Source organism: Carassius auratus, chromosome 2 (genome assembly GCF_003368295.1).
Source record: "Carassius auratus strain Wakin chromosome 2, ASM336829v1, whole genome shotgun sequence".
Classification (NCBI taxonomy): Eukaryota; Metazoa; Chordata; class Actinopteri; order Cypriniformes; family Cyprinidae; genus Carassius; species Carassius auratus.
Window position 1 is genome coordinate 18362886 of NC_039244.1, and position 144179 is coordinate 18507064.

At 37.8% G+C, this 144179-nt stretch overlaps 6 protein-coding genes and 1 long non-coding RNA gene across 12 annotated transcripts in view; 1 reads left to right on the plus strand and 6 right to left on the minus strand.

The window, feature by feature from the left end:
* LOC113040761 (astrotactin-1-like) overlaps positions 1–118 on the minus strand; it is a 100480-nt gene extending 100362 nt beyond the window's left edge. The window contains exon 1 of the mRNA XM_026199019.1: positions 33–118. Within this exon, the coding sequence (XP_026054804.1) occupies positions 33–118 (86 nt within the window). The remainder of the gene's footprint in view (positions 1–32) is intronic.
* Positions 119–4757: 4639 nt separating this feature from the next.
* On the minus strand, positions 4758–5731 carry LOC113110869 (uncharacterized). The gene is made up of 3 exons (XR_003293207.1): positions 5682–5731; positions 5019–5092; positions 4758–4912 (listed from the first exon to the last, which is right to left on the minus strand). It is a non-coding gene; the product is annotated as an uncharacterized LOC113110869 (long non-coding RNA).
* Positions 5732–11893: 6162 nt separating this feature from the next.
* LOC113110871 (somatostatin receptor type 3-like) lies at positions 11894–15373 on the minus strand. Of its 2 annotated transcripts, XM_026275139.1 has the most exons (3): positions 15240–15373; positions 14493–14927; positions 11894–13352 (listed from the first exon to the last, which is right to left on the minus strand). In XM_026275139.1, the coding sequence occupies exons 2-3, from the start codon at positions 14897–14899 to the stop codon at positions 12761–12763; spliced, it is 999 nt and encodes a 332-aa protein (XP_026130924.1). In that variant the 5' UTR covers positions 14900–14927; positions 15240–15373; the 3' UTR covers positions 11894–12760. The 2 variants fall into 2 exon arrangements, with proteins under 2 accessions (XP_026130924.1, XP_026130914.1); XM_026275129.1 differs by lacking the exon at positions 15240–15373 and having other exon boundaries at positions 14493–15021.
* Positions 15374–18487: 3114 nt separating this feature from the next.
* LOC113118816 (capping protein, Arp2/3 and myosin-I linker protein 3-like) lies at positions 18488–61957 on the minus strand. Of its 3 annotated transcripts, XM_026288226.1 has the most exons (40): positions 61792–61956; positions 58852–58946; positions 49555–49605; positions 49393–49452; positions 49175–49296; positions 47882–47976; positions 46116–46186; positions 45889–45962; positions 43994–44069; positions 43136–43224; positions 42807–42901; positions 41922–42008; positions 40188–40297; positions 37905–37982; positions 37583–37659; positions 35593–35697; positions 34749–34818; positions 33329–33410; positions 33098–33194; positions 31393–31447; positions 30885–31057; positions 29593–29661; positions 28980–29073; positions 28331–28429; positions 27101–27220; positions 26540–26653; positions 26281–26456; positions 25360–25447; positions 25156–25266; positions 24953–25019; positions 23742–23929; positions 22434–22513; positions 22140–22304; positions 21447–21645; positions 20522–20801; positions 20254–20357; positions 19985–20126; positions 19623–19697; positions 19421–19528; positions 18488–19151 (listed from the first exon to the last, which is right to left on the minus strand). In XM_026288226.1, the coding sequence occupies exons 1-40, from the start codon at positions 61847–61849 to the stop codon at positions 19111–19113; spliced, it is 4140 nt and encodes a 1379-aa protein (XP_026144011.1). In that variant the 5' UTR covers positions 61850–61956; the 3' UTR covers positions 18488–19110. The 3 variants fall into 3 exon arrangements, with proteins under 3 accessions (XP_026144011.1, XP_026144027.1, XP_026144018.1); XM_026288242.1 differs by lacking the exon at positions 19421–19528 and having other exon boundaries at positions 61792–61957; XM_026288233.1 differs by lacking the exon at positions 41922–42008.
* A 2147-nt stretch (positions 61958–64104) lies between these two features.
* LOC113040770 (tripartite motif-containing protein 16-like) lies at positions 64105–65532 on the minus strand. Its single transcript, XM_026199029.1, has 4 exons — positions 65350–65532; positions 65160–65225; positions 64668–64727; positions 64105–64547 (listed from the first exon to the last, which is right to left on the minus strand). The coding sequence occupies exons 1-4, from the start codon at positions 65411–65413 to the stop codon at positions 64105–64107; spliced, it is 633 nt and encodes a 210-aa protein (XP_026054814.1). The 5' UTR covers positions 65414–65532.
* Positions 65533–74486: 8954 nt separating this feature from the next.
* Positions 74487–143021, minus strand: LOC113118834 (cadherin-24-like). Of its 2 annotated transcripts, none has more exons than XM_026288250.1 (13): positions 142775–143021; positions 124756–125050; positions 123437–123556; positions 118619–118786; positions 98190–98371; positions 86447–86703; positions 85509–85645; positions 83256–83377; positions 81110–81227; positions 80428–80736; positions 79400–79604; positions 78439–78877; positions 74487–77491 (listed from the first exon to the last, which is right to left on the minus strand). In XM_026288250.1, exons 1-13 carry the CDS (start codon positions 142964–142966, stop codon positions 76547–76549), a joined length of 3489 nt encoding a protein of 1162 aa, XP_026144035.1. In that variant the 5' UTR covers positions 142967–143021; the 3' UTR covers positions 74487–76546. The 2 variants fall into 2 exon arrangements, with proteins under 2 accessions (XP_026144035.1, XP_026144034.1); XM_026288249.1 differs by having other exon boundaries at positions 74487–77551.
* On the plus strand, positions 112589–113843 carry LOC113118855 (integumentary mucin C.1-like). 2 transcript variants are annotated; one of them, XM_026288252.1, is made up of 4 exons: positions 112589–112707; positions 113203–113282; positions 113330–113485; positions 113579–113843. In XM_026288252.1, the coding sequence occupies exons 1-4, from the start codon at positions 112650–112652 to the stop codon at positions 113699–113701; spliced, it is 417 nt and encodes a 138-aa protein (XP_026144037.1). In that variant the 5' UTR covers positions 112589–112649; the 3' UTR covers positions 113702–113843. The 2 variants fall into 2 exon arrangements, with proteins under 2 accessions (XP_026144037.1, XP_026144036.1); XM_026288251.1 differs by having other exon boundaries at positions 113330–113843.
* Positions 143022–144179: the final 1158 nt, after the last annotated feature.

A 144179-nucleotide genomic window follows, 5' to 3' on the forward strand; every position in this document is an offset into this window, starting at 1 on the left:
TCAAGCCTGATAACTGGATGTTGAGACATAACCGTGTGCCGAATGTGTGTCTGCGCACCAGAATGAGGTCCCCACCCCTGCAGACAGTCACCACAGACCATCTGTCCACACATCCCATCCTCCAAAACATACACATTTGGCCCGAGAGCCCACACACAGACATACACCATCCCATCTGAAAGTGCTTTCTCAGCCGCTGAACAAGCCAATCCTGCTGCTATAAACACAGGGCACACATACCTCCAAAGAAATAAAGGCCCGCTTACTCTGCCAAGCACACCAACATCAAAGAATAAACATCTCCCTAATGAACGTTACAGAAAGCTCACAGTCCATAACAACACTAGGGCTGAGCTGTGGCACACTGTACTTAAGCATAAGGCTCCCAGCAGTACTCTACACACTCTGTCTGAGTGAGATAAACAGACTTATACTTCACACATTTATTAAAAAAAATATATAATAAAAACAAACAAAAAAAAACTCCAAACTGTCTTGTCAGTTTACACACACACAATAGACCATACCCATAAACAAAAACCATATGAGCCACTTAGTGTCATCAATATTTCACCTCAAAGTACTCTATTAATTATAGCAAAACCGATTGGCCCCAGTCTACCAGCTCATTACATTCCAAACATATGCAACAAGAACTAGTAGCATCTTGTGCTATGGTCACGGCTGGCTAGAGCTAGGCTTGGTCTGGGCTATGTTTAGAATGGAAAACTAGTTAATATTGTAAAATACATCTGTTCGCTATTTCTTAATAGTATGCATATGTAATATACGTATACTAAAACATTTCAAAAAGTAGAATGTGACATGACAACATTACTTTGCTATGCTGCATGTTTTATTTTGAAACTAATGTTAAAAGGGCTAGTTCACCCGAAAAAGACATTTCTGTCATCATTTATTCACCTTATGCTGTTCCGGAGAACAGATGTGAGACAGAATGATAGCCTCAGTCAGCAGACATTTTCATTATATGGGGGAAGAAAAAATCTTTTTTGTCATGCACATCTTTAAACATATTACTTGTGTTGCAGAAAGAAAGCCAAAGAGGTTTGGAAAAAAAGCGAGGATGAGTAAATGAGTAAAAAAGGAAATAATACACAATGGTATTTATTTAATATAACATGTAACTATATAGAACTATGCTATTTTTAAAATCTAGAATAGATATACATATTATATACAAACAAATAATACACAGTTAGATATTTGATATTACGTCAAAAAGGGCAAGAGAAAAACGGCTTAACATTTGGAATAAACCAATCCAGTTTACATCCCATTTATGCTGATCTCAAGGCAAGGTTTTGGCCAATGTATTGGACACAGGTGATCAGAGATTGCCAATACGATTCCATGCTGGAACACGGAAAAGGGTGTAGCGACATGTGATGCAATTCCTAAATCCTGACCAATGGCAGAGCAGGTGACGGAATATGGCTGACAGTGTGTCGGCTATTTTAGGAAAGAGAATGACTTATTAAAGGCCACTGTCGCAAGCACTTCAAGTCTAACATCCTAACCGAGGCCGTCTAGACTCAGGGCGGTGTGCGTGATTCTATATTTGTTAGTATGTGCATGTTTGCATGTGAATGAATGCCGGTGCCTAATCCAAGCTCTAACTGGGCTGATGTGTCAGGTGTTGATTGGGCGAACTTGGGGAATCTGCTATAGAACCAAAACAGGCCTGCATCCTCTGCAGCTACTACTGATGCAGCACTGCATGAGAATGAGTTCATTCACCGTCTCTCTCCAATTCTCCATGGTTCAGTGAACAAAGTAAGTTGACAATGAGGCTGCAGCCCGCAGAACATGACTGTAAACTTACTGCAGCGTCTTCACCGCATCCAGAAATATTGACCTGGTTTCACAATAAGGAAACTGCTGACCTCCACTGAATCATCGAAGACTTGTACCATTAATTAATAATGCTTACATTTTGCCTTAAATACAGACAAGGGAGAAATGCTTAGAGGGTGTTTTATCCCTCTACAAGGATAAGGACAGAAACAATCATTCTGCAATTATTTTAAACACACCGTGATTCAAACCACGATTTGATGAACATTTAAGACTTCATCTTGCTGCTTCCTGGATCAAAGCAAATCAAAAAGGCATACAATTATTGAATAAAGCTCTTTTGTACCCGAAAGAGTGTGCGAAACAGCAAACGGGTATGCAATAACTCAATCTGGAGCAATGCCTCATGCATCGGAGTCATGTTTTGCCCGCATTCTGCTGCCAGTAGATAGAGTTACTCTTAAGCGAACCACATTGTGTTCTCACCATGTCCATCTTTACCATACTCCGATTATTTTTTTTTGTTTTGTGTGTATGGTATAGTAATATATATAGTTTTTGTGTATAGTAAACTACAGCCAAAACAAAACACCTCCAATTCATTTTGAAGTATGCATTGCATTGCAGACTATATTTTTCTTTAATTCAATTTCAGCCTTTTGTGGTTTCTCGTGCAAGGGAATATCACTTTTGACTGAATCAATTGTGCAGCTCCAACCTACTTGAATCTTGAAATAAACGAAGTAACTACATTACTGACAGACCTCTGCTGAATATTCATGATCGAGCTTCAATCCAGGAGCTACAGATTGCAATCAGTGAACCATAAAACTGTAAGGGCAGCGCTGAACCTCTGCATCTGTAAAATTAAAATTAATCACTGCGTAGTTTATCTGGGATCCTGTTGTTTGCTGGACCACTGGTAGCCATGGCAACGTGAAAACGGGCAAGGCAGGTATAGAATGGAACGCAGTGGGTGAGGTCAGAGGTCAAGTGATACGATGTGCCACTGAGGAAGACAGCTGGATGGTTAGACGGAGAAAAAGAGGGATGCTTTGAAAGAGAAAAATGGTAAGATGGAGAAAGAGAAATGATGGAATGGGGGAGTCTGGAGTTCTTCCAGCCACTGCTCTCTCCCTCTCCATCTCTGCCCTGGAATTAATCCAAAAGTTGCAGTCATTCTGTGATAGCAGCATCACTATTGACATTCATGCTTGCAACAAACAGCATCTGATTTAGGAGAGATCTGATGACACATAAACACCATTTGGAAAGGGAACAGACTGGTCAAAGTCAATCAATTCTGACCAGGGATTTGAATAAATATGAATAATCAACATGGCTAAAAGGCAAATTAATACCTTTTCGGTATGCTAAAACATCTATATGCACAACCCTGTGATATCACATAACATTCAAAGGTGTTTGAATCATTTCTAGTCAGCTGTGAAACAGAAAAGACACTCTGTGATTCATACAAAAGTCACAAGCATGTGCTCATGATATCGCTGCGATACATCTGTGAGTTCCAGGCGAAATTATCATCTTATTTCAGAGTATAAACAGAGCTCTGAGTGGATGATACACCCACACTACATGCTTTGGACTATTATACGAGCGGGTGTAAGGCAAATACATGCATTGCACATAAAATTATGAGGAGCTTTCAAACTGGTACTTGTCCCCTGGGAATGTCCTATGGTTTGAGTGAATGTCAAATGGCTTGTATCTTCATGAAATGAAGAAAAGGTGATTGATAAGTGAAGAGACAAGTGAACTAGTCAAGAGGCATTAATCCCAGATGAAGATGAATGTAAATAATTCAAACCTGCTTTTTCCATTTTAATATATTTAAATTTCAATGAATTTCTGCGATAGCAAAACTGATATTCAGATTTTTAACAGCAATTACTCTCTTTAGTCACATGATCTTTCAGAAATTTATAACAAATGTAAAAAGTATTTACAGTCCATTTTAATGCATCTTTACTGAATAAAGATATTAAGTAAAAATCGTATTGACTCCAAACTTTTGAATGTCACTGTACGATATTAATGTTTTGACATACAGTTCTGTGCTGTATATTGCAAGAGCCATATTTTTTTCTTTACTTGACAGTATATCTGGAACAGTATAATTCTGCAACACACTAATGCAAATGTAATAATCATGACTGAAAAGCATAATGATACATACCACAGTATATTGATTCAGTACATCATGTTAGATATTGCAGAAATAATTGGCTTTTAAAGTGGTAAAGCAGAGATCATAATTCACTGTGGAATATCAAAGAAACCAGGGTTGAGGGTACACAAATAAAACGCTTGTAAAAGGATCTTTAAACCCGGCAGTTACACTCAGCAGAAATGGAACAAATTACAGGAAACTGAAAACAATTTGCCCTAAAGTAAAAGGAAACAGAAATGACAAACAACAGACAACCCCTCAGCTGGAAGGTCAAGGGCAGATTTTTCTCATCTTTCTCAGCATCCGTTCTCTTCTCTGTTATCCTTCCCTCTCTTTTTTCTTAACAACTCACATATAATGAATGTCCTGCCTGCACAATTTATAGAACTTCACACCGAACACCTACATTGATGCAATGGTTCATTTAAATTTAGCTGTATAATTCAATTATTCTTTTTAAAACACTAAGCAATTTTTGAGGAACAATTACCCAAAAATATATATAATGTGCTCAAATATATATATTATATATATATATATATATATTATATATATATATATATATATATATATATATATATAACACACATAGCTTCCCAAACACTGCAGTTAATACATTAAAATAGAAGATTTGTATTTCCTGAAGCAGATACCTGCAGTCACAAGGTAGCAAAAGAATCGTGTTCGGTAAGCTTAGAAATTGTACTTTAGTTCTGTGAAAAATAAAATGCTGCATCAGTCACTTTGCTGTTGTCATGACAATAAGTATGCATCTTGTTTTCCGTCAGATGAATACAAGAATCTGCAGCAGTACAGGTTTACGTATACACAGGGAAGGCAAGACCAATCACAATTTAATGTGCATCATAACACACTCCCACCTTGCAAGCACTATAAGAAATTCTGAAAACCAATGAATAAAAAAAAAAAAAATACAAATCAAAAACAATCCAAAACAAAGAAAACCTCAGTGTGCTTTATGCATTGTGAGAGTGTTTGTCTGACTCACCTGTTTCCAGTTGTCATACACTAAAATTGTGCTGTCCTCGTCATCCACAGTCACTCGCCGCTGGTAACCCTCATCTACAACACAAACAAAGTCATTTCTATGAGAACTGACACTCAAGCATGAAGTGGAATCACTGGTATTCTATTAGCATCTCATTTTTTCCTGCAACTGAGCTGAAACTGGCAATTTCACAAGATCAATGTATAATAATATATTCTGTGGGAAGAATACAAAAAGGAGTTTTGAAAGGTAAGTTCAGAATTGGACCCGAGACAGTTGCGTAACAATAATTTATCCAGTGCAGAATCGATGCACAAGGACACTTGAGAGAAAAAAACCCATCTGTGTGTCTGATTGGCTCTTTATCCCCTAGTAAATGACATGCTCGGTTTGTGCAGAAAGTGTCTGTGCAGAGCAGTACTCTGAGGGTTCTCTCCCACCTCATTAAGACACAAAATGACAAAAGACCTGAAATAAGATGGATGCCTTCATGGCACCCACTTTATTTTTTTCCAATCAAATACTGAGAACCTTACACTAGTGATCTCGGGTTTCTGTAAGGTGATAGTGCGTTTCATCCAATTCAAATCTAAAATAGTACAGTCCTCAGCATCATGACGCTTGATGCTGAGCATAAGAAGGATAAACTAATATAATCTTTACCGGTTGCTTGGGTTTCAGAGTCTATAGAGAGTGATCTGTCTGACAGTCCAAGCCATGCAAAGTGCCAGAGAGGATTTGCCCACTCCGTTTTGGCCCAACAGTACTAATCCGAAGCGGTCCGTGGTACTTTTGCTGTGGCGGTTTGGGAAGGCAGAATCTTGGATATTGCTGATGCTGATTTGCGGAGTGGCAGACTCGTCGAGTCCCGGCGTCCAGTCGTAATCCTCGGACACAGCTTCCTCTCGCTCAGCTGATGCTTGATTGGCAAGGGGGTGCTACCCCTGCGAAGCGGGGGCGCAGCTGATAAACTTAAGCCAAAATCCTGTGAAAACCGAAGACAAGTAATAACATAACTCAGAGGCAAAGTAGTTCATCCAATAAATCTGAACATCAAGAACGATGACAGTCTTTATGATATCTAAAATTAATGTACAGGTATAGAAACAATCCAAGTGCAAGGGGGGAGGAACGTGATCCTCTGGGACTTTAGGGTTGCACACTCTATACAAAGTGGGTCAAAACACTGAGCAGTGCGTCCATTCACATAAACAAGCATATCTTGCTCTAAAAGAGCAGTATAAACATCCCAACAGACCAAAAATACAAGGAACGTAGAGTTTTCTCAGTCTCAGGGCTGTTGAGGGCTTCGTCCATCTATTTCCATCAAGCAAAATCCCAAGAGAGCTCTTAAACTGTTTACCATGTTTGCTCACAAGGGCTACTGGCATCAATATTAATATGGCAATTAATCTAGCCGCAGCACTGCAGGTCTGCTGGGGACCTGTACGTCGGATCAGAGTGTCAGGACATGCCAAAGACACACATAGGACAACCAATAAAGTAATTGAAAGGAGGTAATTAATGTAATTTAAAATCTTTATGAGGGACAGACAGGTGAAACAATAGGGATGTAGTATCTGCTTGGGGTGAGGGAAGCTCTTTAACAGTTACTTTTAATAATAATTATTATTATTATTTATAAGAAAATATGAATTTTTAATCATCATGATTATTGAAGCAGTAGGCAAACCATTTACGATTATAAATAATATTTCGACTATAATAGGGATGTCTTTGCCAAATATTATTAAGTTACAGTGGTTTATAATGATCAATATAGCTATTTTGGACCGTTTTTTTATCCATACAAGGACACTGATACAAATATATAGAAAGTAAACTCTAGGACTGTCTCAGCATAGGAATGCTTTCTATCACAATCACTTCTACAAGAAACAAAGTCAACACAAAGCTGCAGAAGAAGAGAGGGTGTGTTCACACCGGTGTACATCCCAATCCTGGAAGGACCCTACAACCCGCACACACACACACGGGAAAGCGAAGATCTTACCTGGTCCGACATCGTTCTTCAGTTCATCTGCTCTCAGGTGAGACATTCCGCCGTCCATGTCATGTCACTGAGCGTCAAAACACTGCACAAGCGTCGGTGGGGATTGTTACATTACACACTCGACTCAATATGCCATCACATGGCTGTAGTCAAAAAAAAAAGAAGCCCATGTGACTCTAAAAAATGTCCTTTTTCTCACGCTGACTTAACAGTAGATATTTAATCTCTTCTCTGCGAACGCCTGCGCTGTGTGACTCACGTTTTACTGTAACACCTGTGAGTCCCTTTAAGTCTCTATAATAGTGGCTTTTCATTTGAGAGCGTGTAGCCCCGCCCCCGCACCGTAGACACGCCTCTTCATTCCAGCTGTTACCTGAGTGCTAACAATCTCTCTGGATCTCTCTCTCAGTCTCAGATCCACGTAACTCTATTTTTATTTCTAGTTTTATATTCTATTTATCGATATGGTTAATGTTTCATATTATATGTATTTTTATTTTTAATAATTCTAATGCTGCTCTGGAGATTCCATTTATTGGAACCCTGGATTGGGTTTGGTTTTAACCAATTTGATTATTTTTACAATTTTGCATAAAACATTTTATGATTGGGGTTGGTTAACCATTATTTAATTTTGTTTTAAATGCATATATATATATATATATATATATATATGTGTGTGTGTGTGTGTGTGTGTGTGTGGTTGTGTGTGTGTGTGTGTGTGTGTTTATGTTTTATTCTTCCTTAAAAAAAATAACATGACATATTCCAGAAGTTGTGTATTTGTTGCTGCACCACCTCTTTTGTGAGCTCCAGATCATCTACAAACAAGAGCCATTTGACTTCAGTGTCTAGTAGAGTAAAACCAAGAGCTGCCGGCTGTTGTCTCTCTATTTCTCTCTCTCACACACACACACACATATTGTGGACAAGTGTTCATAAGCTTAGTCCTTGATAAGTACTTTGTTTGAATCATAGCTCTCCACCTCTACCTTTCCCTGACACATAGCATATCCTCTGAGATATTTTTTCTCCGCTAACCCTGACATTTTCCAACACTGCATGAACTACTGAGTGATGGTTATGTTTTATTGCAGTCACATCAAGTATCATTTATGAAGTAAAAACGTTTTCCTCACAGTCTTTTTAATAATTTTTGTGAAGACCAATTGATCTTCTCTGTCTCTCTGATCTTAAAGTAAATACAAATAAATAGTTAATAAAACTAATGTGAAGTATATCTGGTGGTCTCCCAGTCAAACACTTAAGTGCAACTATCAGCAAAAAAGAATACTTTTTTCTGTTCATATAACCCTTTGGTCTAGACTAGAGAAGAAGAAAAAAATCCTTCTTTCCACATAGTTGACTGAACATTGTGTGTTCAATATCAACCATACAAATCTTCTCACTAAATTTGTCATAGATGTTCAGACTTAGTCTTACAAAGCATATGGAAGTCATTTTCATTTACATTAATGTGTAGTGATCTTAAAATCATACAGTCTGATTAATATACTTACGCTTTATGGCCTAAAATCATGTGTCTGTTGTCTTTAGGTTTCTTGATCCCAGTGATACCATTTTTTAAAGGGCAGCCATATTCCCTGTCTGCCATTTTGAATTGTAATGTATATGGCTGTGTCTTTACCAGGACTTTGGTTTATTGAAACAAAGCTTGGTAGGCATAATTGGCATCATGCCCAGAGGGTACCTGAGCAGTTTGGGGATAGCGCCACCTTGTGGTCAAAGAAATTAAAAGCCTCAGCCTCTTTCTTGTCTGATATTTACATAATGATTTTGTTGTTCCTTATAATTCGTTTATATATTTGCTACATTTGATTAGAGAGACCATACAAGTTACTGAAACTTGTCAAAGTCAAGAATCAACAGGAAAAAAAGGAAAAGTTGTATCTACATAAAACTGTCATATGGACACATATTAGATATTTGGAGGTTTGTTTTAAGATTGTTACAAATTGGCCTAAAATCTGCTTATGTACAGTATCTGTATCAGTTTCCTCTGACCTGCAGAGTATGATGGTGTCTCCATGTCTCCCGTCTGCCAAAAAAATTAGATTTTGATGAAAACTGTTTAATAGGAAGTTGTGGCCTAGTGGTTAGAGAGTTTGACTCCTAACCCTAGGGTTGTGGGTTCGATTCTCAGGCTGGCAGTAACACGACTTGGGTGCCCTTAAGCAAAGCATCAAACCCCCAACTGCTCCCTGGGCGTGCTCCGGGTGTGTGTTCAATGTGTGTGTTCACTGCATTGTTTAAACCATGCAACTTCGGATGGGTTAAATGCAGAGCATGAATTCTAAGTATGGGTCTCCATACTTGGCTGAATGTCATGTCACTTTCCTTGCCCAAATTTTGTCCAATTCTCTCCAAATTTGGCTCAGAGGACCTTCAGACCACCCCGGACATCACATTTATTCTTTGTATTAAGAATGATCTCGCTGTTGCCGCAACATCATTTTCTCAATTTAAGAATTAACCAGTTGTCCATTAATCTGAATATAAGGGTTGTTTAAAGGATTTTATTACAGTAATTTAACGCTTTTTTATTTTGTGCTTTGTACAGTAAATACATGTTATGTGACAATTAAATACACACACACACACACACACACACACACACACACACACACAGAGACATATATATATACTTAAACAACACAATCCAAATAAACCTGCTGTTACCTGTTTCTTTGAAAGCAGTGGATCATATATTAGGTACACGTGACAGAATGCATGTCACATTGCCAGCTTCAGTGTAGCTCCACAGCAGTTTTCCAACCACACACAGCAATACCTCCTCAGTCCGTGGTGGTCTGAGGAATCGCATGTTGACAAAGAGGGTCGAGAGGGACAAGTGGAGCACGCTGAGCTCATGTCGCAGATGAGCCTGTTAATCTGCAGTGTTAATTGCATCTCATCAGACCTCGCCGGCTCTGTGCGAGTCTGAAGGAGTTTGATGTGAGCGCTGACAACTCTAATTATTCAGTAAACCTCCCAAAATATGTCTGTTATAATTATAGTAGATAACGAGTGAGTTTAAGTGGGTATGTCTTGCGAGCGTGGTGAATGGGTGATGCTGTCAGTGTAACTGTGAGACAGCTCACCCCCATTCTCATCGATGTTCTTGTCAGCCTTTCTGCACTTTAATGGCAACCTTTTAACCCACTGTTAGCTCACTGAAGTCTGAGAGGACGTTGCATCAGTTTAGCGAAAAAGATTGAAATGTTCAGTTGCATAGCTGGTGTTTTGCTAGTTTATATAAAAAGATTACAGCAAAACAATATATATATAGTCGTCTTTAAAAAAAAAAAAAAAAGACCAACTACAACAACATTCATTGGTTTGTTATAGTCAAATAACAGGCATCAGTTAAAAGCCAGTCTCTTTGACCTTTTCTACAGGTTTCTCCCTCTACCCATCCCAGAGATGGTTTCTAACCTGCTTGTTATTTTATAAAATGACCAGCTTTGGATGCAGATTAAATGTCCCTGTGAAGTCAAGACCACAATTTCCTAATGCGCACAGACGATCAGAAAATGACTAGCTTGGCATGAGTGCCACTCTGTAATGCATTTCAGAAAAAGACACGTAAATAAAAGAAGGGCAAAGATTTGTTGTTCTGGAGAGATGAATGATTGACAGAGAGGGACCAGAACAGACTTTGTCACATAAATGGGAGATTTGATTTGTGCACCTGGAAAAGGATTTTACCAAGTTAAAAACAGATGTATGTTTACCAGGGTATAAAACATATCACAGTATCAGACTATTTTAGGACACCATGGTAATGCCATAGTTTTGGAACCATTTAAAAAAACTGGGGTGGTTCCATGCTACAGTTATTGTATCAGATGGTAATACTATGGTACTTATACCACCATGGTAGTGAAATCTACGTATGTACTGTGGTACTTTATGGTAATTTCAAAGAATCCCACAGTACAAGCTCAGTTCATACTTTTGTGATTTTTTATGATATATATATATATATATATATATATATATATATATATATATATATATGTATACAGTATATATCATGTTAACACCATGTTTCTTTTTGGGTGGGGGGGGGGGTCATTTAACCTGGACATGTATCATTCTAATACTAGCATCATTTTAATATAATTTATATACTATTATAGTATTTTCTTAATATTTTAAATTAGCTTTTACTTTTTATATTTAGTTTCAGTTTTATAAATTTTATGTGCTTTTCAAATTTTTATTGATTTATTTGATTTATTTATTCATTATTTGGTTTGTTTATTTATATCCATTTATCTTTAAAGGGATAGTTCACCCAAAAATGAAAATGATTTACTCACCCTCAAGTCATCCATTCTGTCATCCACTGGAATGTCACTCTCTCGTGTATGCACATACGACAGTTAGCACAAATTACGGTTTATTACATTTTAAATATGGACATATTTCTTAGAAAAGTGCATCGATTCACTTAAGGCCTTTATTGACCCACCGGAGCCATGTGGAGCACTTTTTAGGATGGATGGATGCACTGTTTTGGGGCTTAAAAATCTTGACCACCATTCACTGCCATTATAAAGCTGTGAAGAGCCAGGACATTATATATATATATATATATATATATATATATATATATATATATATATATATATATATATATATATATATATATATATATATATATATATATAATGGTTTCAGTTTATCAAACTACCACGGTATTAGCATCTGTCTTCATCTCTGTACTTTTTTTTACTCTGTATACTGTATTCTTTTTTTCTTTTATGCCTTTTCTCAGTTCAGATCAGGCAAACAAGATGAGCTGATAAGGAGGGAGGAGTATGGGCAATGGAAAATCAAGGAGAAATGGTGGCAGATCAATTCAGATCCACATTTTATTATACTGGCGATATTATCACAGAATGAAAAAAATATAGTGAAATAGGGTGACTCATCCTCAGGTGACAGTTCTGAGAGCTGCCGAGTTCTCTCAGCCATGCCTCTTTCATTAATGGGAAATATTTATATACTTTTCCCATTTCTGAAATCACAGTGCATTGCATTTTACATAAGGCTGACAATAACTTTCAGAAAACTCTTTATAGCACATATCGATGATTCATTACACCAATGATCAGCAAGCGAGACTCAAATGCACTACATTAAGCCTTTATAGATGATCTATTTGACATACAGTATCAGCCCACACAAATCTAATCTATTACTCACCGCACAAGCGATCAGAAACAAGCGAATTCAAAATTAACACATATGTCGTCGAGAACACGCTAATGTGTGCGAGTGCGACCGAGTTGGTGATAAAAATCTGCCATGATACATTTTTAGTGTGAGCGAGAGATTTTAAGCGAGGCAAAGAGCAGCTGGCATGCTGGAACATTGTAAAATGTGATGCTGAGCCATAAATGCAGAGGTCCATGGTCTTATGTTTCTGTTCCTCTCTGTAGTGTTACTAAGCAACTCACAATCTCAGCCAGAATTGCTGAATGCTCTGGCAGAAAATACCTGTCATAGTGTGTGTGTGGCATATGTGTACTTTGTGCCTGCATGTGGGTGTGCTTTTCTGTGAAGCAGGTATGTGCTTTACCTTACCATGTGGATCTGAGTGTGCATTCTGATTGTGCATGCGTCGCTGCTAGTATCTGCTGAGGAACGTGTTGGGACCCAGGCTGTGAGTGGGGTTGAGTGGGAGCGTGTTTTGGCACTACTGTATGTGCTGTACGAGGGTAGCAGCTCTCCAGTGTTGGTGCATGATGGATAGCAGCCCTCTCAGTTGCTTCAGGGCTGGCTTAGATAGCAGAAAGTAGAGTGGCGGGTTCCAGCAAGGTGCCAGACAAATCAGAAGAATGGCAGACAGCGAGGTCACCTCCCACAGCAGGGACACCTCCGTACTTGACGCCGGCAGTGGGGCCGAGGAGCTGGAGGCGGGGCTTGTGGATGAGCTGACGGAATTAAGGGATGGGGATAAAACATTGACAAACTCCAGCACGTAATAAGGCAGCCAGCTGATGGCGAACACCAGCGTGGAGCCGATAAGAAGGGCCGTGGCTTTTTTATTGCGGTGGTCTGCGGCTAAAGTGCCTCGGCAGCGGTACAGGTGTGTGATGATGAGCCCACAATGCAGGGCAATGCAGAGTAGAGGAGCCACATAATACACCAGAAATGCTGGAACAAGGAAGCCCAGCCAGTAACCACGGCCCACCGACCACGTGCAGCCACTGTCAAACTGGATGTATGTGACTTTAGGTAGGGCCATAGCGATGGAAACCAGCCAGATAACAGCAACTGTGCCAGCTCTGTGGGCCAAACAGATAAACAGATACAGAAAATTAAATATTTACCATAGTACTTTGAGATAATGGTATGTTCCTGTGGCTCAGTGGTAGAGCATTGCATTAGCAGTGCAAAAGGTTGTGGGTTCAATTCCCAGGGAGCACACATACTGGTAAAACAAACAAAAAACAAATGTATGGCCTGAATGCACTGTAACTTGCTTTGGATAAAAGTGTCTGCTAAATGCATAAATGTAATGTGAATTAGTTCGAAAAACGTACTACCGTGGTATTTAAAATGTGTAAACACCATGGTATTCATGATAACTATGCAATTCTTGGATATGCACATATACATGAATTTCAGTTCCATTTCACAGTATCATAGTATTACCATCTGATAATACCACGGTTAAAGTTTTAATTTAAGCAGAATTAAAAAGGTATGCCATAGCGTTTAAATGGTATTCCAGTGCTATTTGTTATATTACCATGGTAAAATCATCATGATACATGTTCAAACTCATTGTAATACAAGTTTTTGTAAATGAGAGTAACATTTATTTTTTATTATTACATTTATACAGCTACAGCATTAGAAACGCAGCAGTGGCTGATTCAGTGAGTTCATTCAGTGAAGAATCCATCACACTGAATCAAATATAACTTCTGGTATCTGTTTGGACTGGCTAGTGCGAGTTATTTATTTGTGACTTATGCTGTTTTTAATCCACTAAAAGTATCAACTCATAAGCATCATGTTAGATCATAGAAACCATCAGCACCAATGGTCTTTATGATCTAGTTATGTCTATGATGCTTTTGGGAAATGCTACCCAGAGAGTGGTTACTGAATCACATCCAATTATCCAGTGATGGAATATTTTAAAGAAATAGGCGTATATATGAGAATATGAGAATCCAGAATCTGATCTGTAGGTGTTCAAGGTGCTTAGGTCAATACAATAATAATGTACCAGGCTAGTTATTCCCCAGGTATTTCAAAGAAACATTTTTTTATTCGTCTCCGTAGCATGATACTTCCCATAGTTTTTATCTAACGAGAAACATAAAATATATAAAAGATTTATCCATTTCTTTCACAAATATATATGTTTTTCCCATTTTTACAAAGGTCTTTCTATAGCTCCTTTAGATACTCACACTTGAGCAGGGGTGGCTGGGGGCCGTGTCGATGGAGCCACTATTCGATAACGCAGCACCGAGAGGGCAGCCAGGCTGAAGATGTCCACTCCAGCGGTGAGGGAGGTCATGAAGCTCAACAACACACAAACGCCTCCTCCCAGCTGCCAGTTCTGAGAGCTAGCGCTCAGAAGCACACAGGGCAGGGTGAGTAGAGCACACAGATCGGCAAAGCTCAGGTTCAAAAGGAGGACCGAGCTGGGCTTTGAACGACGCCGTGGGTTACGCATCAACACCAACCACATGAGCAGGTGACCTCCGACCCCTACCAGCAGGGAGAGGACGCTGACTAGAGGCAGCACCAGAGAAAAAGAGATGGTGGTGTTGGTGGAGACCGTGTTGAAGAGCAGGTTTACAATGGCAGGCATGACGGATTGTGTAGAAACCAGCCAATCTCTGGGATAGAAAAGAAAAAAATAGAAAGGTGGAGAAAAATAGAAATGACAATATGCAATCCATACGTAATACATGACCCACACACATAAACACAAATGAAAAAGAAATGTTACTAACTTATCACACACCTCAGTAAAAATAAATGAGGAAAATTTTTGTGATAATACACTTAGCGATCTAAATTTAATTGACCTTGTCAAAAAGTCAATACACAAGCTACAGTATGAAAGCAGATAGGAAAAGGGCTGACAAAGGCACAGGAGAAGAGAGAGGACACACAGCACTGAACACTGGAGAGAAAGAAAAAGTTACTTGATCAGGCATCAGTCTGGCAGTCTGTGGGCTCACTTCTGCTCATCTGCTCTGAGGCACAGCATCCCCTAATGCAGCCACCCCCTTGACACACACAGTCCAACCCTCCACACACGAACACATGAGAGAACAGAAGAAGGGGGACACACCTGTACCCACATCTGACTCACTTTATTCATCCTCATGCACACACACACCCCTGAAATTCTAATCTTCCTCATTAAGATATAACAGGATTCATGTGCTGTTAAGGAGACTTTCAGTGGAAAGAAACCAATTATGAGGCTGCGTTGAAAGGGCCGAGAGAGTGAAACAGGGAGCTAATTTACATCTATAAATACTTCATGATGCTCCTTGGCCTCCTCCTAACACCAAAACACCACACACACAAACACAAAAACTGAAGAATATGAACACTTTCTCCTACACACTCTGACAGACTAATAATTATGAAGTGAAACTGGAAAAATATGTGATAAGTCGGTAAAGTTTCATGATATGTTGGGAAAGTTTTTGTAAAAGCTGATCTTCCGGTGTGTCCTGGTTACTTGTGATTGCAGCCATCTGCTTGAGTTACTCACTATTTTCACTGTTCGGTTTGAACCACTTGAGTGTGTGTCAGAGTGTGTCAAAGTTATGAAAAATCATTTCCAACTATTTGATTTTCGTGTGTATATTGTGCATTTTCACAGCAGTACCTTGATTTGTTGGCATACTTAATACTCTGGAGTGACGGCTTTATTTAACATGTTTACTATACAGTTAACATGACATGATATATTTCTCTATGGTAATCTTAATGAAATCTGATACTAAGTATGTTTACATGTGCAGTTATAATCAAACTAGCTGGGTTTTCTTTTTTTATATACATATATACAACAAGGGTTTTAGTAGTAAAAATATGCATATTGAATATAAAAATTATGGTGCATCGTGTTCTTGCTTACCACCACAGTGTGTTGTGTTATGCTTTAATGAATGTGATTAACAGATAATACATTTGTATATTTGGTCCACACACAGTCCTTTGTTCCCTAATTGAATCACATCGTTCATGCAGCTGCCTTTAACATCACTTCATTTACAGCTTCCCCCACTGCTGGTGTGAGTACGTGTAGGTGCTTTTGTGTGTGTTAGAGAGGCCATTAATTAAATGATTTATGTATATTCTTACAATCCCCTGTGACTTGGAATGATTGTGTGAACGTGTGTGCGCTGCTAATGCATGTAAGACATATTTATGTAATTATTATTCTTGCTCTTACATTTTAAATATTAGACAGATTGCAGATTGATTGTATTACCCTGGCATTTTCATGCAACACCCAGTTAATAGAGCATCCCTCTTTAAGCAACTGATCTGGTCTTTTATTATAAATGTAGTATGTTGTCATTGCTTAGAACCAATCCATATAATAATGCATCAATACAATGGGCAATCTGAGACTTTTCATAAAAAAAAAAAAAAAAGATTATCAAGCTCCAGTGCCTGCCTGTTAGAAATAAAGCATAAATGAGATCTCCATCTCTCCTTGACAGCAAATTCAGAGTTCTGCTACTTAGTTCCTGCTACTTAGATGTTTTCAAAAGGAAAAGATCCTTGAAATCTCACGTGTTGCCTGTAGAGTTTAAGTGACCTCAACAATACCTCAAACTGTGCTTGGATTTCCTTGAATTTTCACAGTCTGCATTCAGAAGTCTGATATTTAAATATGAACTCAGACATTTCAATGAATGTCTGACAAGTTGTACATTATCCAGTTCGATAAACAGCTATTTACCGAATAGTATAATAAATGCACATGAATTAATCATCTCAGTTGAAATGATTTGCTAATGTGAGGACACACGGTAAAAAATAAAAAATAAATAAAGTAGATTAAAATTTGCCTAGGACAATGGTCAAATATACAGTTTAGATCTCATTATATAAAAACATTTGACCATAGAATGCAACAACTGACCAACAAGAATCAAGTATTCCAGAGAGAAGAAAATATTAATACTGAAATAGATAGTGATTTCTAACTTCAAAGAGGTAATTTAGTGAAATAAAGAGCCTCATGATGTGATAAGGCGAAATAAATAGACCATTCTTCTTTAGAGACAGTTTCTCGCAGACATTTAAGCAGCAGTCACAGGCGAAAAAATCTTAATCTCTGTTTGAGAATTACTCTTCCATTGCAAGGAGAAGCTTGCTTGCTTGCTTTGGGCTTCTACTGCCCTCCTGTGTCATTAAATGCAACAAGAAACCCGGTATGAGAAGTGGCATCTGGTTTCCATTTCTGTTTTACCTTCATTTGACTGAAAATACTGCTTTGAGATGCCAAACAGTATAATTATTAAGCTGCTAGTAATTGATCCACATACTGTTAATCATATTTTTTCTTAAATTACCTTTGCAATGACAGTCTATCCATAAAGATGATTTTAGTCAGATTCCCCGTTTCAAAAATATATTCCAAAACGCACCATGATATTACCTTGTGATGTACTATGCTAATACCATGTTATTTCTGAAGGATCATGCAACACTGGATGATAATTTTTGACGCTCTAGCGGTTAATAAACAGAACTGCTTGCGTCTTGCGGAAGAACATCGTAGCCGGAACTACTTCTCTCTGTTTATGTCTATGAAGAACCACAAAGGTACTGGGTTACTCCGCCGCGGTACACCCGAAGCAATCTAAAATAGTCCAAATGTAAACACATATTATAGGTGCACCCTAGTGATTCAGGACAAGCTAAAAACACGGTTTGGAAAATGGATTCATGGTGTACTCGCTTATTATATAAATTTTTCTACATTTTGAACACAAACAAAGTTACGGACCGCAGCTCTGATTGGTTGTTTCTTACCGGGAGCGATAGAGTTTCTGCAAATGGCAATAGGACCACTGGGAGGAGCCAGAGGAGCTTGATTTTTTCACAGATTATCTGTCTCATATTCTACTGTCAGGACATAATGACAGGTTTAACAAATATGTAAAAAATATTTTTTTTTTTACAAAAGTTACATACTGCAGCTTTAAAATACAAATTTAGTGTTTTTTTTAATGTTTTTGACGTTAACCTGTTAATACAATGTTTTTGTTTTTGGTAACATGATACTCTTGAAATCTTGTAGTGTTATGTAAACATGCAATTTGGTAAATATTCAATAATATAGTAGTAAAGCGTCATGGTATTATTATCTGTCTAGGAAAGGCTAGTCACCGAGTAAAAAAAGAACAACAGTAACTGTAATATTCAGCTTTTATTCAGTCAATCACATTTAGTAGAAAATAAAGCTCATTTAGGGCCAGCAAACTCTTAAACATTTCTCCAGTTGCATAAACAATGCCTGATTGAGACAACAGTAATACTGCTAATGATATTGATCGAGTAGACAGAAGATGATAAGAATAAGTAAGTCGCACACTACAAAACTTCACGTGGATAACGCCGGACATAAGAGGGAGGTACATCCACTGAACTGAACGAGAATTCAAGCAATGATTAGTGCAAATATTGGTTCTGTTTATATATTATACTTTACAAAATATCATTCTATGGTTTTAAAGATAAATACTGTAGCAAAAAGTTCCTTTATGTCAAAGATTGTCAGAAGACTCGGAGGGAGAGAGACGGAGAGAGAGAGTGAAATAAAGGAATCGTAGTTAAGTGCATAAGGTTGAGAATGATGGTTAAGTAAAAGCAGGAGGGGATGCAAAACTACTCACTTGAGTGAGCAAGAATATGCTAAAGAAAACTAGAGTCTTTATGAATTCATCAAGCTGCAGATTAATCTGATCATATCTCTCCCTCTCTCTCCTCTCAGCATCAAAAAGACCCTCAGTTTTCACAGAGCTTTGGCTCCAATGGGTGTCATGACGCTTCAGCATTGCTTGGCTCCGAACTCTGATGACCTGCAGAGATAAACAGAGGAATAGAGAGAGAGAGAAAAGAAAGTGAATGATGGCCTGCTTGCGTTACCTGTTTACTAATCTGGCTTTGACAAAGGTCAACTCTGAGCCATCTGTCTGTGGACACACAAACATGGACAGGTGCATGCTCGCACACATTCACATGTAATACTGGAAAGATTTCTAATTACTGGAGCACTTTCCAGTCAGGCTATAAATAAAACTGCTGGATGCTTCCAAGCAGCACATACACACACAAATCAGCACAGTACCAGGGAAATCCAAGGACTTATTTAGGTTCGGAGGGAGTCTAGGTTTTTTCACAGGGGGGTTACGATCTGAGGATCTTTCCAGATCACAGCGGGCATCCTGCTCCATTCCTAGGGGATGAATACAGGGGGCACACAGAGGGAGGGATGGGATCACACAAGTAAGGATGAGTTGATGAGTTCAAAATGGATTTGAAGTTTGTACCTGTGTCACACGAGTTTGCTTTCCTGTTTCGATATGGTTTCATGGGACCCACAGGGCTGCTTTTGAATTCATCACCTGAGCCAAAACAAACATCATATATTCTCTACCTCAGGGATTATTAAACTTGGAAGACACAAAAAAGTGAAAATCCAATGCTGTGAAAGGATTTTTCTTATTTTGTACACACACACACGTATATATATATATATATATATATATATATATATATATATATATATATATATATATACTTACAAAGTATATATGATTATTAAAATGCATTAGAAAATCTTCAAAAAGTTTATGAAGCATTAAATGCCACTGCCAGTATCGCATTATAACATAAGTGTTTTCTGAATTACCTTGAAGCAATGCAGAATCTACTGAAGCAGAATGAAACACAGGCTTAGCAGAGGAGGGCGGAGCAGCTGGTGGCTGATTCTCATTGGCCACGTCTTGTGGCGAGGAGCCAATGGGAGACGTGTGAGGTGAATAATAGCATGGCTGAAAAGAATTCTATAATCAGAAGCTATTTCAATGATAACATGTTTCTACAAGAATAAAGACACACTCCCACTCACAAGCATTGACATTTTAAGTCACAAATACAAAGACACCATGACCAAAACACCTTTTCAGGAATGGGTGGAGTCTGTCCTTCTGGTTTTTGGTCTTCTTCACATCTCCTGTCTTCTTTTTCCTCATCCTTCTCCCTCAGTTCTCCAGAATCTTCAGCTGATTTTTCGAAAGACAACATATAATGACTATGACTGTTCATACTGTTTATTTTTTTAAAAAAAAGTTATATAGTGTAAAATGCTTATTAGAACTAGTTGTCAGATATGAATGATTCACTAAAATGAATGGCATATGACAACTAATGACAGGATATGCAGTACCAGAGCTCTCCTCCAGATGGCGCTGCCGTGTCTTAGCCAAGCTCGGCTTGGTGCTCTGAGGTGGCGGCTCGGGTCTTTTTATGTTTTCCAGCAGCTGAGGATCTGTTATACTGTTTGTCTTTTTCTGGCTGTCTGACTGTGATTCCTGTCTTCCTGATTCTGACTGTCTGTCTATAGATGGTGTGTGCCTTTTAGCAACGATATCTGAATGCCGTTCCATCTCATGCTCTCCGTATCCAATCTCTTCTGTTGAGCCGAACACCTCACTGTAATCAGGTGACTGCAGGGAACAGAGACAGAGATTATGGTAAACGTTATTTTGCTCATTAAATTCCTATTTAATTTATTTTCGAATCGATCAAAGACAAGTGATGGTAAAATAGTATTACACACGTTTGAAAACAATTCCTTCCTATGTCTGTTCTCAACACTACCTGCACCATTCTGTGAATGAATAAATAAATATCACATAGTCTGTGTACCAGCATTGGCCTAAATTCAGTTTGCTTTGGCTTTGCTTCAACTTGTGATGTAGAATGTGAACTGACGTGGAAACTGAACATGGAATGTCGAATTGGAATTTGAATGGCAAGCAGAGGAATTTACTGAATTGTAATTAAAAGAAATTCAACAGATACACAAAAGTTTTCTGACTAGTCAGAAATAATACATCATTTTGCTGCTCATGTCTTTTTCTTGTTTTCTTTTTTTCTTTTATATATATATATATATATATATATATATATATATATATATATATATATAATTAAAATATTAAAACAACCACAGGCATGAAAAGATTATTATTAATTTATTTTAATTCTACAAATTAGAATTCTGGATCCTGTTTGCAATTTCAATTCAAATTCAACCGGTATTCAAGAATTGAACTGGATTTTAAATGATGTAATGTGCTGAACTTTACCTGTCTCTGTGAGAAGCAAGGGGGGCTAATTCCCAGCATTCCCGGCAGGGGTATACCCTGAAAGGGCCGTCCTGAGAGCAGAGGGCTCCTCTGAACACTCGGCCCTATCAGCCTCCCATTAGTGCCTTCAGTGCCTAGGTCTAACCTCCCACGATCCTTTGGGTGTTGAATCAAGGAGTACACATTCTCAGTGGCGATACTGAGGGAGCATCAGATAAAAGAAAAATAGAATTAAGAGTTTGATTTATGTTGTCCGATTTATTGATGTCATACAATTTATATAATTGTTTATTATATACAGTACAAACTACAATTCAAAAGTCTGGTGTCAATAATAAAAAAAATTTCTAATGAATACTTTTATTTAGCAAAGACACATTAAATTGATCTAAAGTGACAGTAAACACATTTATAATTTTGCATGACAATTTCTAATTCAAATAAATGCTATTCTTTTGAACTTTCTATTCATTAAAGAAAAAAATTATCATGGTTTTTACATGAATATTAAGCAACACAACTATTTTCAACATTGATAATAATAAGAAATGTTTCTTGTGCATGAAATCAGTAAATTAGAAACATTTCTGAAGGATCATGTGACACTGAAGACTGCAGTCAAAGTAAAATGTAATAACATTTTGGACAGTAGTGTACTATAAATAATTTTATATTACAATACGAATGACTCACTTGGTGCGGCATTCCTCCCCACAGGCCCCGTCCCTTCCTGTTGGGTCGGACTCCTGATATGATATGGTCGAGTTTCGGTTCTTTCTGAATCCAGAAAAAATTGACAACACACTGCGTCTTTTCTTCCTCCTCAGAGCCTGAGCGTGATGGTGGGATGACAGCTGACTGCAGGACAGAATGTCAGGGTGTCAGAGATAAGATAACGTCCACATTTTTAGCATGCCCATCTGCCTTCAACCTTTAAAAAGTGAGCAAATGTGACACCCTCATTGTTAGAGTTCATTACGGAAGCACCTGTCTGGTAAAACTCTCTTGGTGTAGAAGTCAGGCAGTCCATCTTCCAATACAGATACTCCACCATTCTCCGAGCAGTGCTACAGGACGACAAGAGAAATAGTGATGATTATGATGATGTGTGCTACTGAGAACTGGGGATGGAGTAGAACATCTCTCTAAATTTTTGTTAGTGGATGATGCTGTCATGGTACTGTATCTTACCATCTGTGATTTGTTCATGCAATAATTTGATCTAGAGACATTACAAAGACACAGCTTGCAGGCAGACTGATCAGAAGTGATTGAAAAGGGGCCAGTCTTTAATGTTTGATGCTTTAATTCTGGAGACCCTGCAGAAAACATCTGTGCCTTGTGTTCAGACAGATTCCTGAGAACAATCACGCTAACAAGAGAACGTGATTAAAATCACCCCCCTTCTTCTCTTGTTAACATCTTGAATAGCTGTCGATTATTTTTTTTTAAAAGAATACCTCATGTAGGATCCATAAATCAGTGCAATTTTGACTTCATTTACAACAAATTGTGTTTGATTGCAGAATTCCCAAAGAAATATCACACTACCATCAATCCCGAAGCAAATCAGAGATGTTGCTGTTACCAGGGAAACGAGAATCATGGGAAAACACAGTGACTGCCCACTCTCACAAAAATCCTAACTGGTCTCAATCAACTTATATATTTGCGTATTTTTGTATACACTGCATACATTGGAATATTTTGTTTTGAACTTCCAATATATGGTAGTGTGTACTTGCAGTTATATAGTTAGAATCATAAAATAGTGCTGCATGCGATACATTACTGAGTGATTCTAGGAAGAGGATGAAGAGAAATAGATTCAGCTACTTTTTAAAAAAGAAAACATGATTAAAAGTTTGTGAGTGTGTGTGCATTTTCTCTCTTTAAGAATCCAAAACTGCTTCGTTTGCTAGTCAAATGAATAATAGAAGCTACAAGGAGACTGCAGGGGATACAAGCGATTCAACGACAACATGATATGCCTCTGCAAATTTAAACATGACTATTTCTGCAGCAGATTTAATTACAGGTAAAATAAGAGAATTCAGTTTGATGGGATACACCAAGGCTCCAGTATAAGACTTATTGCAAAGTGAATCTATTAACCTGAATTGAAGACAATAAATATTTACTGACGATAAATATATGAAGAATATGTGACTAATATAAGACTTGAGGCAAAGCCTGAAACAGCCGAAGTCATTTTGTGACCTTGTTTTTTTATTTTAAAATGCTATATAAAGGTTGTATTGGTGTGGCAGTACTGGAAATGGTGCTGGTTCTCACTGTCTCAAAAGGAGCGTGAGGAGTCCTGTGCCTTCGTGGTGGGCGTGGTCTGCCATGGGTCACATGACGCAGAGGTGAGCCTTGTGTTGGCAGGGTGGACAGACCTTCCCATGATGCTGAGCGTGAAAGGGGAGCAGATGTCTGAGGAGTGGACACTAAAGGTGAAGAGTTGGGGTCGTCTCCTAGACCTGAAGGAGAGTGAATCACATCAAATTATTTACATGATATTCTGCTTGACAAATAGTCATATGCACTACATCTGAGAAATTATTAGCAAAAGACATTAATGTGGCAGATAAAAGCACAGAATAGACAAAAATAAAGTCAATATAGTGTTTGATTTATTTATTAGTGCTATTTATAAAGGAGATGTTCACTCAAAAAAAAAAAAAAAAAGTTAAAAATGTATACATCCTCAGGCCATCCAAAATGAGAATGGATTAAAAAAATTTAATTACATCTTTTTCTCACCAAATATCCTCTGCAGTGAATGGGTGCCATCAGAATGAGAGGCCAAACAGGTGATAAAAACATCATAGTACTCCACAAATAAAGTTAGTAACTAATTTATAATCCACATTTGTTATAAACAAATCCATCATTAAGATGCTTTTTAACTTCAAACCATTGTTTCCGGCTATCCATAATATTCCTTTCTCCAGTGAAAAGGTCGTCTCATCTGAATCAGAGGAGAAATATGCACAGATCAAGCACCATTCACAAGCAAAAGCAGAGATGGGCTTTTTCACTGGAAGAAGCGTTATTATGGATTATGGACGCATATTTTGATCAGGAGTGACAGTTTCAAGTTAAAATGATAAAAGTGTTTTAATCAGCTGTTTGAACTCTCATTCTGACGGCACTCATTAATGCAGAGGATCCATCGGGGAGCGAGTGATGTAATGCTAAATAAAATAAAAATAAAAAAATTCTAAAGAAACAATCTCATCTACAATTTACATTTTTGAGTGAACTATTCAGTTAATTGTTAAAATTGTCATGGAGCACAATTAAGTGTATGCAATTTTTAAACACATTTGTATTTTTACTATTAATTTTTAAATTAAACACTAAATTAACACGCTAAAATGGCATACTTAATACATGTTAAATAAGTTTTAGAAATGAAAACGAAAGCACTTGAATGAGTGTTAAAATAAAAAATGAATGATAGTCCTGGTTTCATCCCACATAACGTGCATGCGACTCACTGAGTCTGTTGGACACGGGACGAATGCGTCGTGTCCTGGAGCTGCGTTTTTTAATGGCAATTGTGTCCTGTGTGCAGAACAATAGAAGTGACTGAGAACTGAGCAGATGACAAAACAGCTGAGTTACAAGAGATGACAGATACTGTGAATACCACCAAACACACAAATGAGTCAGTTGTGAGTGATTCACGTAACACACTCACTATGCTGATGCCAAAGTCATCCTCCACAACATCTAGTAAGTCAGCATGTCTGTGTGTGCGCCTGGCTGTTCCCCCATCTTCCACCCGTCTCATCTGTGAAACCTGCCGGAGCTGTGATGACGAACAGATGCGTGAGGAAGAGCGATGCTTGTGCACGGGTTCAGAACGAACAGACGAATGGAGAGAGAAATTCGTTTGTAGTACCAGGGTTTTGTGAGTGGCATAAAGCTCCTGTAGGATCTGGTCCACAATGGAGTTAGTGAGATATGAGACCACAGACAGCTTGACCTCCCTAAGAGTGAAAGAGTGAAAAAAAAAAAAAAACACAGAGAGCATGTTAAAACCATGCCGGGAGTTCCAAGTGTCAATACAGTGGAGAAGTAGGTTTGTCTATCCATTAAGGCTCTGGTGCATCACACAGATCATTAGTTAGGACAAAAATTTAGATTCACCCATGATACAAGGTGAATCAATATCAAGAAAGAATCTAAATCAAGGGGACTTCGAAGGATTTAAACTAAATTGAACTTAAAAATAAAATAAATAATATCGATTTATTCAACTAACCCTAACCTAATAATAATGTAATGTTTAAAATGGACTATCGAAAGTAAAGTGAACCAAAAAGGGAAAATAAAAAAAAAAATTATTTTGAACCAAGAGAAAACATTACCGTCTACAGCCGCCAGAGGGCGCTCTGTGTCTTCAGTGTAGACTACAGGAGCACTGAGCAGCATAGAGCGCCCTCTGGCGGCTGGAAACGGTAATGTTTTCTCTTGGTTCATTTCTCTCGGGTTCATGTCAAATTAATTTTGATAAATAAGTCGCACCTGACTATAAGTTGCAGGACCAGCCAAACTATGAAAAAAGTGCGACTTATAGTCCGGAAAATACGGTACATACTTTATCCAGTTTACACCAATATACCAAAAAGGCAAGCTCCTCCACAGATTACACTAAGCACGCAAAACTGTTTTGGAGATTTCTGTCTTTACTCATTCAAGTCGACAGCTGTTTCGAAAGCTGCTGCCTGGGGCATCATAAAGATGACCGCCGACTGAACTGACTTATCTCAAAAGTATTCATTTCAGAAACATCAACAACTCAACACCCTCCTTTTCTTACTCCAGAGCTCTGTTGATGTCCTGAGCTGCTCTCTCCATCAGAGCAGTGCGGATGGACGAACGAGGGATGGACACTCGCTCGGAGATGGAGGAGAGGGGAGGAGAAAGACACTCCGCCGCGGCACAAGAAAGCGGACACAGCTCCCGGCACAGAGACACCATGGAGTCCACAATGACCTGCACAAAGCAACCACCAGTCATCCATCATTCCTTTCAAGTCCATCAGAACAAGAAAGCAGATACAGATCAGGCTGAAGCACCTGTAGCTCTTTATCAGCTGCTTTGGCGAGTTCTCCAGCTAGAGAGTCCAGCCTCTGTCTCACCGGACCGTCCACTGACAGCACGTGGGCCAGCTCACACAGCGAGGGGTACAGCTAGAGGACAATGCAGACATAATTCACACGCCAGTCATGATCTCTCACTGACCACTATTAGGATTCTGTTACATAAAACACATGCAGGTGATTTGTCTTTAACCTTTAATGTTCGCTCATAAAAACGTTAGTAGTGGAGCTTGAAAGTTTCTTAAATGAATAAACAGAAAACACTCGAAATCAATAACCGAGTCACTCGAATATCACAGCACATAAATAAAACCTGATTGAATATTCCATGTAGCCATCTGCACTGTATATTAAAAAGCATATGTTAAGCAAAATAAATGTCTTTCCTTTTTAATCAATTTAATGCACCCTTGCTGAATAAAAATTCTATTTGTGTTTCCGTAGGTTTGATGACTTCTGCTGTGTGGAGAACAGTCACAATAAAAAATAAATAAAAGAGGTTGTGCGTTTGACAGGGAAATAGACAAACACACTCACAGCTCGAGAGTTCCTGGCCTCCTTGAGGACCTGCCTGGCAGCCTGTAGCTCTTCTCCTTCACTGGTTCCTCTCAACACACACACCTGCTGCTGCACGCGCACACACAGACGCTCCATCACCTGGGACAGCAGTGGGACAGAAAGAAAGAGACAGAGAGAAAGAAGGTGGCAGACAGAGAAAGCAAGCAAGCGAGAGCAACAAAGAGGGAAGAGAGAGTGAGATCTCTGTGTGAGTTTGATTCAACAATACACTGTAAGATCAGCCAGAGTTTACATTAGCATGAGAATGAGAAGCTCTCTCACAAACACAACGCATGCATGCCATTTTTTTTAAGGTGGAAACTTGCTCTTATACCAGTTTGTGTAGAGAGCAATACAAGCAATCTATTCACAGGTTAACCATCCAAAGAATGTAAACACGAACACTCTGTGTTCTAACTGCAATTTAGATGCATGGGAATGCTAAATGATAGAATTCTTCTCTTCAGGTACACTTCTCTGTAATATTTTTTAAATGTGTTCTGAAAGAAATCACTCACAAGTTCATAATTTTTTTTTCTATTTTCATTTTCAACAGTTATTATTCCAGTCTTCAGTGTCACATGATCCTCATAAGTGTCACATAAGAAAAAAAATCTTATTATTATCAGTGTTGAAAATTTGTGTCATTTGTGCTGCTTAATATTTTGTGGAAACTGTGATACATTCTTTCAGGACTTTTTTATGAATAGAAAAAAATTTTTTTAATTGTAATATAAATACATTTTGTCCGTGCCAAATAAAAGTATTAAGTGATTTAAAAAAAATCTTACTTTCCCCAAATTTTTAAATGTTAACACATATTAAACCTAACAATTGTAGATAGGGTAAGTGTTCAGGAACACTTTTTAGATAATTTCAAACCTCTTAGAGGCACTGAAACTACAACTTTAAAGTGATATAGAGAATTTAAATGGCATAATTATGTAATTCTGCTTCCACAAAAACCCCCAGAGTGCCATTTGACCTGGGAATATGTCTCTGACACTTCATGGTGTTAGTTGAATCCATTTAAAACCACATTTTACAGGAAATGCATAGAAATACGATTTAGCCACCAATTAAGCTCAATTAATCCGAACTGGCAGAGCTGAAATAGAACCCCTCACCAACATTATCACATACTAGAAGTGTGAGTCAATGAGTTGGATTTGCATTAGAAGTAGAATATGAATATGAAGTGGTCTTTACCTGTTCTGCGGTGCTAGTGACCAGGCCCTGATGCAACCGAAGCGCCTGTTTCTGAGAGAAACGCTGAGTCTGGTTATTCCTTAACAAAGCTCGCTGGATCTGAGAGAAAAACAGAGACAGAGCGAGAGAGAGAGAATATTCATTAATGACAAAGAAAGGAACACTGATGCTCAGATAAGCTATGCAGTCATGTGGAAATTATTGTAATTATGTTGCGACTTAATGAGAGATACATTTATTATCTGCTGTGTCCCTCTCTCAGTGATGACCTTGTAAAATGTTCACATCTCTAGACTCATTAAACATGTGCATAAACATTTCACTGCCTTGGGACTGTTAATCTCAAAACAGCCGGACACACAGATTTATGGATATTTAAAGGGGTCATATTATGGAAAAACAGATTAAGCTTGTCCTTATGAAATAAATAGGTCCCCTATAGGATGTAACCAAGTATTCATGATTGTGGGGACTAAGCTCACTCAAAACTAATATTGATCGGCTTAATATTTAAGGGTGGGGGGATGTAATTATGAAAAAATTTGACTGATACATTTTGTGACTGACCAATCAGAATAAAGCATTCCAGAGAGGATAGATAAGATAGGAAGAAGATAGGAAAGCTCTCTCTCTCTCTCTTCATTCTTACCTTGGTTAGTGCCTGTTCTGTCCTTTCGGGGGCGCTACGGTATGCTTGTGTAACATCACTGAGCGGGACAGGCATGAACTGCAGAGTGAAGTTACTGAGGAGAGAGCAGAAGGCTATTGAGAAGCAGGATAAAAGTTTCCCCCAAACATTGCAACACAAAAGAGAGGAACAAGCTCCAGGAAGCTGGGAACTGTTACACACCATCTATTTGTGTCACAGAAACAAGTTGTTTTTCTTGTTTTCATTCTATTTAACTTTTAACAGAGTAGTTTCTTTCAACTCTTTTCAAAGCAGTCTGCACTGAGAACAACTTTCTCGCAATGACTACAGTTCACTGAATGCAAGTTCAAGTCTGCTAAAAAAGTTTATACATTAAATAATGTTTGTGTAGATCTCTGAGGATGAGAGGAACAATGCTCTAATTGTGCATCACAGGCAGGCTAGAGAGGTGATGAAAGACTGTGCAATCACAGACAGCTTCATGTAGGCATGGACTGAACTTCTTCTTTTTTTCCCAGTAACAGTATGAGTGAGTCACTGCTCACATGGGTGAGTGTGCATTGAGCAGTACGCATGATATGAATGTGAGAGTGTGTGTGTGTGTGTGTCATACTGTTCTAGGGCTCGAGCCACATCTTGGAAACCCGTAGCACTTGTGTTATTCCGATCCCACGTCACACTCCTACAAGAAATAAACAAACCATGACAATCTTATTTTTCTATTTTTTATTAATTTTTAAACAGTGGTATTATTATTAATTGTGTATTTTTTCTATTTTTTTATGCAATGCACTAATGCTTAATCCCCCTTTTTTGGAATGTGTGAAACAAACAGTCGAACCATTTCATATTATTTGATAGAATAGTAGGTTATAAAAACTTAAAAAGACAGTGTTATAAAATCTTAAATGCCAAGGGACATGTTTAACATCATATTTTTTAATTTTTAAAAGTGCACAGGATATAGAACGTTGTAAATTACGTCTGAATTTAGCAGAAATTTGCTAAGCTTTCTATGGACAAGGATATCATTGGAAGATCTAGGGCCAAATTTAGCCAGCACAAACACTCGATTTACTAAAGACATGCAGTGAAAATTTTGCATTGAAAAGGCATGGACACAGTTAATTTTGCAACTGTCCTTGCTTCAAATGCATTAGTAGGAGCTTCCCTTTTAGGCACGTTCTTTGGGAGGAGAGTATTTAAATGAATAATGCAAGATGATTTACTAAGGTTTGTGTTGGCAATTTACTTATTTATGCGCCTTTATTAAACGGCCCTCGTTTGTGACCCTACACTAATTTGCATTGCTCTTGGTGTACTGCGTTGATCATAATGGATATAATCTGGCTCTTTAATTTGCACGTTGTAATTTTAGCACCCGCAGCCTCTTCCACTCCCATCGGTGCTTTTATTGTTTTGCAGTCTTGTGCTAATTCACCATTTAGCAAATCTGGCCCTAGTCCTTGACTTATAAAGCTAATAGGTGTCTTCTACAGGTACCGTATTTTCCAGACTATAAGTCCCACTTTTTTTCATAGTTTGGCTGGTCCTGCAAATTATAGTCAGGTGTGACTTATTTATCTAAATTAATTTGACATTAACCAAGAGAAATGAACCAAGAGAAAACATTACCGTCTACAGCCGCCAGAGGGCGCTCTATGTTGCTCACTGCTCCTGTAGTCTACACTGAAAACATAGAGCGCCCTCTCGCGGCTGTAGACGGTAATGTTTTCTCTTGGTTCTTGGTTCTAAATAAATGCGACTTATACTCAGGTGCGACTTATAGTCTGAAAAATACGGTACTATAATGTACATGGGATTCTGTATTGACCAATCAGCATCTTGAACAATCTTGTTTATAATTCATATTACAGTAAACCTGTTCTCCCTATGACAGAATACCTAAGTGTGGTGTTGATCTGCAGAGCTTTACTAAGCATCCTTGCTCCTGTGTCATCGAGTCCATTCCCACTCAAATCCACCTTCTTCAGGCAGGCGTTGCTGCCGAGGGCATTCACAAGCACCGTGCCCCTCGAACGCAGCCTGGAGTCAGCCAGAGACAAGCTCTGCAGGGTCTGTCAGGATAGAGGAGTGGCGAGAGAGAGAGTGAGAGAGAGAGATGTGTGTGTGTGAGTTTGCAATGTCTGTGATCTGTAAAAACAGTGCTTAATAATTCATCAAGCAAGGCAATATCTGCTGTGAGAGGACTATGTGCCCTGAAGGAGAGAGATTAGAAAGAAAGGAGAGAGAGTGAAGGAAGGACAGACAGATGAATCACTGAAATACACTCTGATTTTGTACTCTCTCTGTGTGTGTGTGTGTGTGAATTCAGAACGTGTGTAAAGTGCGTACAGGAAACAAAGTGTTATGTCCATGTGTATGTGTGTTTATGCGCTTGAGAAACACTCACACACTCTTCCTCCTGCACAAGATGCACTAGTTTCTGCAGAACCTCATCCAGAACCCTGCAAGCACAGGAAATAACAGGACTTTCACACACTCAGACACACACCTACTGCATAAACGCCATCAACTCCAAGATTAATGAGACTTCACACACCTCTCCCCAGTCCCTTCTCTGCCTCCCTGAGAGCCTCCTACATTCAGTTTGTGATTGCAGACGGTTTCACAGATTTTTCCAACCTGCTTACCTCAACTGCCTGTCTCAGAGTGGATATCTGTTAATCTGTGTACTCTACAGAAGCTCTATCTACTCTATGCTGTTGGTTATCACAGAACATTATTTCTAATAATATTAATAAAAACTGATCAAATTAAAAATGATTTGAGGTGTAGAAACATGACCCAACAGCCATAATGTACTGATTTCATAATGTAGTGTTTATTTGAGTGGTAGAGCATTGCTTTAGCAGCGCAAAAGGTTGTGGGTTCAATTCCCAGGAAACAGATATAGTGATAAAAAAATACAAAATAAATTGTATAGCCTGAATGCACTGTAAGTGTCTGCCAAATGGATAAATGTAAATGTTTACATGAATTAAATTCCATCCACAGGAATGACATCATTAGCATATAATCATAATAGAGCAAAACAGTGACAGCACTTTTTCAGCTGTTTTAATTCTGGAAATATTTTTATAGAAAATTTGTTTTCAATAAAGACCTATGAATCAAACAAACCAGCCTCAAGACAATTCCAACATTTCAAACTTTGTTTTGAAGCAAAGAAATTATTTTGAAAATCAAAAAATGTCAGTCAACTTAAAAAAAAATAACAATTCCACAGATAACACCATGAATCACTGCAAAATGTTTTACAGTCATTTGTTAGTATAAAATAAATTAATTTGGCATATTTTGACTGAAATTATATTAAATTCTTAGTATTAATGTTTTCATTGTAAATTATCAATATTGCTTCTTAAAAGTTTTATGGAAAAGGTAAAAAATAGTTTGTAATTTATTTACTGTCACTTTTGATTAATTTAATGCATCTTTGCTATTTCTTAAACTGACCATTGAACTTTTGAATAGTAGTGTAAATACATATTAATGTGTGTAAATAAATATTAATATATGTGTGTGTGTGTGTGTGCGTGCGTGCGTGCGTGCGTGCGTGCGTGCGTGCGTGCGTGCGTGCGTGTGTGTGTGTGTGTGTGTGTGTGTGTGTGTGTGTGTGTGTGTGTGTGTGTGCGTGTGTGTGTGTGTGTGTGCGTGGGCCTTCAAAGTGTCATATTGTTAAAAATCTATTTCCACCATCCTAGAAAGCTTGTCCCTTTTCAAATTGACAATTTAGACCATTTAGACAGCTCAAATAATACTTTTACTGTAAAAGTCATGTAAGTGCTTTGACTAAGAGTTTCACATTACCCGTTTGCCTGCCAGGCTTCCATTGTAAGTGCACAACCGTAAACACATTTCTAGTTTTTTTGGTAATTCACGGCATGCCACAGATGCTGCCGACAGAGAATAAAGATGTATCGAACCTTTAAGCAAGGCACTTATCTTCAAACTGCTTCAGGCAGCCTGGCCCCGCAGTCTAAATGCTTGTTTGTAAGTCACTTTGGATACACGCTTCTGCCAAACAAATAAATGTATACATATATCACTGTCTGCTCTGTGATGTTTGTCTCTCTCAGTCTGGGAACAAGTACCTGCCCTTGATATTAAAGTTCTTGCCCAGCAGCAGGTGTTTGAGGGACGGGTGTCTGGAGAAGGCAGGAATGACACAGAAGAGATCAGCATCCAGCCCTGAAATGAACACAGAAAGGTACAGGCAGAGTCAATAGCGACTGAAGCAAAAGCAACTGAGGGGAAAGAGACTTGCTGAAGGTCGATGGGAGCAGACAAAAGCTTCCTTTCATTTATTCAGTCAGATGTCTCACCGTTGTCTGAGATGTCCAGTGTGCTGATGCAGGAGACTCTGGGGAACAGGTCCTGTATTATCCCTGCTCCAGCAGACCTGAGCTGAGAGGCAGACGAATGGAGAGAATGAAAAAGAGATAGGGAAAGACGGGCACGGGGTAGATAGAGAGAGTGAACACTCAAAGCCTCTAACATGTTTAATTTATACTAGCATGCACTCGTATTCTTCCAATAGCTCCCCTGAATGAGCATGGTGGTAGAAGCACCAAGGTTATAGGTTCGATTCAGAGGGAATTGACAAAACAAACCTTAGTACATGGTTGTTTCTGCCAAATAAATACATTTTATGCATTTTCATATTTAAACTATGGATGCTTGTTTCAGCCAAGGGATAGAAAAACCTAAAAAAAAAAGATAATTGCAACTTTTTACAGTATCTACAATTACACAGTTTTGACTTTTATCTCACAATTCTGACTTTTTCCCCTCGCAAATCAGAATTGTGAGATATAGACCCAGAATTGCGAGGTGTTAACTTACAATACTTTCCATACTCTCCATTTATTATAGTATTTACTTTTTTGCTTTGCACATTTATCACTTTTTACAGTGCATACTGGACAAAGCTGCACTTTTGGACTAGGATTTAGGGTTTATTATTCCTTACTTATACTAAATAATAGTGCAGCCAGAACTTTATAACAGTTATATCAAGAAAACTATATCACTGGAAATGTTACAAAAAAGCTCCTAAACAGTTACATCGTTAATTTGAAGGAAAAAACTATGTGGGGCAAGTTGTCATCATTTACATTTTATGCATTTTGCAGCTGCTTTTATCCAAAGCTACTTGCACTGCATTGAAGATCTTTTTTTATTATTATTAAAATGTTTATTAGGCTAAATAAAAAACACTTTATGAAACAGCAAACGTAAAAAATAACACCCCCAAAAAGTATACCATTATAAATTATAATTAATAAATAATATAAAATATAAATCCCTGATATGAAGCCAATATACTAAATATACTGATATAGAGACTAAGCATTTATGGAAAAAACCTAGTTGCTAAGATACTGTACTGCACAGTGTGACAACTAGCCCCGGTCTTCTCTATACAAAGCTCTACACTTAATTATTTTCAAATCCACAGTCCAGAGATTGGAAAGCAGCTGTTAAAATAGTTAATGATATGATTCCACCGAGAACGAATAAAATGATTTTGTGAGGTCAAAATAAAGCAATGGAGACCCCACAGAGATAAACACACATTGCACTCTCAAAAGGAAACCTTGAAAGGTTTTCTGTCTGGCTAAATCTGTAGCCAAGTTATCTGTACACACAGAAGAGTGACCACAGACTGGAGGATTGAGGCTGGAGCCAACAGAGAGAAAGAGCTCAAGCCAGATTTAGGTGCACAATGGGGGGATGGAGTACCTCGCAGCCGCTGATGTCCAGGTGTAGGTCAGTGATGTGAGGATTGGATGAAAGCCCAAGGAACAGAGCCCTGTGGAAGTGACAGTGAACAAACACAGGGACGTCGTCATTACTGACAGCATTACATGCCTCATTGAAGAGACTAAGCATTCTATTATGTGCTTCCATGGTTGATCTCTATACTAAATCAAATCAGAAAAGGTCTATATGGACATCGTCAAAGCTCTGCGCAGGTCTTAAAGGATTAAGAGGAAAAGAGCTTAGAGATTAGCTCGACTCCTCTGGTGTGGGCCGGTGCTGTTGACAGAAGAGAGCTAAAATCAGGTGTTTAGCTGGGTGTGACGGCCTCAAATGATAATAATAAAAATGGCCTGTTTAACTAAGCATGTTTTCCAAAATTGATTACTAAAATATGACCCTTTTGGGGGGAATGCGGTTGATTCTGTTCAACAAACCCTTCAAATCTTAAAAACATTAAAAAAAAAAAACTTGTGTTTTTGCACATACAGCACCTGAATTGTAGAGATAATGAATTGATTCAAGTTCAGTAGAGAACAGTGTGTTTTACCAAATCCTGGCTTAACATGACCTGGGTTATCATGCCATCTAGCTGAAAACAGCTTAAACCAGTCTAATGTGGTTAGCTTGACTCCTAGAATGTGAAAAGCTGGTTTGTTGGCTTTAGAGAGGTTTTGATCACTTGTGAATTGATCAGATTAAGAGACCACGTGGCTAACCAGCTAAACACAAACTAGGTCATGGTGTGAGACCAACAAAGCCAGATTAAACTAGCCAAGCCAGGGTTAAGTGCAGCACAAAAAGCCAAAACGGCGACTGGGCTCACCTCAGCACGTCGGGAGGCATCTTCATAGACGCCAGACTGATGTGAGTGAGGCTGAATGCTGAACTGAAGAACTGACGGAAGGAGGGAAGTGTCTCTCTCACTTTCCTAAAAGCGTGACAGACAAGAAGGGGAGACTTTTATCCATAACATTTCATACCACTCTTCACAAAGCCCTGAGCAATATGCCAGAACAAGGGCTCAAAAGGATACCCTCTGGCTTATTAGGAAATAACTAGTTTGTATCTCTATTACGTGTTAAACATTTTAAAAATGGTCCACAAGTTGTCACAGGACCAATTATTCGAGTGGGACAGAATTAGATGGGTAAAATGATAAAAAGAGAGAGAGAGAGACAGTGAGTGAGAAATACTAGGAGGCTAATAACATGACAGTTCACGATAACATTTTTGCATTTGACAGTGACATTATCATTTAAGAGAGAGAGAGAGAGGGAAGAATGTGTGATGTAAATGTGTTAACAAGAGCAGAGAGTGTTAAGGGAACATTCCTCATTTAATATTCATGAGCTCTCTGTCTTATCAGCTCAAACAGAATTACAATGCTGTCTTCACATGGCACTGGCGTAACCAGATTTTCTCACACACACATGCCCACACACCTCACACGGAGGTGCCCATGTGTTCGGTGGTTCTGTGTTTGGGTGTGCATGTTTCTGAGCACTTACGCTCACAAATGTGGGAGTTTAGGTGGGAGTTTTTGGAAAGGATTAAATTAGCGCTAGGAAAAAGAGGGCATGCTAACATACTACTCTATAATATTCCTGCAGTACATACTATGTATACTGAGCACAATCACGCCGGTGCGACTGCATTTCTCAGTTGGTGATTTAAAGGGTTTTCATGATTTGGGCGCACTCTGTGCATGCTGATGAATAGTTTTTCCATTATAATAGTTTTCCATTAGAATCAGTTTAAGAAAATTAAAAGAAAGTCTCCATAGAGTAACGTGAGGTAAACGGCATAAAACAACAGGCTTTTCTAAATTAAAACAAAAAGAAAATTGGCTGTCGTGACCTTGCTTGCATACTTTAAAAAAAAAAAAAAACTAAATGTTCACCTTATTTGGTTTAAAAAGCCTAAAGTAAAAGAAGTCATTGGAAAACCAAATCCAAAGGCACCATTTCCTAAATAATAATAATGATAAAATTATCTTCTTGACTCAACATTTATCCCTCTGCAAATTCAAACCAAATTAAGAACAAACACATTTGCAGGAGGTGCAAAGCATGAGGAAACCTTCCAATCTGAACAATAAGTTCAGCTAAAATTAGCCTCATTTTTCAGAGAGTTCCTCATAATGCTGTTAACGTGCCAAGAGGGGAGATGGAATTGCTGTTCGGGTTCAGAGGGAGTCAGACAGGAAGATGGATCATTGCATTTCTGTATTTCTCCTCAGCCTACAGCTTCTTCTCGCATGTAGGCACATGCATGTTAACTTGCAATATCATATACTTCTGTTGTAAAGCTACTAGATTATTGTTAGAATAAAAAACACTGTTTACTTAATTTATAAGCTGTTTCTCCAAAGATTCAGCTCTCTTTTGGAAACAATCTTGCCACACAAACATGTTTTCTTCTGATTCTGTTATTGTGGCTGTATTACCAGCTGTGTAACCTTGCAGGTCCATCAGCTCTGTCTGATCACTCATGTCCCAGTTTAACTCATGTTGTATCTCTGCAGGCACTCTTCCCTGCTGGGAAACCCATTTAAAACCAGCCTCTGATGGTAGCTGAATCCAGCTGGTACAAGCTGATCTTTTATGGTTACTAACAAGTCCAAGATGATGGCTGATCAGAAAAAGTATGAGTAGACCTGATTTGTTTTGTTGATTTGATTTGTTAGAAAGTCTAAGCTGGTTAGAGTTGTGATGACGTGCGTGGTTGAAGCAGGCAAGTTTAGCTCACCTGTGAGGTGGCCTCAAATGTGACAGTTTATCAGGCAAGAGCTGGTGGGAGGCAGTTTAGCTCACCTGTGGTAGAATGAGTTTTTGGACAGGTTCAAGTAGGAGAGATCGGCACAGCAGCCCCGCAGCAGAGCTCCAAATAACTGAGAGGAAATGGAAAGAGGACGTCAAAAAGAGAGTGGAAAAAATAGAGAGCGAGTGAAGCAAAACAATGACGAACATTAGTATAATTCTGCAATTTAGGACCATTAAATGTGACAGAAATATCAATATAAAATCAGAGACAAATTGTTGTCCCGCGTCCCGGGTGCAATTACATAAATCATGGGCAGTAAAAAGCAGTTAGGCAAAAACAAATTCAGAAGGATGAGACACACTGTCAACTCACAGAGTCTACGGTACAGTCAGTGCCTGACAGGTCCAGATGCACCAGGCAGTTCGGCTGTGCCAGGAACAGGTACAGATTCTACAATGAAGAAGAGTTTTGAGGCTCTTAATAGTCATGTGTATGTGCGTATTGTGTTCGGTCCATGTACTTTTGCATCCATTCATTTTTTCCTGTTTTCTAACTCAGAAATTAAATACAGAAAATGCATTTATTATTAAAATCATTAAAGTTATATACAGCTTGTTTTTTAATGTATATAAATGTAAAATTTAAGTTCTAGCTTTTTAAGTGTCTCTCTCTCTCTCTCTCTCTCTCTCTCTCTCGCTCTCTCTCTCTCTCTCTCTCTCTCTATATATATATATATATATATATATATATATATATATATATGTGTGTGTGCTAAAATAGTCCTCTAGCGCTACCGATGTGGCTACCGGTAACCCATTGCTTTATGAAAAACCTCTGGCATCAATGTATGATATAGTCATTACAAATTTAATTATTTGCATTTAATCGGCTGTTTGTATCCAGGCATGGTTCTGTGGGGTGCTGGAGGGGCTAAGCACCCTCAAATGAAAGCAAGATGACCCCCAGTTGAGGCTGCAAAAAAATAGGATACTGGTGAAACACTCCAGTGCGGTTTTGTGTTTGTACTTTTTGTAGCACTGATCTGTGTAGCCAATCATAGACATAACTGATGATTTCTTGAACGCAGTGGCCAATCAGAGGTGTCTTAATTCAGAATCCACTCACCACTCAAAGCGCTGCAGTTTTATTCAGTGCTGAATGATACAAGCTTGCAAATACCTCTCATTATAACAACCGATGTGTTGACATGTGTTGACATGATGTAAATAAGACAATAATTGTGCAGTGTTAAAACTGAATACATGAGATTGCATGCTTTTTTGGTTGTAGTCCATTTAGAATCTGAATACGTTTTGTTTTTCAGGGGACGGGGCAAAAATATGTCAAAATAGATGTGTATTAAGGCTTGGTAATTTAAGAAGCACCCTCAGTGATTTGATTCTGGAATGGTGCCTGCATGTATCTTTATCTGTATTTTTATATATTTGCTCTAAAACAGACCATTTCTGAACAACATATATGTATATTAAAGTATGTAGTGCTCCAATGCGATGTATGTGTTTTTAGTGACCCTGCATGTTCCTCTTGGATCCCGTGGCCCACAAAATTATGACGAAATTAAACTCCAATACCCAGATTGGACATCAAAGGCTACTTGTTGAAAGCAATGAATTACCTATCACTTTTAGTATAATTACCACATTTCTCTTGGACAGTGCATTTCTATTCCCCCTTCATGAATTTGGGACAGGATTCTGCAGTCTGTTTTTAAAAATCATACTTTAAAAGCCATTTAGTGTGTTTATAACATTCATAATTCATTTAGAGCATTAACAAGATGACCCGCTGAAATCATGTTGGAAGCGATGACTGATGAATGTATTCGTAGTCCAGTGCCTGTATATAATTATTGATTGATATAATATAATTAGTGTTGACCAAGTTCAGAGGCTGTCATATGTGGATCAAATTACTGTATTGTGTATTTTCATCAGTTCCAATATGAAAAAAAAACTTACATATTGATTCAATGGATTTATTGCATTTTGAGGGAAAAAAGTATCACGGATTTACTGCATTTTGAAAAAAAAAAAAATACAAGTTTTTTTAGAATATATAGAAAATATATATTTTATCAATTCATATATAATTATATATAAATATCTATATTTAATGCTGCTGTTCAACTGTTTTTCACATATATTTCACATATATTACACCTCATTGAGGTGTAATAATCAAGGAACTTTGCTGCCGTACCATATACCAAATAGGAATAGTAGAACTTTTAGCTGTCCGGCGTAATAATCAAGGAACTTTGCTGCCGTACCATGGGTGCAGCAGGTGCAGTGATATTGCGCAGCGCCTGAAATTAGTCCCTAGCTAGTTTGTTTAGTAGCAGCACTAGCAGAGTTGCTGGGGACTATTTCCAGGCGCTGCGTAATATCACTGCACCTGCTGCACCCATGGTACGGCAGCAAAGTTCCTTGATTATTACGCCGGACAGCTAAAAGTGCTACTACCAGACCCAGTGATTGGCTGAATGGATTCAAAAACGGTAAAACTCAACTGTTTAACTCTAGAGGAGTTGGAAATTGTGCCTATTTTCAAAAATAGTGGAGTGTTCCTTTAACTACAGTATTAGCTTAATTAAAGAATACTAGAAGCAAAAGTGAGATAAACGCAAGTTCTAACCGTTGCATCCTCTCCAGACAGAATCCCTGGGTTCTTACTCAGGTCCAGATGAAGAAGAGAGTTGGAGTAGTCATCACTGGAGCACAGGGCCTGAGAAAGAGACGTGACACCTGGGAAGAAAGATAAAGAAAGGCTGAATCACACAGGGAATTTAAAGTCCACTAGAGAAAAATGCTTCTATTTAGCATATTTTAAATAATACACTTTTTTCATTACAAATTAAATCTCCTGCATAGTAACTTGAGAGAAATTAAAAAAAAAAAAGAAAAATAAATCATGTTCTCTAGAAAAATTTGAGAATGGAAAAATAAGCATGTTGAGCTTTAATGAAAGCAAAAATAAGTACAAAGAAGTACAAACCAATGAAAAAAATGTACATATCTGGGCAGTGACTTTGTTATATTTTCAATGTGGTCTCATACTTTTGGAGTCCACTGTTTACAACCTCTAAACACACAATGCACTGTAAGCAGAGTGGAATTTCATTTTGTTTCTATTAAATACAGGAAGAAAATGCAAGTGAATGCATTTTGTAGCATGAGACAAAAAGATAACTCAACTTACTCTGTTAGGTGGCAGCTTGCCAGTGAACTCAACCAGTATGCTTTCTCACCAGGGAGTAACAAAAACATCCCATTGCACTCTCTAAAAGGAGGAATTTATTCATCAAGAAAACACTGTAACCTTTCATGATCCAGTCGACTTCGGTTTTGCTTTTATGGTAGCTGTAGTTCATTTTTTTGATGTGTAAATTCAGTTTTTACAGCTGATAGGATGCTGATTTTTCTTCAAAGTTTGCTATAAATCCCAACCGGATGTGGCAGCCAAAATGAAACATCTCAATTTGAAATGAGTTGTATTCTCTGATGGCACAAGTTCATCTAAGTACTGTATTCAAAGTTAAAACTTCTGCAATGAAGTTGTCACAAATCATTTTAAAAGTAAAGATTAATAATGGGAGTAAAAATGGGAGCTATTTTGAGTGGATGTTGATTCATGGCTCGTGTAAGAAGGCTATCCTTCTATCTACTCGGTTTACAACTGTATTGATTGAAAGAGAAAACCAGAGATTTCGCTAAGCCTGGAACCAGCCAAGGATGCTGGTAATTGAGTCTGGGCTTTCCCAGAGAAGACTGGCTCTTTGGTCATGACTCTGAAGCTCTAGTGTCAGATGCAACTAATCTATCGATAATCTCACTGATTTAAGAGAGAACAGGAAGCTGATTCTAGATCAGTGGAGTGAGAATGGTTATTTTACAGCCTGAAATACTACACAGAGATCGTGTAACAGTGTAAGCTAGATAGATCTGCTATTGTAAAAAAAGTGTATATTTAATTTTATTTTAAGTTTAAGTATTTTATGTTATTCTAAGCACACAAAAAACTATCTTTGAGATATAGAGTGCTCAAAAAATATAATAATATTAATAAATATAAAAATACAGAGCTATATATCTGTGTATACATATATTTGCATTGTTTAATTGTGCCTACAAATATTTATTATTATTATTTATTAATTATAAAAATCCAGTATTTGACATTTTTATATTTATAGAAAGTTAGTGTAGTTTTGGCATCTACCTGCAAGGGCTAATTGTAAATATGATCTCACATGAACTTCTATTTAACACTTGTTCAGACGTCTAGTGAATGGTAACTGTGGGATAGTTCTTATAGACTTGACCAGCAGAGGGCACTAAACCTCCAGGGACACATAGCTTCTGCACACACCCTTTGAAGAGAGCGAGGTCTTGGAGAGGTTAAGCAGGCGCAAGCCTTTACTGAGCCGACACACCTGCTGGATAAGGTTAGACACCCCTGTAAGGAAATACACATTCATGAACACATTAGATCAGTCATAGACTAAATTAAATAGAATGCACCTTCAGGCAAACACTGACATTGTTGTAGTCACTTTCACAAATGCACGCTTGTGATGTGACAAGCAATGATGTGTCAGACACGATGGCAGTCGGAAACTCTGACACTGATGCATATAGAGGGCATACCAGTTTTGAGGAAGCTGCTTTACCATCACAAGCTACTGATAAAAAAGGAGATAATAATACTAAAGCTAGGCTATTTAAAAGGAGAAGTATACATTTATAAATAAAATACATGACCAACACACTCACAGACAAGCAAGCACACACACACACATTAATTGATTGTTAAACCATTTATAATGTTGATTTAATAAATGCTGTTCTTGAGAACTATGGGATATAATACAGCCGAATACCCGGTGAAGTTCACTTCAAATGGCACTACTGGTCCTGTTTTCATGCTATTTATAGATGTAAAAATAAATGGTAGCATTACTAATACTTGCCCACCTAAACACTATAAATTACATACAAAATGACATTGAAAAAAATGCACGCACACACACACACACAAATCTAAAAGAACCCACTTTCAAATCAGCAACAGATGCAACAAAATAAGTCAGCAAAGCAGAGAAAAGTGAGGGGAAAAAAACACCCACTCAGAGACAGAAATAGAAGATGCACATGCTTATACAGAAAGTGTAAAAACAGACAAAGGCAGGGAAATAGACAGAGAGGAGGCGAAGAGAGAGCTATAGTAGAAAAAGAGAGACTTTGATGCATGTACCTTGGTTGTCCAGTGTATTGTGGGCCAAGTTAATGGAGTGTATGACTGATGCTGGGTTTTCTGACAGGGCAGTGGCCATTTTCTGTGGGAAATCTCTAAATGACAGAAAGAAAGTGAGTAGAAACGGAAGAGCAATACAAGGCACTGCACCTTGGACAGAGATGAAATATGGAGGCAAAGAGGTAGCAGGGGAATAAGACTGGGAACGGCATAAAGGGAAAAATGACAGTGACAGAACAAGAAACGAACTTTTCGATGAAAAGAAAGCGAGTAAAGTGGTAAGAGTGATGAATAACAGAAAGGGAGCACTAAAGAGATTTATTACTCACGCTTTAAGGCCCACGTTTTCTAGCGTGAGCTCCTCCAGACTGCTGGATTTACTGACAGTGTGCACAATCTGTTCTACGACCTCTGAACTCTGCGTGTGAGAAAGAAAGGGTGAGAAAAAAAGAGGAAAGCACTAGAATTCAACGTCGACCATAATGACTGTAATCTCATGCATATTGACACGGATTTCAGGCAGGAAGATCTATTTTTATATACACTACCGGTCAAAGGTATGGAATGGGCTGATTTGATTAAAAATACAGTAAAAACAGTACTATTGTGAAATATTAATACAATTTATAATAACTGTTTACTATTTAATATATTTAAAAATGTAATTTATTCCTGTGATAGCAGCCGAGACTTCAGTTTTCAGTGTCACATGATCCTTCAGAAATCATTCTAATAAGCTAATTGTTATCACTTATTATAAATGCTCAATTATTAAGAATGGTTCTTAATATTATCAATGTTGAAAAACATGTTTTTTGCTGTTCGATATTTTTGTGTAAAATGTCATACATTTTGTTCAGGGTTCTTTAATGAATAGAGTTGAAAAGAAAGGCATTTATTTGAAATAAATTATACATTTTGATCAATTTAATGCATCCCTGCTGAATAAAAACATGAATTTATTATTTTTAAAATCTCCCTTTAAAATCACCCCAAGCTACAAAATGCTGTAAAAACATTGATAATAATAAGAAATGAATTCTTGAGAAAGAATATGATGGCATTACTATCAAATTCGTTTCCAAAGCAGCATGTAGATATAACCCTGTTAATACCACAGTACTTTTTTGTAAGTGAAACAAACAAAAACACAGTGGAGGTCGAGAAGGTCATAAAATTATATTTACAATGCGAAAGTCTTTGCAATAAAGTTTGGTGAACCATGAGTTATACGCCATGGCCGCCACGATCACTGCAAGGTCCCTGTGACAAAAAGAGAAACAGAAGGAAAAAATCTAAACAAATTGTTTCAGTGAAGTGCTGCAACAACCAGAAGCGTTCTCACTTTTCTCATGCAAGCCCTCATAAGATTGCAAGCTCTCCTCAAGACTAAAATAGAGATGTTATTATTCAAGAAAAATGATAGATTCGGCAATAAATGCTCCCTGAGAGAAAAGCCAGGAGAGGAAGAGACGAGGACAGTGTGGATCGATGGGAAAACTGATGCCAGGTCCGTGAATTAATGCGCAATGTGTCTATGATACAGCTTTTAAAGTTGGCCCTGAGCCTAAAACCTTTTTACCTATTGCCAGAGTGGATCTTACTGCACTCAGATGGAGAACGGAGAGAAAGAAGGTGAGGGAAAGAAATGAAAAGGGGTTTCTCCTGTTGAGTAAGGCTGATGGCTGTGTTCTCATTTGCAGTTTCGTCATTCCTCTGTTTGGACGCTGTAGTGAGACTGTAGGCGGTGTGTACTCAGCTGTTCTCTCTTTCTAAATGAGAGTCTCTCTACCTCATCCACTCGTCTCTTTCCCTCTAGATGCTCTAATGGAACAAATGCTTAAAAATCAATGACATAACATCCTCAAGTCAGACGCAGCATCTAGATAGTAGTCTAAGTGTGCCCACTGGTGAAACAGTAAGAAACCAAAGAACAGCATCTGAAATGCTTTGCACTATCAAGGCTTACTTGCTGATTAAATTCTTCTTTTGCAAATACCTGATCTTGAAACTTTACCCTTCTTGCATAGAGATATGCCAGTGACCACACTTAGTTACTTGAACATCATTTTCTGATGAAAGACTGTATTCTCCCTGAAGGAAAATCCAGCTCAAGATGGCATATGGAATATGGTTGCTAGTATCTAGTCTGAGCTAGTCATTAGCTAATCCAAGATGGTCATTAGCTGGTGCAAGCTGGTAGAGTATCTTGGAACAGCAACAAACCAGCTCAGTACCAGATGGTCATGGCAGTTTAATGTGATCATGCTGGTTTTCGGTACATTTTAGATGGGGATCCAACTTATAACCTACTTGCACCAGCTAATGACCTGCTACAGTATATATAATATAATATAATATAATATAATATAATATAATATAATATAATATAATATAATATAATATAATATAATATAATATAATATTTTAGTAAACAGCATTTTAATCACATCATTGATCCTCACCAGAAAAAGTGTGTTTGAGTAAAGTGTTAAATGAAGCGTATCATTTCTCAGAGTCAGAGTATAATTTTAAGTGCATTTCCTTTTTTATGTGTTAAAGGTGGCAGGGTTGTGTATGCTTGAGTATGCAGAGTTGACGTCTGTTTCCACAGGTCATATATATACTGTTCCTGTTTCAACCGGAAGAGAGTTATGAACCAGCCATCAGACTTCAAACACAGACCAACATCAGCAGAAGGTACAGAATCTGTTCTGAAATCAGATAAGCAACCAGACACCCATTGGACGGATGTAGAAAGACACAGCATGACCCTAACCGGGCAGGAAGTCAGCAGGGATGCCACAGGAAAGAGGCTAAATATATTATTACTGTGCCAGTTCAGCACACATTCAAAGCAGTGGCTGACATCAGATTGCCTGTGTCAGTTATAGCATTCAAATCTCTGTCAATATGAAGCTATTAACAAAGCAAAGAGTTATCATTAGATTAATGCGTCCAAAATGAAGAAGCTTTTAAACCACCAATCTGTGGGATGTAGTGATAGCACTGGAAATGAAGGCTAGCAATTAAAGGTTGCAGATACAGAACATGTCCAGATGAGATGTAAATCTGTGGATACCCGCTTTCCAGGTGACTGAAGTCCAGCAGGTTAAAGTCCCTGTTGTCCTGCGAATGATAGATGGTATCCACATCCTGAAAGAACAGAATACATGTTGGAAGAATGAGATAGAGAGACTCAAAAAGAGGAAGAAAACACATTCAGAGTGGTATAAAAGCAGTGACATATATAGAATTCGGCCTCTTCTCTTGCTAAGGATAATTTTGTGGTCAGTATGAAGCTCTTACCCACTGCACTTCCTCTTTACAAGAGATGCCATTGTAATCGCACAGAGCTGCATATGTCTCAGAAAAGCCCCCTTAAATGGGAGAAAGAGAAAGGGAGATTATGTGCCTAATCATAAAAATAATTACCTGTCCTACCTACTGTACACTCATACACAAAGGTTTTTCAATTAGTTAATAGCACTTAAAGCCAAGAACTCTCTTCTTATCAAGATCTATTTTTGCTGCACACTACGGTGTTCTCGAGTTAGCTATACAATTTTTTTAATATCACCTAAGTTCTTCATTGATTTTTGGTTTCTTTAAAACACTATACACAAATACATTTATTTCTAAAAATTCAAAAATATAAAATTACTTGTGGATTTTAAAGGAATAGTTCTTCTAAAAATGATTCAATCTGACCTCAAAATGACCTCATTTCTTCTGGGGAATCTGGGGAAATTTACAACACTCACTCTGCGGTGAATGGGTGCCATCAGAATGAGAGTCCAAACAGCTGTTAAAACATCACAAACATTCAGAGGTAATCGACCCACTCCAGTCCATCAATTAACGTCTTACGAACTGAAAATCTGCATGTTTATAACAAACAAAACGTTGTTTTTAGAAAAGAATTTCAACCTCTGGCCAAAATACCAGTGCATAATCTATACCTCGTCCAATGAAAAAAATTAAACTCCTGTTGTCTTCCCATATCCACCAACATAGTTGTTTAGAAGTGTTTTGGACTGTTTATGTGGGTTTGTTTATTACAGTTAACTGATGAACTGGAGCAGTGTCAATTATGTGGGGTTTTTTCTAAGCTATTTATACTCTCATTCTGGCGGCACCCATTCAATGCAGAGGATCCATTGGTGAGAAATTGATGTAATGCTAAATTTCTCCAAATCTGCTCCAACAAAGAAACAAACTCATATACATCTTGGATGGCCTGAGGGTGAGTAAATTGTTAGCAAATTATAATTTTTGGGTGAACTATTCCTTTAAAACTCTTGTTTCAATAACAATTTACAAAAGTAGTTCTCAACACTAATTCTGGGGCCCCACTGCTCTGAAATTTTTTTTGGATGTCTTCCTTATTTAACACACCTGATTGAGATCCTCAGGTTGTTCGGAGAGAGCTAGATGTTTTTGATTGGATTATTTTTTGACTGGATAACACACATGGACCACAGTCAATATAACACCTGTTTTACTAATATCTGCCAGGAAGCAGGGATATTTAAGTGCTGTCTTCCAAAAACAAAAAGATATTTAAAGTGTTCTCCTGTGACATCAAGACTGTGTAACAAGACTGTTTTGTTACTACTCATCTTTAAGCATATAAAACAAATCAAACTGTGCATTAGCACACTGCATCTCTCCCTGTGACCATATGAAGGGCACCGACTAATTTGCATAATCTTTCTTATACTCACTATCACTGGTTGCTTTTATCATTTTTACTTGATCTTTTGCATTATTCTTTTTGTTGTTTTCTTAATTTATGTATTTGGCACAGTGTATTTATTCTGTCCTTCGCTGTCTACAGCTGCAGCTGCTGTGGCAAAACAAATATTGTTATATAATTTGTCATAGCAAAGCTCACCAAAACCAAGTTCATGGCATAAATGAAGTGCATGCATTGAAAATGTTCTATAAGATGACGGCAGAGGTGTGAGGGGAAGAAAAGAGATTAAATTAATTAATATCTGGTGTATAATAAAAAATATTTATGAGACTGTGTGGGTGGGTGCATGAACTATATGTACTTCTATTTCTCTCACCACATGCCCTTTGCGTCTCCACCGAACTCTCAGAGCTGGGAGAAAATTTCTGATTTCCGTCAGTAACATCTCCATCTGCGTGAAAGATGGAGGGGCTGAAAAAGAAGAGGGAGGGGGTAGAGGGGGATTCACAATGCATCAGAATCTCAGTTATTCTGACCCAGCATGCGAACACCTGGCCAAAGAGCTGAAACAGGAAAGAGAGCGAGAGAGTTGAACACTGAGACAGAAAAAGAGTGCTATTATGCACTGCACTAATCTCCTCCTGTCTGAATATGAGCAAATCTCTCAATTAACTGCTCAGCAGTATATCTCCCACCCCTGCTGCTCTAGCAGATACCGACTCCTATAGGCAGCATTATGGATTCTCCAAAAAACTACATTAGCACTACCAGATACAATGCAAAGGCGACAGAAATCAGATTTGCATCTCTGTTCAGATGGAATAAGCACATATAGACTGCAACAGCGCTAGTCTCTGCCTTAGACATAATAAATGCTGACTGTCCAAGGCATATTGCACATCTCGATCTGGTGGGCTTTAATCAGATTGGCTGTTTTTTTATACAATTTACAATAATAAGGTGAACAATAACATTTTTAATGGAGAAAATGAAATATAACTATTTCAGTTTTAATAAAAAAAATATTCAGCATTAGTTTGAGCTAGATATCCATTAAGATAAACTATATATGTCACTTTGCAATGTATAAATAATATAGCAAATATTGGCAGCATTTTTTTACAGGAACAGTTAACCTAGTTGTTCCAAACCTATATGAATTCCTTTCAGCTTTTGTACACACAAAAAAAGATATATTTAAGAATGTTGGCAACCAAACAGTTGACGGTAGCCATGGACTCCCATAATATGGAAAAGTCAATGGCTACCATCAACTGTTACCCATATCATTAAAAATATCTTGTTGTGTGCAACAGAAGAAAGAAACTTACACAGGTTTGGAACAAGTTGAGGATGAGTAATCATTTTTGGGTGAACTATTCATTTCCTCAATATAATAAGTAATATAATATAAGTACTTATTTGGAATTTAAATGTCTCTACTCAAAAACTGCTAAACAATTACTTTAGTAATTCAATCAACAGCAGCCTATTTTTGTGATATAATCTATTTTACACAAACCTGCCCCTAAATGCATTTGTGATTGGTTGCTTTGTGTGTCAGTGAGTTTATTCCTGTCTGAGTGGGCAGTTTTTCAAACGAATAAGTCGCAATGTGGACCGTTATGCCGTTCAATCAAAGAGCCTGTGAGGTTCTTGGGATACTTACGTGTAGATGGAGTTGTTGAAGATCCGAGAGAGAGCGAAGTTGATGTGGCTGATCAGCTGATCCAGGTGGTCGTTAGACTGCAGCCTCAGGGAATATGTGGACTTGTCTGTTTCTATGACAACCTGTAAGAAGAAGAACACGCTTTAGTGAAAGCAAAGTGAAAGAAAAATCTGGCCACTAAAGCCAAAACACTGGAGCCCTGTAAACGCTTTTCTTACTTGATTATCCGGGTGGGTGTTCATTGCCCGAATCTCCAGGAAGTTGAACGTTTGTTCCACCTGAGGTGAAAATGAGCATCTTGCTACATAAGTCATGCTAAACCAGATTACTGCAGTGCTTTGAGACGAAGCAGACACGTGGCGGGTAATTGCTTACTGTACCTTGGTTGGTATCTTGGGGGCCATGATGTACAGCCGCCATGTTGCCAAAACCTAAGAGGCAAAAGAGAGGATGAAAGCTCAATAAATAAAGTGCAAGATTAAGTAGAAACTTCAAGACAATGTTCGAAGAAAGTATGGTTTAGGTTTCTCTGGAGAGCAGCCTGTTCAGCTGAACCTGAAAGACTGTTTCTGAGGAACTTTAACATTACAGCATTTTGTCTTCTGAACTCTTTACTCATAAAGATAAATATAATACTACAACACAACTGGGCTCTTGTTTGTTGAAATATGAATTACACAGCACTAATGTATTTTTTGCTTACAGTATAAAGCCTACTGTATCATATTTGAATTTCAAAATTCAAAGGTCTCTTAAGATATAACATGATAAACAAAAACAAAAAACCCTTCATCTTCTACATGCCTACTGTTGTCTGATTGATAGTTTATCATATTTTAACAAGTAAAAGGTCCCCTTAGGTCATGGTAGATTGTAGAATTTTTTTCTGTTTCTATAAAGTAAAAGTAAGACTAACTTTTATATTATAAGTAATATTTTAAGATGAACACTTACTGGACTAAAACAACTTGGATTTACTAAATTATGAATACACACTTTTTTAGAAAAATCATGTTAAAATGTCAGTATGCAGTTTTACATTGTTACGCATGTGTTCTATCATGTATTGATTTTTTTCTTCAGTGCTTTGCTTGACCTAGTTTCCCAGTGTGTGCATGTGTGATTATCATATTCAGTTCACCTGTTGTCTATTAATTAGCCTTTTAGTCATCATTTGGTTTAGCATTTATAGTGCCATGTTTCCTGAGTTCAGTGTTCTGTCTGAATGTCATGTTTTGGATGTGTTGCAAACCTGTTTCAATGAATTTCTTGTGTACGTTGGGTTAAAGACTGTTTTGTTTGTTATTCCGTCGTTGTGAGCTCGGATTAGCCACATTCTGTGACATACAGTACATCAGATACATTAGGTTTTTGCGGAACATTTATTTGTACATCTTTGTCATCATTGTATTGCATTACGTTTTGTCCCAACAATAAAAACTAAAGAGCTTCGACAATAAACGAATCATTTAAATATCACCTAACTTTAATATAATCTAAATTTAAATATCATATTATTGGGAGATATAGAGTGATAATTGCTATATAAGAATTTTAAGTAGTCTGCTATAATGTTATAAAGATCTCATTGATCTACATTACAAGAACTTTATCTCACTTTTGGGCTACATTAATATCTGCAACTGCACTAAATTGCATACTTTTGCTCGGTTTGGGCCTAAAATTGAGGTGTCTTTTCCTCCTTGAGCTGTAAAAGCCTGATCCTCAAAAAAAAATGTTTTTAATCTAAAGGTTCAACAAACCTTTTCCTGACTATCATTTCAAATAACAGGCTTTACAGCAGTGGTCTCAAACTCAATTCCTGGAGGGCCACAGCTCCAACCGTAATCGAATAGACCTGATACAGCTCATCAAGTCCTTCAGGATTATTAGAAACTTCCAAGCAGTTGGAGCTGGTTGGAGCTAAACTCTGCAGAGCTGTGGCCCTCCAGGAATTGAGTTTGAGACCACTGCACTACAGAGTTTCACTAAACATTTTAATAATGATTCGGTGCTATTACAAAATCACGGAGAAACCGTGCACACTGGCCGCTTCTGTGGGTGCTGTTGTTTATGGATTTCACATGTGTGCTGAAGTGAGGCGAACCGCGTTACGGACAGATGAGTAGGCACAGAGAGGAAGAAATAAGGATTTGTGTGACGTCTGAGGATTACAGAAACATAAAAAGAAGGATTGTCCTATATTTTGAGAGCAAGTGTATAAGTGTGTAATAGGCATGGTCAGGTTTGGAGAAACCTCGTGATCTCATTCATCATTTCAATTCTTCATTTAATGTACTTCATTTAGGCCTTTGTCACACCCCTCACACCAATCTCACCCTTCCTCATGATCTAAAACCAGTGGATTTTAACCAAGGGGGGAAGAGGCCCACTAGGGGCCACAGGATGACTTAAATATATTTAAATCAATATGTTATTATAAAGAAATAATTTATATTAATGTTATATTATACAGGGGTCATTTGAATGCTTTTGAGCCTTTGAGTCCAAACTAGGCTATTGATCTAAATATCAACCAATTTCCATCTTACTGTCCTTTTTCCTCTCCAACATTCTTCTATTCATCTCGAGATGTTTCTTTGTCTGATCTACCATGTATATCCTCTAATTCTCTCTTCAGTTCAACTCAAAAGATTCCTGTTTCCTCTGATTCAGTGCAGCCCCCACAACCTAGGCCCCCTGTTTTCTCCATCCTCCTTTACTCATCTATTCTTTTTCTGCCCTGTCGCTTTCGATTCTTCAAGGCCTCCCTCCAATGTATTACTAATGGCACCCCACCAAGAAGAAGAAACAGAGAGATCCCAGATTCCTCTTTAATAAAGACTTGGTATAGGCTTTGATGGCAGGTATTCGTATAGGGTTTGATGGCGGCTGGGGTTGAATGTTGAAGTTTGGGCATTTTGTTTAAAGGAAGTCCTCAATGCTTTGTCAGATTTAACAGAGACAAAACCATTGATCATGAGATACGTAACATTTTAGAGAGTGCACCTCAAAACTCAATAACGGGTCAAAAAAAAAACGTGGTTATATAAACACACTCCTCAAGAACAAGAGATGCAGATAGAAGAAGGAAAAGTCAGTTTGAGAACCAGAAAGCGGCATCTGCTCATCAAAGGGAAGACACAAAAGATCGGCACGTAAACAGCCACATTAATTATTGAAGCCCACTGGGGTGTTTAGACTTGAATGAGTTTACATGGATGGATGGAAGTGGGGGGACCCCCAATTAAGGAGTGGATCCAAATAAATCAAAGACTACCTCACACATTGTATGGGTAGGGACAGAGGCTGATCACATGGAAATTAATGCAGGAGTTAAGCTGCGATGCACATTACTCACCCTGCTGTCGAGCGCAGACAGAATATGGGCATCCAGCATATAATGATATCAACATTAGTATTCATTATTAGATCCGAGCACTGTTGAGCAAGCATCTTTGTGAGGGAAACTGCAGAAGACGGGGCCAAATGAGGTTTGGTTTCTCTGCAACAACGTCCTCCAAACAGGGGGTCAGAGTTCAGGCGGTTTGACTGAGATGGACACCCACCGCATCCACTTGTTAAAGTTAAAAAGAAAAAAAAAAACTTTTATCCAGCAATCGCTGACGTGGAAGGAAGATGGGACGACTTCAGTCCATGGCTTTCATAGACGATTCAAGCCTGGGGAGATCAGACTGGTACAACACTTGCACTAAAAATCATCCACCACATCTCAGTACCGACTTCAAAGAATGAAAGATATGAGGATGTGTGTGTGTGTGAGGGAGGGAGGAGAGGTTTATGTGTGCAGAAGGGATAGGGTTTAGATTAATCATGCGATGTCAGGGATCTGGCTTGACACTTCAAACACGACCCATAGTTCAAAGTGTGTTTGGGGCATGTCAGCGCTGTGCCCAGGAGACTCTAAAAGAGCGGCAGATTGCTCCAAACATGCCCCTGTATACTCTTCTCAGACACATCACACTGACTCGCTTCCACGCAGGTATCATTGCCTAAGACAGACCCATTTCGGCTGTCAGCCTTTGTAGGTGAGAGGAAGAGCGAGGATCTACTCCCGGGGCAGGTCCATGTCTTAACTGTTCTGAACTGAAGAGGGGAGAGGAATAAAGAGTGAGAAAGAAGGATTGAAGGAAGGATGGATCAGGGCTGAAATGCTGTGTGCTCCAGATTCACTGATGATTAAAAGTCTTGGAATCAAAGCAGCTCTGTAACTAAAGCTCAGAGTGAGAGAACAAGAGAGGAAATAAAAGAGAGATAGAAAGACGAAGACAGAGAGGAGGGGCTAAAAGCTTAAGACTGGAGGAGATATGTTACTTATGTAGTTATCTGCATTGCAGTCCTGTTCTTGATGAGCTTTTTTGTCTTATTGTTTGGTTGAAGGGGTAGTTCAGCCATTCATTTATCATTTACTCACCCTGGTGTTGTTCCATGGCCATATACCATACATTCTTTTTCAGAAAAACTGAAAAAAGTCATGTTTGCGCCTGTCCTTATAATGGCTGTGAATAGTGACCAATATCAAGCTTAAAAAACAAAACATAAGCATCAATGAATGGTCTCATGCAACACATGCCATTTATTATAACAGTCAGAGTAAACTGCTGTGCTAATTGAGTTTCATGGATGCACAGTCGTGCACAGAAGACCAACAGCCAAGTTCAGGATTTCTGTTAAATAATACATTATATCTATATTGTTTTTCTCCCAAACCTATTGTACACTTTTTTTAAAGCTTGGTGCTGCTCACTATCCACTCCCATTATATGAGCAAGAGTTGGACTTCATATGAGTGTAATTTGTCTTACTGCACTAAGAATACTAAATATAAAAAAGTTCAAAACAAGTGAAAATGTGCAGCATCTTATGCATAAGTCAATTTATCATTTCTGTTCGTATTTTTCCTAAATCAGTGTTTTTCCAGGAAAATATCTATAAACATCCTGAAAGCAAGATAGATTTGAGAAGCAAAGTTATGTAAGATAATAAAACTTACAACTTACAATTACACGATTATTCATAATAACAAATATTAGTAATTATTATTAATACTTTTAACAATTTCATTTTATCACCATTTGTTTTTTTGGCAGCTGCATTGCTTGCCATTGGATTTTCTTCTTCCCATGTTTCTTATACAAGCAGGTTCTAATATTTATTAAACTGATGCTGGTAAAGATTCATCCACATTACTTTAAGCCACTAAAAAAACATATCTTACCATGGGGTGGTGGAACAGATTCCAGCAGCTGGATTTATTTATTTATTATTTTGTTATTATTTATTTATTATATTATACATAATTTATGTACTGAAGTACAAAAATAAGCATGGATTAAAGACAAAATTGACGCAAAAGTTTTGCTTTCTACAGTATAAAAATCTACAGTATTTCAAGGCAACATTCAGAATTTAAAGTGCTTTCTTTGTATGGCATAATGGTGCACACTTTTGAATGGAATCCACTAAATATATTACACAATTGGGCATTTCAAGTATATTTAAAAAAAAATCATTTGAGGTATTTTAAATAAAATACTCTCAGCTTTAGGTCATTCTCTGCAGATAAACAAACCAAAAGGTATACTTTTAACAACATATTTACTCTTTATATATCTTTTACACTTCCTCGTTGGATGTGGGTCCATTTGTCTCTTGTATCACATCCGTCCAGACTGCAGTGCAATCCCCCATTAACTGGCTCTCAACATCTCCACAAGCTATCGTTGCACCGCAAACTTCTCTTTAAGCACCTCGTATCACATTACTCGTCTTTACCCCGCCACTACTAATCATAATGCAGCAGCTGTGCAACTCTAAGATGCTTCTTAGACCAGAGCAAGCTCATTACCCTGAGCGATACACCCATAATCCTTGTTAGTTTTTATATTTAAAAATCTAATGTGAACTGGTCACCATATTAAAGGATTATTCTGGATTAAGTACAAGTTAAACTACTATACTAACATCAGCTGTTAAGAGTATATTTACAGTTGTGCAGTTCTAATGGAGGTCTGTGTGACCACAAACAACAGCTGCCCCAGACTTCCACTGTATAGTATGTGCACATCTGTAAATATGATGTTAATTAAGTTTAACTGGTATTTAATACAGAGTGCTGCTTTAATAAAGATCATAAGTCACATATAATATTTGACTATTTGACATGTAATAAAGTCACAAAGGGAACATTCTTCTAAAATGTTTTATAGTGACTTTTTCCTTTTAAATGTTATGACTTTTTACTAATAAAAGGTGCAATTATTCTTAAAGCATTACAACTTTATTCTCAAAATCACAGATTTCTAGTATCATTTTAACATGGCACTAAAATGTTCTCGTAATATTTAGGTGCTGCTGTGACTGTTCATTATTTCACAGTTTATAGTTTTTCACCATTTTAATGGCCAAATCATTTTTGCAATTACTTCTGCAGAGTGACAAATGCCTTTTGTCAAGTAATTATTCCAATAAAAATTATACAATTTGTATTAAAAATGTTGTTATAAGTAGTTTTAGATGATTTGCAAGTCACACTGCAGGACAATACCAGCACTGTCAACTGCTCAGTGACACAGAATCTTGTGAGAAATATCCAAATACAGTAAAATCGCTGCATCGGAACTTAAGCATGCCACGAAGCTAGTCATTGCAGAACTGTTCTGCATGAGCACGGTCCAGCAGACAGGGTGGTGGTGCGGACAGCCTCTATCTAAGGAGGTTTTCACGTCACTCACTGAGGCGATCACAGCCTTTAACTGGCCTATTATTCTACAGGAGAGGAAAAACTGAAGCGACAGACCAAGGTAAATAATTGAAGGGGAAAAAAGACGACATTTGCTTCAAAACAAGCAATCTCCTCTGCCACCCGCCCCCTCGCTAACTCTCTCCATTGCCCCCTCTCGTGAGCCCCTGCCTTGTGTGTTCCCGTTCACCAAGCCCAGCTTTTATCCCATCCCCTCTTCCAACATCATACCATCGCTCTTTGCTGTGGGTCCACAAAATATATATACTGTATCTGTGTGTGTGCACGTAAGACTGTGCGATCTTTCTCTGAACGTGTACAAGATAATGTGTGTTTGAGTAATATTTTTAGTGCCGTGCCCCAAGGCTTGAGCTGATGTCTTGCTGAGTACTCTACACAGCTGTATTGGGGCCAGAGATGTGTGTGTGTGTGTGTGTGTGTGTATGTGTGTGTGTGTGTGTGTGGATGAGGGCGTGTTTGTAAGCTGGTACAGTTGGCATACCACCACACACACACACACACACAAAATCCCTTGGGGTAAAGGAGCAGCGAGTGACAGACCACAAGTAAATATCTCTACACAGTGTGTGTGTGTGTGTGTGTGTGTGTGTCTCAGTGAGTTTTTGTGTACCCCCAAGCTCTAGTCATAATGTCGGACCTACATTTAAATTTGCTCTGCTCTTTGGGTACAATTTCTAACCATCCACAATCATAAGCATATTAGACTACTGAAAATGCACACTTGACATCAGTCTGACAGAAAAGAGAAGCGAGTCTGAGTATAAAGTGTGAAGCATATAATGTGAAGAACAGAACAATGACAGTGAAAGAAAAAAGAGCTGTCTTAGACACAACAGAGAGGGGGAAGGGTGAAGAAGATGCTAATATAAATGGATAGACTCAGAAAGAGAAAGAGGAACAAAGGCAGACTGGCAGGTTAAAGCGATAGTTCACCCAAAAATGAAAATTCAGTTATCATTTACCTGTACATTGGTCTAAATTCACTTTTAATGAATGGAAAAGAGAAGCAGGAACATTCTGCTAAACTTTTCCTTGGGTGTTCCACAGAAGAAGACAGGTTCAAAACGACATGTAAGTGAATAGTGACTGAACTTTCATTTTAGGGGTGAACTATCACTTTAAATACAATGATTTAACAATATATATATATATATATATATATATATATATATATATATTTCCATGAAAATAATTTCTTCAGGACTTAAAATGGTTTGAATATAACTCTTACCTCACTTTTACCTCATTTAGTACACATAGTCAATAAATATGCAAATTAGTCCCCGCCTCCACTCAATCCCACCAGCTCTTACCTGCTCCACTTTCATTTGCTAAACTGAAGCAGCAATCACTAAACAACGGCAAGTGGCAATATTAGACTAATTGAGCCATATATTTTTGAATCAGAAACCAATTCTGAAGAAGATTCAGGTCTATAAGTCTGTGTATCAGAACAATAATGCATTTATATATCACTCTCTACAACACTGGGCACGTAACAGTAATTAATATAATTAGATGGCATATTTGTGTAGGTAGGACACAGGGTTGGTTTCAAACCACATTTTGACACCGTCTTTGGTACACTGAAGTTTTAAGTAGACAATGCTCAGCAGTGGTCTTAACAACTTTGCACATGGTATATCTTAATAAAACCCCCAGATAGAACATTTACAAAATGTAAAAAAATATATATTATCACCACAGTGGTGTATTTCAGTCTTTCTACTTTGAAGTTTCATATTTAATTCAATGTGTTAATTTACGGAATTTTGTAATCATTTGTAAACTGCATTAGAAATTTCTGAGTCAAAATTGTTTCTATACCAAAAGTAGAAATGATCCCTCAGGGTTTGTGTCAACATCAGTCCACTGACACTTTACAGGAAATGAGTTTGATTCCTCACCTCGGTCCACTCATTCACACTGTGTGTGTGTGTTTGAAACCGATCTGGATGATTAATTTAGCTTTTGTGGTTCCAAACCCTGGCATTTCAAGTCTCCAGCTGCTTTCAAGGGTCTTAAAGTGACAATCACACACACACACACACACTGGCATTCGTATGCCACCTCTACTCTCACCATCCATCATCTCGCACACACTCCTTCCAGTGTCGGTCGGTCCCTCTGACCCACCGAGACTCAGCAGCCACAGAAATGCTCACAGCTCAGCAGGGGTCTGGTCTCCAACGATTTCTGTTTGTGTGTGTGCACCATTGCGCGTACATTGCTTTTATCATTGATTCCACTGCCCATTCTCCAAATGGACTTGGCAAAAACAACCCAACCAGCAGGCAGTAAACACTGCACACCCCATTACAGAGGAGGAAAGGTTAAAGTCTTAGGCTCATTGTTTTTGTTACTGCTGCATAATAGAAGCACAAAATAAAGGCATAGAGTGGATGCACATGTTTACCCAATGCTGATGGGTTTTTAAAGGACTACTTCACTCAAAAAAATTTTTTTAATTCGGACAATTTCAAAACTCACCCTCATGTTGTTTCAAACCTGTATGACTTTCTTTCTTTTGTGGAACGCTGTTTCAGAACAGGGACTGAAGTTTATAGACTTTAGTAAGCACCAGGTTGCTTATATTCATAGTTAAGAGCTGAATGATCTGAATGAGTCATTCACGGATCAAACTGATTCAGTTCTTGAGTTCAACACACTGATTCAAAGATCCAGTCACAGCTAACTAGAAGGTATTACACAGTCAAACAATCAAATATATTACTTTTTGCCAATGGGACCACTTCTCTTCCATTGAAGAATGAAAGTTTTGGAAAATTTGGAACAACTTGATGGAAAATGATGACTCAATTTTAATTTACGTCAACTGTTCCTTTGAGGACATACAGTATGAAGTGTATTGAAGTTAAATGTAGAACCATACCAGAATCCGATCTTCTGATTTGCCACTCTTGTTCTCTACTTTGATAGCTCTCACCAACTTGATTGATGTCTTGTCGATTACTCGTCTGATGCTCTCTGCAAAACAGAAAGCTGATGCATTAATAGCAGTAGAAACTCTATCTATTTTAAGACATATTTTCACTGCACGTAGAAAATAACTGCCTTACACCCATATGCTTTATTTTTACACCTTTTTCACTTGTGTAGGTGGTCTTTCTGCATGCATACTGTACATAGCAACACACAAATATAAAGCACCTCAAAATGTCCTTCAAAGCAAATGCAGAAAATAAATAAGAAAACTCATTTTCATTATCTTGTTTCTCATGTATATGACACTTGTGATCTAATTCCTGGAATATCCATTTTACACTTTTACCAAGAGAAAAGACTCAGAGAAGGAAGAGAAAGGCAAGTGAGCAGAGGAAGGAAGAACAGAGGAAAGAGGGAGAGAAGGATCAGAGCGAGACAAACAGTTAATGCAGTCGCAGTCAACATTAATCTGTGTAAGACCCAGTCACGAGATCCAATGCTTTCTGACTGACACTAAGAACAGCAAACGGCCAAACTAGAGCACATGTTTCCATTACAGCGAGTCACGGGGGGAAAATAAATGGGTAAATAGGATAGGGATATGTAAATGTGCACAAAGAAGAGTGAAAGAGAAGATGAAAAAAAAACAAATGTAATAAGTGATGAGTGAGATTTAGATGAGATGAAAGAAGTGGAGACTGAGAGAAAGAGATGGAGAGATGGAGAGAGAGAGAGAGAGATAGAGAGAGAGAGACTACACATTTGTGACTTTGCTCCCCTTTTTATTAGGGGAATCTAAAGCCTGCTATTTTCTAGCAGCAGAGAACGTCTTCAATAACTGTCCTTCATATTGTGGTAGGCGATCAGTCATGCCCACTATTCTCCTATTTCTAAACCTTTGCTAACTATTATTGTCACATCTAATCTTATTTTTCATCTTTCAATAATGTTACCAATTGAATGTTTTATTTTGTTAAATGTGATCATTGCTAATTTCTCGTTTTACACTGGACTTTTTATTGTAGCTGATTACATCGTTCTGAAATGCAACATTCTGCACGGTCAAATATTTATCATGTAATGACTTAATTGTATATTTGTCCTACACTATGCCAGTTTCATGTTTCTCACATCACTTTATAGCCTCTTTCTTCTCACATAATCCAATAATTTCAGCTCAGATCAATTATCTAAAACCATTGATATATTTATTTAGCAGGTAGCCATGAAATAAGCTTTGCATTGGGGTCCACATCACTTTTTTGGGGGGTTTATTTCACAATGACGACCAATTCATTATCCCATTTTATTGTCTTGTTTATTAATCCTAATTGTTTACTCTATTTTAATTTTACCTTTTTAACACATCAAGATTTTAGGTTAAAAATTAATTTGCATGAATTCAGGCATACTGGTATTGACATTATTGTTGTCTAACGTGGCCTAACTGTTTTTACCCTTAAGTATGTATAAGAAAGTGTATATTTCAGGTGTTGTGACAGGTCACCATTTTTGTTGATCTTCTAGCTTTTCCAAAAGGAAAAATAATATTAAAATGCCAACCTATATGATCTGTTAGAAATGATTACTGCAAAAGTACTGATAATTATACAGATGGTACAATGAAAGGCAACATGATGACTGACAATTCATTAAAATTCACTTTGGCCAGTGGCCAGTAACAGAATGAACAGTTTCACCCGCACACACAAAATAATGTAATACACATTAAATAAATAACTTATTATAGTATATAATAATTTAAAATTAGATTTTTTTTAATCAATTCAAACAATTTCAAGCAAATAATTATGGGAATGCAACTTTCCCCCAGTTGATTATATTTATAAAAATTATAAACTTTAAAATATTTATGCAGAGCCATCATAAGGGAAAGAAAACGGGTACACAGCCCCAGGCCCAAAGCAATGGGAGCCTATTACATTCCCCTTGTATAGACAACTGGTCCCAAAAATGTGGTCCTGTAGGCTACCCTGCAAATTAAAGTGACAACCCTTATATTATCATAACAGTATATGTATTGCCACTTTACAAAAAAATAAATATTATGGTAATTGATATGGTAATGTTAAGTTAACCTAGGCAACAAGTTATCCATTTTAGCATTGCGTTTCCCCCCAGTGCACTAAATGGAAATTGAAATTGAGAGCGCAAGCGCCTGGGAGCAGGACAGTAAATACTGGGTTAGTAATAGGGATTAATTACCAAAGATAATAATGTGTGAAGGTAATTAACAGTGAGAACGCTCCAAATGTCAAACTGCCAGTGTGTGTTCAGTGTGTCAGTGTATGTGTCAGTAGGTGTGAGTGCTCATCACCGTGCACAAAGATGACGGCCTCTATGAGTGTGTGTGTTCAGTTAGCCATAGAGATACATGATGAATGTGACTGAAGTGTATCAGTCTCTCCGTTAACTTCCGTCAGCAGCGATACGCAGATGTATAGAGGACTGAAAGTAACTCCTGTTCGAGACACATCAAAGGGAGAACAGTATCATGCGCGCCCGCACACACACAACTACCTGCACACTGCAGGCATACGCAACAGACACAAACACGTACATGAAACCAACTGAACCAAATTTAGCCTTTTGAAGCATGACCAGAAGTCACCGTCATTAAGGCGACAACAAGCACACATGCTCACAAGCAAAATGATTTATTCTACCATTAAGCACATCCAATCTGTATGAGAAATCATTGCATCTCCACAAATCTGCCACCTTATCAAACATTCAGCGCTGTGATGGTTTCAAACCACTAAAACACAAAGCACCGGCCGCGAGCGGAGACGCGCTTAACAAATCCCCACGGTGCGCGTCAAATGTCGGATAGGAAGAGGGGAAAAGAGCTATTGGATTTAATCACCTGTCATTTCCCGACTCACGGTGAGAAAAGCAGTCGCGACGGTGTCTTTGGATGCCATGACGTCCAGCGCCCTCTCCTCTTCCTTTCCTTATCAAGCAGTAGCAGCTATAATACTCGCTCGCTCTCAGCCAATGCCTATAAACATATCATACCGAAGAGAACCAGCGAGAGGAGGAGGAGGAGGAGGAGGAGGAGGGCTAAGAGAGGAGTTCACACACAAGTCTGCGTATATCTATGTAAAGCGATGAATTAATAAAGCAGATGCAAGGTTTGTGCCTGGATGAGAACATGACTCAAGTCCTTTTTTTTTTTTACTCATATTCAGTATATGAGATAGATAGATAGATAGATAGATAGATAGATAGATAGATAGATAGATAGATAGATAGATAGATAGATAGATAGATAGATAGATAGATAGATAGATAGATAGATAGATAGATAGATAGATAGATAGAAAGTACACTTTCAGGACTGTTTCACTTACATATACTTATTTAAGTGCACGTTGAAATAATGTCAAATTTTTAAAATGTTTTACTTTAAAGTAAATTTTAAATCATGTTTTAATATTTTGCCATGCTTTAAAGAAGTACGTTTATTTAGAAAGGTCGACAAACATCCTTAAACGTACTTGATTATAATTTTATTGCATATTACATTTAAATACATTTTAAATGTACTAAATTGCAACTTCTTCGATACAAATGTATAATTACAAATATATTTAAATACCTTTAAAACATTTATTTCAGTCCATACTTAATTATATTCTCTTAAAATTATGTACAATTCATTTATTTATTTATTTACTTACAAGGGGATAAGCTTTGAGGCTGATAAAAATATGCTAGTGTGCGCAAATTCGTTTACGAAATAAATTTTTAGCAGATACGCTGAACACATTTAAAATGTACAGTCTTTCTCTTATGGGAATACAAAACAAAAATACTGATGACTCACCCTGCACTAGACAAATTATTGTCCAATCAAATGCTCCCTATAATGAGTAGGTCCCTCCCCCAAAACCACTTGCAACAAACTAGCAACTAAAGGCTATAGGGCTAATAAATAAAAAAATAATAATAATAATAAAATAAAAATTCTAATATAAAAATTATCTAATATGCACCCAAACCATTCTATTCAACAGGAAATGCATTAAACGGTGTATTAAACAACTTACTCCAACAGCATCAAAACGGTCATGCACCTTGTTAGCAGTAAGTGACAGAACTCAGCATCTGCCTGATGGGTAATTGCTAGGAGGTGTTTGTGACAAGCATTTTGAGTCTATACAGTGATTCAGTCTTTAAAAACGAGTATTTATAGAGTGTCAATGTCCTTGGCAGTGAGAGAAATTGTTTCTTTTATAATAGAGTATTTTAAAATCCCTGTCACTCATAAAAGGATAATACAGGCAGCAAATGATGTCTGTGATTGGACAGAACTGTAAATGGCCCCCCCGAGGGCCATGGCACACTTTCTCTCTCTATGATGATCGCTATTAGTGCCTATAGTTCCCTCTACACACATTTCCTCTGTTTCTCTGTTGCTCTGGCACTGCTTGCTCTGTTGAAACAGTGTCTGCCCTACACTTGCCCCAGGCTGATTTTGTGTTTGGAAGGGTGGTGGCAGGGGGAAGGGTAGGGGGCGACTGGCTTTGGAGTTGTCCCTTGTCAACCCTCTGGGTCCTCGCCATGCTAGTCTAACTGTTGGGATAGTGGAAGAGTGCAGCCTGAAGGGAGTATGACAGAAGAGACTGACTAATGCTTAACAAAATATAGACACAGTGGGAAGAGGAACAGAATAGTTGTAATATGTGAATGATTTCCATTCAGATTAGCAGATATAACATGTGTAAGTACTTTCTACAAATTAATATAAGGACATGTGCAATAATTTCATATTTCACATTCAGGAAACGTTAAAAATACGGATTATGCATGCTGCTATGGTTTATATAAAATAGAGTGAAAATCCATTATAATCATGTAATGATTCATACAATACAAAGCATGGACTTTTTTCAGTCAAAATGCACTGCTTCGATATGCTTCTTTGGGTTATTTTTGGCTAAACTTGAGCTATTCATAATTACAGATGCTGACATAAAAAGGCCCAGTTTAAAACTTTATATAGTGCTGCCACCAAGTGTCTACATGCAAAAACCACATCCTTCCTCCAAATCCTGATTGACTATTACATACTGTATTTGTTTAATAATAACATGCATTTCATGACAGCTGCATGTGTAAACTCTACAATTTACAAACTACCTAAATTAAATGGAGAAGAAAGGCACATTTTTGTCTAATTTGTCACTGGATCACAAAGCCTCACATAGGAACCTTTCCCAGCCAGTCCGAACCCAGGATAAACAGGCTCTTTAAAAACAGTTTGGTGCTTATAAATGAGACTCATGTTGTCGGAAACCCTGTAAACACGGACACGTTCACAGCGCAATCCCCATGACTGAGCATTTCTTCCAAAAAGTGTACGCTGCTTGCCTTTTCTACGGATCCCTTGGTAGGACACAGCAATGCAGACCCAAGTGCCCCCGCCAATCTCTACTTCCCAATATTTAGGGGACCCTCTGAGAATTTCATTGCACAGGATTTGTGCCCTGCAGTTAAACCTCTGAGTGTGTTCAGGATAGTCCTGGAGCAGGTGCGTGGCTATCACCTCCCTGTTCTCATTCCTCAAGATGAGACTTTCATTTGCTGAGTTGGTATTAAAAGTGAGTTTTGATGCATCTGAGGTAGAAAAATGAAAAAATAAAATATTAGCAATATCAAGGTGGTACTTGCATTACTTGCCATATCAGAAAATAAATTATTTCCTTCTGTGTGTTCAGTTCTATATTGCAAACTTACACTGCAGAAACTCCTCTCGTGTCTGTGGTGGTGGTGATCTAACAATTCTAGTGTTTCTCACTGTAAAGAAAAATAGTTGAGGTGATTTGTACACATGGGTGCTTCTTAGGGAAGGCTGAAGAGTCCTTCTAGCCTGGTGTCCTTCTCAGCATTAAACACTAGAAAGAGACAGTCCAGTAATCGCAAGCATAAAAATCTTCATACTACCTAAATTCACGTTAAAGCGATGCTGTAGCCATTGCATACTAAAAAAAGCTTAGTGCCAACTCTCACCAATTCTTTTTTGTGAATTGGTATGCAAAGGATTGTGTGTGATCGGGGTGGATGCTTCAAAATAATTAAATTAAGGATGCAAAACGAAGGATGATTTCAAAGGATCCTTTAAACTGAAATGGCCGATGTCAGAGTTATGCAACCTTAAGATGCAGCCTTTTGACTGAGAAGCACCCATGTTATAATCATGAAATATATTTCAATTAAACTTCTACTAACCTTTTCTGGAAATTGTGAATAAGCTCATCTTGCTGGTCGCGTTTAGCTTTTCTATTAGCTCGCTAACTGCCATGGAATCAAGATCAAAAGAATTGTACGGATGCACAAGAAAGACAAATGTTTTTTTATACTCAGTCAGCAAAGGCAGAGACACAGCACTCTATAGAAAAAGAGAAGAGGAAAAAATCACCTTGAATGTGACTTGAACTTTTACTTGAAGATTCACCAGGCGTCCATTTCTGTTTCACGGCCATTTTCAATCACTCTACCTGTAAAAATCGAACATCATTGTTCGAATGAGAGAGCCGCTCCAGGTGTTGTAGATCAGCACCTGAGGACCTCATATTATTGATCTCCTGCTGTAGAGTGTTTATGAATCAGAAGAAAAATCTGATTTGCATCGCTGAAATAAATTATATATTAAAGTATTTATTTATTATTACCTCAGTGAAGAGTGAAAACTCCTCACATGACCGCTAACCGAACATCTTAACATAACAAACCAAATGCACATTGACGGATCTTTTTCTCTCTGTTCTGCAAAATGTAAACAAATGTGTACATATTTTCCCTCAAAATTTACTCAAGTAAGAGTAAAAGTACCCATCTTTAAATATACTCCAAAAGAGTACTAAAGTTTAACGAATATACCCAAAAATATAATGTACCCAAAAAGTGTACTTAAGTGTAACGAAGTAAATGTAACTCGTTACCACCCACCTCTGACCACAGGCTTTGCTATGTAGACAGAGAGTATAGCCTAATGCAAGTGCAAATGGAAATGCAAAAATTTAACAATAATTTATCATAGTCATTCTCACATCTATTCTTTTACATATTACTTCTGTCATATGTTTGTCCCTATTACTATCCATTAATCTTTCATCACTGTTCTCTTATCTTTGGTTTCTTTTTCATATGCCTTATCATTTCTGTTATCTCTATTTCTGCTGAATTCCAAAAACTCGTATGGCCTGTAAGAATCAATGCAAGGTTCTTTTGACTTACATTTTACATGAACTTGGTGAATGTGTAGATGATTATTTACTAATGCATCATGCGGCTTAGAGCAATAAAGGATAATGTCATGATAGGTGCCGGTTCTCTGGCATATTTACTGTAAAATTACCTGAAGCATCACTTCCTCATGTTTCTGAAATAACCAGCTCTCATTCAGAAACTTGTTGAACTGATTATATAACACAGGTACACTCATTCTCACCACACACAAACACACAACAGTGAATTAAATCAAATGAAAAGGAACTGATAAAATAAATGTATTTTTATAAATGTAATTTTTTTTTTTTTTTTTTTCATTTCCAATATCGGAAATTCAGAACTTGTCAGTTTACAGTTGTGGTCCTACCCTTTTTGACGTCATGGAATAAAAGTGAAACTATCTGTAAAGTTTTCAATTTCAGCCGCAGCACCGTGGAGGTATGTTGGTTGTCTTGTTGTGCTTACATTTATGTTATTATAATTATTATTGTAATTGTTACTAATTTTGGAATGCCAAAATTGTCTTCTTTTAGATTATCAAAAAAAAAAAATGTATATGTGTGTGTGTGTGTGTGTGTGTGTGTGTGTGTGTGTGTGTATGTATGCGGGTGTGTGCACTTTTAATAGTATAATACTATGGAATGATTTCTGTAAATGTGAATTATAAAACAGGAATTTCTAAAATAAAAAAGAAATACAAATTATGAAATTTAGGCTCATGCATGACAATGACAAAGTTTAAGGTCCCTCATGAAATGAAATAGAATTAAATAAGATGATTTAGAAGCAACAACTATCTAGAAATATGAAATGAATCAAAAGATGAATGATTTTTTTTTTCTTGATAACATTTTCTTGCTAATTATATATACAGTACAGACCAAAAATTTGGGCACACCTTCTCATTCAAAGAGTTTTCTTTATTTTCATGACTATGAAAATTGTAGATTCACACTGAAGGCATCAAAACTATGAATTAACACATGTGGAATTATATATGGAATTATTATATACATAACAAAAAAGCGTGAAACAACTGAAAATATGTCATATTCTAGGTTCTTCAAAGTAGCTACCTTTTGTTTTGATTACTGCTTTGCACACTCTTGGCTTTCTCTTGATGAGCTTCAAGAGGTAGTCACCTGAAATGGTCTTCCAACAGTCTTGAAGGAGTTCCCCGAGAGATGCTTAGCACTTGTTGGCCCTTTTGCCTTCTGTCTGCGGTCCAGCTCACCCCTAAACCATCTCGATTGGGTTCAGGTCCGGTGACCCATCACTCTCCTTCTTGGTCAAATAGCCCTTGATGCCTTCAGTGTGACTATACAATTTTCATAGTCATGAAAATAAAGAAAACTCTTTAAATGAGAAGGTGTGTCCAAACTTTTGGTCTGTATATATATACTCACTCCCATTCTTGTCTGAACTATTCCTTTAAACAAACCACAAAAATAACTAATGAATTGCAATATTTATCTGAAGGTTTGTTTACCAGACTGAGTACTGTCTTGAGAATACAACAGCAAGATGTTCCCGGTAGCTGTGCCCATGATGCCTTGTTGCACTTGTTGCATGTACACTGAGTGTTTCTTTGTCAACATGCAACCAATGTGGCATAAAGGCAGAAGATCTTACATAATGTACCATGGCACTACGCTGCGGAATGCGACAAGGATCCTGAACGAGGGCTTCTCTCCTTCATACGATGGCATGCTTGGACCTGGAGTCTATGTCACTAGAAGCTTTGAAAAAGCCTCACATTACCCTGTGCATTCAAATGGGGAGAGGCTTGCTGTTCTCAAACTCGTCGTAAGAGTGGGAAGGGTGAAGAGGATTGACTACCAAGGTCATCCTTTACAGAAGACCTGGCAAAGACATGGATATGACACAGCTTGGGTTCCTCCTAACTGTGGCATGGTGAACAGTGGCCTAGAGGAGAACTGTGTGTATGATCCAAGACGAATCACCGTGCTGGACGTCGTCCCAAATAACATATTCTGGTAGACTCTAGAGAACCAGCTCTGCCTAAGAGTCACGTGCAAAATTTTACCTTACCTCCCAAACAATATTTTTGTTTGGTTGTGACAAAGTCCACCGCATTTATCAGCAGTCTTATGCATTACCAGGGGAATGAGAGATGTTCAGGATTACCAGCACATTTGAAACTTTCAGCAACATTCTTATATTAATGATTTTTCAAATGTCAAAGCAATGTTTTAATTGCAGAAATAATACTATGAAATTATTTCTTGATTATGAACTATAAAACAGGGAAAAAATATATAGGCTCATGTATGAAAATGGCAAAGTTTAAGGTTCCTCCTGAAATGAAATACAATAAAATAAGATGATTTGCCTAAAAAAAGTACTCTTTCTTTCTTGAGAGCAATTTCTTGCTAATTTTAAGCATTGTGTTTGACTTTCTAATGAGTTGTGGATCAGTTTATGACCCCAGCTTCCTTTAGTTCCACCTCATCAACAGGTGAAATGGATTTCAGTCATTTTCATGGCATGGGGTTATCAAAGATTCACAGAGTAGGTCTTCCCCTCTGACAAAACTTGCAAGAGAGTTCAGGTGCCCAGTCCACAAAGGATTGGGAAGGATTATTTAACATTGTGCAAACCCACCCAATACTTTACTCATGAATTAACAACATTTTGAACATACTATAACAATAAAAAATGCCAGGCAACCCTGGTCTCTCATATGGTTGTCAACTTTTGAGTGTGAGAACAACTAAATAAGAAGGGTACACTACAATTTTTAGTATTCTGCTTTGCCAAAATGAATGCATTTAGGAGCCATTAGGCTATTGATGTTGTTACTCAAGGTTTTCATCATTTTACAACACTATTTCTGTAGCAAATAAAATATAAAAAAAATGTATGTCAATTTATGTCAAATTTCTGTAACCAAAGTGCCAGATTAACCAAATATTTAGGCTTATGACAGAAGTGACACAAAAGTTTGAGACACATAATGGAATACTTTTGATTTGGTAGCTATTGTCAATTTCTTTGGACCTGTGTGTGTCTTCTTTATGTCTCCCTTGTCTTTGTTTCAGCTTCAGTATAAATCTGTGTTTACAAGAATAGAATGGAATTTTACATGAAAGCCTCTTTGAATTTAACAGAATGCTTCTGTATAGCAACATGTTGAAAACTGCATAAGTCACATATGAGACACTCTTGAGAATCTTAACTTATTGTAATCACAGCATAACTACACAAGAAAAGGCTCATTCCATGCATACTTGTCTTGAAAGTTGGTGCTCCATGTGCAAACCTACACGACAAAAGTGAAGCATTAGAGGACCACTTTTTTAGAGATTACTTGCCAGGCTTGATATTCAATCAACAAAGCAAATTGTGAAAAATTTGATCTGTTTTGATCTGTTTCTCTTCTGTTTGACACATATGTGATGTGGCGTTGAAACAAATGTAGACAAACAATAGATGATAAAGATGTCAAGAGGTGTAACAAAAATGCTGAAAATCTTGTTTTGGAGTCTTCTCTTGCTGAAGCCTTGTGTATTTATGACTCAAGCCCCTATATGAAAATATTTAATTGCTGAGTATTTTTGAAACGCCTTTGAAAAATCTGTATTATATTTAACCTAAGCAAGACATATATTCTCAAGTAGAACCCAGAAAAAAATAATGACATCACTCCATTCTCGGGAAAACGTCTTTGTTAATCCACCATATTCGGAGGATCGTGCTGTCTTTCTACTATTGAGTTTAGATCAGTAATTTGATTTTCTGTTGTGATTGTGAAAAATGTCATCATCGTATGTCATTCAAGCTGCATCAAGAATTGCAGTAGTAACTCAGATCATCATTCTGAGAAAAAAACTGGAAAGGTAATATGTTTTATTGCTGTATTATACTGTAGTAAATCTATTTCAGACAGGACCACTTTGGTAAGATACTTGAGTTTATTAAACACAATTTATCTAATAATGATTTGAATTTTGAATAAAAAAAAAAATTCAGTGTTAACTAGAATTTGTGCATGTCTTACAGACTCCTTCAACACAGCATGTTAAGCAACTGCTGTTTTGACATATTTTGTTAAAAATAGAATCTAAGCCTATTCAGTTAGTGTACTGTAGCAATGGTCATTTAATGATTACATACACACAGCTGTGATTGTTCATACCACAAACTAAACTGCATCGATAAGAAATGTGTTGTCTTAAGAAAAGCACTCAACAATGCCTTGACTCTCAACAACAATTAACATTATTGATAAAGTCGACTTTCCAAGTGGAAACAAATAGCAGTTACACAAAATAAATATGAAAGAGTTTCCATTTGTATTTCAAAACAACTACCAATATCATTATTGTCATCATTTTGTTGTTCTTAATATTTTATTTTATTATTGTCAAAAAAAGTAGTGATAAAATATGACAAATAAAATCAACAGGAAAGAAGACATACTTTTGAGTTGGTTTCTATTGCTCTTTTTTCTTGCTATTAAAAACTTCTGTACATGTGTCTTTTTCAGTTTCAGTTTCACTATAAATAGTGGCATATGAGTCACACAGAGCATCTGTCATGTGAAATTATCACTGCATTGGGGGTTTCTGGACTACATACATAAATGCTCATACAATGCATACTTTCAATCAATCAATCAATCATCTTTTGTAGCTCCGTGCACCAATTTACAAGATAAAAATGAAAGTGAGGAGCTTCTCATTTTTAGAGGTTACTTGCCATGCTTGGTATTTAATCATTAAAGCAAATTGTGAGAATGTCAACAAGTCTAATTCAAATGATAATTCTAACCAAAATACTGAAAAGCTTGTGTTGTACTTTTCACCTGCTGAATTCCCCTGAAATAATTTGATCTCCAGCAAGAAGAAACCATTTCACATCACATCAGTGGTAAACTGACAAGGTTGAAAACTGAATGGATTATTTGGTTATACTTCACTTAACAGGAACTACTTGTAATGAATCTTATATAGAGTACCCATTATGTTTTTGAAGTCCTATTTTCTTTTTAGTAATTAAATAGTTTTAAAAGAAGGACACCATAAAACTCAAAAGATAAATCTAAAAATACAGTAAAAAAGCTTTATAGACAGATTCTTTATGCTTTTATGACTCAAGCTTCTAAACGAAAATATTTGATCACTAAATAGCTTTAAAAACTACAGTCTGTATTGCGTTTGATGCAGCAAGACAGGTATTCTAAAGCAGAATACAGAATAAAGTGAAGAATGCATTCAATGTATATTTAATTACATTGGTCATATCAGTTTTCCACAATTTAAATGACAGTTTGTTGGAAGGTTGCGTTTAGAGTTTTCTATGAGCTTATTCAACTTCAGTGAAAAGTTTTTAAAAAGTGTATTCAAGCTTTATGTTTTGATTAGCATTACACACCTTAATGTCACCTCCATGAAGATAGGATAACATAACATCTTTAAATTATTCATTCATTGAAATGCTAAGACAAAGGAAATTATTATTATTATTATTAAACTTCCTCCTTCAAAGATTCAAGTTTCAAGATTCAATTCACGATTACTTTGATTACTTTTGTTTCACAACATTCAGTACTTCTGGTCGGACTATGAGATGGTGGACTGCAAAGCACTATTCATCACTTAGCATCACAATGTCACAACTGCACAACATATATCACAAAGAAATAAGAATAATCTGACCAGAGCAGTGGTTACGCTCAATTTATTGAGCTCTGAGAAACGCAGACCACCAGCAGCTTTGGCACATGATGTAACTGTGACATTATGAGCCAAATACGAGAATATAATTCTAATAATAGTTTCAAGATCTAATTTTGTCAAATTATGCAAAATCTGCAAAAAAGTTACAAAATTAACAATTTCTAAAACAAAGGAGTTTTAGATTTTCCAAAAATAAATAAATAAATAAACCTTTACAGAATATGACAGATAGGACACCATAGGACTAGCAACAGTGAACCCATCTCGTCTCAGCCAAGAAGCTGACACATTAGAAAGTTTGCCCTTTGTCTGGTTTATTAAGGCTTGGATCATTGGTCATACATATTTAAACCCATTTAGTGTCTAATATTCTAAGTAATTATTCAAATTAATTCATCTGCCATATTTTGTCTCTCAATAACAATACGTCTTTAATTATTAAAGGGATATTTCACCCACAAATGAAGATTCTGTCATCATTTACTCAACCTCATATCGTTTCAAACCTGCAGGGGCCAGTATGTGACTGCGGCAGGCTTACAAAATCCGTTTTATTCCTATTGTGTCCATTAGATGGCAGCACCATCTTGTAAACTAGATCAACAAGGACATTCCTCTGGATAATGTTGTTAATGTTGTTAATGTCTGAATATTAAGTGCATTGTATCTGAATACTCCTGTCATGTGCTCTGTTACTCAGTCCTCAACCATTTCTGTCAGCTTAAAGTGAAAGTGACGTGACACAGTCAAGTATCAGGCCCTGCTTTTAACCCATCCATGTGAACACACAGCCAGAGCAGTGGGCACCCAGGCCACAACTTCCGAGTGCACATAGTACACATAGTACTACACAACACAATCTGCCACTCCAGTTTCAGTCTGCACAAACACACACACACACACACACGAGGAAGCCAGGAGAGCCATGCGGAGCATCAAGGAGAATTGGGTAATATTTTCTGTAGATTTTTCTTACACTGCAAACAAGCATGCACTATTTGAAATAACCAAAACAAACACCTACCCAAAAAGATCACATCTCTATATTGATAGCTCAGCCCCCAAATCATGAGTAGAAATGCCCCTTACTGGTGATTGGCTGCGTGTGTTTAGGTGCTCAATCAGATCCACTTATAGGCAGCTTTTAGCTTTTCTTAGCAAATCGCTTGCACCTTTAAACTGATTTAAGGATGCTCTAAACCCCTTTAAAAAACTTGCGCGTATTATCATTCTTATGTTTGTTCATACATTCCTCATTGGGTACTATTGGCTGTCACCACAATGATTTTCTATCCTTGTAAATATTAAAGCCACCACAGGGGTCCACTTAAGGCAGTTGGCTGTGCAACTACAGCCTTAGGACCTGCATGAAGTATATTTCTGCTGTCCCTGTCAACCCACTGCCTCAGTGGGCCAGGTATTTAGTGTTCTAATTATCAAGGTTGGTGGGCATTTTGATGTCCCTGAGAAAGCAGTAAAAAAAATGCAAAACGAGAAGTACTTGAAGTTAGCATGTCTTGTGGATGAGCTGCACGTTGTATCAATTCTGAGTCGTGCAGGATTGTAGGGCAATTCACCAAATTAACATTTAATGAGGACAGTTTGCAGTTAATGTATTTATGGTAAATTATTTTTGTTCTTATTGTTGATGGCATATTTCTGTGCTCCATGTGATCTGTGAGAAATGTTTTTCTGTCTATGAAAAAAAAAAAAAATTCTACTTTTAGAAATAAGCCATCTGTAGCATCACTGCAGAAGTTATCTTATTTGTATGTGGACGTGTGCTATGCTCTGACACTCTGCTCATTTAAATCTACTGTGCATTGCTCAATAACCTGAGAAGTGCCTCCATGGCCCCTCCCCTGTCTACGTCACTGCTGAGTATCAATTCATTATGTAACTCAAGGGCAGAGCGTGCATTCATAATCTCACTCTCCGCAAATCTTTTTGAATCCCTCTCCTGATCTAAGTGAATTTGGAAGCAATTACACTCTGTCTCTCTCATTCCAGTCTACTATTTCCTACGTCAAGCTTCGCGAACATAATTAAACCAAATTTAATCTAACAGGATATGCGCTGGAGCTCATGAATAATTAACCAGCCTCGAATCAAAAAGGTTGCAGTGCTTGGCTTGTTTATTTGCAGGCACTTGTGGGTATACTCTAGCTGAACACAATCACACACACACACACACACACACACATTGCAGGACTGAAGTGAACGATAAGCAGGCTTGACTCGCTGGTGCAGTAGTTTGAAACGGCCTTATTTTCCCCGCTTTCATCAGATGAACTAAGGCTTGTCAGGCCCACTAATAAATCCCTCTTATTTTATGTAATCCAGACTTCAGATAGAACGAATTTCAAGGTGAACCTTGCGGTAAACTTTTGTCTGTCTTAAAGTGCAATCTGAACTCTCAGCTTCCATTATTGACCTTTAGATGTAAGTCTGTCAAACAGCTTGGGAGTAAGTGGACTAGACATTGTGTTTACTCCCTGCCAACTCTGTCCTTGTTTGAAGAGCCTCTACGGACATCTCCAAAGCCAGCACTTTCATTTACTCAGCAGAGACAAACACAGACTAGAAGACACACACAACAGCCAAAAGTTAAAAAAAAAACATATTCAGGTCACACACACATTATCACCTCAAAACATATTGTCTTTATTCAAATTTACAAAAAAGAAAAGGAAAAAATACAACAGAATAAATACATTTTTAGTACACACCATTGTGAGAGCTCAGCACCAACGGGGCCCACTCAGGGCCACATCACTGCAATCCAATAAGAAAGCAGAAACCAGGATGAATGCAGTAACTCCACACCCAGATTACAATTGACCTAATCTACCTGAAAAAAAAAAAATAGGCAGTAACACAGGAAGGAATCAATTCTTTGAACTGTTAAGACCCATTTACACCAAGAACGATAACTATTTCGATAATGTTAAGCATTCTAATTCTATAAGAATTAAGTCCATACCACAACATTAACAATAACGGCACAGAATGATGACAGTGTTGGAATCACTTTCAGAACTATATATTTTTTTTCAGCTGATGCAATATAAAAACAGCCAATCAGAATCAATCCTGCTTTAAAACTGCAGATAAATGTGTGCTAGTGTGGATTCTAATGATGTAATTATCATTAAAGCTATCGTTCTTGGTGTGAACAGTACTTTAGGCCTAATCAAATCAGCTCCAGGTGATGTCTTTCTTTAATCATTCTTCTTTACCACATAATAATATAGACATTAATATTTCATATAACCTTTTTAGGCTCACATTTTTGATGAAGAATGACATTTGTTGGGTTGTTTGGGATAAGCGTGGGTTCGTACTGCATGAAGCATCCTGGTATTGGTGCGCATGATTGTGCAGTGAAACAGTGGTTCTGGTGGAGTCCAGTCACAGCGAGTCCTTGTGGCCAGAGACAGTGTGATTAATCAGGTGTGTGAACTCATCCCAGGAAAAGGACTGCACATATATTTATTTGTAGCTTCTGCATTCAATTCAAGTAAAAATAAATGTTCCTTTTGGGGAGAGCAACACAACCCAAAACATACTGTGGCAGGGTTTACTCTGCTTCAGTCAATCCAGTTATATTGTGGATTTCATACTGTATCGTGGCATTATATACTGTATAATCTTCTCCTCAGTTTTCATTTTATTATAATTTTTTGTTTACTTGAAGACTACGGTACTGTTGTCACTTTTCACAATGGCATTCAGTGATATTTACATTTAAATGCATTTACATAGAACATCTTTTTCAATATTTTTTTTCCTCCAATAAAAAAACAACAACAACAACATTTGTTATTTATTTGCGAACATCATGTATAAAAGTGCATTCTAGCTGAAGCAGACCTGTCAGCTCTCATAAATCTTCACTTTTTAAATGTGGGATTTTTTTTTTTTTTTTTTTGACAAGTGATGATTATTTGTGCATATGTTTTGCACAATTTTAGCATTTTAATTTTGTCATTTTTTTTTTTTTTTTCTTGAGCGACTTCGTATACAATCTGTTCTTGGCAAAAATGTGAGTCATTTTGAACCCTGACAAAAAGACATCCACAAAGCAGAATTTCCAAGCAGGGTTTAAAATTGATGTGTGTTTGTTTTCATCTGTGTGTATGTGTAAACACTGAGAATCTATGTGCAGACACTTATTCAGGACTTTACTGTAATATTCAGTGTTTTCTTTCAAATAATTCAGTTCTCTTGCTTTTGTGGATGTATAAACAATTTCTGTACAAATATTCCTATTCCCTCGTGTGTTGCCATACCTTTTCATCTATGTTATTCCGGCCTTGTATTTCTCATTCCCCTGCTGTGCCGTTGTCTTTCACGCTGCCACAAAAATCCGAGTTTCTCTATCATAATTAAATGTGATCTGGAATACAGTGAACTTTGCTTTTCACTTACTGCCAAATGCACTTAAGGAATGTTAAATGCTGGCCAAAGAAACACCGCTCTATGCTCACACATCAGCTTCTCAGCACTTATTGCTTCAAATTGCATCAATCACTCTCTCCACTATCTTTGCTTTCTCTGTTCATTTTTCCCCGTCTTCCCTTATTACCTCTTCCTCTCCATCCTTACCCTTCACTTTTCATTATTCCAGCTCTTGTTGCCTTTTAATCACTGTCCCACCCAACCCCTCTCCTTCTCGCTCTCTCAGACATTCGCCTGCTCCTCGTCTCCAGACTGCTCCCCCTTCTTTTCAAATTCCATATCTTTGTGCTTTTTGCTGGCTTCTACATCTCCTTCTTTATCTTCTCCACTCTCCTTTTCCCTTTCCCTAAAGAGCTGGGCTAATTTCTGGAATTGTGGGCCCCAATCCTCTAGACCTGATCCCCACACCTCCTTCTCAGCGTCTTTGCCTCCCTCGCTGTCCAGGGAGCTGAGGGACCCAGCGCGTGAGCCTGTGCCTTCCAGCCCGTACACCTGCACCGAGTCGTATGGCGGCTGCGAGGGGTCGAAAGTCACCTGTGCAAGGCGCAGACGCAGGAACTCGCCAACCCTTAGGGCGAGAGAGTGAGCACCTCCAATGGGCGCCCCTCTTCCGGACTCCTCAGGTGCACAGGGCCATGCTCCACCATAACCGAGGATGCCCCCAAAAGCTCCCCGGCCCTGGCCGGGGTATGGAAGCAGCTGGGGAGTCATATCCCTCCTGCCCAGCGGGTACCTGGTTATCCCCACCCGTTCGTGCCAGTCTCCTATGAAACCACCACCCTCCGGATATATCCCAGCACTCAGTGGAATGCTGGCCTCTCTCTCGGGCCTTCCCACCACAAATCCGCTGCCCATTTCCAGCCCGCTCCGTCCCAGATTCCCCGGGTAGTCCCTCTGCTGCTCCCCCTGCAGGATGGTGGCGTAATTGTTGCTGACCGATTGCATTTCTGTGCTTCCGTTGGGAGGGTCCGCCACCCCAGGATGGTTGGATTCAGCAGGTCCAGGGCCGGTCCTACTTAGGGAAAGACTGCTCCGCGAGGAGTGCCGCCCTGCCCGGGGCAGCGTGGCGGAGTCACACACCCAACCACCGGTGGGGCATGGCCCAGCTACTGAGCCAGAACGGGTCAACACCAGCTCTCGTTCACGGGGAGCCATGTCTGGCTGGACCTGTCGGGGATGGGGAGGAGCAGGAGGGTTAGAGCGGGAGGTAAGGATGAGTTTATTCTTCTGTTATTCAGCAGAGGGACGTGTGTGAGAGAGAGGATTGTTAAGAAAGGGAAGAGAAAGCAGAAGATATTTCACAATGCGCAGGTGAAAACAGTGAAAAATGTGATAGCAATGAAGTGAGACAGTAAAGTGTTAGTGAGTAGAGGAAGTGACAAAGTCAGACAGATGGAGAGGGAGAAACAGTTGACAATAGCTGAACCAGGTTAATTGAGCTCTAAAAAGAGCTAACGCTGCACTGTGAAATGAGAATGAGGAGAAAGAGAGACAGTGAGAGACAATGTGAAAATACCTTCATCGTCAACCTGTTCTGCACCTACAAAAAAAAAAAAAAAAAAAAAAAACTACCAAAAATCTAACCTGCTACCTATCTAGGGATGTGCAGAACAACATTTTCACACATGGGGTGTGTTCTCCTCACTTTTAATAAAACTAAATTGTCCATTTAAATGTGTATATGTGTAAAATCAGACATTAAAATTTACTAGATAGGCTCTTAATATGGGTATGCATGAACTTCCATGACAGCAAATATGACAGCAAAACATATTTTGTCGCTAATCAAAATTGTACTTTTTTTTAATTACTTGTGGCTTCTTGCAGTTTTAAATTCACACTCTTCAGACTCTCCGTGTGACAACTGTCCCAGAGAAACACAAATCGTGAACAGAATATCAATGTCAGTATTGCTATTTGTTTGAAAGTCCAATAATTATTAAACAATAATGTATGATTTAAAGGCCACTGGAGAATTAAATAAATCAATTTGATGTGCTCCCTTTGGTTTTACCCCAAATACTGGTTATACAGTAAAAGCAACTTTGTAATTCTGAACATGGTGATTCTAAGTTTCTTAAATAAATAATAAAGATTTAAGTATGTTGTTTTACCCAATCCATATCCTGGCTTTGACTCTGACTCTGTTGGGCATCACTGCTTGCATCGTCCTTTGAGTCATTCTTCCTTGGCGTTCCTCCCTCAGATGTGGTGGCTCCGTCCTGAGATGTTGTCCCTTCTTTGGAACCATGACTGTCCTCTGCTGTTGGCACATAAATAGCCCTGGGCTCCAGAGGTCCAACCACAGCTGCCTGGTTTTGAATGACTAGAGAGTGGTCTGGTGGATTCCCAGTTAAGCGGTAAGCCAACTCAGATACACCAGGCTCATAGGGGCCCTGTGAGCGACGCAGCACTGGGAGGGTATGGCTGCTGTAGCAAAAACGCCCATATAGAGGGGCTCCTTGACTGGCATACTGCCCTGGTTCCATTGCTCCAGCCTGAACCCAGCTGCCATACGTCCGAGACTTGTCCTGACTGTGTTGTGAATAACGTCTGAGGAAACACAGAATTTATCATGAAATGAAGTTTTATTCAGATAAAATAAAAAAAAAATGGTCTGCCGGAAGCTCACAATCTTGAGGCCTACTTCTGCTTTTGTTTGCTGTGTGCCTTTGATTTGGATTTAAACTGATTAAACTGATTTAGTTCTCTAAAAACAAAACCAATGTGGAAAACAATGATCAAATGGCCAGTACAGTACAGCTACAAAATTACAATACCAACATTTATGGCTGTCTTGATGCATTTTCTAATTTTAACACTTAAATCATGTAGTATGGAAAAGAACAGTCAGGCCATTGTGATAAACATCTCCTTTTGTGTTGGATGGGATGAAAAACAAAACATACAGATTTCAAACAGCATGAGTAACTTATGCCAGAATTCATTTCGTGGTGAACTAGCCTTTTAAGTCCATTGAGCAGTTTTTTATTAATGTGCAGGAAACATGAGTTGATGTAACAGATGTATCTGGTGAAATCTTTCATCAGATATGTCCTGCTGAGCACCACTCACATGTTCCTGCTGTCCAGGGTGCGGTACCCACTGCGTGCATTGTGTGGGGCGCTCTGCAGTGCTGTGATGTCGAACGCAGCTGTGTCGGCTTCACCCCCTCCTTCATCATCATACGTGATGATGTTCTCTCTTACATCATCCTCTTCTAAAGGCGAGAGCGAGTCCCTTTTCTGCCTTCGCAGGGACAGAGACAAAGCACTGACAGCTAGAGAGAAGAAAGAAAGAGGGAAAGAAAACATTGAGAGATGAAGAGAAAAAGAGTAAGCGTTTTATGATGCCATTCATAAAAAGGGAGGACATGTATGTTTGTGTTCGGTGACAAATTTTTGCAATAAAATTGCAGGGTGCTAAAGAAAGACAGATACTCAATGGACACATTAGACCAGGTGGCAAACTAACCATTACACAGACTGATGCCCCGTAATTACATTTATTACACAGCGCTAGGGAATTCTTGATTCTGATTGGTCAGTCGTTGCATCCAGTGGTCTGACAGTTTCCTAATATTCCTAATGTTGATGATTTTAGATGACTTCAGTATAAATATCACTGTAATATTGTTAAAATGTTCTTCTTGTTGCTAGGCCTACCATTTTGTACACCATAACGGTATATATATATTTTTCATTATAGTTTTCTTACTACACTGGTCAGTTTTTTTTATAGTATTATTATTTTCATACTAATATAACATTAACGAATATTATGAAGCTCTTATTTAAATATATTTTCTATTATTTAGTTTTACTCATTTTAAATCTGCAACTTCAACTTATTTTATTTCAGTTAGCTGCCAAAACAACATTTCTCATTTTCATTTCCGTTTTATATTGTTTCAACTTTCAATGTTTATTTTTAATACCTTTAGTTTCAGTTTAACATGAACAACACAGTTAAAGGTAACATTACAAAATAATTTCAACTCAGATGTGCTCTCAGTTTTGGTCCTGGTCTGTGTTTATTTTGCAATAATGACAGTCTGACATCTGTACATTACCATTACCATTTGGTAGTTACACTACCCTTACCCAAAAGAGTGGCCACACAGGCTAAAATGGCCAGCAGGGCGGCAGTGCTGAGTCCAGGGGAGGGCAAAGAGGAGTGCTGGGGCAAACAAACCGTCTCTCTGTCCCACTCTGCCTCACTTTGCTTCTCTTTCTCTCCAGCCCGGGCTCCTCCCCTCAAACAGGGACATACAGACACTGTGACTGTCCCCGTGCTGGTCAAGCCAGAAACCCCGTCCCTCAGGACCAGTGGTACGTAGAGAGTGAGCGAGGTTGAAGTAGAGCGAGATAGTGTCTGCAAAGGTGACGCCAGCACCAAACTAGCAGTGGGGCCTAGAAAACAAGAATAATAGTAAAGAAATAAAGATACACAGGAAAAAGAGGGAGGCTTTTAGATCAAATTGAGCTCGATGGAACTTTAATTTAATTGAACTCAATCGAGTGCAGTTTAATTCCATTGCTGTTCGTATAACATTTGTACAGACCAGTGAGTCCAAATGCAGCATGAATGCCAGAGCACATTTCGTCTGTGTGTGCCGGGAGAAGATAGATGTGGCAGAGAAGCAAAAGAAAACAATAGGGAAAACAAAGGAGCAGGGCATAAAGCAGCCACACAATTCAGTTGCAGACACAGACTAACGGATCAAGAGAGATGCTGATGCACATGGCTGGGTGGGAGAAACAAATTGTGGAAGAGACTGCAAACCTCCACTCTCCCTGATGCTGAAGTTGAGGGCAACGTTGGAGTCCGGAGGGATGTTGAAATGGACGGTGCTGTCATTTCCTCCCTCGTCTCTATCAATCGCCCGCAACACCTGCACTACCTGAGAAAATGAGATAGGAGAAAGATGGAGCGAGAGAAAAACAAAATAAGAGGCAGAGCCAAAAGGGAGGAAGGAGAGAAAGAGCAGGAGAGCACAAATATAATGGAGAGAGAAAGGAAAGATTAATTCGATCCACATTTTAATCTCAGATATCAGCATTTATCTCGCGAGCACCTTTGCAAATAGGTGACTAGAGACTGATTAGCCCACACCGCGCAGTCAAACAATAATTAACTCTGACCGAGTAGCGAGCCTTGGGGAACACCCAAACATAGACACAGCTTTAGCATGTGCTCTAAAAATGAGGCGCCGACTCGAGAGATCCACTTAAACTAGAAATAATCACTTGATGGGCATGTTTTTACAATGCTCCCCCCACACATTAGGGAAAAACTTAAAACAAAAATGTGCCGTTTGATGCAGATCAGAGCTGTGGGTTAGGCTTTTCTGTTTTTTTCTGTGATTTCAGAGCTGAGCTGTGATAATGTCAAGTCACATTAGTAGTTTTCATAGTTTTCTTCTCCGTAATGTGACTTAAGAAGTTATGCAAGCTTCCAGTTAAGTAACATTCAGTAAGACCTTTTCTCCAAAGTAAATTACACTGTGCACTATTAAGAAAAAAAAAAATCGCAAAATGGACCTCTTCTGTCTCAATGAGAGTTTTTGTCATAACCAGATGCAATCACAAGCAACCAGTAAGACAACAGTGTTGGTAATTTGGTTGACAGGTCTGTTGCATTGCATCTAGTTGCACCACTCACATTGAAATTTACACTAAATATAATGCATTAAACTGAAAAATGTTACAGTAAAAAAAAAATTATAATGTTGCAAAACATTCTATTTCAAATTAATGCTGTAATTTTTAACTTTGTACTCATCAAGGTATCCTGAAAATTGTGTAATTGTTTCCAAAAAACATAAAAAGTAGCAGAACTGTTTTCTAACATTGATAATAATAGGCCAAAATCAATGTATTAGAATGATTTCTGAAGAATCACGTGAGACTGAAGACTGGAGAAAGAGTTGCTTAAAATACACCCATCACAGGAATACATTTTAAAATATGTTAAAATAGATATAAAAATGTAAAAATCCTACTGATAAAACATAACAAAAATCATTAAAATTCAAACTTTGTTTTCTTAGTCTGAAAGAGTTTGCAAAATGGGACACATTGTTCTGATTGGCTGCAATTGTTGTATGTATAATTGTTCCTAGCCACATACTTTTTTGGCATTCAATGTGAACAAATAAATCAGACTGATACCAAACTTAATAAAGTGCATGTTAACCCCAACCAATGTTGTTCCAGGACCAACAAGGTTAATAATAACTTTGATCCAAGACCTAATTATCCTAATTGGGGAAATCACAATAAGCTTTAATTTGACCACAAGCTGCGAAGACAGCAGAATGATGAAGACAGGAGGAAGGACACAAACTATGACAGCTTAACAGCTGCATGCCACCCAATTAAGAGTAAAAGAAAAGACATGAGTCAGACAAGGGGGGAAAAAAATACAGAATCATGGAAAGACATTTCAAACGAATGATAGAACTGGAATGAGAGGCAAAATGGATGAAAGCCAACAGATAAAAAGATGAGCAGATTATAATGTATATCTATAGAAGAGATGAAAACGCGTGAAGCATCCTGTAAATGAGAATAGCAGTGATTCAGCTGCAGGGTAACGGAAGAACTAATCAATTAGTGTGCAGGCTGTATAAATGGACACATTTACAGATGTGCACAAAAAACAAAAAAAAGTGCTTCAAGCACCACCAAATCCATATGAACACAAAGAGCATGAGTCAGTGAGTCTGAATGGCTAAAGTTCTGAGAAAAGGTAATTAATCACCCATAATTCATCTGTGACAATTACCTAATTGCAGAGCTTAACAAAAGGACTCTCATTAGAGCACTTCCTGTGCCTTTACATTGTGGTGGAGTAACAAATGAACTAGTCATTGGAGACAAGTATGACCTTCCTTGCGTCCATAATAATATGTGGCTTGTTCTCTCACCTGTCCCATGGAGGCTGAGTCACACATGGCCGTGTTGTACTGCCTGTCCAATTCGGGTGCATTGTCATTTAAATCCAACGTTTCTACAGCAACTACCACCCTGGACACCTGGCTGGGGTTATCTGAGGAAGTTGAGAGAGCAGAAAAAGGAAGTCACCAAAAATACACACGCACGACACAGCTCGAGACATTTTCTGAGCCGTGCTCACCTTGAGTCTCGGCCACTGAAGGCAAACTGTCCTCTTGTAAAGTTTATCACACACTTCCATGTGGACGTTTTTATGAGAAATCATATGCTGAATGCTGACATTTCTGACACACTCGTGCTCTTTTCCAAAACCCAGTGAGCTGCCTAGCATTTGTTGTAATCACACATGAAAACATTTCAAGTAGCTTCAGTACTTTCATTTTTTGATTAGTTTGCCCAATGATTTGCATATGGTTAATGATGAGTTCTAAGTAGGCAGTAGACAGTAGGCAGTATAGTAGCATGGCACCTCACTAGGTTTTGTAAGTTTCTCAAAGATTTCAACAGCCTCTCTTCATATTCTAGATGAATGGCTTGTCATGACAAACAAATAGCTTTTAATTCAGAATAGCTTTCAGCTGGCATATTGGTACAGTTTAGGATGTACTGGAAAACAAACTTAATGGATTGAGTGAGCCTAAAGAGAAACTGAAGCATTCTGTATGTCTCATTATAATTCAGTCCCACACAATTGCCTGTGGTTTGGACTGCTTTCACACAAATGTCCTGGACTGGATCCACACTTACACATAGAGCTGTGACATGATGTTGTGGATTAGTGCCCACTGCTTCACATCACTGGGAAGAGGCTTCGCCTACAATAGCCATCAGGCCTCCCTGAAGCTGCTTAGACCTACTTTCCATACTCTAACACAGCACCATAGATCCTCTAGTAACATGCCATCTCCACTGAGCAGTACAAATTCAATGTACGTTTAAAGCATTTAATCCATGCATACATAATAAATAAATCATAAAAACATAAATCCATACAATTTTAGCCATTGATATTGCGACCTAACTGACAGTTTCGAAATAAGAGGTTATGATTTAAAGGTTGTGATCAGGAATGTCACACACTGGATTTGAACTTGTTGGCATCACTACATTTACTAGGTGACATGGTGGCATGGACATTTTCAAAAAGTATTAAGCATTCTCGACCTAATGATCAGAGTGCCATACTTAGCTGGTGTCCAAGTCAGTGTACCTTAGGGAGTTATGAACTATTAATAGAAATGCTAACATTTTCCATAGTGACAGTAGCTCTGCTATTTTCAAAATAGTGCAGCTCTTCCAGTAACAAGCTACTTATGAAACACTCTATGGTGTACGTGTTTTTAATGTCATGTTATATTGTGCACACTGAGGCATTAATCTAACGTGCTCTCCTGAACTGTATTCTCTCTTAAATGTAACAACGTTGGAAAGTCTGAGTCATTTTAATGATTTAAACATGTAAAATACTTAAATATATGTCATTATTTATCAATAACAAGAGGCAGTGATTTCTGCACAAAGACATGATTTGATGATTTGTTTCTTTTCAAACTGATTCATTTCCACTATCCAAACAAACTTTTTCAAAAAGAAACGATTCACTGATTCATGCCTGTGTGCAGCAGCATTGTTAGTGACAACAAAAAAATATATATATTTATTATTATTAAATGAAATAAAGCTGAAATGAAATCAAATTAAACGTAAATAAAAAAAATACATTTAAATTAAGAAATGTCGCATTGGCAGTTAACTGAATCAAACTGAAATGAAAGCAAATTAAAGCTACATAGAATATTTAAAAGAGGAACAAAAAAGAAAAACTGAAAAGAAAATCTAATTCTAAATATGAATAAATACTAAAATAGTATATAAAATACTAAAATAAATCTGATATGCAGAAGTCACTGCCTTTTTTGTTAGATATATTTATCAATATTATTGTAATATTTAGCTATATTCTATTTTTGTTGTTGTTGTCTTACACTACATTCAAGTTTAATGCTCTCACCCTAATCAAGACATCCTCATTCAATGATTCAGAAACTTTTGAGCTCTGATTAAATTATATAACTGGATAACTATTTATGGATATCCATCCAATTATAGTTATTATATTATTATATAACTGAATAATTAACTTGCTTACATATAGTTAGCTTCTTTTATTTGTAGCTTGTAATATAGCTCACCACTTCCCTAAAATTGTGACTCTGTGTATGTACCTCTCTGTGTGGCAATGATGGTGATATTGTGCCAGTGCTCGTGCTCACGGTCCAGCTCGGTCATTGTAGTGATGAGTCCGGTGTCTGGGGTGATTCGGAACAGAGCTTCTGGGTCAGATTGGGGATCGATGGAGAACCTGAGGGAGACAAATGGAGAGGGAGAAACATGTGGCATACACAAGAAGTGAGCAGATGCATGAAGCCCCAGCTCATCAGAAAATCTGTCATTCAGGAGCTGCTTTAAGCCCCGCAGCGGAAAACAAAAAAGCCGTGATTGGCAAAGTAAGAATCCTCAGATCCCTAACTACTGTTAAAATAACTACAGCTCACTGGGATGAATACTGATCATTCCATGTGGAAACACGCCTTGTAACATGAATACCCTAATCTCTGTGATAATGTTTGGAAGTGTTTTAACATAAGACACAGAATAGCATACAACCATAATTAATTAATGTCATCATGGCTCTTTTCCAAAGCCTAATAAGCTGCCTACCCGGACGGCTGCTTTAAGCATCCCAGGCACGTTCCTGATGCGAAGGCTGTTCCAAATAACACGCTGCAAAATCATGCTGCCTTTTTTTAGATTCCTCACTAGAGCCAAAATCTAAAGCAGCATGTGTTTCCACTGTTAATAACTTTGTGTATTTAGCAGGTTTTTAATATTTACATTTAAAAAAACTGTAATTTGCATTTAAGACAGTATACTTTATGCTTTATTACGTTAGCATTAATTGATCAGTTAACACTTCTGTGTGAATGTTTCTCTCCTCTGACCAGTGAGATCCATCTCTTAACATTTTGTAATTTTTTTTAAAAAGCCATATATATATATATATATTTAAGAATGTGCATGAAGTTATTTTATTCAGAACATATAAGTATTGATAAATACTTTAAACTACACATTCAGTGTAGTGAAAGAATGCAGCCTGTACCTGATGTTGTTTGTGAGCCCCGTATCTGGGTCCACGGCACTGACGCGTCCCACTGTGCAGGCCGGTGGGCAGTTCTCAGACACATCCATTCTGTAACGTGTCCGTGAGAAACGAGGGGGCTCATCTGCGTCCAGCACGGCCACTCTGATCGAAGCACGATCTTTGAAAGGCCCACGCCGAAGGAACCGAGGGTCCACGATGGGGTTCAGAACCTCCACTGAGAAAGAGTAGGAGCTACGGCTCTCATAGTCCACTGCCTGTAAACCAAACAAAAGCATGAGTATGTAACTTAAACGTAATGACAAGACTGAAATGCTCACTGAACATTATCACACTCACCACATATCACAGCTAATATCACACACATGAAATAATCACTGATGGATTATTAAACGGCTCTATTGGACATTTGCTCAAACCAGCAGCTGGCCCTGGTGTTATTGCTAAATAAAAGTTAAACTATAAAAATAATTGTTTTTGTTAATTAAAAAATACAATATAAATATTACATGGATTTTTTTTTATCAAGAAATACATTCAAGCTCAAATACTAAACTTGAATGAAAAATAATGACAAATCAAAAAAATAAAAATAAATAAAAAACCTTGACAAAAGCAAATAGTTACTAAAGCAAAAACTAAAGATAGAAAAATAATATAAAGATAACATTTTAATAAATTCAATAATAATATATAAATAACACTGAGAGAGCATTTACTATGACTGTAAGTGTTTTTTTATTAATTATTGTTTATGCCAATAACCAAGCAAATTCCGACTATAATTATTATTATTAATATTATAAATATTATTTTATATTATACTATATGTATATACTATATACATTCCAAACATGAATGTATAAAATACATTACATATTTATTATTAATAATGTTTATTAATAGACAGTAATTGTCATTAATAGCAATACATTAATAAACTGATGATAAATAATAATTATAATAAAAATATTTTTTACAATAATTCTAAAATAATAATATTAAATAATTTAAATATTTAATAATACATATTAACATTAGGGCTGTGGGAATATGACAACATAATTGTTGATTATTCCCTTGAAATTGTAATCGTGATTATTAATTAAGATTATCACAATTTACATTGAATTATGTTTATACCATTGTTTGATGCAACTGCTTGCTGTTTTTTGTTTTATATATGTGAAAATAAACAACTGAAAAACTTTAATAGTATTAAGTCTAAAATGTCAACTATATATCGGATTGGTTTCTTCTTAAAATTTTTTATGTTATACTAAAACTAAAATTAAAATAATAAGAAAAAAATGGGAAAACCCCACAAGATAACATAAGTGAAACAATTTATCTCCACTTTTAATGATTACGTAATTGTGGCATTCATAATTGTAAATCACAATCAGAAATTCAATTAATTTTGCAGCGCTAATTACTATATTTAAAATGATCAATAATGCTGCTCAGTTTGAGGGAAAATCCTTTTTACTACATATAAGATGCAAAATGACATGATGGACTGTTCTTGGAGTGAAGCAAAAAAGAAGCCCATCTGCTATGATAATACCTATTCGAAACATTATATGTGTTTGGTGATATTGTTGCTTGTGTTTGTAATATATGCTCCAACAATTGCATGACCTGAAAAGGCTTTAAAATTACAGTGGACAGAAACTGATGTGATAATAAATAATCCAGTTTGCTATGTGAGTGGAAAATGCGGTGCTGATGGATCTTTGACATCCAGTTTAAACGTGAAGTGAGCAGTAAATAAAAGTGGATCGCTCTGACTAATCAATGAATCTGTTACACCACAAGCTAGTTTTATTGAGCTGCTTTCTGCAATAATCCATGCCCAGGGCATGTCAACCTCACACTCCATCCCTGCCGACAATGACTTTGCTTCTGAACTACAAGCCACTGTATGGTATTCAAAGAATATCTGACAGACTTTAATTACTGTTACTTTTTTATTTGATTTTTTTCACAGTCTCTTGAATTGCCATTACACTCTCTGATGAGGTTGGCCATGATATTGGCAGGATCAGGGCACAGAATTTATTGTATTGTGACGAGTCATGGGATCTGGATCTGGATCTGGCACTGGGAGGGTTGTGTGTAAAGCTGGCACACCAGTAATGAGTAATGGGTTGGTTTTGGCAAAAGTAGCTGGACTGAGGCTCAAGGAAGTCAGAAATGACTGGCTCATTATGACGGTCACTTTTGTTATCCTCCATTCATCTACACATTTATACACATTTGCTCACTCTCTCCCTAGTGGAGGTTGGAAGGAGTCAGTGGGGCACACAATGTGTTTGGCATCGGTTTTCTATGACAAGCCGAAGGACAGACATAAATGAGCTGAATTAGACTGTGCTGACTGGGGGAAATCAGGTCACTGTGGTCACTACAAATCTCTGCCACTTTCACAGAAATTACATCATTTATGGACTCTTCGTCTTAAGGACTCTCATAAACATGGTCTGGGATTCATCGCATGGTATCTTGGCCTGGGTCTCAAAACTACAGGCAATGATCTTGGATTATGAGACCTCAATTACCTGATTAACTCGATTGTAGGTCAGTGAAAGATATAGCAGAAAAAGACCATTTATAATGTACTTAAAAATATGTCTTTGTACTTTATATTCATCAAAGAATTGTGAAAAGAAAGTATCACAGTCTCCACAAAAATGATTAAACGGCATCGATAACAATATGTCTCTTGAGCACCTAATCAGCATTTTAAGATGGTTTTTGAAAGATCATGTGATACTGAAGACAGGAGCAATGGCTTCGCATTCACACGAATAAATTACAAACAATAGTGTAAAAGCTAACATAGACCAATAAACACTCTGCTATGAACCTAGAACCTGCAACAAGAAAGAAAGATTCAAATGACTGGTAGGGGACACTCGAAAGACTGAAAAAAAGAATACGAAAAGAACAGAAATGAAGGTGAGACAGAGAGTTAAGCCAAGGGAGTGGAAGATGGATAAATGGAGAAAAAAAGGTTCCTAACAGGATCCCATTAGTGGAAGAGAGAGACAATCTGTTTGAGGAGGAGAGATGTCACTTACACTGTGAGCACACACTCATCACCCCATCCCTTCCTTTCTCACATACTCAATCATTCACTCCCTCCCTCCCTCCCTCCTTCTCTCATCAGTCCATCACACGCTCTACAACCCTCCTAGTGAGCAGCGGTCTGATACTGACATCTAGAATACACACTCATCTCTCTCTCACACCTGTTTATAATAAACCTGAATTGAATTCACATGCTGGTTTATGTTAGCTTCATGCTGGTCTAGCTAGGAAACCTTTTTTCTTTTCTTTTTTGAAGATGCTTTTATAAAAAAAAATAGAAATTCCTCCTCCTCTCTCTCCTGTTTCACTTTCATATGCTCTCCAGTGAAATAGCAATTATGGGAAATCAATTAGGCTCTCTATATGGTCCACTATTCGGCTATACTAAATTACGCTATATCCCATAACGCCATATGGCAGATCATACAACTTTTCAACCATTTGATCTTTGGAGACATCTCAGATGAGATACACATAGTTTTGAGAAAAATATGTAAACCACCATTAAAAAGTTTTGAGATGTTTTAATCATTATTATTATTGCTGTTTTCTTTTATGCTGACTGCCTTTATTTGATCAAAAATATCGTAAAAACAAAATGAAATTAAATATTAAAATATTGATATTAAAATGAAATTTAAGCTGATTTTTCAGTTTCCATTCTTAAGTATCACATGATCCTTCAGAAATCTTTCTAATATGATGATTTGGTACTCAAGAAACATTTATTATTATCAGTAATATTATCATAACTTTATAAATGTCTTCAGTCACTTTTAAACAACTGAATGCATCCTCGCTGAATAAAAATTTATTAAAAAAAATATAATAATCTGACCCTAAAGTACCATAACAATAAGCCTACATTACTTACATTTCACTGCTGGTCATATGCTCTCCATATAACCATGTATGTGACTAAAATAATAATAAAATCTATTTAGTATTTAAACTGAACCCACTGCATCCCACCAATACATCTTTAATGAGGGATAATAGCAATAATAATAATAATAATACTTGCATTAAAATAATAATAATAATTAAAAATTAATAACAATAAATAAATAAAAAAGTGTCAATTAAATCACAGAGACAAAAAGGTTAAATTAACAATATTGAAGAGAGGGCTAAAAAGCTCAAAATACCAATAGCATCATTGTCTGTCTCTATACTATCTTACAAAGAAATGCTCACAAATTCATGCTTGCCCTCAAGATTGGTGGAACGCCACTAAACGTGTGTGCATGTGTTTGTGTGGGTGTCTGGATCTACTCTCTTTGTGAATTTCAGATTTTGCCCCGTTTCTCTTTCTGTGCACACACGTGTGCTGAAAAACCTCTGATTTCTCCTCAGCATGTATTTTACATGCAAATGTACATGCGCAATTGCATTCATTCAAAGGTGACAGGCAGTCTTGAATCATGCGGTCTTCCTGACACCTGATCCACAGCCGCTCTCTCTCTCTCTCTCTCTCTCTCTCTCTCTCTCTCTCTCTCGCTCCCTTGTGTTTTAATACATCTCTGAGACATTTAAGCCCAGATTATCCTTTGAAGCAATTCAAACACTACATTCTAACAACGTACTGCTCCCCTGCTCTCCCTCCTCGCTCCCCCCTTCATTCCTTGCAAACTTACAAGCCTACATTTTCAAGTCCAAAAACCAGGCTTGATTCAATATTCCACCTTGACATCAGTTCTGGTTCAAAAAAATCCATCCCTCCAATACTTTCCCTTCTCACTATAATTCTTCCCACAGTCCTTCATTGTTCCCTCAATCACAATTTCTTTCGATATCTCCTTCTTTGTCTTAAAGAAGATCAACACAGAAAACAGATAATACAAACAGCCCCACAGGTTGATTGCCGTGGATTATCCACACGGTCAAAGTGAGAATATATGGAAGTAACTAAGGGAAGATCCACAGCTGTCTCTAAAGCTCAGCTGGTGGAGGATGACACAAACAACAGCAAGGTCATGAGTCGGATTCTCAGGGAACACACATCTGGATACAAATTTAGCCTAAATGATGCATGCACTGCATAAATGTAAATATAATGCAGGATTTGAACCTTCATCTTCAATTTACAGGAGGAAATTCATCTCCACCGGCCTATGTTTAATTCATAGCATCTTATTTATTTGCAAAAGCAATCACTCAGCTCAATCCAATAGATTGTTGCACCATTAGGTGGCACTGTTGGAAAGCTGTATAGGACTACAGGACTACCTTTACAAAAAAGGTGTTTAATGCTACTTTAGCATCAGTCACTTTAAGGACAGTTGGTGGTACAACACTGTCACAAGAGATCACAGATGTGGATCTATTGCCGGCATATTACATATTCAACTATACACAGACTTCTTCCATCATAGCCCTGTGTAATGCAGCTCTCTCTCTCTCTCACACACACACACACACACAAACTCAAAACACATACAAAACTCAAACACAAGACTTCCTGCAATCTGCATACGCTTAATCAGAGCAGCATGCCACCCACCAGCCCACACATACGCCGTTCTGTCTGGATAATTATGCCTCTGAAAATTCACTTTGTGTTGATTAGCCTAAGAACAGTGAATAATGCTGCGTAATGCCAGCGTGGGGACAAAATGTTAAACGAATAGTTCACCGAAGATTGAAATTCTGTCATCATTTACTCACCCTCACATTGTTCCCAACTGCATGACTTACTTTCTTCCGTAGAATACACAAAATGTAATTTCTGAAGAATGCCTTGGGCACTGTAATGAAAGTGAATGTAATTTAATCACAGTGAATGCGACCCGGGGTGTCAAGCTCCAAATGACAAAAACGAGCCTTTAAAGTATGATTAAAAGTGCTCCATGTGGCCTATTTTAACTTTTCTGAAGCCATTCGATAAACTAATGTGAGAAACAGGTTGAAATGTATGTAATTCATTGAAATGCATGTCACATGTGACACTTTTGAATCGAATCTGTTAAAGGATGCACAAAACGCGCTGAAATGATTCTTTCACGAAACTGGTCATATTCTTCAGTTCAGCACACTTGACTCAAATGTTCTCTTGTAGAGGAAGACTAGTAAAGAATAGTCTTTGAATATTACACGCAAATGGTATAGACTTCTTTTATAATTATCTGTGTCATTTTTCAAGTCATACATCTCCCATTGATTGTAAATGCATGTAAAAGAGAGGCTGGTAAATTACACAAAATTTCTTCTTTTGTGTTCCACGGAAGAAAAGAAAGTCGAATGGGGCTTGGAACAACTTAAAGGTGAATACATTATTACTTAAATAATTGAGAACTAACCTTCAAGCACTCACAAAAGTCATATTCAGACACATAGGCTATAGTAGCAAAATAAAACCTGATTAACACAACAGGTTCCTTTCCTTAATGCTCACCTCAAGGACAAAGAGTTTTTGCACTGTTTGGGAATCAATGAATTTCTAAAGCGCAGGTTTTTAAAGTGCAGAAATGACTGCAGCATTTAACTAACATCCCTCAGGGAAAGACTCTACAGAGAGAAACCCAGCACTGCCTGCACGCCGCGGAGGTGAAACGAGTGAGCAAGGGAGGGAGAGAGGTCGCAGTGCAGCTTTACATATGGAAACAGCTTCTTCTCAGACAGGCAGGCATGACCTAGCTTACCAGAAAGGGCCCTAAGTGACCCATTCACACACTCAGCCTTAGGCTTTGTCCTCTTTATCTGCACATCAAAGGTCTCTTCGTCTTATCTGCAAAATGCTTCTTTCTTCAGTACCTTTCATTTTTAGAATGTGCTCCTTTTTTGTCATCACGTGGTTTGTAATTCAGGGCTATATTAACACAGAGGGTGCAACGGTCATGTGTAAGTGAGGGTAGTCTGTATGTGTGAAAGAAAGAAAGAAAGGGTTTGTACCTGTTTCTGTCAAAATGATCATCTTACACCAGTTTGCATGCTAGTTTGAGCTGGTTGGTTTAGCTAAAGGAATATGAATGTCATTCTAAATGCATATTTCCTTCTTTGTAAAATTCTGAATGCAAATGACTAGGTCCAAACAAAGTACTGTTAAATTAGTACATCATTCATGTCTGCACATCAAGCAAGAATAATCACTAACGTCATTTTGAAAAGCCAAAAAAGCTATTTCATTTCTAAATTACATTTACATTTATACATTTGGCAGATGCTTTTATCCAAAGCTATTTGTATTGCATTCAAGGTACACTTCTTTTTATTTTAATCATTTCTTTCTTTCCCTGGGAATTCTATAGTTTGATCTACAAGAAAGCTTAAACTTTTTTATCACTTAAAAGAATACCTGACCTAAAAAGGGAAAATTGCTGGACATATTTGACCTTCAGATCAAATAACATGGAAATGCATTTGTTTCTTAATCAGAACAGATTTATAAAAAATCACTTGCTCACCTGATGGTACAGGTTATTTTGCCCTGAAGCAATGGTTTTAGGTTAAAATGCCTTAATGATGGATTTATTTCTTACAAAAACATGGCTTTTCACTTCACAAGACTTTAATTGATGGACTGGAGTCATGTGGAATGTGATGTGATGCTACATTTATTTACAAATTATTTCACATCTTGAATGAATTGAAAGTGAGTACCTTTTCAGCAAATTTTCATTTACGAAAACGACTTATTTAAACTTTAGTTAGTACAGTTAAAAATACAACTTAAGAATAATTTTAAGAATTCAGTGACCACTTTATTTGTTCATTTTTTTACATTTTTAGAGCACAGTGTTCCCAGTGCTCATTCACTGTTGTTACAAAAGAGCAACTTAGGTATTCAACAAAATATCTTGATGTATTATGCACAAAAGAAAGTCATGGGTTTGACATGAACAATGTGAGGGTAAAATAAATGACATTTCTTTTGTGCATAATACATCAACTTCAGTTTTGGGTTAAAATGGCTTTAAAATGGCGTCCATGCTTCAGTGTCTTAAAAATATATGCTACATATGGTCATCAGTCTTTTCAAAATATGTATTATATAAGGTTGTGTATTTTTAATATTTGTGCATGTCTCCTCTAAGCAAAAAGCTCTAAACTCTGTGGGTTTCTGAGAGGTCATGGCAGGCATTGTGATGACAGAAATTGCTCCTATTGGAAACACTTTCCTCCCTGGGGCGAGCTCTTCCTCTCTCTGAGATGATTCTTTTCTTTTTTCCTTTCTGTCTCAAAGAAATCTTCAACTCCAGTCTTTGTGATATGGAGCGAAATAAACAAGAGGCAGGCATGACGATCAGCTGTTCTGAATGAGATAGGCAGGTGGCCAAACTAGAGCGGGGTCCTGTAAACACAAACACGACAAATAATGTTCAGCGTTTTTTTATATTTGTTTAATGGGCCGGAAACCAAAGGGGAGCTTAGTGCTAATTTTACGCTTTGTTTATTCTAATTCTATTAGAGTGGTATCTTTCATGTTTTCTATTAGTTGCGCGTGGGTTCTCTGGCTAAATCCCTTTTAACCTCTTCAATCTTTGTCTCCAGATACTCCACCTGCATATCTTTCCATATTGTTCTCTTTTTCTGTCTTTGTCTTGTTGTTCTTCTCCATCATTGTCTTACAGCAAGGTCAGGAGTCCTGGCCAGAAACCTGACGGACAATGAAACCGTCTCGGTGTGGTTTTGACAGGAATATTAGAGAGAACAGTAACACGGGAGCAATTTAAGAAAATATGATTGGGAGAATAAAGCATCAGTGCGGTGGAGGATGAAGTAGAAATTCAAGGAGAGACATGGCAGGAATTCATTTGTTTACCCAGAATTCCCCCTGTTCATTTCGTCCTTCACCAAGCATTAGACGACTAAAGTGTTCTTCTATGGAAGATATTTTGAGAAATGCCTCAATTGTTTCAAGTCCAAGTCAGAGCTCTCCAATGTTGTTTGGTTCCCAACAATCCAGAACAAATATATGTATATAGAAAATTTTCAATATTGATGGGAATAAATGTTTCTTGAGCAGCAAATCAGCATGTTAGAATGATTTCTGAAGGATTGTGTCACACTAAAAACTGAAGTAATGGCTGTTGAAAATTCCCCTTTGCGTCACAGGAAAACCGTCATGTTGATAGATAACCTTAAATTCTAATTCAAATTAAAGTTAAATTCTAATAATATAGTTTTTACTATATTTTTGATCAAATAAATGCAGCTTCACAGAGCATTAAAGTCTTCTTTCAAAAACATTTTGTCTTTTTCTGATGGAGAAAATATGCACACCAAAATAATATTTGCTGCTATACTGTATTTCTGTGTCCCAAAGCTGGAAATGGAAAAGATTTGCACTTTGTTTAAATAGACACAGTCTTTAAATTCAGTCAGTTACTGTATGTACACCTTTAAAAGACAGCAAACTACTGCAGGTACAGCACTGCAAATTCTACATAACAATGATACTTTCTTTCTTATGATTTCTCTCTCTCTCGCTCTCTTTCTCTCTCGTTTCCCCTTACCTTAATGTTTTTTATCTTTTATATGGTCTCTCCTAGTGTATGTCTTACTTCCATGTCTCTGTATCTCTCTATATACTGTCTCCTCTCTCTGGCCACTCGTTTAATCTCCCTGCTCCTTTCTGTCTATTTCCCCTTTCCAGTTTTCCCTTATCACAGTAACACATCCTTGGCCTAAAATCCCTCCCGGGCGCACCTGCAGCCAAAGCTTTTTTTTTTTTTTACTGACTTCCCCACACCTGCCAGGCCTGTCACAATGAACACCCCCCTTATTTACTTACACACACATTCAACCAAACTTGCATGATCGCAGGGGCCCAGTACAGTCGCTGTGACATACACACAAATGAGTCCTGGAAGCTGGATTGGCATCAATAACACTGTGCCGGCTTTCCCCAGTGTCTGATCACAGATCCAGATCTGAGCAGTGCACACACACGATCAGCTGGCTTCCCAGCAGCTCAGAAATGGGGTTTCAAGCCTTTTAACTGTAACAGGCAACATGAAGTTCAAAATTAATGTTATTATCTCATGGAGCATAACCTCAAAACCAGATTTGTTGAGATTATTCTATATAAAATGATCCTGATTTTTCCATTGCAGGAACCGTTTACACAGGAATAAAGATTCTGTTCTTTTATTCTTAACTTTTTCTTTCACCAAACAAAAAGCACATATTATAGTCTGCAATAATACAAAGCTGCGATGCTAGTCATAATTAACCCAGGGTTATGAATTGACAGTTTAAAACATCTGTTGAATACAAACGATTAAATGTTAAACCTGGGTTAACTATGAACAGCGTGAAATGTTAAAAAATTCCAGTAAACAATGTATGTTGCTAGGTTTCAAAAATATTTTTTCTATGCAATAAATAAAGCATATAAATACTTCTTAAAGTATCTGTATAAATATATGCATACTTGTTAGAATGCATTAAGGTGATAGAAATAGTGCTTTTGCAAAAGCAATGACCTGTTTAGACTATTTTGTGCACGTAGGAGGAGGAAGCCACATGCATGAAATGGACGAACAAGGAATGACAGCTTTCTTATAAATTATCCAGCTCACAAGTGTTTAACCTCACAATCAGCACGGGTTTATATATGGAGTCTTGCACCAGAATTATTAGTCAAACAGCTTAAATTTTGTTCTGTTCTTCACACAAACACAACATACAGCTTTAAAAGTTTTGGAAAATAATCCATGAGTCCTTTGGACTACTTTTTATGGTGTTTTTTTTGCCCTGTTTGGAGCTTGACAACCCCTGGTGACTATGAACTGTCACTGTATGACAACATGACATGATGGTGAATAAACAATGACAGAATTTAAATTTTTGAATTAACTTTTCCTTTCAATTTATAAATGCATCATGTGCCGTTTCTGGTGATGTGAAGATGCCCTCAGGCGAACAATGACAATCAGAAACTTTATCAGTAAAGAAACGTGCTCTCAGAGATGAGCGAGGTCTCATGGGACTTCTGTGTGTGGCATGCACCACACGGTGTGCCAGCGTAAATCACGCTCTTTTCTCTCGCAGCTTGTCTGATTAGCGTCTCGCATGCACACAAGTGAGAGAGGATTCACAGACTTTGATCGGGCTGATTCAACATTGACTCACATCGCCTATACAGCACAGACACTTGTTTCTGGCCTTTTCTGGAGCTTTTTTTCCTTCCACTGCGCAGATCTCCTCACGACACCTGGCAGAATGAATAACCTGCCTTTCCTACACCAGGAACATCATCTGCTCTATGAGGCATCTTCTGATCTCTTCCCACCTTCTTTGAACCCATGCCCACACACACATACTACACACTTTTCAGTGTAGAAACAGTGTAGAAAGTTTGGATGCAGGTCACCACTATTGTGCTGCAATTCCCATCAGGCTTCTTAACTAGCTTAGCCAGCAAGACTCTCTCGGTCAACCTGCTTCAAACAGAAATGCTGGTTGACAACCTGCACTATACTGTAGCCATATTTAGCTGACAGCCAGCAGTTGAGGTTTTTTTTACACATATATTTTATTGGGATGTTGCCCCAAAAAGACACAAATAAATCATGTGCTTTTAAAAAAAATATATCTGCTACGCTTGAGGTAGACAAACCAATACCAAATTAAATCCATGCTGGCTTCAGATGGACTTTTCAGTAGAATTGCCTTTCCCCATATGTCCTGTTAACTTTCTTCCCACCTTGTTCAGAATGATCACGGCCTCTTGGTTGGCTCCGGTGATGTTAAAGGTGTCCCCTGACTCTCCGTCCAGGATGGTGTACTCTAGCTTGGCATTGTCTCCCAAGTCGGCATCTGTTGCTGAGATCCGACCCACCTCCGCCCCTGGCACCGCCAACTCTGACACAGAGAATAGCCAAGAACCTGAGAAAGGAAAAAGATTTGGACAAAAAGACAGGATGGGAAGAGAGAGAGAATCAATCATTTGATGCATCCTCATGCATCATATCAGTTTGATCTTTGAAAAGCTTTAAACTGAAGCATCTCACATTTCATGTTACAGTATATCAATTATGAGTATCTGTTTTTGACTTTTGCTATTGTTTGTTAATCCAGTGTTAATCTTGTCGGTTCTTTGCGAAGATTTTTAAAATCCAATCATGATGATAATTAAGTAATTTACTGTTAAACATGCTGTTAATAGGAAAAAATGACAGGAAAAAAATAATACTTTTTATATTATTGCACTAACAAAGTTTTGGGAAGAAAAAGAAAAACGAAAATTACTAAAACCAAAGCTTACAAAGCTCGAAATGCATGCGATTATTCAGATAGATAAACATAAGAAATATAAAATTACAACTTCAATCTACACAAAATGACACAAATTCTTGAACTAGCGAACTTGTACTATACTGAAATACTGAATTTGGGATTTTCCTTAGTTGTCAGTTATAAACATCAAAATGAAAAGAAATAAACATTTGAAACATATCAGTCTGTGTGTAATGAATGAATATAATATACACGTTTCACTTTTCGAATGGAATTAGTGAAATAAATCAACTTTTTGATTATATTCTAATCATATGACCAGCACCTGTATAGTAAACATTTGTTCCACACATCACAACCAGGGACATTACAAAGTACATCTCCATTAGAAACCTTGAATCTGTGACACAACAAAACAACAGCCTGAGATGAAAGTCAAAGCTCATCACCCTCACCCTATATCAGCAAACTGCACCCAAATAACACCAGCCCTTCAAATCACTCCCTCAGTAGTGTGCATCAGTTCTGCATCTGAAAAACGTGCAGACTGCCATGTAGTTGATGTCCTGCTGTTCTTTGATGAGGGAGAGGTGGCTGATGGGGGAAAAGTCTCCAGCACAACAAGTGTTTGAGGATTCAACTTCAGAGTGGACACCGTGTCATTGCTCGGCCTTTAAAACACTCTGTCACTTCTGTCAAGCAAAGGCACGTACTTCCACTTTGATGGCGCTTGCGTTTCGGCACACTTTAGGCAAAATCGAGGAGAGCTGTTTGCTTTGGGATTTAAGGATTTGGCACAACAGGAATTCAAACACATTACTGCATGCTCAAGGTCACACACTTCATTAAAAGACGAGATGCCCAATGGACATGAATAAATTACATTTTAAAATACATAAAAACAAAAGTAATTTTTTCAAACTTGTATGTGTTCAACAGTTAAAACGGTTCCTTAAAAAAAATATATTGTTTTTTATGCTATATTTTTAATCTTCATTTTAATTTATTCCCGTGATGGCAAAGATATTTTCAGCAGAAATGACTAAATTCTTCAGTGTCACATCATTCTTCAGAAATCATTTTATATGCTGATTTGGTGTTTAAGCCTTAAATATGGCCTTATTATCAATGTTGAAAACAGCTGTGATGCTTAATACTTCTGTAGAAACTATAAAAAAATTTTAGAATCATTTGATGAATAGAAAGTTCAAAAGGATAGCAATTTCAATTTGAAATGGAATTCTTTGTAACAGTGTAAAAGTCTTTACTGTCGCTTTGTTCAATTTATGTAATTAATGCACCCTTTCTAAATAAAAACATAAAAACATTAAATAAAAGCATTAATTTCAGTATCATACAAAATGTGTATAAAGTACAAAATTGGCCACTTTTAAAGTGAGATTCAAATTAGCCACTTGTTCCACGTCCTTTCAGACAATCATGCTACTTCAGATACAATAATCAAGCAACATAACAGTGTATCCATTTGTGTCTTTTAGTTACAGTTTGAAAGGACATGATGCTTCTGATCTGAAGCTATCTTCCCCTACAGCTAGCCAAAAACATTTGTCATTTTCCAGGACTTAAGACTGAGCAAAGTCACTTCACACACGCACACACACAATGACACCCACCCGTCTCCTCATAAATCACGAATCAGGACTGAAGAGGAGCAAGAAAGCGTACGGATAATCATCTTTTTCCAAAGCAGCTTTAGCCGGCCAATCAAACAGCGTGAAGGGACAAGATCAATGTTCTGTGACTTAGAGATATAGCACTCCCCACTGGGTCACTGTAATTGTGTTCAGAAGGGACAAATGAAGAGGTACCACAGCGCCTGCACAGACTCCCTTTAAAGCAAAACCTTTACTCTCAGCCTCACCTCTGCTATGAGAGACCCTGCTTGTTTTATTCTTTATAATACATTAAAAGCCACTCTAATGGGGCTGGGCTTCACAGGGAAGGAGCAGGGATTGGCCGGTATGAGTCAGTGCCCAATGGGAGATTAAGAGCAGAGTATTTAGAGCTTTTCAATGATAGGCAGATGGAGTTAATTAGCAGGTCTTTGGATGAATACAGGTTTAGCTCAGTCAATAACATGGAGCACAATTACCTCAGGTCCACCGAGCGAGATGAGTGTGACTCAGTGTGGGCAAGACAGCATGTGGGCAAGTATACGGATTTTGAAAAGAGACGCATTTAAATGGTAAAAAGAGTTCTCAATGGATGAATAGATGGAGAGGGGTGTATTGTTTGTAAATGAGGGGAAAACAGCTTGCTTTAAAGACATAGCGATTATAAACAGAGACGAATAGAAATGCAAAGGCAATTCAATGAGAGAGAACAACTGGGAGACAAAACGGAAAAGAAAATAAGAGGGAATATGAGAAGGAAAAGAGAAAATAAGAGGCCTTATATATGGATGAGGCTTTATGTTGCCGTAGAAATGAGACCTCGGAGACGGGAGAGTCATTAAAAAAGTGTCTAGCTGGCTAAAGCTCAAGCGTTGGTTGAAAATTAGATAGAATAAAATCTGCATCCTTTTAGGACGTCTATCACTTGTGGCACTTATTGAGGAAGGGTTTAAAATGAAGGATTTGGAGAGGCAATTGGCATGGAGTAACCCTTCTCTTGGTCTGTCCCTTTACTGCCCTGCAGATCGACTATCCTCTGCCAATGTTGGAATATAACACCATCTGGATTCTGCCGTAAAGTAACAACAATGGACCAAAAAAGGTGATATACAGATTATGTTCTATATAGTACAGTATATCCGATGGCCAATTCAATATATCACACAATTAAAAGACAGTAAATAACATGCATAATATTAATGTGATAAAATTATCTCATATATATATATATATATATATATATATATATATATATATATATATATATATATATATATATATATATATATGTATATATATATTCTAAAATCGGCTTCTAAACATGTTTGATATTTTGATCTACATGGAATCTGTCAGCATCATACACATCATTCTATGAAATCTGTCAGCTCAAATCTGCAGAGCAACTAGCGTCAACTTTGGGGTAAAGAAATGGGCAAAAATCATAAATCGTAAATTTCAGCCTGTATGTTAAAATAAAAGTTTCACTAATCAGGCAAACTCATAGTTCAATTAAAAATAAAATTTAAAAAAGGCTTATGACTTTATTAGTCATGTTTATATACCATTATAAATAGGTGTAGAATCCAACAAATTTGTTCTTAAAAGTACTTTTTAGTGGAAATTGCAAAAACAGGGGCACTATGCAATGTATGAATACAATGCATGAATACATCAAAAGACTAAACATCGAAAGTGAGAACGAGAAGCAGAGATTAAGAAATTGGTGTAGCAGCCGCAAGTGAGAACTCAATGAGAGAGATACGTGGGAAATAGGCAGTTATCCCACTCCTCAGAATGAAAGGACTGAAAGGGAAGGAAAGAGAAGTCTGACAAGGTGAATTAAAGAACGAGAAAAGGTGAAGATGGACACGAGAGAGATAATGTGAGGCCAAGAGCTTGTGTGTGGATGTGCACCTGTCTTCCATGACTATGTGCGGTTGCATGAGACGAAGGGATGGAGAAAGCTGAGGTACAAAGTGGGGCGGGAGACGTGTCTGTGCAACAATTATGCCATCAATTGAAGCAGAAAGCGTTGAACTTTAGATGAAATATTAATAAACAGCAAAAACAAGAAGGCAAAGAAAATGAAAACTGATTAATAGGAGACTAATATAACCAATACTATTTTAATGACACTCTTCGAGGATGTGGAGCATAATTAGAGAAGTAAATTATTGGAATTATTTTTATTATCAAACTCATCCAATATCATTTGCATCACTAATTTCTCCCATTCTGCCAGGAAGTTTAATCTGCACTAAATTAGGATGACTTGGCTTGAAACCTCCATTTACACAGCATGCACCAGTCTGGGCCAGACTAGTCTAGATGGCCTTAATTAACACTGGATTGCTCAACAATCACAGGGTAAGAGAGAGACTCTGTATAAACTTAGACTGCCTTCTATAACCCTGAAACACATTTTAGTTCTCGAAGGCTAAGCTACATACACTTATGTTTCTGCAAACATATATAAAAAATACTTCTATACACTATATTGTTTGAAGGCTTGGGTCAGGAAGTTTTTTTTTTTTTTTTTAATTAACTGTATTCATCAAGGAGACATTAAATTTATAAAGAAGCCATTACAATGTCAAAATATTTCTATTCCAATTTCTATTAAAATTATTTAAAATGAATTAAAATAGAAAGTAGTTTTATTGTTTTTTTTTCTGTACTGTACAGTAGCCTATATTTCATCAAATAAATGCAGACTTTGTGAACATAGGAGACTCCTTTCAAAAACATAAAAAACATTTTTTTTAAAATTCCTGACCCCAAATATAATATAATATAATATAATATAATATAATATAATATAATATAATATAATATAATATAATATAATATAATATAATATAATATAATATAATATAATATAATATAATTTAAACCCTTGGATCAATCCTTGCTTGGCATATTAATATTTGTTCACATAAAGTCTTGTCAGACCTAAAACTTTGCGGTATATATATGGCCAACAAGTTTCTTAGGAGAAGAAATTACAGAAAATGAGAAAACAGACTGGGAATGCTGGCCGATATTTCATGAGATAGAGAACGGGTGGGAAAGGTTGACAGAAAATGAGAAGAAGAAGGGACAGAGATTGTGTTTATGTCAAGACTTCACTGTTTCTGAGGTGAAATACAGGTGATGAAATCAGTGTTGTGTGCTTGCTTCGGGTTGTTAATACCTCCAGAGGATTCTCACTCTATTTCTCCCACATAGAGCACTGGGGCTGTGGGGTAATCAAAACATACCCACACCCTCAGCTCAAAACGACTTTAATATCAAATGCCTCCCTCTGTAATTCCACTTTAATAACAGTGACAATTGTGTCCAGGCCTCCTGGTGTATATTGTGAGGCTGCGTCTGGCTCTCCTAGGACACCGCGGGTCATCTGACGAGCATTTAAATTGGCCAGGTTAGACTAACGCTCACTCCTTGCTGCAATGCTTCAGTACTAACTGCTGGAATTTGATCAAAGTATGCTGACCTCCATCAACAATGCCCTCAAACAGCGCGGCACACTGTGCTGAATAACTAAATCCGTCCTGTGATTCAACGTGCACATAATCTAAAATAGACCTTGCCTGGAGCACCATTTCTTCGAATACTTCACTCTCCAATTACTCACCATCATATATATATGGCATGTTAAATAATAAAAGACGTCAATGCACAGGCCAGTGTCTAGAAGCACGGATGGCAAAACTTCAAAGAAATAAGCCATTGATTCACTAGCTTATGGAGCTTAGGGTCCGTCTTTCAGTTACATGTAAGTGCCCACTCACTCCACTTTCTTTTCCTCGTCCTGCGTGAGAGAGGAAGTTGCTAGTTAGTGGTTTGGTGTGAGACCCCCGTTGTGCCGGCAGTCCGACGGCTGCATTCATCATAGAGATGGGAACATTCCCATTAGCATGGAAATCACTTCCCTCTTACCTACCCCCACCACCACTTCTATATCGCTTGTTCTCTGCCTCCATACAAGAAGAATGGCTCTAACTCCTATTATTCTGCGTGAAGGCACACTGCCAGGGTAGATGACAAGAGAAGCGAAATCGTTGACCATTTTTTCCCCCACTCCACTCCACTCTCACTGTCACCGATAGAACAACGGCCAACCTCCTGATTGATTCCATTGCTGACATTCGGCTCCAGGTTATTCCTCAAAAACTCACACAATGGACCAACACTCGACAAAAAGTTTCCCTACAGCTCATATCGCAAGCTCCAAAGTTAAAGAATAACTGACTTTTTGTCACCCTTGTGTCAGATTTAAGAAGTTTATCTACTGCTGGAAGAATAACTACATAAAAATGCATAGCCTTGTCAACTTAAATAAATACTTCTCATTTCCTGTTGTTTATACACAAAACAATTTTTTTTGCCAGTTTTAATGCCAGACATGACATGTTAAACACATGTTGCATTAAAAACATTAAAAATTAAATATTAAGCAGGGTATAAAATTCCATGGAACCTAATTATGATTCTCTTGGAAATGACCCCTCTTCCTTTAATATAAAGCTATGGTATTTATTTTAATTTATAAAGATGCTTTATACTGTACAAATATTTCATATAAATATTAAAAGAAAATAAAAACAGGTGACACTTTATAATAACTTTCATTAATAAATCATTAACAAAAATTAAAAAATGCTTAATGGATCATTGGATCAGTTAATATATATTAAAGGGTTAGAAGCGTGAGATAATGTGTTTGCTAATGTTTTCTAATAAACTTGTTAAACATTAATGTTTCAAGGAATTCAAGGAATATCCTGTTTAATGATATACTGAAGAGTAGTCATGTTGTCATGGGTTGCCAGGTGAAGGAGCACAGATATCATATAATCTAGTCTTTTTATTCATTAAAAAGAATCCACTTTCAAAACCCAGGAGAAAACAACCTCTTTACATGACGGTCAGACAGGACAAGGGAACTGTGGAAAACACAGGCCTTATAAACACATGGACCGTAATCAGGGAAGAACAGAAACAGGTCAGGAGTAATTAAGGATAATTAATAACACAGCTGCGACAAAAGGAACTTAAAACCGCAAACAGGAAATACCAAATAAGGACAAACAGGAACTTAACTGGAACATACTTTACATGTGACAATAAAAAATAAAAAAAATTCTGCACCAAATTTACAATCTGTTATGTCTTTAGCTAGCATTTAGCTAAACGTAAACAGCCACCCTTTACACAAACCCTGTTACATTAGCTAAAAGTCCAACGCCCATAAAGATATTAAATGATTAGTAATCATTTCCAAACATTTACCAATGATGAATAGTTTATTTTTACCATTGAGATGACTGCTCATAAAGATACTAATCATTAGTAAACATTTATAAACATTTGAAAATGATGAATAGTTTCCACTTTAGATTGGGTACTGCAGAACATGAACAAATAATTCATAAATAGTTTGTAAAGATGTTTAAATAGAGGTCTACATAACAAACAAAGATCAACAAATGAAGATCATATGATCTGAAAGTTTACCGACATCTGTAAGCATTTCAATTTACATTAAATTATCATATGTTAATCATTAGGTAATGTTTAGGAAGTTCATTGATAAACATTAATATTTACATGTGAATATACTGTATATTAACTAATTATCTGTTAAGCATTGTACAGTATAATGTTTGTTAATGTTTTACCATTATTTTTTTACTTATTTATGTATCATTTATTTTCTTTTTCATTTTATACTGTTTTTTTCTAAAACTTTTTAGTGGACATCCTAGCAGCCTAACCCAAACTAAACTTCAAGATCAGAGTCATGTATCAAAACCAGCTGAAAATCTCGTTCTGATGTTGAAAGCTTAGAATTGCACAAGCAAAAAGTAAAGGTTCTTTCACAGATAATTTGGCCTCTTGAGAAAAGACTGGATAGTCAGTAGGTCTTTTTGATCTAGAGATTGAAACCTCAAAAAGGATTTGCAGTCCTACCCTACTATATTTTTCTCTCATTAATGACACTAAACCAGCTTACAGTAACTCCTGGATGTCTTTGACATTTCACCTCGAATGTCCTCTTCCTGGATCCGTACGTAAAGTGTAAGTGAGTGGCCACAAAGATGCAGTCATCACCACAAATGACCGTAGTGCAACCAGTGCTACATGTGCAACCAGGGACCATCCAATCCCAGCTCTAATTGGGTGCTGTGATACGACAGAGCGATTTCAGAGACGTTTTCATGCCCCACTGCTATCTACAGCCCCCCTAGGAGACCCCACAGGCAGCCAGTGAGTCAGAAGCGCTTTGCTTGCTTGCCTTATTCATACCAAACCCAATCAGCCGAATCAGTCAACAAATTATCCAATCAGAACACATGGCTGAGCACCTCTCTGGCAAACTGATTTGAGGAAATGGACAAAGACTAGGCCACGTGTCACAGATAAGAAGCCGCCAGCACGCCAGCAAACCAAGAAGGCACATCTTCTGTGTTTCTGAGCGCAGAGTGAGATGAAAACAAGTTTGATTACAGCGGGCAGAGACGGCCAAGATGAAGCTGTTAGTGCTCCTCTCATCCCTTCCTTCCTTCCTTCCTTCCTTCATCCCTCCTTCACGCTTGGAGAAGCCACCCCAGGGACACATCTTTACGGATTCAGACACGCATTCTACATCTTTATCGGTTTACGTGTGGCAAAAACACAGATATATAACCTTATGGGATTGAGTGAGGCCTGCAAATACAAAATAGCCAGAGACGCTCGCTGCCGGTGGGAGGCCAATCTGAATAGAATTAATTGTGAAGGTACTTTCATTTTAATTGAGTGTTCAGGACCCCAAAGCAACAATGCTTAAAGCACTCCCACACATGCGAACTGATTGAGAAAAGTTTTTTTTGGTCGCGCATAAACCCTCTTTGCTCTCAACATCAGACACATAGCTGAGACGCCAAGTAACTAATTCTTTACATTTCATGCTCCCTTTACCTTCGAAATGGATTTCCAGCAGAGGCTGAGATGAGTTTACAGGGTGCATCTTAGTTACATCCAAACTATGGCATTTTATAGCTATTATTCTCAAGAGGACATATTCATCAGTTCCGATCGCCACTTGAGACCAAATGAGCTTTATGCTTTGATGAGAGTTTAAATAAATGGGCTTTATTCCACTGAAAGAGCAGACAGTAAGTGTTTTGATGAACAGTATTACAACATCGGTTTGTGCTGCTGACCAATGCAGAGCCTTTAAAAGCAATGCCAGCTGAGGTCAGAAGGGTGAGAAGGGCTGCAAAGGGTTGAGAAAATAAATGAATATATCAAGGATACGCATGGAAAGCCAAAGAGCAAGAAGGAAGGATGCCGAATGAAAATGAGCCCTTAAGGGTTGATGATAAAACCTGTCACCTCCGAGTTTCTCCATCTCCAGCCATCCTCTCTCCTCCCTCATCCTGATGAACTGTCGGACGTGTGTATGTGACATGAATGTGTACTGTAGGAATGTTACTTTTGAATGTTTCTTAACGTTCTGAAATAAACAGTAACAACTAAAAAAACACGCTAGATGGACGTCCAAATAAAAAAAGTTTCAGAAAAAACATTTCATAAATATGTTTTTGCGGTAACGGTTTGAGAACATCAACTTTAATGTTAACTTTGAGAGAACTTCAGCAGTTCTGTAGCTGAGCTTAACATATTCTCACAAACTTCCTCTCATGACGCAAACACACACACATTTCTGATTTTTCCACATCTAAAGGTTAATTTGCTGACTGTAAATGTTTATATAGACTGATATATGTTCCCATCATTCCCTGTGTGTGTATGAGGAAGAGGAAAATAAAATATTCTGATATATTTCAGGCTATGAGCGTCCTCTAGTCAGTCTAGTGGACGCAAAGTATACTTATTCTTATATACTTCTTTTTTTGACGAATGAGTGTAATGTGATGAATTATAGCAAATACAAAGAGAAGGTTCCCGTATGTTTGCGCTCGAGAAACTCTAATCTGATTACATTCATTTAGCGGACGCTTTTATCCAAAACGACTTACAATTGCTTTATATGTCAGAGGTTGCACGCCTCTGGAGCAACTAGGGGTTAAATGTCTTGCCCAGGGACCAAATGAATGGGTTCCACAATCCAGCCCCTGGTGTTTCTCTTCTGTCTGCCAGTGGTACATCATACAGGTGGTCTCCAGAGTGTCCTTCCAAAGCTAGTTTCGTTTGATTAACATTAATTGATTTGCTTTTAATAGCCAAAGACATCCACCTATGCGGTGTTGTTCATGTTCTGAACCTTGAAGTCTTTATAATGCTGCTAAAACTTGAGAAATGTTAGTTACTTGGCCTCCCAAGTCTCTTGTTCACTTGTTAATCACTGCTCTGTGGCTTAATATGGCTTATTTTTTTTCTTTCTACAAGAAACCCCAATTCATGTCAGCCCAGGAGTAAAGTATCTTGAGATTAACATTTTACTTTAGAGAGATCTAAGTGATTGATGTAAAGACGACTCTGGAGGACAACGCTGTAGCTAACAGCACCACCACCCCGACGCCTCTGGAGGACTACCCTGTAGCTAACAGCACCACCCCGGCGCCTCTGGAGGACAACCCTGTAACTAACAGCACCACCCCGGCGCCTCTGGAGGACTACCCTGTAGCTAACAGCACCACCCCGGCGCCTCTAGAGGACAACCCTGTAGCTAACAGCACCACCACCCTGGCGCCTCTGGAGGACAACCCTGTAGCTAACTCCACCACCCCGGCGCCTCTGGAGGACAACCCTGTAGCTAACACCACCACTACGGCGTCTCTGGAGGACAACCCTGTAGCTAACGGCACCACCCCGGCGTCTCTGGAGGACAACCCTGTAGCTAACGGCACCACTCCGGCGTCTCTGGAGGACAACCCTGTAGCTAACACCACCACTCCAGCGTCTCTGGAGGACAACCCTGTAGCTAATGGCACCACCACCCTGGCGCCTCTGGAGGACAACCCTGTAGCTAACTCCACCACCCCGGCGCCTCTGGAGGACAACCCTGTAGCTAACAGCACCACCACCCTGGCGCCTCTGGAGGACAACCCTGTAGCTAACTCCACCACCCCGGCGCCTCTGGAGGACAACCCTGTAGCTAACACCACCACTACGGCGTCTCTGGAGGACAACCCTGTAGCTAACGGCACCACCCCGGCGTCTCTGGAGGACAACCCTGTAGCTAACGGCACCACTCCGGCGTCTCTGGAGGACAACCCTGTAGCTAACGGCACCACCCCGGCACCTCTGGAGGTCAACCCTGTAGCTAACACCACCACTCCAGCGTCTCTGGAGGACTACCCTGTAGCTAACACCACCACTCCAGCGTCTCTGGAGGACAACCCTGTAGCTAACGGCACCACTCCGGCGTCTCTGGAGGACAACCCTGTAGCTAACGGCACCACCCCGGCGCCTCTGGAGGACATCCCTGTAGCTAACACCACCACTCCGGCGTCTCTGGAGGACAACCCTGGAGGTAACAGCACCACGAGCTGGCTTCAAACGTTGCCTTGAGTCCTGTTGAATGGGTTCCAGGTGCTGTGTAGTTGCATTGTCAACATTGTTTCACAAGCCAAATAAAGCTTTTAAGTGATTTTTCTAGTGAGTGCTAAAGTTTATAGAACCAAAATCCTTTTTCTTTTTTTTTTTTTGACTTTTTATTCTGCAGTTCAGCACTTCTGATAAGTGGTTACAAATTCTGCCTAAATTGTAGCTACGTGCTTGCAGCACTGCATGTGCACAGTAACGACTTCGTAGGACAGGGGTCTCAACTAAATCCTGGAGGGCCAATGCCCTGCAAAGTTTAGCTCCAACTGGCTTTAACACCCCTATATGGAGGGTCTAGTAAGTGCTTGATTGGCTGGTTTAAGTGTGTATAATCGGGGTTGGAGCTAAACTTTAAAGGACACTGGCGCTCGAGTTTGGAGCTGAAGGGTCTAATTATAATTTTTTTCTTTTATAATGCTGTTTGCTCGCATGTCTGGTCCATTTTTAAAGGAACGGTGCACACAAGCAAAGCTCTGAATATGACGTGTGCTTTTAAGGCTAGAAGGCATATGTTTGGCTCTACTGGACATGCGCACAAATACAGCAAAATTTTTCATATTGCACTAGGGCTTGCATGGACTAGTCAAGAGCTGTCAGACACGATGGACTACTCCATAATGCATCCAAAGTGTTTGCAAGTATGACGTGAATTTAATGATCACAATATTGCGTGGAGCTGTTACTATCTATGACCTTATCTGTTGCATGTCAAAATAAAATATTTAATGAAATAATTAGTGGTGTGCCTAAAGCCAAATACCATATCCGGAATGGCACGGATGATGACTTCAAAAACGAATAGCGGACAAGGAATAATTCTGCTCAGAATTTTCATCTGAAATGGACACAGACTGGTGTTTGCTAGATGACAGGTGTTCCAGGGGATCAGCGCAATATTATACACAGATCTCTAAAGTCATGCAATAGAGTATGAAGTGAATGAATGTAAACTTTATGAATGAAAAGGGCGCAAATCAAACATCGCATTGCTTTTGTTTTTCAATGCAGCTCTCATAAATCAGAACTTTCCTAGAGTAATTTCACCTATAATGATACATCATACACATTATTTTATTTGTATATTTAAAAGGCAATGATTTAAACCTTAGGCTACGACATGAACAACTGAATAGAGTAAGCACTGCGCGCTCACCAATCAAACAGCCTTCTTGCGCGTCTCAGTCTCTCAAAAACCCATTCTCTCTACTAATAATCTAACTTAGATACAGATACATTTTCTACTTGTCCTACATGTTTGCATCTTTAGCTTCTGCTGGTTTGCGTGGCACACGCACATCTAAGTTCAATAAACATTAAGACTCTGCGTAATGACAATGTGAATGGATTGAATGGATTCAGTTGTGTTTATATCTCAGATTCAGATTCAGAGCATATATTATGCCCATCAGCAGAGCACAGCACCTTGAGATATCCATTCCATTCAGGATTTTGATGCCCTCAACCAAAATGCTTGCCGTCTTGTGGTCAAATCCTGAAGTACGTTGATCACCAATGATGGCAATTGTCCTCACTTGTCTTTCAATGTCTTCCTCAAACTCTTGTGTTCTTGTAAAGCAAGGGAAAATATAGATAGCATGTTAGAGCTAATGAATTGGATTATTATTGCTTATTTCTTTCAGTTAATCACTGGAAACTTTGTTCTATTTTAACTTTAACTCTATTTTTTTCATATATATTTTTTTTAATGACCATGCACCTAGTTTCTCATATGGCCAAAATAGGTTGCATCAATAAGAAATGATCAAAAATATTTTATCATAAAAATAATAGTAAGTTTCATGAAATAATTCAAATGTGAAAAGAAACAGCCATACACATTTTTACAAGTCTTTTTCAAAACATCTTTTTTATTAAACTAAATAGCCCATCGTTATGATATCTCTGACCTGGGTAGACCCCGTGTGTGGCCAGTATCAAATACCTAAAATTTGAACTGAAAGAGAGCAATGCAGGAGCACTTTGTTGCCCTGTGTGTTTACACTTTGCCAAGTGAATATTTAATTTTATTAAATCTTTAAACCTCTAGTTAAATGAATATATTTTATTTGTAAATGAAATAAAACTCAGATTACTCACCTTGAAATGTCCTTTGTGTCATACTGGTCAGCCTAAAACATGTCTGAACTTGCTCCTTGCTCGTTAATTGGGGGAGGAGCTTTGAAATCCTGAACTCAAATGGTGTGGAAAAATTAAGTTATCAAGGCAATTTCATTTGGTTGCTACAAAGTAAATATTGTTTTAAACTAATCAGCAACTAAACTAATCTAATATTTATGTTTACATACATTATAAAGTTGATGTAATTATCAACATTATTCTGTCATGACAACTCATTAAAATAATGCTGGCAACTTGAAAGGTTTAATCAAATTAACAATTTAGAATTTTTAATTTACAACAATGTATTAAATTATGTAGCGGTAACAGATCCCTTGAAATTTTTTTTAGAGTGAAGTATGTCATTCAATTGGACAAGTGCAGAGACCGGTGTAGGTATTTGGACACGGATTCTGGCGAGAAAGTGAACCTCTATAATCCCGCCCAGGTTTAATGATTTTCAAGCTGTGAAAGCTTACTGATTATGTATTAATGAGTTAACAAGCTGTCCAGGTGGCACAAATTGTTTTCCGTTTGGCTTTAAAAGTCCTGGTTTGGTTGGAACTATACGTATAGTTAGTTTGGCTGACAGGAGGTTAAGTGAGTGGTAAAGAATGGACGTGATTAAATTTACTCTTTTGGTGTTTCTTTATCAGCAGGTGTTATGGCAAGGTGAGTTTTTATAATTTGGTTTTTGTTTGATCGTTTTGTGTTTTTTCGATGTGTTCTTTTGCTACTAGCGGTTAGAGCCAGTCATTTTATTGGCTCAAAGTGAACCAATTTATTTTACTTAAAAAAAAAAAAAAAAAAAAAATTAGATTAACTTTAACATTGATCATTTAACAACCAAATTCCACAAACACCATGTACTGTATGTAGCCTCTATTCTGAATCTTGAAGTCTTTAATCAAGCTTAAAAAAAACTCTTTTGAAGTGTTACTTGGCCTCCCAAGTCTATGGTTCATTTGTTAATCACCGCTCCGTAATCCGTTCTGTGGCTCTATTCCTACAAGACTTCAACTTAAGAAACCCCAAGTCATGTGTCAGTCCAGGAGTAAAGGAACTTGTTTAACGCTTTACATTTTTAAGTCACATAGTTCTCTCTACAGACAATCTGTTGAATGGACACAGTGACCTCTCACTGTGCATCTCTTTCTGTCCCCCTAGGCAAAGTCTGGAGTCAGGCTGCTAACACCATGGCGGCGCCTCAGGCGGACTACCCTGTAGCTAACATCACCACCACCAAGGTTGAACTCAGGCGGATTATCCTGCAGCTAACACCACTACCACCAAGGCGGCAACTCAGGCGGATGATCCCTCCGCTAACACCACTACCACCAAGGTGGCAACTCGGGCGGATGATCCTGCAGCTAACACCACTACCACCAAGGCGGCAACTCAGGCGGATGATCCTGCAGCTAACACCACTACCACCAAGGCGGCAACTCGGGCGGATGATCCCTCAGCCAATAACACTACCACCAAGGCGGCAACTCAGACGGATGATCCCTCAGCTAACACCACCACCAAGACGGCAACTCAGGCGGATGATCCTGCAGCTAACACCGCTACCACAAAGGCGCCATCTCGGGTGGATGATCCTGTAGCTAACACCACTACCACTAAGGCAGCTAACACCACGAGCCTGCTTCAAACGTTATCTTGAGAATGTTGAACTGGTTCCAGGGGCTGTCTAGGTACATTGTCACATGTTTTACTAACCAAATAAAGCTTTTAAGTGTCTCTTCAGAGTAAGTGCTAAATAAAGACTTGAATCTCCTCGAAGGGCCTCCCTTCGAGCTGCTACAGTCAGCTGACCTTTGGCCCTTAACGTTCAAAACCACACCGCTACTTGCACTAATTTGGGCCCAATGACTCCGAGGTCATAAAACCCAGCTCTCAACCCCTTTCAGAGCACAAGGCATTTGCCTCTCAACCTAGTGGAGTCTCTTTCAAGGACATCTGTGAGGCAGTGGGCTGGTCCTTGCCATCCACTTTTGTTAGATTCTATAAGCTGGACATCCCAACCTTGCATGCTCTGGTCCTCTCGGTATGAAACGATGGCCTCTGTCGAGCTCCATCATCATGCCACCTCCAAGGACCTAGCTCTCTCTTTGAAAGTGTAACGTAAAGGGTTCGATGGCTCCGGCCCACTCACTTGTTCCCTGGACCCCAAAGGTGTCCAAGATAAGTCTTTTCATTCCCTACAATGGCACTGTGCAGTTGAATTTGTTCCCCATATGCAGTATTAGTGAAGTATCAAAAAGGAACGTACTGTTAGATTTTGCTTTATTTGACTGAGCAGTAGTTTGGATGGCTCGCCAATGTGCTAGATTACTCTAATACATAAGTAAGCTTGACCAAAGTTCTTGTGGGGAGAAGAATTTATTAAAGGTAGCAGTGTAGCAGATCTTCAGCAGTGATGTTAGAATGTCATCCTTCAAACAGTCTTAACCCAAAGTACTGTCTGTGAGAACAGACCTTTTATACCTGTTAACAAATGTGCTACAAACAATACAATAACACCCCATGGAGACACAATGATAGTGTAACCTTTTGATGACTTGAAAGGATCTCCCATGGAGAGCCCATTCATTGACCTGATGTTGACCTAAGAGGCTGATTATATGGGCCAGTTGTTTCACACTATTGTGAACAAAGTACTGTTGCCTACAGTTGATTGTCTCCTCAAGATTGGACTAATGTAACGCTCTTCTCATCGGGATTCCTAGCAAGAGCATCCAGAAACTCCAGCACATACAAAACAGTGCCGCTCGGATCCTGATGAGAGTGCGTAAATATGAACACATCACACCAATTCTTCGATCTTTGCATTGGCTTCCCATTTCTGCCCGGATTGAGTATAAAGTCTCCCTTCTCACACATCAGTGCATCCATGGCAATGTCCCCAGTTACCTTCAAGAACTCCTAACTCCACAGACTTCAGTACGTTCCCTCCGCTCAACAAATACCCACCGGCTCCGTCCCCCTAAGACTAAGTCCCGTACAATTGGGGACAGAGCCTTCTGTGCCGCGGCCCCTTGGCTCTGGAATGCTCTTCCTGAACACTTGAGGGCTCCACAAACGACAAATGGTTTTAAAAAGGACTTAAAAACTTATCTTTTTAAAAAGTTTTTCAATGTTTAAAACTTTTTTTCATGTTTAATTTTGTTAGTTTTAGTTGGCAGTTGTTTTTTAACTTCATTTTTAGATTGGTTTTTTTTCTGCTTTTATTGTAGCACTTTGAGATTTTCTTTCAAATGTAAAGTGCTTTATAAATAAAATGTATTATTATTATTATTCCAAATACAATTAATCAAAGTTAATTAAAAACAAATAATCTTTCAGTACACGGTTACAAATGTAACCTTGGTCCCCCGAGATACAGAATAAGTACTGCTCTGTCAATTCTTCGTCATCAGATAGGAACCTAGGTGTGCTATTTGATAGAAATCTTTCCTTAGAAAGCTAAGTTTGTAAACGCTTAGTAAACAAACTTCAGCTAGTCCAAAATGCAGCAGCAAGAGTTCTTACTAGAACCAGGAAGTATGACCATATTAGTCCGGTCCTGTCCACACTGCACTGGCTCCTATCAAACATCTGTATGTGTGTGAAATATATATATACTGTATGTGTGTGAAAGCAGAAGCTGATGTGTGTTCCTGTGAGCACGCACGTGAGTCTCCTCTCATGAGCCAGTCGGTGAGTGTGTAAATGGCATGTGTGAAAAAGAGATGGAGAACAGACAGATGGAATAACACAGTTTCTACACTGGACACAAGCGGCAAAACATAATCGCTCCCATTATAATCAATGACAGCTTCAGTTGCACTGCCCTGCAAGTTGAAGAATGCCCTTTTCTATTTCTGATGCACTGCAGAGCTACTCTAATCCCATTTTTCCTTCTCATCTGAAAATAAATGAATAGCTCTGAACTCACAAATGTATGTAAACAGACTACACATTTTTATAGTAAAGTTTTAACAAAACACAATACCTTCAATGTTTGTATCCCTTTAATGCCTCATTAAAGCAGTCATAATTACTGTGATCACTCTACCCCATATTTGGACAACTGTGCTAATTCAAGAGCCAATGTATGCAAAAAAACTGATTAGAATAAATTGTGTAAATCTTGAGTTTAAATTAAAAAGATGTAATTTAATAAATATTAAAATTCATTAAAAAAATTAGGTAACACTTTATTTTAAGGAGTCCTTGTTACACGTTACATGTTCTTACTATTATAATAACAATAATTATGCAGAATTATTATGCAGTTAATTAATATTACTCAGTACTTAAATGTATATATTCACTGTAACAAGGCCCCCTTAAAATAAAGTGTAACCAAAAATGAAATAGAAATACAACTAAATTAAATATTTATATATTTAATTATATTATACCTCCGTTTGGTTGATTCTGCATTAAATCACTGTCAGTTAACAGCCTTTTAGTGAACATTCATTCATGTCATGCAGCGCATACTGTAACACACATCAAAATTAAATAATTCCCATTATAATAAATTAATCTGACTATACTGCACAGATGCTCCAGTCACTTTATCTTTTTCCTTCTCTGCCTGAAATAAAATGTTTTGTTTTTTTTATTATACAAAGATTATTTGATCATTTAAATAACTTCTGATCATTACTTGTGATCAATGATTTTAAAAAAATGGATAAAATTTCATTCATCTTTGGGTTTTTTATACCCTGACTACGTCAGACTTCCTACTTCCGCTCAATTTCATTTCGCTTCTGTACTTGACCGCGGAAATGGGAAACGAGACACGGGATGCAATTCGCTCTGTTATGGAGAACATTCAACTCTTTTTCAAACTGAAGCCAGAACAAGAAGAGTGTTTAACAACAGGTTTACAGTGGAAGTTCAATCATAGATTTGAGTTTGATGCATGATGTCTGTGCTTCGATGCGGCTGTACAGGCCCATAACATACGTCATAACTAAACATATCTGATTGGCTTACAGGTAACCAATGATTTTAAACTTCAGAGAAGCGCCCCTTAGCGAGAGAGAAAACACTTCTCTATTATGCCATTCCAGACTCTGTCTACGAAGCAAAGTGAAGTAGCAGAGTTTGGTATTACCAGGCTAGGTTTTTTAACCCCTACCATTAAAAAAAGTTAGTTAGGTAGGTAGGGTAGGTAAAAAAATGTTTAAAAGATTTAAAAGATAAAAATATTCTGAAATATAATTTCAATAATTATACATTTACAATCTAAATTTGAAAAAAAAGTCTTTATTGTCAATTTAATGCATAATTTTTTATAATAATAATAATAAAAATTTCTTCAACAACAAAAACAATACTATAAGTACACTATAAGTGCATGTTAGTACACGTACTGTAAAATAAAGTGCAACCAAAAAACCTTACTGACCCCAAAGTTTTCAACAGTAGCTTTACTCTTTAGCTTTACCATTTAAAAGTTTAGGGTCAGTTCGATTTTCTTTCTTTTTTTAATTTTAAATTGATTTTGTCAAATACAACAAAACAAAACAAATCAATAGTGTAAATATTCCCATGTTTAATGACTTCACTTTTGCATAGCTCACAGCTGAACATTGTTGACATGCAGCTTCAAAGCTTCCAGTGCAGACAGAATGTAATAGATGGCTTAAAGGTGTGAGTGGGCACACAGACACACACATACAGGCAGACACACACTCCCTTAAATAAATTCCATTCTCGGAGTTAAGCTGTCCTTTTTCTCGTGTCACCATCACCTCTCCTTTCCTTCCCATCTCCATCTCCCCGTCAGCCTTTGTTTTGTTTTTGTTCTTTTTAGCTTACTTGCTCTGTCTGTGAACAAATTATGGTGATTACCATTTAGTTTCTCTATTCTTAAACTCCCTATCTTCTTTTGCTATCTTAGATTTTTCCGCCATCCCTCAATGTCCTTGTTTCCCCTTTCCTTCTCTCTTGTACTTTCGCTCTACATCTGTAACCAGCAGACACTCAGGGGAAATAAATTTGTAAAATTTATGATGAACCCTTCTCAGTATCGTTTTTTTTTTTCTTATCTCGTCAACTCATTAAAAAGACACTGATCTTAACAGGCGCACCTATGTAGTCATCTGCCAAACAATCTACACAGCCATCCATCACTGGCACAGTGCACTGCTCTTCTCCTCTCGGATGCCCAACACAGCAGCCGAGGATGTTAAAACTACATAAACCATCTCAAGTCCCCCTGCACCTGAGTCTGCATCTATTATACCGAGGGATGCTCCCTGCAACATTCTTCAAACGTAATTGCAATGGTCAAAACAGCTTCCAAAACGGCTGTAATTTGTTTGCTTTTATCTGAAGCGAACTCCTGGAGAGATTTCTAAATCGGCTTCCAAATACGAAGAGATTTACCCAACCTCGACTAGTGAACATGAACATCTACCTGGGTGAGACTTTGATATATTTTCCCCACACCATCTTCAGATAATCTCACCCCGGTAAAAAAACAAAAACAAAAAAAAGATGAGAATGTGAAGGGCATAGCTGACGCTGGGAGAGAAAGGGCCCTGCTTTGACCGTATGGATGTGTAAAGTTACTCACTTTGTACGAAGTGAGGAGGGTTGTCATTGACATCCGTCAATCGTACAGTAACTGTTGTCGTTCCTGACAGGCCGCCGAGATGGCCACCCATGTCTTTGGCTTGCAGGACCACTAGATACTGATCCTGCACTTCTCTGTCTAGATCTGGAACTGCAGTACGCAGGATGCCTGAGGGAGAAAGAGAGACAAAGAGAGAAGCACATCACAAATTCAATCAACTCCTCGAATCAAATCATTTCCGTGTGTTCTCTGACCACAAACTTGTAGAAACGCATCCCAGCGGACAAGGTCACCCGTGCGAAACTCCTACCATAGGACAACAGTCTATGGTAGAGGTTTATTAAAATGTCACAAGGAAATTTAGCTGTGGATACATGCTGTGGATAGGAAGAGACCTTTTTAGAAGGCTAAGGCTCAGAATTCAAATTCCTGCTAATGAGTCAAAAAGAATGCCATGCAATGCATATAGGACAGAATTAGGTTAATACCCTTGATTAGCATTCACAAACCTCCAGGAGAAAAAGCCCTCTCATTCATATTAGCGTGAGGTCCACAAATGTCAACAAAATTAATTAGGTTTCATTAGACGGCCAAATGGAATCAAAACACGAAGGAAGTCCATTATCCATACAGACAGAGACACAATGCACTTCTGCACAAACATTCGCACAATGGATCTCTGCGAGCAGTAAAATTCATCTTTCACTTTCTCACTCTTTCTCCCTGCCTCATTCTTTCTAGCTTGTCATACACACAAATACCCATCATTCTGCTCGCAATCCTTACACTCACACACAGAAATTGGCCACACAGTCCCACTGTGTGTAGAATCACACTGTGCTCACTTCTGCCAATTCCACTCTACAGCACAAAGAAGCAGGAGTGATTTTTCAAATGACTACAGCCCTCCTGTAACCCTGAATAAAAGCCTCTATCAAGCCTCCGGGTCACAAACCAGACCCTCCGACAGGCACAGAGGCGGAACGCAGAGGCCGGGCCGTTGTGTCATTTAAACTTGCCATTTAAAGGAAAAGTTCACCCAGAAATTCTGTCATCATTTACTCACCCCCATGTCGTTCCGAACCCACATGCTGTTTTATTCTGTGACGCTATTTTAAGACTCTTTATGCAGCTACAGTACACATTCAAAAGTTTGGGGTTATTTTTTATGTTTTTGAAATAAGTCACTTATGCTCACCAAGGCTGTGTTTATTTTATCAAAACTATAGTAAATAATGTGAAAGATTGTACAAATGTAAAATAAAATGCTATTTTTATTTCAATATATTTGAAATAAAAACATCCTGCATTTTCAGCAGCCATTATTCCAGTCTATTGTCAAAGGACATAATTCTAACATGCTGATTTGCCACTTTTCTTATTATTATCAAATGTTTAAAACACAAGCTATGCTGCTACATTTTTTTTTTGTAGAAACTGTGATGCATTTTTTCAGGATTCTTTGATGAATAGAATGTTCAAAAGAACAGCATTTATTTGAAATATAGATTTTTGTAGCATTATAAATGTTGTTAGTGTCATTTGTGATCAATTTAATGCCACCTTGCTGAATACAAATAATAATTACTTTGAAGAAAAAATATCTCACTGACCCAAAACTTCTGAATGCTAGTACATATAATGGCGCTAAAAAGAGCTATAGAAAACAGTATAAAAAATAGCACATACTGTATGACATGAAGTCATACAATATCTTTAGGTGTGGCGACATTTAAGTCAACGATTTGCGAGAAGGTTGCTTCAAACTATTAAGTAACAAAAATTATTTTTTATAAAGAAGAAAACAAATAAAAAATTAAACACGCATATCAACACCAAAAAAATGCTCCAAATTTGGTGCTCAACAAAAATAAAAACTTCACACAAGGTCCTAAAGAAGATATCTAATTTCAGTCACTAAACACTGTATATAACCCTCAAGAACAATTTATCAAAAATTAAGAAAGTTAGAATTGTCCTTTAATTTGGAAGCAGATGCAGGCTAGATGTAAGCTTTGTTGGCGTCAATTAAAAATGACTTGCAAATGTCATGCATATCATGACTGGGAATATGACACACAAGTCTAGGGACTACTTTTTATGCTGCTTTTATGGTGTTCTTTTTTTTTTAAGTTTGGTCACTAAAATGTTATCACACTTCAAAAGCTGCACTAAGATTCTTCAACACATTTTATTGTGCTTTCCACTCAAAATATAACAGGATACAGATTTGGAATGACAAGAAGATGATTAAATGATGACAGAATTTAACCATCCCTTGAACAGTTCACAAACCTGTGGTGGCGCCCCACTTTGAAGCATTTCGCTTTTTTTCACAGCCCTCAGAAGTGTGATTTGGGTTAGTGTTTTGCAGCATTTGTTAGAAGTGCAGCAGCTCAAGCGGTATGAATATATTTCTGCCAAGTCAGTCTGGATTAACGAGCATTGAGGAGAGGGAGAGAAGAACCGGGAAAATAGGAAGGAGCAAAGAACCAGAGGGATGAAGGGATGACAGAGTGAGGGGGAAACTTACGGAAATGATTACGGATTTGAAGGGAGAGAGCGTGGCGCTAATGGCTGATCAGGGACTGAGACCGGCCTAAAGATAGTATATCATGAAACTGAAGGCTTTCTATTTCACAAAAAAAAAAAAAACTTATTCTCACCCAGTCCTTCAGACTTGAATGACAACTCAAGAAAGATGTTAACAAACACTTGAAGTGGTTCTTCAGTTTCTCATAAATGTTTTAGATCTCATCATCTTAGTAGTATCTACAGTATACTGTTATTGTGTTACTGTTATTGCAGACTTTGCTAACAAAGGCCTTTTTTGGCACTTATTGACAGTATATAGAAGGTCAAAAGATGGGGTAATCCGATTAAAACTTACACTGGCTGCATGAGAATCATGGCACGTGTGGAACACCTGCCCTATACAGTTCTGAAAAGATTCTTAATTTTTGCACTAACCACCAAAAACACACACACCATAAACACACCTCTGGAGCAGTGGGCAGTCATTTTTGCTCCAGCACCCGGGGACCAGTTGGGTGTTTTGTGCCTTGCTCAAGGGTCATGCTATTGAAGGTGGGGGGGATGAACGTTCAGTGGAGGGACAGAAGGTTTCTATCAGGTTTCTATCAGGTTTCATAAAAAATATTTTATTTGGGTTATGAAGATGAATGAAAGTCTTATGGGTTTGGGATGACATGTAACTCAAAGGTTGCAGGTTCGAGTCTCGGGACGGGCAGGGATTGTAGGTGGGGGGAGTGAATGTACAGCGCTCTCTTCCACCTTCAATAGCATGACCCTTGAGCAAGGCACAAAACACCCAACTGGTCCCCGGGTGCTGCAGCAAAAATGGCTGCCCACTGCTCCAGAGGTATGTTTATGGTGTGTGTGGTTTTGGTGGTTAGTGCTGGTTTGAGTGATCTATGCATTGTTAAATACAGTTAAATAACATTAACACTGTTTTTGCATAACTTGGCAAATTTACTGGTTGTTACTGAAATGGCACACAATAAAATTATTTTGATAATTAATTTTAACAGGTTTTAATTCAACTTAACACATCACATATCTCGAATTTCACGTCAAGCCTGTTTTTCACTTACACTGTTGTCTCCTTGGTAACCAAGTAAAATCATTTTTGAAACAACCCCTACGTTTAACAACAAACCCCTATTCATAAAGTGAATAAAAGGCTAAATTAAATCTGTTCATCATATAAAGCAATCATGTCTCTTCAGAACACCTGGATTACTGCATTATCCAGAAAATACGTTTCACCGGACCAAAAATGCATTGTTTAGAGTGAGAAAGAGAAAGAGAAAAAAAAAACATGCAGAAATAATATAAAATATCCAGTAAATAAAACTAATTGTTTACAAGTTTTATAAACATTATAAAAATGTAATTTGTTCCTCTCATAAACCCTTTAAATGTAATATTATTTAGAACAGGAATGAAAAATATAAGTAATAGTTGTATTCAATTTAACAACATTTATCGTAAATCCCTAGCCTAAATTTATATTTTAAAAAAAAACTGAATCTAGCGGAATGTGTAAAAAGCTATACAATGAAAGTTGGGCTCACATACTGCCCCTCTCTTATTCAGCACAGATCCAAATGAGTGTGCTGTGCGCATGTTTTGTGTGCTTGACATTATATACACTGATAAAAATCGCTTTCAAAATATAATTCGCAACACATTTCAGATATTTTACAAAAATCTAACTTGTATCCTGAAAAATATGGTTAACTACTCAAATCATGTGGATTTTGTTTACCATGTTTTTTATTAACTTTTGGAGTGTAAACATTTTGGGGGAATGAATGTTCAGTGGAGGTACAGAATTCTATCAGGTTTCATTAAAAATATTTTTATTTGGGTTATGAAGATGAATGAAAGTCTTATGGGTTTGGGATGACATGTAACTCAAAGGTTGCAGGTTCAAATCTCGGGATGGGCAGGGATTGTAGGTGGGGGGAGTGAATGTAAAGCGCTCTCTTCCACCTTCAATAGCATGACCCTTGAGCAAGGCACAAAACACCCAACTGGTCCCCGGGTGCTGCAGCAAAAATGCCAGCCCACTGCTCCAGAGGTGTGTTTATGGTGTGTGTGTGTTTGTTCACTACTCGCCAATTCACTTAAAAGTTAATATTTTTATGTTTTTGAGCTTTTTAAGATAGAAAGCTTGAGTCTGAGATAAAAAAAAAAAAAAATACTTTATATTCTTTGAATCAAAATAATTTTAGAAATGCTAAAATCTATTAGTTTTAATAAAAACCAGCTTCTAGGTTAAGGAAAACCCACCTGTCTGAGCATCCACGGAGAAGTGCGGGTGCCCCTGAACCAGCGTGTACACCAGCCGCGCGCTGTTTCCATATGTGGGATCGTCTGCATCTGAAGCCGTCACCTGGATGATGGAGGTCCCTGAGGAAGAGTTTCAGGGAGCGAGAGGGCAAAAAAGACTATTAAAGATGATCAATACGGCACATATGAACACAGGTCATCACATGACAAACACACGTGAAGAGAGCCACGTAAAGACTGACAGACTCTCCCCATCTCTCCACTCACTCTCTCTCCAGCTGTAGTGTGACAAATACAGTATTCGCTTTCTCTTCTCCCCAGCCGCACACCTTCTTTCATTCACGCCTCTGTCTGTCTCACTTCATTTCTCTTCATCTCCTTCTCCAATTCCCATTTGTTCCCTCTCTCAATCTCTATGCCTGTTTCTGTGGCCACACTCCCATGTTCCCATAACTCCCTCACATCTCAAATCTCTCATTCGCTCATGACAGATATGGCCTTTTTTCCAACCCAATAAATCAAAGAACGTCATGCGAAGGACCGAAGCGGTTTGAAAAGAACATATATATGTACAATGGAAAGAGAACTACATTTCCCATGGGGCAACGGCTGACAAGCTCAGAGGGACGGGAGGGGCGGGATTTGTGGGAGCAGCTGTTGCTGTTTTCAGACATCAAAGGTCTGACAGTGTCACCAGGAGAGCTTTTGGGTTGAGGGGAGGGTGCTGTCTGATTATCTTTCACAGGTAGCAGAAGCAACAAATAGAAGACAGTAGGAAAACGAGAGCAAGAGAGACATTGTCTCTGTAAACGAATTATCAGATAGGCAGATCAAAAAACAGGCGTGACTGTCAAGTTGATGCAATATGCATATTCATAATCAATCTGAGTGGAACTAAAAAAACACGACACAATTAAGACTGATAACGCATTCACACTGATGGAATATAAGATTTGAATGGCACTCTGGTTTCGTTTACCTCAGCAAGGGTTCGAGCATTCAGATGCAGCACAGAATATTTCTTGTTTGCACTTGTGGTCTTTAGATATTAATCAAACCCATTTCAGGATAACAAAAAAATACTGTCTATGGGTAATATTTTGAGCCCGCCTCAAACCGACGTAAAATTGAAAAGCGTTAAAGTTATTTCAACGAACAAGCATCATTAACATATAAACGCCGCAAATTATAAGCAGCATTTTCCGCAGCTTTTCATCCCACGATTTTCGGGACAGCATGAATCCTGCATTATACAAAAATCATCGACATTCACCAAGAAAACGTGCTAGTGGGGATGAGCATGTGTTGTCTTCCGCTACCTATGTTTGCCATCTCAGGTACTGTGGCGCTGTAGGTGCCTTCCTCGAAGACAGGTGGGTTGTCGTTGATATCCTGCACTCTAATGATGAACTGGGAGGAGGGCTCCAGGGCACGCTCTGTCTGACTGTCTGTTGCTGTGGCAATCAACCGGTATTCGTCCTTCTCCTCCCGGTCCAAGGGCTTGGTTACGTGGATGTTGCCTGTCTTCTCGTCAATCACAAACACTGACCCTGCCCCCTCACCCCGCAGCACGTACCTAGTGCGTCCATCACCTCTGTCCATGTCAGTGTGAAGCTGGTGAAGAGAAAAAGAAAAAGAGAGGGAAAGGTTGAGACTGAAAGATTAAAAGAGATCGAAGGGTTCAGAAAGACAAATATATGACATACACAATGCTGGGTAGATTGTTGTCTGTTACTGGTTCCAAATTACACAACAAAAATGTTGTTTGGCAACATAATCCATTACATTACACATTTTAGGTAATGTAATGCAGCTGGTGTGGTTGCAACGATCCCCGCACTTGACCAAGGGGTTTAAATTACACCTCACACAAATGGAACAAGGGGGACACTGGATAGCTGGACAATCAGCGAACACATCGCTTTTCAGAACGATGAGCTTTATAAAAATCGACACGTTTCAGAAAGGCAGGGAGAAACAATAATGTACAGTACAGTATGTGGAAAATATATATATATATATTTTTTTTTTTACTTAAACCACATGAACACATTTCATTACCCCAACAAGTACAAAAAATAAAAAGTCTTCCAAAGACTTGTGTGAATAATATGTAATCCAGATTACATGCAATCAGTTACTACCCAGCATAGAGGTCAGAACACCATCAACTTTATGTGCATAAATCAAAAACAGTGAAACAAAAGATTGATCTTAAAATATAGACATTTTGACAGATGAGGACTTCATGGGTTCATTGACAGACAGTAGACAGACAGATGGGCGGTAATGATCACACAGCCTTGCGTGAAACGCTCGTAGTCTGGGCACTGATTGAGGGTGGAGTCTGGTTATTAGATCAGTGGCAGTCTACGGCTAAGGAGCCTTCATGCAGCGAGCAAAGCCTGGGCTGCATGGGGAGTGCGTGACGCTCAGGTGGAAGAGTGTGGGGAACGCATCAGCATTCTTCCTCATTACTGCTTCTACGTGGCCAGAATACAGCTGCTTAAAAAGACCCCATAACAGCACAACTTCAACAAAAAGTGCCACACAGCAAGTTTGGAAGACAAATGGGAGCATGTCCTATGTTACCAGGCATTCGAGTGTGGAAAGAGCTGAGTGCGTTCCCTCAATGGAATCAAAATGGAGATTTTTGGGGGGGAATCAGAATATTCATTGGCTTTTCTAGATTGAATTTTGAGACAAAACATTTGGTTCTGTAGATGTAAATCCCCAAAGTCCTGCCACTCGGTGGGCATTGATGAGGAAAACTATAAGAAAGCACATTCTGCTCAGTGATACACATTCTTGTGTACGATAGCCAGGCGCAATACAACAAGTTGGCAAACGATACAAGTTTTTCCATGTCAAGAGGTGCTCACATTGAGGTTTTCAGGTCACTGTGCTGTTGGTTGTTAGTAGGCGTTCCTAGTCAGCTAAGCTGTATCACACAGCTTTTCTCAGCATGCTCAAATGTAGTTTAAATGTTCAACTGCAGTCAAAGTACAGCAATAACTTTAACATTTCATGTAATAGTCAGATTTTTTAACAATATATCAAGAATATGTGATTGTAGCTTTCCTTATGCAGCATGTATTTGACCAATGTTGATAATAATAAATAATAATATGACTCCAAAATATTAATAACAATATCAAAAAGTGATTATATTTTATTTATTAATAATATTATCATTATACAATTATATTAATCTGTATTTTATATTTATTAATGTAATTATTAATCTTCTTCTCTTGTGGCAAATCCGAAAATAAATAAATAAATATTTGCTTCATAATAAATAGATAGCATTTACATTAATACAGCTTTTTACGGAATAGTTTCGCTCAAAGCATTTTGAATGAGTGGAGTGGATCTAAAAAATCAGCATCAACCTGGATAATTTGACAGCGGTGTTATTTTGCCAGAACTCCCACCATACACCAGTTATCAGTGGAGAGGTGACAGTGTGAAGTAGCCAATTATATGGATGATTAGGAGGCCATGATGGAGTGAGGCCAATCTGACGAGGGCGCACGGGTTACATACCTACTCTTTTCAAAAAGCATCCTGAGATTTTTAATGACCACCAGCAGTCTAAACATTGGTGTAGTCCCTGTTTATACCTGGTATTATTATTATGGTCACACTTTATTTTAGGGTCCAATTCTCACTATTAACTAACCATTAACTATGACGTTTGCCTCAGTTTACTCCTTATTTGCTGCTTATTAATAGTTTATAAGGTAGTTGTTAAGTTTAGGGTATTGGGTAGGATTATTGATGTCATGCATTATATGTACTTAATAAGCACTAATAAACAGCCAATATGTTAATAATAGGTATGCTAATAAGCAACTAGTTATTAGTGTGAATTGGACCCTATACTAAAGTGTTACCATTATTATTATTTTTTTTTTTTTAAGTTATCTAATGACAACTTGTCAGCCGAGACAAGTCACTGTCACTAATCACTGCAGGGTCTTTGATTTCAGGGCTACATATATCACTTAGTGAGTCATGATGATACTGCATGTTAGCAAGTGCAAAAAGGCACAAGAAGTCATCAGATTATTTCTTATTGCACATTATACTAAATATACTTTATATGTACAAACCTACTGCAAACATGCGGTTTTGAATAAAATTGTCATTGTTATTTTAGGTTCTTTATAAAGTTTTTTTTTATTTTTTTTTATGGATGACATGCATCATTTAATGCTGATGTAAATCAAAGACATTCCACATCTATTTACAAATATATACAGATATTTTTGTGTAATCCATGATAATTGATTTTTCATGGTTTTTTGAAGAATAGACATTTCCAAAGAACAGCATTTATTACAAACAGATTTCTTTTATTATTTTTTTATTTTTACATTATGTCTCTACTCTCACTTTTCATTATTAATTTAATGCATCCTTGCATTAAATAAACAGTATTTATTTCTTTAAAACAAAATAAAAAAAATACTGACCCCAATCTTTTGAAAGGTAGTATAAATATGAATGTTTGTTATAACCCTCTATGAATACAAATGAGATCAGGCAGATAAATATGTGCTATTTGCTAAGTCACAAAACGTTTTGGACCCCACTCCCGTATTTAGCACTGACCACTTGTGATCAGATCGCTCAAAGTGGATGTTAAAACCAGGTGTTAGTCTGTACCTCAGTTTCAATTGGCAATTAGTTGAGGGAACTAGGTGTTAAGTGTTGTTGCTAGTGAGAGCAGGCAGCCATGAGGCCGTTGCTGTGTTGTGGCTTTGGAATTCGTGATTGCATCCATTAATTCCACCTTGAGGTCTCAGTCAGTCAAGTCTGCCAGCAGTTTGCCGTTCCAAGCCCGGGGTTTTTAACGGAGGGCCTTAATGACCTGACTTAACGACAAGACTTAACGAGGCCCTTAATGAACCCGCCGCTATCGTTAAGGCTGGCGATGGCGGGATGATGAAAGACGGAGAGAATCCCTTCTGTGTAGTCATGGAGAATGAGAGGAGCATTTCCTTTTGTCCCTGGCATTGACCTGATCGACATGACCTCCACTGATGCTCCTTGTGATTTACACATCCAATAACACCGATGTAGTGACACAGCTCAAAACAAACACACACACAGACTCAAGGACGGACACAGTGTGATGCACAACTGCACACACACTCTGCCAAGCAGATGCCTGACCACATTAAAGAAAGTAAAAACAGGCATGAATTCAAACAGTCACACTATTATTGGTCCTACCGAGATTAAAATATCGGTACTAAATGAGGTCTAATATCTACACAGCTGAACCTGGCTGACACCTTAATAAAGGATTTATCAGAGAGGCAGTTGATTTGGAAAACAATACATTTTGGAAAGCAACTGAATTGTACATGAAATTGCATCAGAAAGGTCTAATTTATGCCCTGACATCCAGCTGACCATAATATGCATTCAAATTAGCCATGTAAATTTCTGCCAGACATCGTGTTTCAAGAACAGATTCTCAGCTGCCTTTGTATACATGGGCCTTATCACTAGGCCTCTAAATCAACTAAATTACTCATATTATAAAGTAATGTTCTTATACTGATAAAGTCAATTTCATATTTTTACAATAACCATAAATCATGAACTGTGAGGAAAAAAAAAACATTCAGTGTCAACTTCTAAATCACTTAAATAACTTATTCTGGTATACTCAATTTCACATTCCTGCAGCACAATAAATCATAAAACATTGGGAGAGGGGGGAAAAAAATGCATTTTGCATCTGTGCATTAACCTAATGAATGTGTTTTCCTGGGCAGATTTATTTAGCGCCCCGCGAGTTGGGAGAAACACTGTTTGAGAAAATAGCACTTCAGCCATCATGTGAAATGGGTTTTGACTGCTCTAAACAGCAATGCGGTGGCCTGGATACCGAGAGGCCATCTACACACATAACCATTACAGAACAACACACTCCGATACACACAGATCTCAGCGTGTTATGAGTTTCAATCCCCTTCTACCACCAGGGAATCTTATCAAAGGCTTTAAGGCTGATGGCAGAGAATCCCCGGCTCCTTCACGTCTGAGTGAGGAAGATGAAGCTTGCACGCTTCTCCTCAGAGGAGTTCAGCAACACATGACTCACTAGCGGCTTTGAGATGTCATACTTTACAAGTGATATTTATCTATTGGCTTATGAACAGATGCAAAATATACATCTTTACCCAGTCCCAATGTTTTATGATTTATTGTGAAATTTATAATATAATATAATATACAGTAAATACAAACTGTAAACGGTAAATACATACAGTCAATACATAAATACACACACATACATGTATATATATATACAGTACATACATATGTGTGTGTGTGTGTGTGTGTGTGTGTGTTTATGTATATATATTTCTTACATATATACATGTATGTGTGTATTTATGTATATGTACTGTATATATAGAGTACACACACATAATATGAAAACAAAAACTTTTATTTTGGATGTGATTAACCATGATTTATCGATTTGATTATTTTTAAATTTTGTATAATATACTATTTCCATTTTCTACTTAAAAAATGTAATGCTTCATTCAAGTATGTTACTTGCTCATTTTTGTAATTGTTCATTAAATGTACTCTCAATTTCTGAGTGAAATGTTTTTCTTTACTATATGTTTTTCAGTGTGCCCATGAAAGTAAAGGCTGGCAGAAGGCACATCAATATTGAAGGATTCACTAAAGCATCTTCATCAAACTTCCAGGCTTCAGTGCATATTTTGCCAAAAAAGTCAAGTGAAAAAACAAGACAATATATTACAGACCTATGTTATTTCTGTTCTGGTACAGTGACAGGTCTCTTTCGCAGGTGCAGTGTGGGAGAATTCCAAAGCGGGGTGACCTTGCTCGGCTAACTCTCCACTCTTGGCCCTGCTGCATAACTAAGAGCAGGCATGAATGTGTCTTCTCACCCAGACTGACCTTCCATCTGTCTGCTCCCCAGCTAGAACCAACCTCACATTCCTCACTGGATCTCCTCTGCCAGACAACTCTGCACCTGCAGCCCTAAGGCCCAGCTGAAAGTCCACGGCTATGGGGCCGACACAGAGCTTTAGCGGCGCCACTATCTATCCACTGACACATAATTAACACCAGCCCTGCCAGCTCAGACGCACTGACCGCATTATTAAAGCTGTTTACCCTGGCGTAGGCTGACACCATAACACTGAAGCAATAGACTTGGGGCTCTGAGATTTCCATGATGCAGAAAACACAGTTGGATTACGGAAATCAGTCATTAAAATGTAATTTTTGGTACAACACAAATACAAATTTTGGACAATAAATCAATAGTATGGCTGTACGGTTCATCAAATCATGACATGGGATATTAAATGTGTGAATATCAAAGCGCAAAAAGACTGCTAGTCTATTCTGTTTGTCTCTGTGTGAATGAACACCAGAGTTTTGTCTGCCACATATACTCAAGCACATGTGACGCTTGTGGTTTTTTCGTCATCTTCTGTCCCATTATATGGCATGATGACATGAACACATGAACTTAAGTGTTCACTTAACTTAAGTGTTCAGTGCTCAATTAACTTACATGTCTTCAAGACAACCAATCAAAATAAAAGTTTGTTTAAACTTTAAGAAAATGACAGAAATATTATTGTAGAATGTACCTGTACTTCTTAAAGTAAAAATAATAATGAATAAAATGTTTATTCTTTACCATTTTACTCCCATTTTTTTATTATTAGTAAACCTTTGTTGTTAACCGAAATAAAGTTTGCCAATTAGTAATGAAAGAAATTATTAAATGTTCATTTTATTACACTTTAAAAGCCTAATTAACTGTTATATGCTTTCATTTGATAACCATCGTATTTTGATGATAAATGTGTATTAAAATTATACATAAAACAGATCACAGAACTTCACAGAGGCCTATTTCTGTAAAATATATATTTTTTTAATTTTTATATTTATTGAATTATTATTTCAATTAAGTAGACTTTTTGGATTATTAAAACTTATTACAGCCATTAAAATAGAATCCAGAAATATTAAAATAGAAAAAGAAATGATCAAAAGGCACATAAAAAATCCTGATAAAGCCTGAATTTTTTTTTTTTTTTTCTTTTAATAAATTGCTGTTCAATAGTATAGGTTTCATGACTTCACTTGATTAGACATACTTTTTGATTACTAAAATTTAAATCAACTTTTAAAACGGTATGCAGAATAAAATGAATTTGGTTAAAAAACAAATACAGGGCCATACAGACCTTCCTGAAGTGCAGTAATGAGAACTATAGAACAGAAGGCTCAGTTTATCTATGTTCAAATCTGTGGGAGGATCAATCTGATTTCAACTGTAAGCACTATGAGAACTAGGTGAGAATGGTGTCTTACAGTTGATTTCACAAGTGAGGTTGAGCTGCGGTTACAGGTCAGTGGAGTCACTTGGCAGCCTGGTTTCACCCACACTCTTACAGTAATGCCCCTAGCGAGCTAGTAGGGGTGATGTGGTAAGTTGCTGGTGCTGAGTCTGGTAATAGAGCTGTTGTTTTTGTCAGGCTGAGCTGAAACTGATGTAATGCCATCTGAATCAGCTTGGCCAAACACCCAACAACGTCCATCACCCGCATGCCGCTTATGCCCACGTTTGCCGGTCACATGAGTAGTTGTTTCACATCCTCAGCAAGTATTTTTCCAATTTGCTGCTGTTGTTCAGCCTCCTTCATGCATCATTTATGATCAAAACCATCTTTATTTGGCACAAGTTTATGCAAATACCACTGGTTATTATCATAATCAACTGAAATATGAAGAGAGAAAGTATGTTGTTGTTGTTGTTGTTTTTTTATGAATGTGTTTAACTTTAATGGGTTGGCTTTGAAGCCAACACTATATACCTTTATTTACTTTAATAATTTTATCAGGAATGCATGTAGGCAGGAAAAGGGTCAATCTTAATGCAAATCTTTTCTGGGCATTTAAAGGGCAGTTTGCTCACTTCTATGTAAATTTGTCTGACAGTGCCAAGATAAGCAACCCCGTGGCAAAAACCATACATCACTTAATTGCAAAAGACTGAACTTCTTATTTGAATCAATTTGTTCAAAACACCTATTTTCATTGGAGGAGCAGAAAATCGACAAAATAACTAGCAATATAGTGTCTAAAATATAAGTTACTCAATGTTAACCTTTTCATTTTTGTTTAGTGAACTGTTACATAAAACTAACATCACCTTCACAATCTGAATATCGGCACGGCTTATGTTCAGTTCAATAATATATTAACTTCTAAAGCCAATATTACATTTTTACAAACCTGCCACAATAATCTCTTTAATTTTCTCAAAAATACTCATGCAATAAATTAATCAGCATTTCAGGCAATTCATTTGATTTTGAATGGATTGACAGCCTTCAGTTCAAAGACCTTTTCTGACTGTAGCCTCAGGCTTCACGCTATAATATTGATGTGACTTTTGCTGTTCACAGGCCGTTAGATGCACATCTGAAAAATACACATGTATTCATTCATACCTGCAAAAGTCTGCATCTTTGTATATTCATGTTTTAACAGTACAAGAGGCTACGGGTCAATTTCCCTTTTCCCAAAGCATCACTCTATTCAGTACTCTCTTTTTATCTCTGTCTCTCTGTGGCATTGCCCTCATTCAGGGGCAGTGGGCATGCTTAAGTAGAGCGGATGGCCAGCCTCAGCTGAGAGGATTATGAATAAATATTAGCTCAAGTTCATGCACTGTATTCACACTGGACTATATATAATCATGAGCATCCCCTGTCTGAGCATGAGCGAAGTCTTACAGTCCTCCAGCTGCAAATCACTGACAATTAACTACCTCTAAAGCCTTTATTCTAGCCAGGCATGAGAGAACCTGTAAGTTGAAGTAAGACAATTACTAAGCCAAGATAATGGAGCTAAATTGAAATAATAAAAACCAAACAAAAAAAAGTATATTACAAAATTATTAATAACATAATCAAAAAGAAAACCGAAAATCTAAAAATAAATGATTATTTAAAATATCAATAAAGAAATAAATAATACTAAACAGTGCTGCACTATTTTTAGACAGTCTGAGTATAAACCCTTGCATTCTTTTCTGTCTAGCTCTTTTGTACTGTAGTTGCAAGAGCATGTCCTTTGTGAATGGGTTGTTAATTAAAAGATCCTTGTTTCATTTGAAAATTCTCAGCATTTTATCAACAACAAAAAAAGGCATGCAACAGACTGAAAGTGTGCAGTGATATTAATAAGTCAAATAGCTAAAATAACTCTTGATGCTTCTCAAGACATGTATATGAAAGATGAAATGGCAGGTAATTTGGTCAGTTTATATTAACTGTTCACAGATGCATCAGGGAAAGAGTCTTGTGAAGCAGATACTTAAAAAAAAAAAAGTAATAATAAATAAAAAAAATGTGAAATTGAAAACCAAACTGCTGCCCGATGTGACAATCACTATGGGCACCAAGTGTGACTTGACTGATTTCATGCACTGAATGAAATGGGTGACACAAAATACAGTTACTTTTTAATGTTTCTCATATACAGATCGACAAAAGCCATCTGCATTCTGTCAGCTGAACCTTTTCATTTTGTCTGCAAAAGGTGTTCTCCACAAATTGAAAAGTTCAGTCAGTCTTATGTGTGCAAATGAAATGAACACATTTGAATTTTGTGCATGAAATGAGTGTCTGGCTCAGGATTTTGTGAAATGATTTGCAAATTATACATTTAATAAAAAGCTGACAATTAATTTGGTTCACAAAATTAGTCAGGTTACACTTGGTGCTCCACAAATCAGTCTTTCGGAACATTTCTGAACTACCATTTAAAACTTCGGAGTCTGTAAGATTTTTTAAATGTTTTTGAAACACGTCTCTTATGCTCAACAATGATTTTATCAGATATACAGCAAAGACAGTAATATTGTAATATATTGCAACAATTTAAGTTTTCTATTTAAATGTAATTTATTTCTGTGATGGCAAAGCTGGATTTTCATTGTCATTACTCTAGTCTTCAAAGTCACATGGTCCTTAATAAATCAATCAAATATGATGGATTGGTAAAACATTTCATATCATTATTAACGTTCCACTGCATAAAGAATAAGTCAACGTTAGTCAGGAATCAAAAAATACCAGAATGCCATGTGATAGCACCACTTCTTAGAGAAATTAAAATAAGTTCACGTTTACATGTGATGAAAGCGTGGGTAAAGGAAGAAAAAAGTGCTTGTGTGTGGTATTATCTTGATTGAAAGATACACAGGGAGAGGCAGGGAATAGAATAAAGAGAGAGGAGAGAAGAGAATGGCTTAGACATGTTCTCTTTGAGTTTTACTTAGACTCTCCAGATCCTCCTCCTTCCCCCTCTCCTGTACTTCTCTCTTTCAGCTCCCACTCTCAGAACTGAAACACGTTTGAATTTCTTCTCCACAGGGGTTTATAATAAAATGGTACTTAACCACGCTCTATCTCTCACTCTCTCTTAGCCTTCACTCTCTCCTGCATCCTACTCGCTCTTTGTTTTCTGTGCTTTCTCATTGTGCTTTTTCTACTTTAAAAAAAAAAAAATATATATATATTTTGTAAGAATCCCTCTCACCGGATTCCAAGGTCATGAGTTTGCATATACAGTGAAGTCTAAAGACACATTGAAAATCTAGGTTTAAAAATCTAATTTAAAGGAGCAGTTTACCCAAAATAAATAAATCATGTACCCTTTCTTCATGTCGTTCCAATTTTGAATAAGTTTCTCTCTTCTGTGGAACACAAAAGATGTTTTGATACATCTGATATATCTAATATTTAACTGTTTTTATCTATACTAACACCATTGGACCCATTGGTCGATTTTCCATTATAGATTGTTAGATAGTGGTTACTGACCATTGCACTTGTGTCTTGCTTCTTTTGCAGCATCTCACATTTGACACTTTATTCTAAAATGAATTGCTCAATTTAAAAAAAAAAAAAAGTCTTGAAGACTTGTGCATTATATATGAATTACCCATTTGAAAAATGTTATGGTGCAATATAAGAATAATTATGAATATTTAAGATTCTCCACTATTTAACGGTCACTAATCAAATAAATTTGTGACACTGAAAATGTTCAACTCTTTCTGTAAGTTCTGACACAAAATCATGTGGTTCGTGTGGTTCGAGTGCCGCTGTCATGAAAACAAAAAAAAGTGACATGACTTTCAGCCAAGAATGGTCACCCATACTCAGAATTCGCAGGCTACATTTAACCCATCCAAAGTGCACACACACAGAGCAGTGAACACACACACACAGCAGTGGGCATCCATTTATGTCCCGGGAGCATTTGGGGGTTCGATGCCTTGCTCAAGGGCACCTAAGTCATAGTATTGCCAGCCCGAGATTCGAACCCACAACCCTAGGGTTAGGAGACAAGCTCTCTAACCACTAGGCTACAACTTCCCCTACCAACAAGACAAACCAAATAATTTTCACTCGAGTTATTAAGCTAATAATATAATTTATAACAAGGAATGTTAGAAGCATTCTCACTAATGGTCTCAGACTTCTGGACCCCACTGTTTGTGTTTTCCACATTGACCCTCTCCTCCCCTCTTGTGTGCATTTCCAGCTCATTTGCTCCGCAGTATTAACTTTCCAACATTTTCTCATTCCTAGCCCATCTCTCTGTCCATCCATCATCTCCGCCGCCCACCCCGTTGCTCATCTCGACATCTCAGCATCATTCCCGCAACTTCCTTTATCATTTACCTGTGCACCCCTTCTTTTTTTTCTCCCTCTCTCCTTGTCAGTCTCTTTCTCTCTCTAATTGCTCTCTCTCTCTCTATCTCTCTCCAGCTGAGCTCCAGCCCAGAGGCTAAATGATTTTCACTGCAAGAGACAGAGTGAAAGAAAACACAAAGCCGCTCAGAAAGAGACATTCCGCAATTATTACTGATGATCTCTCTCACAGCGTGTGTGTGCTGTAACTGTTTGCCCCTGCGTTCTCTCTTTCTGTCTCTCACCCTCTGTGACTGATTCTCACTTTATTCTCATTTTCCCTCATTCCCCGTCCCTTGCTTTGTAGTGATATTTAATTCTATTTGGATGTGCTGTGTTTTAGAACAGCTTGTTGGCCATGCTTTTAGGATTAAAAGTAGACAAGCCGTGCGTGTGTGTGTGTGTGGCCAGATCACACATGCTACGCCATAGTGGCCCCCCAAGAGACACACCCCATTAAAATGCCAGTGACAGCCACCATCTACCCCTGCCAACACCTAACATATTCAAAATGCTCCCCGAGAGCTCGAGAAATGAGAAATATAATAACACAGCTTGCCAGCGCTGCAAACGCATACACAGCGCGAAATTTGCACATGCTCCAAGGTTACTCAATTTCACCAGCTTGGAGCTCCACGTTGGCATCCTAAAAAATACACTCTGTGCCTATAAATGTTTTCCTGTTACATTTGGTCATAGGTTTTATCAGTAGATTGTCTCAGATCTCGGTGTGTTTTGCGAGAAGTGCAGTGCAGGTGGATTGGCCGATCGTCGGCGAGGATCCCTTGTGACAGCCGAGGACCTTGGAGCTTGCGGAAAGAGCGCAGGGGTTTAGGCAGCTGGTTGCTGCTGCAGGGAACAGCTTGATAGGAGGGCACATCACCTTACAGATCGTCTGTTGTACCTACCAGCACCCGAGCATACGGTAGGACCACAAGGGAATCAATGCGCTCGTACCCTCACTCTATAACATGCACAAACATACTTAACATTAATTCTTGACATGACAAACAGGATTCTTCAGTCCAGGGATGTACTGGCGTTTAAAAGCCAACACTCGACCATCACAACCCATCGTAAAGTATTTCCCACTACAGAAGCTATATCAGACTCAGAAGTCCATTTCCAATTCAGAGAAAAAGTAAAATGGCAATTGTGAGATAAACTTTGGATAGAAATAAAAGACAGTTGTGAGATATAAAGTGACATTATGTGACAAAGTCATACTGTGAGATATAAACTCACAACCTTGGGAAATAAAGTTGTAACTGAGAGATATAAAGTCACTTTGTGAGTTATATTATGAGATATAAATTCAGATATAACAGCAGATTAAAGAATATAGTCACATTTATGCGATATAAAGTCATTTTGTGAGATATAAACTCAATTTTAAGAATTAAAGACACAAGTGGGAGATAAAAAGTCACATTATGTAATATAAAGTCATATTGTGAAACAATGCTACACTGTGTAATATAAAGTACTACTGTGACATAAACTGTGAGATATAAAGTCACATGCAGTCATATAGTAAGATTGTGAAAAGTCATATTATGAGATATCATCTCACAATTTTGATAAATTCACAATCATATTATGCAAACACATTATGCAATAAAGTCACATTGTGAAATATGAAGCTACATAAAAGTCTTATAATGTCTTATTCTGAGATATAAACTTGTCATTTCTGTATAAAGTCACAGTTGAGAGTTACAAATTCACATTCTGAGATATAACATTACATTGTGTGATGAAGTCATTTTGTGAAAGAAAAAAAAACTCATAATGTCAAGAAATAGTCACAATTGTGGGGAATAAAGTCACAACTACCTTTCATGTGAATACAGCTTCCAGTATCACATGCAGATATACTATAACAAACTACCTACCAGATATTCAATGTGGACATATGAAATTGTTATTATAAAAATAATATTATTAACATATACAAATTATTTCTAGAGTATAATGTCTTACATAGCATGTTACATTGCAAATGCAGCACTAATAAAATGCACAATAAATTAAATATCACCAATTATGCTGAGTGAGACATTGAGATTAAAAAGTATAATGTGTGAATATATAATTTTTTCATAAACTAGTTTCGTTATGTGCTTGACTTTATTAGGCTGACCTGTACTGTACAGTGTTACAGTGTTGTTATTAATATAACAACTTCGCCCCATGTTTGGCCTCTAGCAGGTGAGGAGACTCATGGGCAGACAAATAGCAGCAGAAGAGCGATGGGGCACCCAGCGGCAGAAAAGGAAGTATAGCACCCTGCGGTCAGTCAATGAACGATGCTTGGTGGCACATCACAGTCTGTTACAGGTCACTTTCAAAGACCTTAACACTCACAGTCCCTCAGTAGTGAAACAGATTCCTAACTCTTAACCAGGATCCATAGCAATCCTCAAAAACACATTGCACTTAACAGAGTGATTGCAAAAAAGAGTTTTAGTGGTCAACAGCGGTCTAAACTAAGCTCCCTAGTGAGACCCAAATCTGAAATATCAAATTATCATTGGTGGAAAAGGTTTCAAAGGCCACCCGACTGGAGTTAACTGAGCTTCAATGAAATTACAGAAATCAAGTGTTTGTGAATGTTTTTAACTGGATTTCATAAAGTATTTGCAACACATTTAATGGGGTTTTGATGCACTTGCCATGAGAGGATTTGAAAATATGAACTGAAGAAAGTGACGATCATAGCTCTGAATGCTGTTTAGAGATTGTCCTGGACCGAGCTTTTCCACAAGTCTGTAAGGAGATTTTTGAAGACCTAAAAAAATATGTTGTAATTTAACAAATAATTACTTAGAACGATTCGCTGTGTTACCTTTCATTTTTACTTAATTCAGCTGGAAGAATGACATAACATCACAGCTGCTTGTGTAGTTAATTTACGCTAAAGTTGACTGTTTCCAGTCCTCCTCACTTAATATTTCCAGTTCAATCAGTACTCAATGTAGGGAAAATCTTATTCAAATTTGCTTTAAAAATTGGTCCTGCCCCCTAGATAGACATCTACCAACTTATCCATCAAATTCAGAATTTAATTGAACTAAGCAAAAGTTGAACTAAGCAAAAAAGGCAGAACATCAACAAAGATAGATAGATGGGCGACAGAATGAAAGACTGACAGAATGAAAAAATGACATTTATTTAATGGCAAGTCAGAATTTTGGCTTGCAAAACTTTGAGGGTTTAAGAGTGGCAGAGCAGATTAATTTGTTGAGCAGGTCCAGCAGAGAATATATTAATAATTCCTAGGGTAACACAGAATTGCCAGTACTCTACCAGTGTGTACTTTGAGCACAGACTCCTCTTCAACATAAAATTGTGAAAATCCCTGCCAAACATGTTGCTGACAAAAAAACTGTGGAATTATGATTCCGTCTTGTAAACCACAATATTTCCAATCAAAGCCAATCAAACGAAACTCCAAGCAGGGTAAAGGGCTTGGACACTTAAAGAGATAATCAAAAGACCCCAAGCAGCAAAACATCACTTCCACAAAAAAAACAAAACCACATCTCTGATGGTGATGGTGTTTTCAAGCACCTCAAGTACCAAATCTCAATAATGCCACTTTTTATTTTTTACATACAAATTACGCCTTTTAGGAACAGCCTAGAGAGACAAAGTTGGTACAACAGAGTGCAAATTTGCTTTCCCTACGCCTCACATCCTGGCATTGCTTTCGAATGCAAAAGATGTGCTAATTTATGTCCATACATTAACATCAAGAAGAAAATACATTCATTACGAAATTACAGAGGGGCATATATTGTTATCATAAAATCCCTGCATATGCTCTCTAGCAATGAGTCCCCTGACATAAACATATGGATGCTTGTTATGCCAACCCCCCAATTTGATTATCTTTTAACATAACTATAATTGCATATAATTGATGTTACCCACCATAAAACATGATAAAATGCATAATGGCTCAGTACAGTATTTATAGACGCCGTGATGAGTATAAGAATGCGCACTCCAAATGCTGAATCTGTGATTAGCTTCACGCTGTAGATTGAGTACGCTGTGGCACTTGGCATGTCTGCCGAGGGGCTACATAGTTCACTTCAGCCCTTTATTAAATCATAATCATCTCAGTTATAAGGCACAGCAAAACATATCCCTAATTGTTCCAACAGACAGCAGTGCAGGTGGCTCCACACAGAGTCGAAGCAGTAAGATTAAACATCCGTTAGAGCATTAGGACACATAAGAGCATTAGGTGTGTACATACACACACAATACATGCTCAGGCTCTGAACAGGTTCAGCCGTTGTGTTAGATACAGTGAAGGATGCTCAGTGAGCAGGGAACTATCAGTAATAGCATTGCCACCTGTTAAAGCACACCATATTGGCTCTAATGACATACAGGACTGTCCATATGTAGCAATGGTCAACATTTTTAGTCTCATGATTCCCTATTCCTTCTCTCTGCTACTTTCTCTAGCTCCCTCTTTCTTCTGTCCATGAGGACCTAAAGAAGATCAATGCTTGTCTTCTTACCCACTCTAAACAGCCACCCAGTTTGAACTCAGTGATCAAATGTGTCAAAAACTATTGGGTGGATGTGTCTGGATCTGGAGTTGGGAATTAACAGCACCGGGGGTTCCATGAAATGCTGCAGGAGCCAACTCACAGACAGAAAGAGGATCCCAGAAGAGAACGCCATAGTTTTTTTTTATTCCACTGTGCCGTCTGACTGCCTCAGGCAGACAAGCGGAATCATCGTCATTCATTTACACAACATATTACCCCACCGCCTTCCCCAGACACTCAAACTGCAGCTCGGGGAGATGGCAAGAGGAAATAAAATAGAAAAAAAATAAATAAATAGAGGTTGAAACTGTGAAACAGTGCAACAATTTTAGATATACAGTACCAGTCAAAGTTGCACCTAATATGATATTAAAGATCTTTTCATCTAAAGGCTTGTAGTTAAATACTTGGGAGTACAGTTTTTGAAATGCATAAAACATAAAAAAAATAGAAATTATATTTCAGCTAAAAAAAATTATTTATGGTTAAAAGAAGAAAATACTTTGCTTTATTTACTTTTTTTTATTATCCTTAATTACCCTAATTTATAATCTAAAACAAAAAGTAAATGTGCTTTGGAAAACATGTAAATACTGTAGTTTTACTGGATAATATAAAATTATTTAGTAGTGTCTGTATTAATTATTGCTGTGTATAGCATATTAATAGTTAATTATTAGTATAACACTAAGATGTACATTTAAAATATTTTTTATAAAAAAATCAATTATGATAAATACATTTATAAAATAAAAACATTTCATTTATCATTTATTTGCAAAGTTCACATTACTGGAAACATCGGTTGGGGGAAAGGGGAAAAAAATAAAAATAAGAATGGTGGTTAAAAACTTGAATATAAGGTAGTTTTGTTTAACATTTTTGGTCACTGCATAATTCTCATTCATCAGCTTGTGTTATTTCTTAATTTTATACATTAACAATTATCCTAAAGATTGGGTAGTTATGTCTAAAATTTGACTGGTACTGTAAGTCATGGGCACAGTCCCATACACTGAACCTCCAAACGAGGTCAGCAATGGAGTATTACTCACAGAAGAGAGGTAATGTTATTTTTCACCCTCCACCACCAGGCTCTTGATTTTCTGATGAGAAGAGCAATTGTTCATCACAGCACATACTGTAGCTTTAACAGAGCAGAATCGGCGGCTGATTAAGTGGCTGATTGAAACATTATTCTGTGACCTGCAGAGCTCGGCTTCTTCAGGATTCAAACAGACAAAGACAGCAAGAAAAAAAGACTGGGATAATGTGACATTGCCATTAAGATCAGTGATGTGATAAACATCCAGGCACAATGCTCTGTGGGATATGTCTTTCGATCTCAGTGTGAGCTTTTTTTCTCTCCAGTTCACTGTGTTGAGGGTCATATTTGTTAGTGATCTTTGATTTTACTCTTAATCTCAGCTCATTATTCAATTAGAAAAAGTGATTATTTAGATAAATGCAAATGTAAATCAATATCAGTTAAGTTGATAGTAATGAGTTATGTGTTAAACAGATAGTTCATCCAAAAAATGAGAAGTCATCATCAAATCAAAATGTTTTTGTCCATACAGTGAAATTCAATAGGGTCTGTTGGTTGGTGTCAGTAAGATTTTTTTTTTTAAACAAATAAAAAAAAAATTTTTCCAGCAAAGCGTTAAATTGATAAAACAGTGATTTTTAATGTTTAAAAAGATTTCAATTTCAAATAATTGCTGCTCATTTTAACTTTAAGTCATCAAAAAATCCTGAAATAATTTGCCATGGTTTACACAAATATATCAAGCAGCACAACAGTTTTCAACATTTACAATAAGATATGTTTTTGAGCACCAAATCAGCATTTTTAGAATTATTTATGCAGGATCATGTGAGTAATTTCTGCTGAAAACTCAACTTTGCCATCATTTTAATTTGATTTTTGTGTGAACTATCTTTTAAATAGAATGATAAGGGGTTCTTACCCTTCCAATGAGCACTGGTTCTGGACCAGCATACTCCTCAATGACAAAGAACTGGTTCCAGATCCAGCTTCGTCGGCTTCTAGATCGTGAGATTTTCCCTTTTTGTTGATTCCGCTCCTCTTCTTCATCCTCATCCATTTCCTGGAAAACAAGGCCTTGTCCTTCTCTGCCATGGTGTGAGTCCACAGTCATTTCTCTGCTCTTATCCACCTCCTTCCTTCCCCAATGTGGATCCGGTGGGAGTTTTAGGATGTTGACTGCTGTCAAAGGGTTCTGAAATTTTAATCAATGGATTCTGAGTGACACCGAATGGCGTATGAACACTCTGATCTGATTCCATTTTAATGTCAAGACTCCTCTCAGTCAGTGAGCTGAAAGCATCAGGCTGATGTCCCGAGCCAATCTGAGATGTAGAGTGTGATATGCCCATATCGCTCTGACCAGCAAAGGGATTTGGTGTCCGTGACGGGCATGATCTCACTTTGGGGAGTCGATGCTAAGTGAGTATTGAAGTGTTTGTACTTCCATGAAGCAGAGCCCGGTGGACCTCTCACCTCCATTTTTCTGTCCCCCCTCACCTAGATCCATATTTAATCCGCTAAATTGTTTAAAAAGAGTGTGAACAGGTCTGATCTGGATTAAGGCTGATATTGTAGAAGTACTTGAATGTAGCTCAGCAGTCTGGTTATCAGAGTTATAAAGTTCAGGAGTGCCTGTCCTGTCCCTTGTTTTTCAATTTTTAAATGCCTCCACCTGAATGCGATCCATGTTGATCAAATCCCTTTTCCTGCTGTGACTCATTTTACCTGGAATATTTAGACCTGGGACACTCTGAAGCTGGGAATTCACAATCCGTACAAGGTTTTCTTTCAGAGATCAGTTTTAATAAGCTTCCAGTCAGGTTCAATTTATGAGGCGAATCTGGAGTGACTACTTTTGTACCCGCTGTTGTGTGAACAGCAGAATTTGAAATTGCTCTGGATCTTGAAGGGATTTTGAATCTGGTTCTGTTGAAGTGTATGCTAGAAGATGTCCTGTGGTGCATCGGGATCCATTTGTCAACTCCTTCACCTTTCTTTGTGTTATTTCTACCCCTTTTAAACTCTAAAATATCTCTAGTGTCATCAGTTGGTGCTTGTACCTTTAAATCCGCTTGATCGGAGTCTTCGTTTATTTGCACAGGAGGTTGGCATTAAACCCAACAAAATTTTCCATGGTGAAGACAGGAGAAGCTCCATGGCTCTGGTGAGCTGTTATCTGCTCTTCAACTTCCTCGGGAACAATCAGTTCTTTGAGTCTTGTCATTGTATTTCCATTCCTCTCCGAACTTGTATCCCATTGGTCAGTTGCTCCATTTCCTGTATGCTGGGCATGAATTGAGCTCACTCCCCTTCTCTGAACAATC

Coding starts and splice junctions, on each gene's coding strand:
- LOC113110871 (XM_026275129.1), bottom strand. CDS start 15,001: ATGTATTACGTATGGATTGCATATTGTCATTTCTATTTTTCTCCACCT. Junction 13,353..14,492: donor CCAGCCACCCCTGCTCAAGT/GTGAGTATCTAA, acceptor TTTGGCCCACAG/AGCTGGCACAGTTGCTGTTA.
- LOC113118816 (XM_026288226.1), bottom strand. CDS start 61,849: ATGGCATCCAAAGACACCGTCGCGACTGCTTTTCTCACCGTGAGTCGG. Junction 20,802..21,446: donor CTTGCTTCTCACAGAGACAG/GTAAAGTTCAGC, acceptor TGTTCCCTGCAG/TCACCTGATTACAGTGAGGT. Junction 20,358..20,521: donor CCATCTGGAGGAGAGCTCTG/GTACTGCATATC, acceptor TCGAAAAATCAG/CTGAAGATTCTGGAGAACTG.
- LOC113040770 (XM_026199029.1), bottom strand. CDS start 65,413: ATGGCCGTGAAACAGAAATGGACGCCTGGTGAATCTTCAAGTAAAAGT. Junction 65,226..65,349: donor AAGTTCAAGTCACATTCAAG/GTGATTTTTTCC, acceptor ATTCCATGGCAG/TTAGCGAGCTAATAGAAAAG. Junction 64,548..64,667: donor ACGAGAGGAGTTTCTGCAGT/GTAAGTTTGCAA, acceptor TTTCTACCTCAG/ATGCATCAAAACTCACTTTT.
- LOC113118855 (XM_026288251.1), top strand. CDS start 112,650: ATGGACGTGATTAAATTTACTCTTTTGGTGTTTCTTTATCAGCAGGTG. Junction 112,708..113,202: donor TCAGCAGGTGTTATGGCAAG/GTGAGTTTTTAT, acceptor CTGTCCCCCTAG/GCAAAGTCTGGAGTCAGGCT. Junction 113,283..113,329: donor CTAACATCACCACCACCAAG/GTTGAACTCAGG, acceptor ACTACCACCAAG/GCGGCAACTCAGGCGGATGA.
- LOC113118834 (XM_026288249.1), bottom strand. CDS start 142,966: ATGACTGTGGACTCACACCATGGCAGAGAAGGACAAGGCCTTGTTTTC. Junction 125,051..142,774: donor AACCAGTGCTCATTGGAAGG/GTAAGAACCCCT, acceptor TCTCTTCACCAG/CTTCACACTGACATGGACAG. Junction 83,378..85,508: donor CATCATTGCCACACAGAGAG/GTACATACACAG, acceptor CAACTTCCTCAG/ATAACCCCAGCCAGGTGTCC.